The sequence below is a fragment of the Musca autumnalis genome, unplaced genomic scaffold (genome assembly GCF_047663935.1).
Source record: "Musca autumnalis isolate F117 unplaced genomic scaffold, ASM4766393v1 scaffold_1, whole genome shotgun sequence".
Classification (NCBI taxonomy): domain Eukaryota; kingdom Metazoa; phylum Arthropoda; class Insecta; order Diptera; family Muscidae; genus Musca; species Musca autumnalis.
In genome coordinates this window covers 162,807,794-162,951,972 of record NW_027411644.1, presented here as the reverse complement: position 1 = coordinate 162,951,972, position 144,179 = coordinate 162,807,794, and the positions used below count along the sequence as shown (strand labels likewise).

The window sequence follows — 144,179 nt, the reverse complement described above, 5'->3', positions numbered from 1 at the left end:
TTTATGGTTTTCATGGCTGATAGACCGTTATACCTCACCATTTAAGGAAATTTGTAAATATATTGTTTTTCTTGATCGGAAGCGCAACCACCGTTGTCTGGATAATTAATTTGCAAGCCAATACACTCATAAGTATAGAAAATATAGCGATTATAAAACAATAGGCCCCGAAATTCGTCTACAAATATGTATATGCTACCCATTTGCAGCAGGGACCATCCCTGTACATTCCCTGCAAATTCCAGGGAAATCGTTTCAGTAGTTTTGTAGATGTCTTTGGGCCCAAAAAAGAGTAGGTAAGGTCGGAGATACAACCAAACTTGTCTCGCAAATTAATTTCCAAACCGATTAATTCGTGATTATTGTAAATATAGCATTTTTAGAAAATAGGATATTGGGGAAATACCTCGCCCCCTCCGAAACTAAATTTGTGGCCTATTTTCACCGGGGCCATCCCTGTACATTCCCTGACCATTTGAGGAAAATCGGTTCAGTAGTTTTTGTAGAAAAGATTAAAATAGAAAATTGAAAAAGTGGATGTAAAAGTGGGCGTGGTCATATTTTCTTTGCATAACAAACTTAAGTTGGGTTATGACGAACATTTGATTTTTATTTATAAAGATATAGCATTTTTAAAGAAATAGGGTATAGAAGAAGTACCCCGCCCTTTCCGAAATTCAACAAAATATTTAGCCCATTTTCACCGGTGGATATCTCTGTACATTCCCTGACAATTTCAGGAAAATCAGTTCAGTAGTTTTTGTAGAAAATATTAATTGTTTGTTTTGTTGATTGTTGAAGTTCAATCTCATTTTCGATTGCTTGAGTGGAGTATTCCCCCATTGGCTCAACTTCATTTATTACCCTCTATTACAGAGAGTAATGTTTTTCAAAACGAACTGACAGTGTTGCAAAATTTTACTGATCGCTACCAATTTTGCAACACTGTCAGTTCGTTTTAAGAAACATTACTCTCTGTAATAGAGGGTAATAAATGAAGTTGAGCCAATGGGGGAATACTCCACTCAAGCAATCGAAAATATTAATTTTTAAAATTGAAAAAAAAATTGGTCGTAAAAGTGGGTGTGGTCAAATTTTCTTTGAATAAAAACCTAACTTGGGTTATGGCGAATATTTCAAAAAAAGAATTATCCAAATCGGTCCAGCCGTTCTCAACTCAACGACATTTGATTTTTATTTATATATGTAGATTATATTATACACATGGCACAATTACCAAGGTAGTGGTATCACACCAGCTGTTCGAATATGAAATGTCAAATACCTATATAAAAAAAAATTATTTTTGTTGAAATTTCCCCAACAACATAAAGAAATTTTGAAATAAAATATTCAAAATTTTACGATACCACTACCTGGGTAATTGTGTCATGATTATACATTAGTGTCATTTAAATGAATTCTGTAACCGACTTTTTGGTGGCCAACATTACGCCGAGGGCTATTTTTGACACAGTTGAAAATGTGATGTTGTCTATCCCGGAACTTTTTTTTTCATTTTTCATTTGTTTATTGAATCTATGGAATTATAATCCCTACAGACTAGTTTATTTACTATCAAAATATAAATCTAGGATTTTTTTTAAATTTGTCTGGGGAGTAGGTAAAATCTAAATCAATTTCCAAATTAGTTTTATTAATGCATTTAATAGTCCCAGAATAGGTTCGTTTTGACCATAATTACTTCTGTGGGTTGTAACGTTAAAATATTAAACAGGGATCTAGTTGGCGCTTTGAATCCAATAAAGCATAACAAATCAACCAATGATATCAATAGCTTTGTTCCTTCACTTTTTTAATAGTAAAAGTGACAAGAGAGAAAACAAGAGGAAAAAAGTAAAGGAATGGAAAAATAGTAGATCTTGCAGCAATGTCAAAAAAAAAACATGGTTGCTTAAAATATAACAACAAATAAAATAAATGTCACGTTTTTTTATATTTTATTTCATTGGTTTAAAATTTTTATTATTTATACTTATTTTATTTTATTTCTTTTTATTTTGCTTTGACAATGCACGTTGTTTTCTTTTACCTTAATTGTCAAATAAATGTCAAATTAGCAGTTTGACAGATTTTCCACTTTTTACACACCGAAATTTGTCGAGCAGAAAGTAGTAAAAGAGAATGCCATTTTAGGATGGTCTCTCTTAGGTCTTGCTTCAAGTTTTACTACTTTTTGGGGTTAAGGAACGCTTTTCGAGTTAAAAATGGTAAAAGTGGTAAAACTTTAAGTAAAGGAACAAAGCTATTATTGGTCTGTTCCTTTAATTTTGAAAATTGTAAAACCGGCAAAAGTAGTAAAAGTTGTAAATTGCCCCCATATGAATTGTATTGTGTCTGAAGTAAAGGAACGCTTTTCGAGTAAAAAGTGTTAAATCTTGAAGGTTCTTGCACGTAAAGGAACAGAGCTTATGTGTGGAATAATATGCATTCCATTTCAAGTTTAGATCTGACGAATGGGGATGGTATACAATATGATATACAATATATATACAACTACAGTTGAGTTGCTATCCATAATCGACCCCTAAGTCTGTCTGTAGTGCGATTCTTTAACACATTTTTGAAGTTACCGACAAAAATCGGTAAAATTAAAATGCTCATAATTTTGGTAGTTAAAAATATTATTCGGTAAGTAAGCGACAAATAGAAAGTAGTCGCAAAGTTTTACCGATAGCAACAGTGTTGTCAACATTTATGTGAACATTTCATTCATAATTTTGCGTTTTAATGTTACCGATTTTTGTCGGTAACTTAAAAAATGAGTTAGAGAATCGCACTACTGGTTACCCTAAAATATGTAACAATTTGTACCAATTGTTGCTGGAAGTCGTCTGTTAACACAAAAGTCCAGCAAAAGAGAGCGATTCGAGAGAGACATTTTGACAGTTCTTTTACTGAGAGTTTGTAAATTCTTGCTGGACAAATTTCTTCTAGCAACCACTTGCAACTCTTCTTCCTCCTAAAAACAATCAATCATCTGTTTTTAATTATTCGGTGAAAATTAAAAACAATTTTTTTGTGGAAATAGCAAGCCTAATTGTTTTTGTGGAGAATAAAGTTACAAGGTGGAAAATTTCCTTTTTTGGGTCATTTTCTATTTTATTTTAATAAAATACAAAATGTTTGCTTCCTTTGGTTCCTTTATTGACGGACAAATTGTGCTGTTTTGGCAAATCAGCTGATTTCTTGCTGGGAAGGTGTCTGTTTGCTTTTTACAATTTTCTTGCAAAAGAGAATAAAAACTTCTTACTCTCTGAGAAAGTTCTTGCTGGACAATTCTCGCTGTGAAAGTAACCAGACAGACCTATTATTACACCATGAATTGAAGATATTTTTGGAAATAATTTAATACCCTAGACAGACGGCAGCGTTAATTTCCATTAACTGCCTTAATTCAAATTAATTCGTGCATTATCCACATTCGTAATGCACAAAATCAAAGAAAAGCCCATATTCATGTAGGAGAGAGAGCATATTCATCACAATTTGCATTGAAAATCAATTGTCTTTTGTCAAATTTCCATGTTTAAGAAAATAAAAAAGGAAAACAAATCAGAAATTTTCGCGTTTCTTTTAAATAAGTAGTGGTCTTTCTCGAATAGAATAGCAGCTAATCGTTTTTCGGGCCTTCTGTCAAATCTATTTTTTAAATTTTTATTTTCACAACCATTTCATTACCCACCATATCATTCTTTAAATGTTCCTTTAGAGTTTTGCGACATTTTTTTAATATTAAAAAGACTCAAAAATATCACGAATAAATTAAATTTATTTTTGCATTATCGTGGTGAAAAAGTCTATGGTAGAAAGTATATTTGTTTCGCATATTTTGGCGAACTTTTGTAAAACTTTATGAAATGGTCTGCTGGGTACAAACAAACAACACAAACAGCTGTTTCATAAATGCAGAAACTATCGTCTGTCAGGGTAAAAAGTTAATTCAAATTAAGGAATTTTTAATGCAAATTAACTCTGCCGTCTGTCTAGGGTATAATATCATCAAGAGTTTACTATTTTTGAAATTTTAAAAATTTTTTCCGTTATGAATTTCTCAAAAAAAAAAGCACAAAATATGCTATATATTCTTGCAGGTTCTGGAACAGAGGTAAGGTTTGTGTTATGCCACGCGGTGAAACTTGCACTAAAAACTTTCCCATTTTATAGACGTTTTTAGGGTAAAAACACAATGGATTTTTCTTGCTTGCGTTGCTTCATTTTTGGTAAAAGAATAAAGAACGGCTAAGATGAATTTGAACTAGTTTGCTTTTTTCAATTATTCTTTTACTAAAACTAAGCGAAGAAAGCAAGAAACGAGCTGATTGAGTTTCGGTCCTTAAGGACTGGGTACATAAGCCGCCTAGTCGCCTTGCTTTCTTGCCTTGCATCGTTTCTGACATAATAAACATAAAAGAATAAAAAAGGGCGATCCAATTTCGAACTAGGTTGCCTTTTCTTATTTATTCATTTATTTTTATTATGTCAGAATTGAAGTAAGTAAGCAAGGCAAGCAGGCGAGGTTGCTTATGTACCCAGGCCTTTAAATCGCAATTTCATAAAATTATTCTAGCATTGAACTCGATCTAAGGACGCATAATATCATGAAATTTATTTCATCGTGTAGCACGGGGGGTTTCGAAGACTAAAGATTTGGGTTTTCTCATTCGTTTCTATTCCCTGTCGCTATCGAAATACATACAGACCCTGTATCTGTATACTGCCAAAAATATATTTTTAATATTTGCAGGAGATGTTTTTATACCATGCCAAATATTTGGACTTTAGGGCCCCAACAACTATGTTACATATATTTTTTATTGTTTTACTGCAAATTTTGATTGTTAAATTATATTACATAACAACAAAACATTTATTTTTATTTGAAGCTCAAATTCTTAGAGAGTTTACCATTTAAATGGTTATAAAGGTTTTTAGTTAATGGGTTTTTAAATCTTTGTTTATTTTATACATATTCACCAAATAAAGTATTATTAATATATGCACCTTGTTTAATCCAAATGAGGACAAGAATACTGATAACAGCACTAAAGTGTGTTTTATATGAAAGCATTTTAGAGATGGCAAAATTTCACTTTATTTATTTACACATTTCTTTTTGCGATTTCAAATATTTATTTTTTTTTTCAACTCATTGAAATATTCACTTTTTACTATTTTTAATCAATTCGTTTATTTATTTTCTTATTTTGTTTTCCGTTTTCGACGCGTTTCGAACCAGTTCACAGTTCAGCTTTTACGAAAGCACCGCAACGTTTAACGTTTTATGTGATAATGAAAAGATTTTTTAATAACAACAGAGTTTTTTTTCGCTGGGTATCTCTCTCAGAGTATCTGTGGGCTAGCGTAACAAAATGCGCTATAAGAAGCTGAGCGCTGATATTCAGCAATGCGATCGACGACCGAGATGGTGCGTTGGTACCATGCCAATTGTCCATGAATAATTTGTTTCTTTTAATTATTTATTGTTCTGCAGCATTTAACATTTTCTTTAGTGATATCGGAAACGTTCGTAAATACATACTACTTATGTACAGAGAGGTACTTACTGCTGTCTGGACAAAACACAAACAATAGACACAGGGCATGACCGTAGAAACATGATTGCTAATTTTTCTGTACAGATAACTTAACAATATTGTAAATGAAACAGGTTTATAACAGCAAAACAAAACAAACAAAAAATAACAATAAATATAAAATGAGTGACCATCGATTAATATCAATCCGGCCAATTGTGAATTAACTGTGGAGAGCATCAAAACGTGCATAAAATTGTGTCGTCGTCTTATCACAATGATGATTACACTAATATACAAATGTATTTCCCGTTTGTATGAAATGAATCCAAGAATTTTAATCTTCTATCTAGTCCTGGTCCACATTAGCGTGAATTTCATTAACAATTTTCATGAAATTATGCGTTTCTAGATCGTGTTCCATAGTAGAGTAAAATCATAAAATTGCTGTATATGCACCTTGATTAATCCAACGCATAATTTCATGAAATTTTTTAATGAAATTCACGCTAGTGTGGACCGGATCAAGGCGGTTTCAATGTGGAAATCGAAATCATCATTTTAGACCCAACTAAGTCGATATACAAAGGCTCGTGTCGATTCTAATCCGAAGCAATCTCAAAGACTACAATCAAGCTACTTTAAATGTGATCCAGGATCTCCTGGTTAAGTTAATCTTGGGCTGCTATTAGGTTCGGGAGCCAGGGGATTTGCGAGTTTGACATATGGGTATATTAAGATTCTAAACATTGACGGTGATTAGATGCCCACGTCTCGAAAATATGTAATTATATCAAGCAGTGATAACTGGGTTGCAGGTAAACCTCCTCTAGATCTGTCTGAGAATATATACGAACGGATCTAAGATAAAACAAGTTAAAAGTCGTTGGGCCGAACTTTTTATACCCTCCACCATATAATATTCTTAGTTAAAATGGAATAATTAGTTTCCTGTCATATATGGCTAAATTATTTTATCTAATCTAATCTACCGTTATACGGGGGCTATACCTAAACATGGACCTATGTTGACATTTTTTGGTGGAGTAGTGTTGTGTCCCCTAAGAACCTTAAATGTCAAATTACGGCTAGTTTTGGTTAAAAATTGACTAAAATCCTCAAAATACCGAAAATCCGGATGTACGGTTATATGGGGCTACACCTAAACATGGACCTATGTTGACAGTTTTTGGTGGAGTAGTGCTGTGACCCCTAAGAGCCTTAAATATCAAACTACAGCTAGATAAAAATAGTACCTAAAAACCTCAACATACCGAAAATCGGGAGGTACAGTTATATGGGGGCTACACCAAAACATGACCGTATGTGGACAGTTTTTGGTGAGGAAGTGCTGTGATTTCTGAGAGCCGCAAATGTCAAATTACAGCTAGTTCAGACAAAAATAGTAGCTAAAAACCTCAAAATACCGAAAGCGGAAGGTACCGTTATTGGGGGGCTATACCAAAACTTGAAACTATGTTGACGATTTTCAGTGAAGAAGATAAGAGTAGTAGCTAAAACCTTCAAAATACCGAAAATCGGGAGTTACAGTTATATGGGGGCTATACCTAAACATGGATCTATGTTGACAGTTTTTGGAGGAGTTGTGTTGTGTCCCCTAAGAACTTTAAATGTCAAATTACGGCTAGTTTGGTTAAAAATTGTAACTAAATTCCTCAAAATACCGAAAATCCGGATGTACCGTTATATGGTGGCTATACCTAATCATGGACCTATGTTGACAATTTTTGGTGAGAAAGTGCTGTGACAAATGTTAAATTACAAATGTTAAATTACAGCTAGTTCAGATAAGAATAGTAACTAAACCCCTAAAAATGCCGAAAATCCGGAGGTACCATTATTTGGGGGCTATAACAAAACGTGGACCTATGTTGACGATTTTTAGTGAAGAAGTATCGTGACATTGTAACTAAAATAGTGCTGTGACCCCCGAGAGCCTCAAATGTTAAATTGCAGCTAGTCCCTTAACGTCAAATTACAGCTAGTTCGTTTAAAAACACTGTGCTACAGTGAAAATTTGCAGGGGTTCTGATGCATAAATTCGGTATTGTGGGAGTCCATGAAAGACGAAAATACCTTCGGTTTCTTTGGGTCACTTCATTTTTTGATTTGATAACGGTAAATGTAGTGAAAAACGGGGTTTCTTGGATTTTCACCTTTAAACCGACATAACTTCTTTTCTCCACAACGGAAATTTACAGCTTATTTTTTATTTAAAAGGTGAAAATCATGGCTTTCGAAAACTTGGTTAATGCTAAGTTTACATTTACGAAATCCACTCGATTTCAACTGTCAATTCCATAGCTCAAACGTCAAATGAAATCTCATCTGGATTTCATTTGACGTTTAACCTATGGATTTGACAGTTGAAATCGAGTGGATTTCGTAAATGTAAACCAAGCATAAGTTGCAGTGATTTAAGTGTGACAAAAACGCATTAAAAAAACAAGAAAATGCTTTTCCTGGTGCTCTAGGCTGCGTAGAAGACACCAAACGTACAGACGGACATGCCTAAATCGACTCAGAATTTCTATCCAGTAGTGGGATTCTGTAACTCATTTTTGCTGTTACCGACAAAAATCGGTAACAGCAAAAATCGCAATATTATGACTAAAAACATAAAGAAAAGTTGGCATCACTGTTTGTGTCGTTAGAGGCTAGCGACTACTATTTATTCATCGTTAACTTACCGAAAAACTTCGTTAATTATCGAAATTATAAGCATTTTAATTTTACCGACAATTATCGATAACAGCAAAAATGAGTTACAGAATCCCACTACTGATCAAGAATATATATATATATTTTAGAGGGTCGCAAATGATTATTTCAATGTGTTACAAACGAAAAAACAAACTTAATATACCCTCCATACTATGGTGGAGGGTATAACAAAGACCTGGAGATAGTGTTTTCTGTCGAAAAATCCACCACTAAAAACACATACAAGCTTGAAGATGCCCGCAAAGTTTTTTTTTACTTTTAAATGTTAAATTTTAGACTTAAGCCTACAACAAATAGTTGATCATTTAATTAATTCTCTTTCGAGTTGAGCTGTTTAGACCTAAGAGATACATTGAAAAATTAGGAGTCTACCGAAGTCCCACGCATCCAACCATTTTGCTACGTTTCACGGGTGCTTTCTCTTCGTATTTCAAAATATTTGTAAGCCACTGTTGGGTACTGATAATACTTATTTAAATGTACACGTTTGTATGTGTTTGTTTCATTCCGGAACATTTGTAAATGATGGATTTTCTTAGCTAAAAGGCTTTTCCACTCTGATGCAGTTTAATTACTAGATTCTAAAGAAATTACAGTTTTCAAAATACGTCCGTACGATTTATTGTTACGTTATATTTGGAAGGTGGGAAAATAATCATGTTTAAAATTCAAATCATAGACCCTTTTTGAATATTTGTTAAGCAGTCATAATTTCTTAGGAAAACAGAAAAGAGGATTGGGATATGATTACCCGACTCTGTTCTCGAATGCGTTATAGTCCACAATGTCCACAATCAGTGGCATTTTCATCTCCGCAGTCGTATGGTGAACACTGTGGTCGTAGGCTTAGTCGTGAATATGGCATGGAAAAGGCAGAGGTATGTAAGGAAGTTTTTCTTTTATGTACATATTTACCCCCTGTTTTTGTAAAAAAAAATTATTGTTCTCACACGAATTGTCAAATTTTGTAGATCGATTTACACGCCTTAGGGCAAATGTGGAACGCTGATTTTTGAATGAGGAATTCTTTACTATATATAGAACAAGCCTACGAAGAATTAGGTCTGAATGTCATCTAGGGACTGAGCTATGGATGCTCAAATTATTACGAATATAGACGAACGAACAAAAAAAAGTTACAAAAACAGGGGGTTAATCGTATATCGATAGTCGAAAAAAAACTAAAAAACATACGTTCTATTTTTAGATTTCAGTTTTGTTTATTATTGTATTTTAAATGTTAAACGCAACTACTTAAAAAAACACCCTCCCGAGGGTGTTTATCAGTTCTCCTACAGGGCGCGTCTCCAGTGGGGATACGTATTACCAAGCAAAAATCGATCTTTTGATTCTTACTTAGAATTCAAGAATCGATCTTTTGATTCTTACTTAGAACTCAAAAATCGATTTTTCGATTCTTACGTAGGAATCAAAAATCGATCTTTCGATCCTTGGATTCTTACTTAGAACTCACTTGGATAAAAGAATCGTTCGATCGAGATGACTCCTTAGTTGAAAATGTGAACGTTTTAGTGTACAATGCTTCGCGTTTAACACTGCCATACCGTTAGATTAACTTTGTTCATCAGTACAACAAATAATAGCTCTGTTCCAGAACTAAAATGTTTTTACAATTTTTACCACTTTTACACATTTTGCGTTCCCGTACACAAAATTTATATGAAAATTGTTTACGACTTTTACCACTTTATAAAGTACGGGAACAGGCCAAATATAATATTGTTGTCTTGCTCTTACCAATGTAATCTGTATCATTTACGTGGTACATCAAAAAGTCAAAACAGAATTGATCTTTCGATTCCTTCTGCAAGAATCGAAGAATCATAATAGAAAATCGATCGTTCGATTCTCTATGAAGTCAAAACTCGATTCCGATTTTTAGATTCTTCAAATTAAAGAATCGAGGAATCGATTACTCGAAAATCGACTTGCGTATCCCTAGTCCCCACCAGCGGATAGGGGAAAGTGCATGGTCGTGCTACTTTACCATAAACGAGGGAAATCACTTGTGACATGACCTGTCTAGGGTGAAGTGGTACGGCCACCTACCTCTGGAAACCTTTGAGTTTCCCGCGGACAAAAAAACTGAATACGGGGTGTTCCCCTAAAACAAAAAATAAATATGGAGGACGGAAAAGAAATAAAAGCTACGGTGCAGTCATCAAGCGATCGTGTGGAAATAACTCCCACAGATGTGGGGACTCCGAATACGATAGCACCAGCAAAATTAACATCACCGTTGTGGAAAACCGCATTAAAGGGGATTTCCACAAGAAGAAGTAAGCGAAATTATAGCAAAACCTACGACGAATAAAGTGCGGTGGACTGGAGCTCAGCGACGGAAATTTAAGAAGATCCAGGCGCGGCTATACAAAGTACAATGGGATGCATCAAAAGAGATCAACAATCCCTCCACTTCCTCGGAAGCGGCGAAGAGGATTAGATCTTCAGAGGAACAAAACGCCCAAGACCTTCCAAAAGCAAAAGATGGCCGCAGAAACTGGAACGCAGCCACCATCTACTTACGCCAAGGTAGCCAGAAAAACCTGCAGGGACAAGCGGTGCTATGCGGTGATCGATATCAGTAGGGGGTTAGGCAGAATACCCAAAGAACATCAGCAGGCTATTGAAAAAAGGGTCAGCGAAAAAATATTAGTACACATTTTGAGAAGTGGACCAATAAAAATTGTCAGCAGCGAGCTAAAGGGAGTGGATGCAATACCTCACCTGACTAAAGCAACGGTATACGTCAATTGGTGTGGCTACAAGTTCTAGACGGAGCGCATCCTCGAGGTCTTTGGTAAGCAAAACGAGACATTGGAAGTGAAGGATGGGAAGTCTTCCACAGGGAGGAGAAAACGGATAGTGCTCTCCTTGTGGTAGGAATTGACGACCTCTCACTAGCCAGTTTATCAACGACAAATGGCAAGGCGTACTACATCTGCAATGCAGTCACCTTTAAAAGTTGAGGGACAAGGGTCGGATAGGAGGATGATGATGTCCAACAAACTAGCTAGGAGGATCATGCACCGATCAACACACAAGAGGGGGTCGAAGCCATCGGCGACTCCCAAGAAGCCCGCTATGATTGAGGTCATCCAGATAAACCTCCATCGGAGCGAACCGGCAATTCAAGCCCTGATTGATAAAATAAACAAAGGTGGGGTAGTACTAACACTAATAAAAGGGGTCAAGTCCTTTTAGAATATTTGAATACTAACGACCTGATAACCCTTTACATAGGAAAACACCAACATTTGTTAACAGAATTAGGGAGGAAGTACCAGATAAAACAATATGTTCAATATATCTAATAAACGAAGTACATGAGTGGAGGGTCTCAAAGTAACACTCCTACTCCGACCACAGGTATATTAGGTTTAAAATATTGAGGCCCCCGCCGAACTCGATAACATTCCGAAAGAAATCCAAAACCAATTGGACTAAGTTCGGAAAACAAATAAAATATAGACTAGGGCAAGAAGATGAGGTTTGCCTAAGCAAGGAGGATACAGACAGAAATGTCAACAAACTAAATGAGGCACTAGTAAGGTCATTCGAAGAAAGTTGTCCACTTCGACTAAGGAAGTCTGCCTAGGAAAAAACCCTGGATGACAGGGGAAATTTGTAACAAGAGGAGAGAGGTCCGAAGACTTTACAATAGGACAAATAGGACATCTCCCAAACAAAATTAAAGGAATACAACAAAATAAGTAGAAACGCCAAACGGAACTCCTGGAAACTTTTTTGTGAACATGTAGATAGCGTAAATGACGTCTCAAAAATCGAAATGTTTCTATCCAAAACTCATTCACAACCTGAACTTATGGTTGATGGAATGGAAAAAAGATGGACACGCCGTTCGGATGGACCTCAGGCCAAAAGATGTTGGCTAACCTTTAGGAGGGCTTTCGCTCAAAATGGGGTTTAAATCCTAGGATGATACACTGGATATACAAAAGCGTAATTAGACCGATTCTAACATATGGTTAGAATTCTGTATATCATATACCATACCCATTCTGTGGTATGGTGGACAGCGTGGATAAAAAATGTCACGTGAAAATACTGTAAAAAGTCCAAAGAATGTGATGTTCAAGTATAAGTGGGGCAATGAGGACTACACCGACTATGAAAAGATTGTTGGTCCACCCAATAGAAATTCAGGTATGGTTTGTGTGAAATCTTGATACCGGACAGAGACATGTGGATCGATGGAACAACACAGAGACCAGGAAGCGAGAATCGCCCTTCGACTATCGGATCATAACACGATCATCCAGGCTGAAATTCGAGCGCTAACAGAGTGTCTGAACTGGTTTAAGGCTAACACAAAGCGAATCACTGTAATAGTAGGTATAAACCATGGCACAATTACCCAGGTAGTGGTATCGTAAAATTTTGAATATGTTATGTCAAAATTTTCTTCATGTTGTTGGGGAAATTACAACAAAAATAATTTTTTTATAAAGGGATTTGACATTTCACATTCGAACAGCTGGTGTGATACCACTACGAGGGCGGTTCGGAAACTTCTTAGCCTATCAATGAAAGAGAATAGTTAGTTTTTCAAAAATATTTTTATTTTTCAATATAATCTCTTGAAACTTCAATACACTTAGTCCAACACTTTTCTAGCAATTCTATTCCTTGATTAAAATAGTTTTCCTCAAGGTCTTCAAAATAGTGGTTTACAACTGTAATTGCATCTTCATTTGAGGTAAAACGCTTGCCAGCAACGAATTTTTTTAGATTTGGGAACAAGTAAAAGTCACTGGGAACTAAATCAGAAGAATCTGGTGGGTGGTCAAGCAACTCGTACTTTAATTCGTTGATTTTAGCCATTGTTAAAACACTCTTGTGCGCTGGTGCGATGAAAAATTATTTTTTTGTGTTGTAAGCCAGGACGTTTTTCTCGAATTTGTACATTTAATTGATCCAAAAGGTTGCAATAGTACTCTGAATTTATTGTTTTACCCTTTTGCAGATAGTCAATCAATATAATACCTTTGAAGTCCCAAAAAACCGTTGCCATAACCTTACCAGCCGATTGAATTATTTTTGCCTTCTTTGGGGCACTTCCTCCAGCTTCAGTCCATTGTTTGGATTGTTCTTTTGTCTCTGGAGTATAGTGGTGGATCCATGTCTCATCAACAGTTATGAAACGACGCTTAAAATCCATTTTATTTCGCTTAAAACGATCCAAACAAGCTTGAGAAATGTTCATTCTTATGCGTTTTTGATCGACTGTTAACAAATGCGGCACCCATCTTGCAGAAAGCTTTTTCATCTGTAGTTCTTCATGCAAAATTAAATGGATTCGATCATTTGAGATGCCCATTATATTAGCAATTTCACGCACTTTTATTCGTCGATCATTTAATACCATATCATGCACTTTGGCTACAATTTCTGTTGTTGTTGCTGTTTTTGGACGTCCACTACGTGGTTCATCTTCATTGCTTGTACGACCACGTTTAAATTCAGCAACCCAATTTTTTACTGTTGCATATGAAGGAGCACTTTCACCTAACACATTCACCATATCATTATGAATTTCATGTCCCGATAAACCTTTTTTATGTAAATATTTAATGACAGCACGCATTTCTAATTTTTCCATTGTAAAAAAATGCGGATGCGTCTTTTTTGAACACCTGTTTCTATATGAAGGAGTTGCCAGATCGAAACAAAATCTAACATGTGTTCATAACAGAGATGGAAGCTTCCAAAACACTTAACTTTTTTCTGTTTATACCGCGCTTTTTGTGCTAGGCTAAGAAGTTTCCGAACTGCCCTCGTACCTTGGTCATTGTGCCATGGTTTAGACTTACGAAATCCACACGATTTCAAGTGTCAATTCCATAGCGTATATGTCAAATTAAAGTGAGTGGATTTAAAACTATGATTTATTTGCGTATACCCTATGAAATTGGCATTTGAAATTGAAATCTAAACGTCCTAACGGCCAGCAAAGCAGCAATTAAAGCTATAACAAGCAAGACGGGGAAATCAAAAACAGTCTTGCAGTGTAAATAGTCAATTAAGGACCATTTCCATCATGGTTCGGTTAAAATTATATGGGTACCAGAATATGCAGGGATTAGGGGTAACGAGATAGCTAACTCCTTGGCAAAGCATGCCAGGGAGCAAACTACAATAAGCCTAGATAATGCTAAGCTTTTAAAAGCGGCGCGTCTAGCGTTAAACGCATTCGCAGAAATGCGCCTTTATCCCTCTGGAACATTAAAGAGAAAAGGAAAAATACTAAAATCCTATGGGGAAACCCAGACGAGGACTAAACAAAGGAACTACTTTTAATGAGTAAAAAAGTCATTAGTATACTGACAGGCATTCTTACGGGACACCTAGGGCTATAAGCGCACCTGCAAAAAATAGGTTGTGCAGAAAGCAATGAATGCAGAGCGTGCGGTGAAGGTGACGAAAGGTTGGAACATTATCTTTGTCATTGGCCAGCATTCGCTACGCTGATACACCAGCTCCTGGGAAACGACACTATACAAGAACTCGACCAAATTAGGGCAAGCGAGTTCAAAAACTAAAGAGATTATGTCACTGACACGGAATTTCAAAACTAACGAAAACTTAATTAAGTAACTTAAATAATAATCTACTTTCAGTCTTCCGAAAATAGAGCGCAACAACAGGCCTACTCTCCCTTAATGATGGTGCATAAAATTTTAATGGGTAATATTCCCTCGGATTTCTTAATATCATCTATTAGAATAAATGTTCCTTGTAGAACAATTAGAAACTATCAACCCTTATTTAGAGATTTCCACCGCACGAATTACTCTATGGGAGATCCTATTAACAAAATGTGTGTAGATTTTAATTCCATGTATTGTAATGTAGACTTTGGCATGAGCCTTGACCTTATAAAATCTAACATAATTTTATTTTTAAATGAATAGTATATAAAAATGTATTAGTAAGTAACAATCTAGCTGATGAAGTAAATTCTGTAGCTGGTTTTCAATTTCCCTCTCATACCTCATCATGATGCGGATCATGGTGTGTACGCGATCCCTACGTAAAAGGGAGGTCGCCCCCTCGGTCGGCAGGGGTGGGAAAGTGAGGCGTGGGAGTTAACGATCACCATGATCACCCCACTTTATTTTTCACAATCATAACATAATCAGAGCATGTAACATAAAACGGGCCGACGCCCAATTAATTCAAATTCGACACTCTGAACTTCTCACCATTTTGGCGATAAGAAGAAATTCCAAGAATTAAAATTTGATCGCGGCATAGAACAATGAAATATTGAATTACTTCCCTGTTCTATTTGCGATGATGAGTAATCTCTTTGTTGAAGCATAATCAATAAAACATATTAAATACTAGAACAATTGAAATCATGCTTCAGTTATCATACGGTAGCGGATTGACCAACAACATCTCTTTTCGGTCCTTAATCAGAAATCGCGGTCCGAACCTCGATATATATAAAACAGAATTGTAATATTAGGGAAAGTGAAATATTATTTAAATAAAATAATTAAAATAAAAAACACAAGAAAAAAATATAAAAAATAAAAATATTTTTTTTAATCAAATCCCGGTTTACAACATTAATTGGCGCCCAACTAGCAAGGCCGCATATATTTTTTCTGAAATAAAAAATGACGAAATAACTTAAAAAAGGACATCCGTGAACGTTGATACTCGAAAGGAAAAAGTGAACTAAATTTTTTTTTTTAACAAGTGAAACAAACAGTGCGGAAAGTGGAAAAAAACTAAGCCTAAAAAAGGGATACCGCGCCATTATAAGGTCTCCAAAAATATAGTGATAAATTGAAAGGATACCGTGCCATTATAAGGTCTCCAAAAATATAGTGATAAATTGAAAGGATACCGTGCCATTATAAGGTCTCCTAAAATATATTAATAAATTAAAAGGATACCGAGCCATCACAAACATACCAGGTCTCCTTGAAAAGATAAGGATACCACGCCAAAAAAATATAAATAAAATATACCAGGTCTCCTTGAAAAGATAAGGATACCACGCCAAAAAATTATAAATAAAATATACCAGGTCTCCTTGAAAAGATAAGGATACCACGCCAAGAAAATTATAAATAAAATATACCAGGTCTCCTTGAAAAGATAAGGATACCACGCCAAAAAAATTATAAATAAAATATACTAGGTCTCCTTGCAAAATAAGGATACCACGCCAAGCAACATTAAAAGTGTATGTGAACAGTTTATGAATGGAAGCCAGATTTATAGTACGTTTATATATAACCGGATTTAACAAACCCACTGGGTTTCCAATGCCAATTTCTTTGCGTATAAGTCAAATAAATCCTCATTAAGAAGGTTAACCCTGCAAAAGGCTATAATATAAACATGGCCTTAGGAGAAATAGTCTAAATACATCTGACTTATCGATAACTTCCATAGAACTATTAACTTGTGAAACATATGATAAAGTTTACCTATCCGAAGACGGATACGAAAGTGACAATAGCTTTATAAAAACGAATAAATTGAAAAGAAAATACGAAAAAACTAATAATCCACTGAACCGTTCCGCGCAACCAAAAATAAGAAAAACCACCGCTTAACCGACAAATATCCGTTCATAACAAAAAAAGAAACTTAAAAAAAAAAAATTTACTCTAAACATCCTAGAAGGATTAAGATAAATACTGCGACCAATTTTATAAATAGAGTTTTCAATATCAGTTAAATAAATTTTCACTCTGAAAATAAGAAGAAAATTCGTAAAATACTGAGGATGAATGATTTTCTTAATAAAACGATCACGGAGCTAATAAAATATGTTCAAACACAAAAACCTGAAGTAAAAGAAAGAGAAGCCAAAATATATAAAAGATCGACGTATATTCCAGGATTCTCGGAGCGATTTTCCAGTTCTAGTTTATATAATAAGGACCAATTTCGACTGGCATTCAGGAGCAACAACACCAATAACAATTTTTTCGGCAAAACCAAATCCAAAATCGCAAAGGAAGACAAATCAAATGTAGTTTATAAGATAGGATGTAACGGTGACAAGTCCAACGTATGCCCGAAGGTATACGTTGGCACTACAAAGACGAAACTCAAAACCAGACTTAGTGGTCATAAGTCTGATTTAAAGCTCAAAAACAAACCATTGGAACAAAAGACAGCTCTTGCTGCGCATTGCTATCAGACAGGCCATACTCCAAACCTAAAGGACGTAAAAATTATGGCACAAGAAACTAATTATAAGCGCAGATATATGTTGGAAATGCTTCATATTATTAACGTACCAAATGAAAGTCGCATGAATTACAAAACTGACACAGAACACTGTGCACAAATATATAGGAACATTGTCCAAAAGACCAAACAATTAAGAGAGTAAGAACATAAGTTTCAGTAGCAAATCACCTGTGCAATAGAAAGAAAGTGAAGTTGTTATAAAATGTAATTATTATTTAACGTATTTTTGTTGACATTGATGTAATTTATGTTTTTATGTTATATTTAAAATCAGAATTCCCTGATGATGATCGTCAAAGACGATCGAAATATCGGAAGTTAAATAAAATAATAAAGCAAAATTATCATTGTTTTATTACTGACCTCGAGCCAAACAAACTATTGAAGGAGAAACTTAATCAAACAAAATCAATCAACAAAAAAGAAAAATACAATACAAGCCCTAAAGCCACAGAACTCTCAGAAAACCCTAAGAAGACTACCTGTAAAGAAGAGAACAAAGAAGGAGCTCAAGCCAAAAGAAGGAAGCCAGCATCCAAGAGCCAGTATTTCCCGAAGCAGTTAAGGTAAAATAAGATATATAGATTTATATATAAACTATTATTATATTAGTATTGACAAATTAGTATTGACAAAATGCCAGGACCATCCGAAGTACCAATTTTATTGAATGTATCGGACATTCAAAAACTTATAGGGGATCAGACTAAACAATTAGTGGACCAAATTAAACTATTAAATAAAAGATTTGAGACATTCACTGGAGAAACTAAATATCAAGATTATAAAGACGAGGAAGTAGATGACACAATTGAAGACCGATCGGACTCGTCACTAGCAAATGCGTTACCCGAGTTACGTAGTCAGGAAGGATACGTTTCATGGAGGCAAGCTGCCCATAACGTAATGAAATTACATAAGAAAGGTAGTAGGCCGTACATTTACTCGTTGAATAAAATCAGAATGAAATGTGTGGGGGAAGCCGACACAGTTCTTAATAGTCACAATACACCACTAAACTTCGACGCTATAATAGCCAGATTAGACTGTGCATTCGCGGACAAACGTCCTAGACACATCCTTGAGACAGAATTAAACATGTTAAGACAGGGAGATTTGACTACAATGGAGTACTATAATAAGGTTAATGAAAAATTAACACTTTTGATTAACAAGACAATTATGACTTATGGTAATGACCATGCGATGACCACGGAATCAAATGAATTCCACAGACAGACAGCGCTTAAGGTATTCATATCAGGACTTAACGCACCCTATAACAATATTGTAGCATCAATGCAACCCATGGATTTACCAAATGCTCTTGCTAAAGCACAAGAGATTGAATCCAATTACCAAAGAGCTCAAATAGCATACAATTACGAAAAACATGTTAAAAATAATATAAATCCTAATAAACAGAAGCAGAGAAACGATAATAGAATGCGCTACCCAGTAGCTCAACAACCAAAAGCACAACCCAAACCTGAACCTAAGGATGTGGATACAAGCATTCAGTATCGTTATAATACTAATTATAATAACAATTATAATAACGATCGACAATTTAGGCAACCTATATACCGACATAATAATTATCAACCTCCAAACAATTATATGCGAAATAATCAAACCAATTTCAATAACAATAACCATCAAGCGAATAAAAGACCACATAATGGGTCAAATCAAGCGATTATGCAACCGCAAGCTAAAGCTCATAGAGCAAACCACTTAATCGAAAGTGATATCGAAACAGGAGTCGAAAGGATCAATAACATTCAAGAAAGCCATTTTTTAGGGTAAACGATGGTCTGCCCTATATTATAAAGACAGACCAGGCTACAGGAAAAAAATATACTATATTAATTGACACAGGAGCAACAAGTTGCTACATAAGAACGGGAATTTATGAAAACAAAAATACGTTACCTATATTCAAAAAAGTAAAAACAATCAGCGGTACTAAACTAATAAAATACTAGCTGTGTCTGGTTACCCTAAAATTTGTAACAATTTGTACCAATTGTTGCTGGAAGTCGTCTGTTAACACAAAAAACCAGCAAAAGAGAGCGATTCGAGAGAGACATTTTGACAGTTCTTTCACTGAGAGCTTGCAAATTCTTGCTGGACAAATTTATTCTAGCAAGCACTTGCAAGCTCTTCTTCTTCCTGAAAACAATTAGCTGTTTTTAGTTTTTGGTTGATTTATGTTTGTGAACATTAAAAACAATTTTATTGTGGAAATAGCATAGTCTAATTGTATTGTTTTATGGAGAACAAATTTGTAAAGTGTATAAATACTTTTTTGTTTCATTTTCTTTTTTATTTTTAATAAAATACAACGTGTTTGCTTCCTTTGTTGGCGGACAAATTGTTCTGTTTTGGCAAGTCAGCTGATTGCTTGCTGGTTTTTGCTGGGAAGGTGTCTGTTTACTTTTTGCAATTTTCTAGCAAAAGAGAATAAAAACCCCTTACTCTCTGAGAAAGTTCTTGCTGGACAATTCTTGCTGGGAAAGTAACCAGACAGACTTACTATCACGACATTACTCTACTAGGGGTAAAAACTAGATTCTACGAAATAGATTCGCTGGAAGCTGATCTTTTAGTAGGATATAATTTCTTAAAGAATATTAAAGCAGAAATTGATATAGAAGAAAAAGAACTGCGATATGATAAAGGTATTGAAAAATTTGTAACGTCCAAAAAAGAAATAAAAGAAAATATCGAAGATACTAAAAAGCATAAAATTGAGTTAAACAACAAAAACGAAATAAATAAGGAAAAAAAAAATAAACTAAATGAAACGGAACTATGGCTCCATAACTGTACCATAACACATAATATAGAGGAAAGACTAATCGAAGAAATTAGAAATTAAATTAAAACGTTACATTCAAAGATAGACATGAGAATACCATTCCGGACAGACGTCAAAGCCGAAATAAGGACTAGAACTGATAACCCAATATGGAGTAGACAGTATCCATACCCATTCTCAGCAGCGAGCTTCGTGAATAAAGAAATAAATAGAATGCTAGACGAGGGAATAATAAGGCCAAGCAAATGTCCTTACAACTCACCAATATGGATAGTACCAAAGAAAGGGCTAAACGAAGACGGAACACCAAAGCAAAGAATGGTAATTGACTATAAGAAATTAAATGAAGTAACAATTTCAGACAGATATCCAATTCCCGAGACGGAAATAATTTTATCAAATTTGGGACAATCGAAATATTTTAGCACGATAGATTTGGAATCGGGATTTCATCAGATCCTCATGAAACCTAAAGACATAGAAAAAACCGTCTTTTCAGTAAATAACGGCAAATATGAATACGTAAGAATGCCATTCGGTTTAAAGAACGCACCAAGCATTTTCCAAAGAGCAATGGATAATATATTGCGAGAATATATAGGAAAATTTTGCCACGTTTACATAGATGATATAATTGTATTCTCTAAAAATCTTAGTGAGCATACAAAACATCTAAGAACAATTATTCGAACATTAAAAGAAGCAAACATGAAGATTTCTTTAGAGAAATCCACATTTTTCCAAAAAGAAGTAGAATTTTTAGGTTACATTGTAGCCGAAGGAATTATAAAAACTGACCCGAAAAAGGTAGATACAATCATTCAATATCCAAAACCAAAGACAGTAAGACAACTAAGGGGATTTTTAGGAATCACAGGGTACTACAGAAAATTTATTAAAGATTACGCAAAGATTGCAAAACCGTTAACAAAACTACTAATAGGAAAAGGGAAATTTTCGCATAAAATGTCAACAAAAGTTATTATTGAACTAGATAAAGAAAGCGAACAAGCGTTTGAACAACTAAAGAAGTCACTACAAAATACGGTTGAATTGACTCAACCAGACTACACAAAGAAATTTATTCTAACAACGGACGCATCGAACGAAGCCGTCGGAGCCGTCCTTTCACAAGAGGGAAGACCATTAATATTCATATCGAAAACCCTGGATAAATGCCAATTGGCATATGCCACAAACGAGAAAGAACTTTACGCAATTGTATGGGCATTAAAAACGCTAAGAAACTACTTATACGGAGCTAAGGAATTAGAAATCCACACGGATCATCAGCCACTTACATTCTCAATTTCACCGAGGAATCCCAACGCAAGAATCAAGAGATGGCTACTTCTGTTAGAAGAATACTCGCCAAATATAATTTACAAACCTGGAAAAACGAATGTAGTAGCAGACGCACTCTCACGTCAATATCTTAATCAAATAACCGATTCAACAAGTGAATCATCTGAAAACGCATCAGTAAGCTCACTGGAAACACAACATTCAAGTGAAAGCGTAGATCTAACCCAGATCCCAGAAACAAAAAAACCGTTAAACCAATCCAAACAACAACTGGTTATCCATCCAGGAAACTTTACAGTACATGAACAATTGACAGTTTTTGAAAGGAAAAGACATTTAATAACCTATGATACAAGTGAAAATTTAAAAACAATATTAACAGAATTTTTAAATCCGGATCTAGTGACAGCTATATTCTGTACACCAGAAACGATTTATGATATTAAAGACATGTTGAAGGAAACATTCCCTTCAATGAAATTCATCCATACGAAACTAATGCCGATAGACGTTTCGGACAATGAAGATAAAAAGAACGTTATAGAAAAAGAGCACACTCGAGCTCATAGAAACTTTTATGAAAATTACAACCAAATAAGAGAAAAATACTATTGGCCAACATTGATGAAAGAGCTAAAAGAATACATAAGGAATTGTGAAGTTTGCAATAAGAACAAATACACAAGAAATCCGGTAAGGATACCAATTGGAGAAGCACCATTACCACAAAGCGAAGGAGAAAACCTCCATCTGGATATATTTCACGCCGAAAGTAAAATATTTTTGACTTGTATAGACGCGTACTCAAAATTTTTGACCATAAAACAAATAGAAGACAAAACCAGATTAGAAGAGAAAGTACTAGAAATTTTGCAGGTATTTCCCAATGCTAAAATACTTATGTTAGACAACGAACCAGGATTTACATCCTTACAATTTAAATCCTTAATGCAACGAATGCAAATTGAATTCAAATATTGTTCACCAGGACATAGCAAAACTAACGGACAGGTAGAAAGAGTACATTCGACAATCATTGAAATGTCTAGATGTATCAAAGAAGAGTACCACATTATAGATCCGATAGAAGCAATTTATAAAGCTGCTCAACAATACAATAAAACAATTCACTCAGTAATTAATCTACAACCAGTAGATGTACTTTTCAACAAGGTAAACCATAGTTGTATTCCAGACAAATTAAAGAAGGTACAAAGCAAAGTGCTAGAACGCGAAAATAGAAAACGACAATTAAGAATATATACTGACGGGGATATTATTTATGAGAAAATACTAAATGAACGAAACAAACTTCGACCACGTTACAAGAAACAGAAAGTAAAACAGGATTTAGGAAACAAGGTTTTAATATATAGCAATAATAGATAATATAAAATAAATTCTTACAGATGTGGGAAATAATACTTTTAAATTTAATCATACACCTTATAAAAGCTGATATAGTGGATTACACAAGGGAACGATACGTCTTAATTGAGAACGCCGACTGCGCAATCTATGATAAATTTGGAAATATATTTCACGTAACTAATTTAACTTATTATAATGAATTAATCTTAGAACATAGGACTTTATTATCCACACTAAGTAAAAAACCAGACTCTGAAACCCAAGTCGCAAACCTCGAAGGGGAAGTAGAAATGATAGAAACACTGTTAGAGGAACTGAAACTCAACGACAGGACTAAGAGAGGAATAAACGAAATAGGAACTTTATGGAAATGGATAGCAGGTACACCAGATCATGACGACATTGTCGAAATTGACCAGAAAATAAACGACTTAACCCTTTCGGTGCTTCTTTTTTGTTTTTGATCTGAAAAATATATTTTTCCAATTTTATATATACTTAAGCCCACTATATGAATAATCAAAACTAATTTTATAACATTTTGTTTGGAAAAGTGGTTTTTGGACACTATGCCATATGGCATAGAATGTATTTAAAGGAAACAAAAAAAAAAAAAAACAAAACTAAAATATTAATTTTTTAATTAAATTTCATCTTATATAAGACCAGGAGGCCTTATGGAAGAGGAAGAGGTCTTCTTATAGAAGAGCAGGACGTCTTCTCATAAAAGAGTAGAAGGTCCTCTCATAGAAGGGCAGGATGTCTTCTCCTGGAAGAGCAAAAGGTCGTCTCATAGAAGGACAGGATGTTTTCACATAGAAGAGCAGAAGAGCTTCTTTTAGAAGAGCAGGAGGTCCTCTCCTTGAAGAGCAGGAGGTCCTCTTCTTGAAGAGCAGGACGTCTTTTCATAGAAGAGCAGGACGTTTGCATATAGAAGGGAAGGACGTCTTCTGATAGAAAAGCAGGAGTCTTTTCATATAAGAGCAGGACGTTTGCATATAGAAGGGCAGGAGGTCTTCTTATAGAAGAGAAAGGGGTCTTCTTATACAAGAGCAGGAGGTCTGCTCATAGAAGAGCAGGACGTCTTCTCGTAGAAGAGAAGGACGTTTACATATAGAAGGGCAGGAGGTATTCTTATAGAAGAGAAGGAGCTCTTCTTATATAAGAGCAGGAGGTCTGCTCATAGAAGAGCAGGACGTCTTCTCACAGAAGGGCAGGAGACCTTCTTATAAAAAACCAGATGGTCTTCTCATAGAAGAGCAGGGGCCCTTCTTATAGAAAAGCATAAGATCTTCCATTGAAGACCAGGAGGTCTACTTATAGAAGACATGAAGGTTTGTCATAGAATATCTGGAGGTCTACTATTAGAAGATTTGGGGGGTCTTCACATAGAAGGTCTTCTTATAGAATAATAGAATAATAGAAGGTCTTCTTATAGAAAACCTAGGGTCTTCTTATAGAAAAGCTAGGGTCTTCTTTTGGAAGATTTGAGGCCTTCTTATAGAAAAACTGGAGGACTTCTTATAGAAGACCTGAATGTCTTAATATAGCAGATCTGAAGGACTTCTTATAGAACACCTGAATGTTATCCTATAGAAGGGCTGGAGGTCAGCTTGTAGAAGACGTGGGGGCCATCTTATATACTATCTGGAGGAGTTATTTTAGAAAATCTGCAAGAGTTGTTATACATCATCTGGAGGTTTTCCTATGGTGGATCTGGAGGTTTCCTTATAGAAGACCTGGAAGTCTTCGTATAGAAGACCTGGAGGTCTACTTATACAAGATCTGGAGTTCTTCTTATAGAAGACCTGGAGGTCTATTTATACAAGATCTGGAGGTCTTCTTGTAGAAGATCTAGGGGTTTCACAATAGAAGATCTGGGAGTCAAACAAGGTGAAACATTTCCGTTGGGAAAAATCTATGCCATATGGCATAGTATGAAATATAAAAAATCTGGCAGCTCCATTGAACTATATTTCGGATCTTTTTTTCGTTTTAATTATTAAGGCAATGATTATCTACTAAATTATATAAAAAAAGGTTACAAAAAAAATATTTTTGTTAATAAAATATATAAAATTATAAGATGGTATTTTCATGCAAATTTTAACTCGAACGAGGGGCGCTTGCTCTTTGAGACATAACAATGTATAGGGTCCACCAATCAAAAATTTTTGTCGAATTATTTTTAGATAACACTTCAGGGAAAAATACAAAATTATTAAAAAAAGAGTGCCCATAAGTATTTTGCCTTAAAACGGCCTTCAAAAACTGGTTATGCCATATGGCATAGAATCCCCGAAAGGGTTAATTGTGAATAGTAATAAACAGTTTATGATCAATTCAAAGCTTTTTAATATAATAAACAGATTAACAAACCAATTTGAATCAAACAAGCAGGCAAAGTCTAACATGAAGATAATAAAGAAAAGAAATAGACTTATATTAACTGACTTAACAAACTTAATTAATGCAATTAGCTTAGCAAAGGTAAAAATCCTTTTCACTGGGATACTTAATTTAAAAGAAGTTAGGCAAATCATGAAAGTTGAAGAAAAGAAAATAGCTTTTACAGACATTCTAGACGCTTCAACATTTAAAGTTATTCAGACACAAGACTGTATAATTATTTATATTAAATTTCCAATTGTAAACAAATTATGTAAACTTTATGATGTTAGACCAATAAGTATAAATAATACCGAACTAAAAATTGACAAAGAAATTGTAAAATGCCAAAGCTTTTATACAAATGTACAAAACTGTAAACAAGAAATGCATAACACCTATTGTAAAATTGATGAAAGGGAATCTTGTCTAAGTAATATTTTGAATTCTAAAGATGCCAAATGTAAAAATATAGTACGAAAACCACACTATAAAAGATGGTGTAATATTAACAACAGGAATAAATATTGTAAACGAAACTTCACTAGAAGGGACGTATTTAATAACTTTCGAAAATAACGTAATAACAGAACATATGAGAATCCCACAGCAATAATTAATAATTACTTGAAAAATAACAAAATACCAATATTTGATGTAATAGAAACTTATAATGAAACTAATGATTTTGAAAATATTGATTACTTAACTATAAGAGACGAGCTTAACAGCAGTCATAACAAATTTATAACACTTATGATTATATTCGTATTAGTTTTATTAACATATATATCAATCAAATTAAGAAAATATATAAAAATATGTTTAACTAAGAAAAAAGAAAAAGTAAAAAGGACTGAAAAAGAAATTAAAGAACACGCATTAACGGAATTAAGAAAAACTTTTACCGAATTCACTGAATCTCACGATAGAGATCCGGGACGAATCTCTTAAGGCAGGGGGGAGTTAACGATCACCATGATCACCCCACTTTATTTTTCACAATCATAACATAATCAGAGCATGTAACATAAAACGGGCCGACGCCCAATTAATTCAAATTCGACACTCTGAACTTCTCACCATTTTGGCGATAAGAAGAAATTCCAAGAATTAAAATTTGATCGCGGCATAGAACAATGAAATATTGAATTACTTCCCTGTTCTATTTGCGATGATGAGTAATCTCTTTGTTGAAGCATAATCAGTAGAAACATATTAAATACTAGAACAATTGAAATCATGCTTCAGTTATCATACGGTAGCGGATTGACCAACAACATCTCTTTTCGGTCCTTAATCAGAAATCGCGGTCCGAACCTCGATATATATAAAACAGAATTGTAATATTAGGGAAAGTGAAATATTATTTAAATAAAAAAATTAAAATAAAAACACAAGAAAAAAATATAAAAAATAAAAATATTTTTTTTAATCAAATACCGGTTTACAACATTAATTTGGGAACGTTCGAAAAAAAAAAAAAAAAAAAAAAACAACAGGCCTACTCTCCCTTAAGCGACTTTTATATCGAACCACTTTTCAACCTAACCTACAAAACACCATACAAATCCATTATTTTAACAAGGACATGTCGCGCTGAATTATCCGATGTAATTCGAAACATTCCATTTGTAATTCGTAACATTTCATTTGTAATTCGAAACAATTTAATTGTTATTTGAGAATGCCATTTGTAATTCGAGTTATTCCATTTGAAATTCGAATTGTTCTATTTGTAATTTGAATTATTTCATTTAAAATTCGAAACAAAAAAATAAAAATTCTGTGGTTGCATTGGTTTTATATTTAGTTTTTTTGAATTAAAAATGAAATGTTTCGAATTACAAAAATAACAATTCGAATTACAAATAGAATAATTCGAATTACAAATAGAATAATTCGAATTACAAATAAATAAATTCGAATTTTCAAATTACAACTAAAATGATTCGAATTACATCTGATAAAGGTGTAGAATTTTGCTCCGATCGATTATTTTGCGGCATAGCTCTATGCTACCTGTACCTCAAAACAAGTCAATAATAATACCCTACACCACCTTGTGGTAATGGGTATTATGTCTTTGTGCATTAGTTTGTAACATTCAAAAGGAAACGAGATAGACCATAGTTCCTTTTAGGGATATACATAGAATCACTTTCTGAGTCGATTTACTCATGTCCGTCTGCTGTCCATGCATTTTTGTAAACAAAGTACAGGTCGCATTTATTGTCCGATTCGCATGAAAATTGGGGAAGATAATTTTTTTTTTTTGCCAAAGGACGAACGCTATTTATTTTAGTAAAAATCGGTTCAGATTTGGATATAGCCCCCATATATATCTTCGTTCGATTTCAATGAAAGTTGGAATGTGCGACGGAATTTAGTCTAGATATAAGTGTGCCAAATTATATAGAAATCGGTTTAGATTTGGATATAGCTCTCATATATATTTTAGGCAGATTTGAGGTATTTGATGCACGAAACACGATATATATGTCCAATTTTGATGAAATTTGGACTATGTGAAGGAATCTATATATATAAAAATGGTGTAAAAAATGTATAGTAATTCATAAAATGAGAACGGCTAGGCCGATTTCTGTAAAATTGTTTGCAAGTTATTCGTATTTTCGAGGAGAAGGTCTTTACGGAAGAAAATTTTGGAAAATCTCTCTGGAAAAGTCGGAAAATTGGAAAAATCGAAAATTGAGTTTTTGTATGAAATTTTATTCCTTAATAGCGAGACGAAGTTCGCCGGGTCCGCTAGTTCAATATAATTTTTCACATTTATTTGTAGAATATAAATGTGAAAAATTATATCGAAATCTGTTCTGATTTGGATTTAGCTCCCATATATATTTTACATATTCACAGTGGTGTAGGGTATTATATAGTCGGCACCGCCCCACTTTGATCCTTTCCTTACTGTTTTTTCGAGTTTTTTTTTAAGTGATAAGTGGGGTTAACCCATTAATGGTTGTTTAAACGCTTACATTTGCACCATCAACTGTTCTTTATTTTTTAACAAAAAACTCGCCTGCAGGCTTTGAGCGTTGAACACCCATGCCTCGGATTTTTTAATCAGACACACACGATCTGTGCCACCGTACTCATTACTTAGTAAGGAGTACAGTAAGTACTTATATTTCAGCTTACTGATAATGCAGAAAGTAGTTTGTTTATATTACTTTGTAATGGGTTACATGACTAACACATCCAAATTTTTACTGGATAATTTGAATTTTAAGAGGTCCCTGACAGGTGTTCTGATAAATTATTATCGATGCATAATAAACAAAAATCTCTGTTTTCCCTCCCCATATAATGAAGGTTTCCGGTTACACGATAAACCGATAGTGAAGGACCATCTGAATTTAAATTTAGGGTTCATTACATTAGACAACAACAAATGTCACAAATACTATACATTACAAATATTCATATAAATCCTTAATAATTAATTAATATAAAAAATAAACAACAATTGATTTACATATATATTTTATATCTATATTTGTGTGTTTTTTGCTTTATTTACTGTTCTGCAGTTCATAGTTAATTGGATACTCTTCAGTATTTAAACATTACATAAATTAATGTTTTAAATCTAGTTAATTGGAATGTATGCAAGTTTTGTATGAATGATTGCTGCTTTTTTATTCCTTTCAATCCATATGCGGTTATTCCTTCCTATTTTTTTCTGCTTCTAACATCATGTTGAGTTACAGATATTTTGTTACGCTACTACGGATTACTGGCATATTTATGTATATGTACGTATGTATGTTCATTATGATAATGATGTTGCTGATGTTGGTAATCATTTTAAAGTAGATGGTGATGCTGTTTCTGGTTGTGACGTTTAAATGTTTGTGCTTCTTTTGCCGGTTATGTTCTTTCCAATTGTACGATTTCTAGTTTATCTGTCTGTCTGCATGTTTGTCTGCATCTTCAAGCAACCAAAGGAACTTCTGCATTTGTGGTCATTGATTGTGCGGCTACAACAACTACTGGGTTAACTGTAACTGTGACCGGTACTGTTGCGACGACGGTTGTATGTGGCGATTGTTGTTGTTGCACAGATGCTGTAACATCTTCATGGCCATCTTCATTTATTTGTAAATTTCGCATTTGTACAACCTGTTCAACAGGTTCTCTAGCATGCGAGTTGTTACTATCTTCATTAAGATTTTTGTCATGTGCAACATTGTCGTTATCCCCTACACCGTCAACAGCAGCTCTATTAATATTCACTTGCTGTTGTGGTTGTGTTTGCTGGTCGTTCGGTTCGATGTCATCAACAGATGTTTCATTACTTAAAACCTCTCGCATGGGGTCATTTAATGTCACAGAGTTTGTTACAACGATTACATCTTGTTGTTGTTGCAGCTGTTGATCTTCTTTAAAATGACTTTCATTTTGATTCGATTGTGATACTGCATGTACTGCATGTGAATGATAATGGTCTTTTGTCAACATCATCTCATTATGGATTTCATAATTATGTACATCGTCAGCGTCGTCATTTGATCCGGCATAACCATTTGTAAGACTTCCACATCCATTATGTCTTTTAGTGATTTCTTCCTTTATTCTTTCACCAACGCTATTATCGATTTCTGAGATTTTTTGTTGTAGTTTCTCTTTAAATTCTATGGGCCATCTACGATTCCATTGGGAGAATAGTTTTACCTGTAATAAAGAAGAAGAAAAAAAGAGTTGCAATAAATTGTTCTTTAAAAAAAGTTGTGTAGGTTAATGTTTATTGAGTCTATAAGAGGCTTGGTCCGTTATAACATTTATATGGTAATAACTGTTATTTCATATTTGAGGTTTAGTGTTATAGCATGTGTTATTATAAATTATAGGATTTTTGGGAACTCCATTTATATTGCAATGATGCGCCTGATTAGAACATTTCGAGTTTCTAACACAAATCCTTCCTGAAAAAAAATTCTTCACAAATTTTGGTCAGAAAATTATAGATATAATCGGATAAAATCTACATTTATTTGACAATCATATGTTCATACATATGTATGTGTATATATTACGTTGGTGTTGTGGACTATGAGTGTCTTTAATCAATTAGGATCACGTGAATCGTTTGTCCATAAACATTCAAGAAAGTAGTTTATTTTTTTTTTCATTTCATACTTACCCTACATTGAAATAGAGACATTGGCTTGTCATTTAGATTTAATGATCGTTCCATATGTGTTTCTAAACCATTCATATTTATTGTTGCTGTTGCATTTGGAACCGTTGATGATGCATTGTCTGTGTCCGTTAAGTAATCGACCATTATGGGTATGAAGTCATCACGTTGCAATTCACTCCATTCATTAAACCATTGTATAATATAACGGAATTCACCATCAATGGTCAAGTTATTCATTGACATCTTGATTGGTTTGTGCGACAGATTCTTAATGATGGCAACTAAGCTGTTAAAAGAACAAAAAAAGAGTTTATTAAAATATTTGAGCCAGTTTTTATATGTATATCAATTGGACAAAAACGGGACTACACTTATGTACGCAAGTCATTAAAGTACCTTGCGATGTATGTATATATGTATGTAAAAAATATGTTGCTGAATTTGACGATTTTTTGGCTCAAAATTCAAATGACGATTTGTCGGTTTTATGGTCTGAAATGACGATTTTTCTCGTAGCCCAAAATTGAATGAAATAAAACAACATATTTTGACCAAAATTTCAGGAAAGACTTTAAGAAAAAAATGTACAAACTCCATTTATGGACCTTTTAATGTCTTAGTAATCTTCAGCCAGATTGGCTATATTTAGGTATATAGATTTTTTGTGAACAGCGGTACCACCGAACACAGGAATTTTAATGGTTTTGCATCATCTTCGAATTTTGTCAGATGAAAAACTTCCTTTGTCAAGATAAAATTGGGTCCAGCTTTTTTAACTTCCTACTACGAGCCCTAACCACTATTAATTCGTACACCAGGTATTTTTTCACTCTTTAACATCAAACGCCAGAATAAAGGTTTAATTATTATAATAACACCGACACATTTATACTTTTCTGAAAGGTCATTTTATTTCCTATTAACTGACATAGAAATAATATTAGACTCTGTGTTAAAATGCTTATACTATTAAGTAAACAAAAAGGCCTATAATTATTGCTGCAAATTATTTGACCACTATTTATTCGTTCAGTTTATAAATTGAGCTCAAGCTAAACGAAAAAGCAAAATTTAATAAAAAAAAATGTAAATTTATTGTTACAATGAGAAAATAGGAATGTAAAGGAATCAAAAAAGACAAAATTTGAACGTTATTTAATTTTAATTTTCATCATTTCTAAAAATGGCATGCCGCAAACCTATTTGGGGGGAAATTTGAATTTTAATCTATATAACATAAATCTATATAATATAATTTAATTCAATTTTTTTTTTTGGCCAGATGGCTTTGAATTAATGTAAAGTTGTTTCTAAAATAAAATAAATTAATCGTCGATAAATTCAAATCTGGAACGAAATATGGACAGAAATTCCAAGATCTACAATACAAAGTAAATATGAGAAAAGAAAATATAAAAAACAGAAAAAGTGAACATATTAAGAAATTTCAACAATAATGTTTCAAACGGAGGTCGTACTTCCAAAATAAGTCCTCGCGATAAAAGAGCTTCGGCAAATATCATTAAACTAAATCGTAGACGCACTATTCGAGATATAGCCATAAAGTGGTCTGAAGCAATTGGAAAGCCCTTAGAACGTGAGTGGACCCGACTGCATATGAATAGGTTATAATTTCTATAAGGTAAGTTAAAGATTAAGCCGGTATTTCGAAATCAACCAGATAATTTATATAACTTTATGCCAAAAAAAGGCATTGCTTACAGAGCTTAAAATGAAATAAACGCCTATTATGGACTAAAAAGAGACGATTTTGAATACAACGGCAATGGGACAGCATTATCTTTAGTGACGAATCCAAGTTCGATATATGTCTATTTTGGTGATGTAAGAAAAAGGGTAGTATGTAAAAGCGCCGAGGCATACAATCAAAACTGATTAAAACGTACAGTAAAGTTTTCAGTTAGCATTATGGTATAGGTATGTATGCCTTCAAAAGGTGTTGGTCGGCTCCATTACATAGATGGAATCGTAAATGCAGAAAAATATATAAAAATCCAGGAAGAAAATCTGATACCATCTGTATCGAAATAGCAGACTATGGGGAATACATATTCTAACAGGATGGTGTTTTTTCGATACTGCTAAAAATACGAAAAAGTAGCTTGAAGAAAATAGAATCGAGGTCCTGGATTGGCTATCCTCTTCTTCAGACCTTAATCCAATAGAAAATTTGTGGGCTATTATAAAAAGAAAGCTTCGAATTGAACCCCAACGGACTGTTAACGGGTTAAAGTCCAAAATTCAGAAAATTTGGCACTCGATAACCCGAGATGATTGTCAAAAGCTAGTCACTACCATGCCAAAATGGGTCGAGACCGTTGTAAAAAACAATGATGGCGTAAAATAATTCTAACAATGATAATTGGTGACTGTACGAATTAATAGTGGTCACAATATTTTTGTTTAAAATAATGAACGTCCGTTTTTTTTTGTTTTTTAAAAGGACCTTTTTTTGATATGTATTTTTATTAATATATGTCTAAAGAGAATAAAATTATCTTTAAGAATAATAAAAATTTGTTTGTGTAGTCATTATAGTTCTGAAGATATGCATATTTTAATATCACATTGTTGAAAAATGCTATGTGTACGAATTAATAGTGGTTAGGGCTCGTAATGTCCCCTTTAAGCTGTGTGTTTGATCAATGATGTAATTCAAAACTGGAAATGTGTACCCAACTTTACTTTGCTGCATTTCTGGAAACTCGATAAAAATTGGGAAAACGTTCACCTTGTGAAAGCCGTTTTTAAAGCGGAATTTAATTCAGATTTGATTCGATTTTTTTCTGTGGTTTGTATATGTTATTTTGTAAGTCTCTTGACATAGCTATCAGCGAAAAATTGAATCAAACGGTAACCAAACTTAGTTTTGGAACATGTTAACGATTTTTGACGATTTTCCAAATTTTTTTGACGATTTTCGATCAAAAGCTGTCGGCAACGCTGAATTTGTATTTGAACTCAAATAACTAAAAATTACTGAAATAAAATTTGAAAATAATCTCAAAAAAGCTTCAAACATAGTGTCAGCTAACTTTGTGTATTACGCTATTACTATTGGTGAGGATCGGTTCAGATTTGGATATAGCTGAAATATGTGACAGAATTCGGTTTAGAAATAAATTTGCCACATAATATTGAAATTGGTCAAGATTTGGATATAGCTCCCATATATATTTTCGTCCGATTTGAAGTATTTGAGGCACCCAAGGACGCTATATGTTCAAATTTGTCGAATTATATTAAAATCGGATCAAATTTTTATATAGCTCCCATATATTTTTGCCCGATTAGAAGTATCTTTCTAATTTTAATGAAATTTATAGCGTTACGAAATCTAGTCTTTTTAAAATATTGATTTTTAAATTATTTTCCGTGCGGAAAAATTCCGAGGCAAATATTCAAGTTGGTCCAGACTTGGATATAGCTAACATATATTTTTTGCCTGATTTCATATATTTGAGACACCAGCGCAAAAATCATGGTGGTGTAGGACATCATATTGTTGGCCCCTCCCGACTTTGATCTTGTCCTTACTGGTTTCTAATATAGTTGCCTCACAAATGATAGAACATAACAGTCAAAACTCACTTTCAAGTTATAGGTCCTCAATAGCAAATAGAGGAAGCAATGCACATGAGCGATTTCAGGTATTTTGGCTGTAATTTGATATTTAGAGTTCCCAGTAGTCAGAAACCTTACGTACCAAAAATTGTGGAAATAGGTCCAGGTTTGGAATAGCCCCCATATAATGGTACCTCCCGATTTCAGGAATTTTTAAGTTTTTATCTACAACTTTTTATCCGAATTTAGAGAAAAACTTATAATTTAAATGAGAATTTTGTTCCCGTTCCCGAGATTTGCACCTGTCCATAAGAGAAAGTTTTAAATCCCCGGCCGAAGGCCGGATTTTTAAATAAAAACTTATAATTTATAAGAAAATTTTGTTCAATTTAGAACTTAAAAATTTTCCGTAGGCACCTTTAATGTAAAGAAATGAGCCCAAAAGAAACGGGTTGTCAAGATTTTAATGGCCATATCTCTGCATCCAGAGAAGGTATTACTACATATAGCACCATTTTGGAAAGATTAAAGCGATAGCAAGCACCCATAAGGGGCTATTTACGTCTTTTTGAAGGTTTTATGGAAAACACCGGTTTTTGAGTTATATTACCTGTTGGATAGGCATTTTCATAAGCTTCCCAATGATACCCATTTTGTAGGAATCGGTTCAGTAGAGCCGAGTCTAACCCAGGTTTTGTACCCGGACTTTCGGGTCAAATAACCAGATCCGTCCCCCAAGAAAATTATACATTCTCGTGATCAGCGCAACAATATCTAACTCTGGAAAAAAATTTTCAAAAAAATCGGAGAGTTTTTATTAACCTAGAGTTAAGCCGAAAAGAAAATCTCTTATTAATCTCTTTGTACTTAAAGAGTGGTAAAAACTCCAGTTGTTGTAGATTGGTAATTGAATCTGCCTTCAGTATGTCCGTCTGATCAATACAAAACAATTGAGTTAGTTTAAATTAGATTTCGCTGTAATCATGCATGTTAATCGAATGCAAATATTATTCGGAGGCGAAATCCAACTTCATTTGTAGCTTCAAATTAAATTTATAGCATGCGATTGCTTATGTTTGGAGCATTCCCATGCGATATACATATTTGTATGTTGTTCAATTACCGTCTATGTTTGCCAACAAAACTAACGGTGGATGTCGTATCTAATAAAAACTTTATTCATATTTCTATGTCCATTAACTTGTTTAATTCTCATGTGGGTTTATAATTGTAAAGAACTTAGACCTTGGATTGATAAATCACTTTTTTAATTGCACGTTACTTCTACACAAACAATAGCAATGTTATTGCTTTATTTGGCCAGAGAAATTGGTCACTTAAATTGCCATTATGTCTGCAAAATTCTTGAAAACTGTTTTTTGTTCTTTACCAAATCTACTGGTATAGAAAAATCCACTGTAATCTATTGCCACAATTGCTTGTTTGCTTTATTCTTTGTAATCCAATACCGTTTCACTGCATGATCTTATTGCGACTTAACACAAACCACGAAATCAAATGAACAAATAATGGTTGACAACATACAATCTTGTTTTTCACCTTTTTCGTTTACGGAGTCTGGGAGATTTGACTGCTTCTTGTTGCACCTTTTGTTGTGTCTGGCGTAGCTTTCAACGCTTACCGCCGCGACGTTTGTTATTGTCTGGTCCGGTCCACGACTAATGTTCAACTAAGATGTAAGTTGTGTGCCTAACAAGAGTTAGCTGCAAGAGTTAAGAAAGAGTCCATAAATACCAGACCAACTCGAAAACAATCCAAACAAGTTGAAAGACCATCAAATCAAATAAATGCACTCACCGCCTCTTAAAACTAGACTTTTAGAAGAATATGAGTTTGAATGTTGTGAGATTCCATTTGTTTTTTTTTTCTGTAGTTGCCGATTATGGTCTGTTCCGTGTATTTTGATTGCAACTTATTCTCTTCTTAACTTAAACTGGATTTTTTATTTTTTCTCTATATTTACATTCGTTTTGTTTTTGTTCTTCCTTTGTTTTGTTGCACATTCCAAGTCAAATTGGTAGTAGTTGCCAGTACTCAAATGGTCTGGCAACACTGTATATTACTGTTGTATGCTTCCGTTAAATATTTAAGAAGAATCTATAATTTGAAATAAATCTGACAAAGAGCATACAACTAATTCTGACACATAGCTAAATAGTTAAAATATTTCTCTGCAAGCTGAAATGGAGACCTATTCTGGAAGTGGAATCCGGGGGATATGTTATGCTGCATAACAGCTGCGGCAAAATTGAACTAGATTAGGATGAAGTAGTGCTTCCAGTGCTTCTTTTTGAAACCATCCACAAAGAGTAATGGTAGAGAAACTCTCAATCCGACGGCAGCGGGTTTTTTGTATCGGATTGCCTCGAAACCAAAAGTGTTTCGGGCAGCGCACACTGGTCGAAACTACTGATCTAGCGGTTCGAGAGTAAAAAAAATCAAACTATAAAATTGCGAAATATTGTCCATTGTATCGATTACATTAAAAGAAAGGACGTTGTAATGTCCTCTTCCCTCTTCTTGTTTTTATTCTTCTAATTTATAATTAATTTTTTGTTGCCTATAAATTCATACCGACAGACTCCAAATTGTCTGAAACCATTATTTCGTGTGCGAAAATGATACTTCATTAGTTCCTTATTATAATCATGTTTCTTCAATGCTAATTGCTAATTATTTGGACTTGTTATTGATTGTATACATTTTGAAAAACCAATTCAGAGATACATACATCATTATATAATTTTTATGTATTAAATGCTTGAAAGAGAAAGAGAAATTTCCTTTTCTCAGCAACAAATTGATTGCCACGTTGGCTATAAATTCACGTGTGTCGTGTGTATCAACCAACTGATGATGTTTCTTTGTTTTTCAAATGACCCATATCGGTCCTCTCCCTTGGGTACCTCTCTCACAAAAGTTCAACGTTTGTATATAATATAATGAAGATTCTTTGGAAATGTATACCGACCATTTTTGTCGGCAAGTTGAAATGTTCAAAAGATTCTGAAAAGACCCTAAATACATTCGACCTGTCCGTAGTTGAAAGTTTCAATGACATCATTTCAAATTGGCTGTCGGCAAAGCTCCTTTTTTAATTGTTTTTGATTTATTGATGAATTGTCACATTTTATGACTGTACAGGGTCATAAAAGGCATTTCATTTCTATAGATTCGAATCTATAGACAAAAAGAAAGGCTGACTTCATAAATGAATTGAATACCAAGTCAAATGACATCGTCGCGACTTCATAAATGCAGTACTTACATTGCAAAAAATGGCAATATCATAAAAATATGAAGTAACAACAACTGACATTGTCAAAAAAGATACGTGTCATTTGACGGATCATACTGCATTTATGAAGTCAGCCATCATCTTCAATTAGACACTTTATAAAATATGAATTAATTTCTATTTTTCAAAATTTTTAAAATTCTTCATCATACCATCAAGGCTATGGTGCATATGCAGGCGTCCTCAAGGCGATAAATTCATGATAGCCTGTTCGATTTGCAATTACTGGTTCCATGCAACTTGTGTCAAAATAAATAAAGCCATGGGATTAAGGATGGAGAGGGAGAATATTGATTGGGCATGTCCCAAGTGTGTGGAAGGGCACGAGTGTATGAAATGTCCCATTGTCACCCGGCAGTCGGAATCGTTGCCACCGTTGGCATTGGATTACACTATGAAAAGGACTTCCACATCCATTAAGTCCAATGAGTTGCCACTGGATTATTCAATAAAGGCTGTGGATTATGTTGTCATAAAGCGAACTCCCACAGGGAAGCGAACTCCCATGAAGCAGCGAACTGCTGCCACCATTCAGTTGCCACTGGATTATACGATGAAGAAGCTAACTTCCACTACGTCTGAACAAGAGGAGTTCTTGGATTTTTCGAGGTAAGTACCTCCAACGTAATTTAGGTAAAATTTTTTCGGTTTAAATTTAAATGCGAAGAAAACTGCTATTATGTATTCTCATTCTATTATGTATGCTGGTATTATTTGACAATGTTTCAGACAAGAGAGAAGTCTTCTTGTCCCGGGTTTTTGGAAATTCGACCTAGAAGAATTTTGTACCAATTGTATATTTTGAACGGATTTAGATAGAAACTTGCAATTTGGTATGGAAATGAAGGTTGGGAAGTAGTGTTTATAAAAAGAAATGGTTTGTGAAGAAATAGTACTAAATTTAATACCATTTGGATTTTTGTGAAAGGATATAGCTGGAATCTTGAGATTTAGAATAATTATATTGGTATACTATAAATACAAATAATAAATTTAAGCATTTCTAGAAAAATATCCTTGGAATACATTACATGCCTCAGAGCTAGAACTCTGAAATTTGGAACGTGGGTCCCTATTTATGTGTACGATATATTTAACAAAGTATTTTACTTAGATATCCAATTTGTTCTGGGACTTATCTGCAGTCACAAAATATATTTTATTGAATATTTTTGATAAAAAATTCGTTCAGAAGATTATGTACATTATGTGTGCTCGATCCAAACTATTTTTGAAATATCTATGGTGAATATATATAGGGAAAATATTGATAACCCAGATCGGACTTTGAAAAATTAAGTATTTTAGTACTATAAACTAAAATAACGTCATCAGGATAAGTCATACGTTCCTGATATTGTATGTGAAAATGCGGGGATAGTCTACGGCCTATCTATAATATCTACCTATAATATCTAATTTTGTAACGAAATTTTCTTAACAAACTATTTTACTCAGATATCTAGTTTGTTCTGGGACTTAAAATGAAATTTTGTGTAGAATATTTCTTCTTTTAACGCCTTTCGTCTAGAATTAAATTTCATGTTACTTCCATGCATTAACTCGAAAAAAGAGCAAAACAAATTTATTCAAAAAATATTTGGGTGTTTTGTTGGCAATATTCTTTTGATATATATTGTAAATACATATTTCATTTAATCGGCGACTTATATTGAAATTTGATGGAGAATATTTTTGTCTTTGACGTGATTTTACTTTTGGCAGATTCCTGGCGTTTAGGTACGATTTAGTGCTTTGGTGTCTTTGGGGACCTATACAACTCAATCATGAATATTCTTGCGGAATACAACTCTCGCGGAAAAGATTTTTCTCGAGAGAACATTCCTCCTATCATGAATAATGTGAGAAAAATAATCATTGAATTTGGCAGCACTGAAGGGTCTTTTTCATGTTGCGAAAACAAATAGAAAATTTTAACAAATAGAAAAATTTAATGAATCTGCCTCAATGGTCTAACTTCCCTAGGTACGCGATGGCATGGTTCCGACTCACTACCTTTGATGGGAAGCCATATATGGGGTTAAGATCGTGCTACATGGTCTTTGGCCGTAGCAATGTTAGTCATTCATAATCACGTAACTGTTCAAAGGTCTGCCATAATAGGATACTATTCACTGTTTTTTTACATCTTAATATATTTCCCTTGCTTCCCTTGTATATCATCGATTTCATAACTTTTCTGCATTTCATTCCCAAAATCGCTAAAACTATTTCCAATTTAAATTCATTTATTTAATACCATTTATTTATATAACATTAAAACAATACATTTTAATGTGGATATGCGCGTTCTATCCAATATAAGCTAGTATCCATGTCGCCGAATTCAATGACGGCGTCAGACCTTCGTTATGCGTAATTAATAGTGTAAACTGTTGGTCTCAGTTCGCTTCTTATTCTAATTTTGTGTATGAATCGTTCCAGATTGATATGGGTGGTCAGATTCACAACTTTAATGTCATGCTGACCCAATAATTGTTTATACCCATTGATACTTTTCATATAACATTCCTTTTGTGGCCATTGACAGTTGTTTAAGCCCGCGTACAGCCTGTCCCAGAGCTCCCTCTTCTGCTGCAAAGGCAAAAAGTCATCTTCATCAATGACTTGGCAAGAATAATATCATTATTTCAACGAACTGCCTGGTAGAACGAAGCATTCCGACCAGCAGTTCTCGGCGTCGTTGGCTTTGTGGGTTTTGTCGTCCTTGTTGTATTTGTACTTCCTCTTCATGTTGTAGGTTTTGCTCAACAGAGCGCAGTTGTGCAATAATATCTGCATTAAACATTACAGTATAATTCTCCATTTTAAACACGTCATAATAATAAGACTTATTTATGTAAGCTGAGATTGTTGCGTTCCTTGTATATGAGATTATTCGTTTTATGGGTTTAAAACTTGCCGTCCTCCCAAAACAAGTTACATTTGTTTTTATAAAATGGCGAACTATATTACAAAATATGTGCACCACGTCGATGCCCCAAATGATATTTCGCACTTCGTCCAGGTACCCCCCTGGAAGCTCAATTTCTCTGAAAAGCGGCACATGTTGATAGGCAGCATCGCACACAATAAAAACAATCCGTACACCTATCCTTTGCGCCTCAGAATAAGTACGTGCCAAACATGGCCTTAAATCGGCTGTCGTATATCTCTCCTGCGCTAATGTACCGACCTGAATGCTCCAGTTCCCATGCAGTCCGGATAAAAGAAACAAGTATTGCTTTTTTATTACATCATCACGAACTTGCATTGCATCAAACGATAGGACGCACTTCTTGTCATCTTCGGACATGTTATTAAAGATTGCAGCAAGTTTTGTTGCAGTGCTTTGAAGAAAACCCATTTGGCAGTCTGGGTATATGCGAGACTCGACAACACCAATGGCGGGTGTTGCAAAATTAAGAAGCCGCTGCTCCATTTGGTATGTTTCCCTCGACATCTATGCTTTTATCGCCAATACTTTAATTTCATCCTCGTTAAAGGCTCTTTGGGTGATTCCCATTGATAAATTGAAACATATGCGCCGCAAATCCATTTTTATTTATACAATTTTTCAACTTACTAATTTGTGTATTATTTGTCTGAAGTATTTCTGCAAAATGATTCCCGCGAATTTTAATTGTCAATTTAATGACAATGACAAATTACCGATTATATTCTATAGCTATCGATACTTTGACATGAAATCGATCATTTCACATCTAACTACAATCTAATTTAGCAGCTGTAACAACGATTCTGACAATGCAGATGGCAGCAACAATGATGGTGGAAACAATGACGGCAGCAACATGGAGAATCCAGATGACAGCAACATGGATGTTGGAAACAATGACGGCAGCAACATGGAGAATCCAGATGACAGCAACATGGATGTTGGAAACAATGACGGCAGCAACATGGAGAATCCAGATGACAGCAACATGGATGTCGAAAATCCTGAAATTCAAATGAATGTACATGAGAGCAACGTTGTTTCAGAAAACCCTAGTGGCTGCAACGTTATTCCAACAACTAATGGTGACGAAATGCAGCGGGCAGTCAACGCCTGTGCCTTCGGCAGATCGCCTACAGAGGCTGCAGAAAGGTTTAAAGTACCATTAGCTGACCTAGTGAGGAAAGTGCAAGTCCCAGCACATCCACTAGAGAGAAGGTACTCCATTTGCAGCACCTCTACCACCTCTACGATAAAGGCCAAAAGAAAGGCTGATTTAAAAGAGGAGGTAGAAGAGTATATTGCAATGAAATTTAAAAAGGAGCCAGAAACTTACTCTCTGGATAACCTTAGGAAGGCATTAATTCACAGCGTAGAGTATTTTGGAATTCCCGTAGTAAACATTGCACGCGACTTTAGTATAAAAAGAGAAACCTTAAATTCTCACTTACGAAATATACATTCCTATATGGAAAAAAAAACTTAAGCAGGAATTAATATCCCAAAAAAAGACAAACAAAAACGTGGTAGGTATTTTCTACATATTTGTTTTAACATTTTTCTATTTCTATTTTTAACTATTTTTTCTATTTCAGTATGATAAAATGTGTTTATAATCAGTGCCCTCAGTTTTTTGCCGTTCTACGATTTTCATATACAACAGCCAATGGTACAGTTATTTTGGCCTCACATACACCAGTAGTCCATAGCCGACCAAGAAGAGCGAGCGCTTAAATTGTTTATGTGTGGGTAAAATTACACTGACAGAACAGAACAGGGTGATGATTTTCATATTGAGTATGAAATGAAAAACACAGGAAAAAAGTTGTCATGGCGTGTAGCGTTCAGAGCCAAACATAGTGGTGGGTGTGTGGGTTCGAATCGTCGGCTTTCCTTTTTCATTTGCATTATAGATCATAAAAAAGCTCGATTAATAAATTAAAAAAAAATCAATACTAAAAATGATCTTCGCCTAAAAAGGCAAAATTTTCAAATAGAAAAAATATATTGTTGGCGCGTTCGCTTTGTATGACTAAAATTAAAAATAATATACAGTGAATCACAGTCAAAAGTATCCACTTCAGTTTCTTTTATTAAAACTGCGATTGCTAAGAGTTAATTAATGATAGTGATTTCGTTCTTTTTTATATTTTTACATTAGGGTCTTAACTTAAATATAATAAAATAAAATTAACGAAATTCTGGTAAATTTAGATAAAAAAATAAAAATTGTTAAACAACATCGATTTCTACCTCACAGTGAAAATTATCCACTCATATTATTTTTTTTCGCACATTTCCCGTCATTAAATGATATTTTGTATGCGTATTATAATGACGCCTAAGGTAAGATGGATATACATTTTTTATTGTTGCATTGCAGACGAAGCATTCTGCGTCATTAAAAATATTAATACAAAACAAAAAATCATTTTCAAATTCTTCCCTCCACATATTTGCTGTACAACTGCAAAATCTTTTCAGTGTACCAAAAAAAAAACAAATAAAGCGGCATCAACCTGCTTGCATGACATTCAGTACAAAACTGAAGTAAAAAAATCAAAACATTTGCTCTCTTACTTTGCGTTCGGGTCCCGTGTGTGTGATTTGCCGAAAAACTTCGTAACCATATCAATACCAACGAACGGGTTTGGTTTGAATGTTGTGAGATTCCATTTGTTTTTTTTTTTCTGTAGTTACCGATTATGGTCTGTTCCGTGTATTTTGATTGCAACTTATTCTCTTCTTAACTTAAACTGGATTTTTTTATTTATTCTCTATATTTACATTCGTTTTGTTTTTGTTCTTCCTTTGTTTTGTTACACATTCCAAGTCAAATTGGTAGTTGCTGCCAGTACTCAAATGGAATGCAGCAAGTTTTGTTGCAGTGCTTTGAAGAAAACCCATTTGGCAGTCTGGGTATATGCGAGACTCGACAACACCAATGGCGGGTGTTGCAAAATTAAGAAGCCGCTGCTCCATTTGGTATGTTTCCCTCGACATCTATGCTTTTATCGCCAATACTTTAATTTCATCCTCGTTAAAGGCTCTTTGGGTGATTCCCATTGATAAATTGAAACATATGCGCCGCAAATCCATTTTTATTTATACAATTTTTCAACTTACTAATTTGTGTATTATTTGTCTGAAGTATTTCTGCAAAATGATTCCCGCGAATTTTAATTGTCAATTTAATGACAATGACAAATTACCGATTATATTCTATAGCTATCGATACTTTGACATGAAATCGATCATTTCACATCTAACTACAATCTAATTTAGCAGCTGTAACAACGATTCTGACAATGCAGATGGCAGCAACAATGATGGTGGAAACAATGACGGCAGCAACATGGAGAATCCAGATGACAGCAACATGGATGTTGGAAACAATGACGGCAGCAACATGGAGAATCCAGATGACAGCAACATGGATGTTGGAAACAATGACGGCAGCAACATGGAGAATCCAGATGACAGCAACATGGATGTCGAAAATCCTGAAATTCAAATGAATGTACATGAGAGCAACGTTGTTTCAGAAAACCCTAGTGGCTGCAACGTTATTCCAACAACTAATGGTGACGAAATGCAGCGGGCAGTCAACGCCTGTGCCTTCGGCAGATCGCCTACAGAGGCTGCAGAAAGGTTTAAAGTACCATTAGCTGACCTAGTGAGGAAAGTGCAAGTCCCAGCACATCCACTAGAGAGAAGGTACTCCATTTGCAGCACCTCTACCACCTCTACGATAAAGGCCAAAAGAAAGGCTGATTTAAAAGAGGAGGTAGAAGAGTATATTGCAATGAAATTTAAAAAGGAGCCAGAAACTTACTCTCTGGATAACCTTAGGAAGGCATTAATTCACAGCGTAGAGTATTTTGGAATTCCCATAGTAAACATTGCACGCGACTTTAGTATAAAAAGAGAAACCTTAAATTCTCACTTACGAAATATACATTCCTATATGGAAAAAAAAACTTAAGCAGGAATTAATATCCCAAAAAAAGACAAACAAAAACGTGGTAGGTATTTTCTACATATTTGTTTTAACATTTTTCTATTTCTATTTTTAACTATTTTTTCTATTTCAGTATGATAAAATGTGTTTATAATCAGTGCCCTCAGTTTTTTGCCGTTCTACGATTTTCATATACAACAGCCAATGGTACAGTTATTTTGGCCTCACATACACCAGTAGTCCATAGCCGACCAAGAAGAGCGAGCGCTTAAATTGTTTATGTGTGGGTAAAATTACACTGACAGAACAGAACAGGGTGATGATTTTCATATTGAGTATGAAATGAAAAACACAGGAAAAAAGTTGTCATGGCGTGTAGCGTTCAGAGCCAAACATAGTGGTGGGTGTGTGGGTTCGAATCGTCGGCTTTCCTTTTTCATTTGCATTATAGATCATAAAAAAGCTCGATTAATAAATTAAAAAAAAATCAATACTAAAAATGATCTTCGCCTAAAAAGGCAAAATTTTCAAATAGAAAAAATATATTGTTGGCGCGTTCGCTTTGTATGACTAAAATTAAAAATAATATACAGTGAATCACAGTCAAAAGTATCCACTTCAGTTTCTTTTATTAAAACTGCGATTGCTAAGAGTTAATTAATGATAGTGATTTCGTTCTTTTTTATATTTTTACATTAGGGTCTTAACTTAAATATAATAAAATAAAATTAACGAAATTCTGGTAAATTTAGATAAAAAAATAAAAATTGTTAAACAACATCGATTTCTACCTCACAGTGAAAATTATCCACTCATATTATTTTTTTTCGCACATTTCCCGTCATTAAATGATATTTTGTATGCGTATTATAATGACGCCTAAGGTAAGATGGATATACATTTTTTATTGTTGCATTGCAGACGAAGCATTCTGCGTCATTAAAAATATTAATACAAAACAAAAAATCATTTTCAAATTCTTCCCTCCACATATTTGCTGTACAACTGCAAAATCTTTTCAGTGTACCAAAAAAAAAAAAAACAAATAAAGCGGCATCAACCTGCTTGCATGACATTCAGTACAAAACTGAAGTAAAAAAATCAAAACATTTGCTCTCTTACTTTGCGTTCGGGTCGCGTGTGTGTGATTTGCCGAAAAACTTCGTAACCATATCAATACCAACGAACGGGTTTGGTTTGAATGTTGTGAGATTCCATTTGTTTTTTTTCTGTAGTTACCGATTATGGTCTGTTCCGTGTATTTTGATTGCAACTTATTCTCTTCTTAACTTAAACTGGATTTTTTTATTTATTCTCTATATTTACATTCGTTTTGTTTTTGTTCTTCCTTTGTTTTGTTACACATTCCAAGTCAAATTGGTAGTTGCTGCCAGTACTCAAATGGTCTGGCAACACTGTATATTACTGTTGTATGCTTCCGTTAAATATTTAAGAAGAATCTATAATTTGAAATAAATCTGACAAAGAGCATGCAACTAATTCTGACACATAGCTAAATAGTTAAAATATTTCTCTGCAAGCTGAAATGGAGACCTATTCTGGAAGTGGAATCCGGGGGATATGGAGATGCATAACAGAGATGTTGCATAACAGCTGCGGCAAAATTGAACTAGATTAGGATGAAGTAGTGCTTCCAGTGCTTCTTTTTGAAACCATCCACAAAGAGTAATGGTAGAGAAACTCTCAATCCGACGGCAGCGGGGTTTTTGTATCGGATTGCCTCGAAACCAAAAGTGTTTCGGGCAGCGCACACTGGTCGAAACCACTGATCTAGCGGTTCGAGAGTAAAAAAAATCAAACTATAAAATCGCGAAATATTTCCCATTGTACCGATTACAGACACTCTGTTGACTAAAATTTAGTTTTTACTTTTTTTGTTGTTGTAAATATTCACTCACTCTCAAGTACAAGAAATTTTCTGCATAAGATTATAAAAAATATTGTTAAAACAAGTGGGCAAAGGCTATAGTCGGGACGGGGCCGAAAATGTGATACCCTACACCACTACCACTGTACATAAGCTTTTCACTCGTAGACATTTCTTTTAGGAAGATACTAAAGTTTTCAGCTATCATGCTTTTCTTAAGGCGAACAGAACGAAAATAATTAATACAGTCGAACTTCGATTTTCCGGGAATCGATTATCCGTAAACCTCCATTATCCGGGAACGAAAACACAGAATTTTTTGTTCATTTTGCACCAATTAATCGTGAAACTCTTATTGATCCGGGGTTATAATTTATTCGATGAAATTTCAATAGACAAAAACAATGTATAAATGAATTATATTAGAACAGTTTCAATATTTTAAAGTTCACATTAAATTCACAATTTCTTTTATTTATAATTTTTTAAAATATTAAAATTGTGATGGCTTAGCGCCTTTTGCAATAACTCTGATATTTTACCATAAATCCCACATTTTTATTAATTTAAACCTCAGATTACTTTCATAACCAAACTCTCTCCTTGGAATATTTCTTTCCAAACAAAGCAGAAATATCTGACATGGAAATAAATTTCCATTAATTTGGAAATAGGGATATCCCAGCGTCTTTTTAACATCACAAGCATTTCACCAATTTTGGTAACGCAATTGGGAACATTTTAAAGCTCAGAATGTCTTCATTGTTGAAACGCAGCTAACCAAAGCCGAGATACTCGTCAGTACAATTCAAATAAAAAAATGGGAAAATGGGATGTGCGCAAACCTATTTTGCATCATAATAAAGGTGATATTTTCCTCATCCATTGACGGACCTTCCTTTTGAAATACGACTAATAAAAGCAGAGATATTCGCATAAGAATAAAACGTTGATTTTTTTTCCATTCCGACCCCTGAATATTATCCGACCATCACCAAAATCAGTAGTCTTCTTCCCCTCTGGGACCCCCATTAACCACCAACATTTAGTGACGATCCGATCAAAATTGCGACCTCACATTTTTCTATTTCAAAAAATAGAAAAATGTGATGTATTACCGACTATTGCGACGTCTCCGTTATTTGGCCACCTACTTCGCATCATTGTAAAGATGGCATTTTCTACTTTCATGATATTCGTCATTAAAATTAAAATCGCAAAAAATGAAAAGTAAGGTTTCATTAGCGACTATTGCGATATATTCGTTGTTTGACCACCTTCAACAACCTACTTTACATCGTTAGGAAAGTGATATTTTCTTCTTTCATTGTCAGATTTCGCTTTTGGTATACCCTTCATAGAAGCTGAGATATTCGCTTTGAAAAAAAACGTCGACTTTTTCACCAAATATTTTTTTTCCTCATTCCGACCCCTAGATATTATCCGACCATCACCAAAATCAATAGGCATAAACACCCAAAATTTGTACAGTATGCAAAGTTCATATTCGTACACACCTAAAAAATTAATAAAATCTTAATTAATTCCATATTTTATCTGCAAATATGAAATAATTGATAGGAATTACCATAATGAAGAAAGATTTAAGAATAACAAAACACATTTTTAATTTATTCCGACATTTAGGTATAGATGGCGCCTGTGCTGGTGGCAAAGTTCGTAAGCACTATATATTTGGAGTTTTTAAGGATTTTCAAAGCAATTTCCGCAAATTTTTGTTCTTTTCTTTTTTTGGAATGCCTCTGCTATAGAAATATGTAAAAATAACGGTAATTTTATTAAAAATTTGGCATGAACAAAAAGTGGGACGAATATTTGAAATACTTAAGAAAAATGATCTAGATATTATTAACTATTGCGATTTATTCCAGAATTTTGGTCGAAAATAGTTAATAGCAGTCCTTCTGTAACAATATTCATATTTGCACATAAAATGTGGAATTAATAACGATTTTATTAATTTTTTAGGTGTGTACGAATATGAACTTTGCATACTGTACATACGACCATTATTTCGATGCGTTACAAACTTTTTGTCCAAAACCAAGTTATAATACCCTCCCCACATAGTGGTGTAGTCATGGTCCCTGCAAGCAAAAACTATCTCGGAAGTGACTTAGGCGTGTCGCCCAGGGCGATGAAAACAGTCGCGGCGATAGTCGCGGAAGTCACCCTGAAGTGACCTCCGTTGTGAAGAAATGAACCACGCCGGCGTGTCGTCTTGGAAGTCACTCCAGCGACACTTCTGGAAGATCATTTCCGCGATAGTTCTTGGAATTAAAAAAAAATATTTTTTTTTCTATTTATTTTTATTTTATTTTTTATTTATTTATTTATTTTTTTTGAAGTGCGCTCTCTTAGAGAAATTATTATTTTGAATTTCCGCCTACATTAATTTTGTTATTTTAAAAATGTGATGTTTTGTTGCCAGACTTGGGAAGCGAACCCGGACCTTCAGAGTGCAAAGCGAGTATGCTTACCACTGCACCACCGTTTCATATAATCATCAGATAGAAAAATGTCCCATATTAGTTCAAATGTGTTGAATCATTAAATAAATGTAAACAATCGCCATGGAAGTCACTCAGAAGTCACTCCAAAGTGTCGGCATACGCGATAAAAGGTCTCCGGAGTGACTTCCTAGGCGAGGGAGTGAGAAACGCACTTCCAAATGCTGGCAGGGGTAGAACAAATATAAGGTAAAGTAAATACTACAACAAATACAACTCGAACAACAACCACAAAGGAATTTGTTTTTGTTTGTAACGTTACTGCCAGTTGTATTTGTAAACAAAACAAAGAAATGTCTATAAATTATTGGAATTTAAAAAAAAAATAATAATTTTTCACATTTGGTTGAAAATTTTGGAAAACATGAATGAAAATTCGTTACATTTTCAATTTTATGTTTCCACATCATTCCACTAAATGCATAAATTCTCGCAGAAAGTAGAATTCTTGCAGAAAAGTTTGGGGTCGCTGGAAATTCATAGAAAAAGGAGAAGCTGTTTCAATGTTTTGTTTTAGAAATCAAAGAAGCACAAGTTTATTAGAGCTTTATTTTTTTTAATTTTAACAAAATACATCACATATTAACAAACGTTGTATCGCCTCTACAATCGGGGATTTACTACGCGGCTTATCGTTCGAACTTGGAGGAGGTTACATATCATTGATATGAAGAAGTTTTTCTGGGAAATGGTTTTTTCCGAATGATATATTTTTTTCTCAAAAAATATATGTATGTCCCTAATATACATCGAAATAGAAATAAATGTATAAAATGTTATATGAAATTTGACACTAACGTTACAACCCAGTTCAGTCAGCTGTGTATTTCTGCTACCTTTTCTTATTCTACCATGATGTTTATTAGGGCTTTATTTTCTCAAACTTCACAAAATACCATGGTACAATAATACAGGTAGCATTATCATGCCAGCTGATGGTAACATAATGTGTCAACTGCATTGAATTGATGTCAAATTTTGACATCTTATGTTGCCAACAATTGCCGATGCGGCTACCTGTGTATTTGTACCATGCAAAATACCACACATATTAGGTGTGTACGATAACTTCGCATGTGAAAAGTACTTGCAAGCACTCAGCAAGTTCTCAGTAACCTCTCTCCACCAATTTTACTCTCCCGAAGCAAAAAATTTGCAGATTGTTATCGAACAGCAATTTGCAAGAACTTGCAAGAAGTCAGCTGATTTGATAAACAAGAAGAAGAAAGATTAAATAAAATAAACAATAAAATAAAACAAATAGTTACCCCAAACTACCATGGTAGAACAAATATAAGGTAAAGTTAATACTACAACAAATACAACTCGAACAACAACCACCACAAGGAAATGTCTATAAATTATTGGAATTTAAAAAACTAATAATTTTTCACATTTGGTTGAATATTTTGGAAAACATGAATGAAAATTCGTTACATTTTCAATTTTTATGTTTCCACATCATTCCACTAAATGCATAAATTCTCGCAGAAAGTAGAATTCTTTCAGAAAAGTTTGGGGTCGCTGGAAATTCATAGCAAAAGGAGAAGCTGTTTCAATGTTTTGTTTTAGAAATCAAAGAAGAACATGTTTATTAGGGCTTCATTTTTTTTTAAATTTTAACAAAATACCTCACATATTAACAAACGTTGTATCGCCTCTACAAGCGGGGATTTACTGCGCGGCTTATCGTTCGAACTTGGAGGAGGTTACATATCATTGATATCAAGAAGTCTTTCTGGGAAATGGTTTTTTCCGAATGATATATTTTTTTTTCTCAAAAAATATATGTCCCTAATGTACATCGAAATATAAATAAAGGTATAAAATGTCATATGAAATTTGACACTAACGTTACAACCCAGTTCAGTCAGCTGTGTATTGCTGCTACCTTTTCTTATTCTACCATGTGGTGTAGGGTATAAAAAATTAACTTCATATTTGTTTAAATGTTAAATACAGTTAGTCAACTAAATTATTGCAAAACCAAAATTATTACAAAATTTTAAATAGAACATCATTTTATTGGTATAAATAATTATCATTATTAATATTTTTGTTTACAATACAATTCTTACACATGTTTATTAATATAATAAAATAAAAAGTAGCTAAATTTCACTAAACATTTTCTTAAAATTAACAAAAATGAGTACAACTCATTATTTGCACTGTCAACTAAAGAATTGCAAAATTCACAACTTTTCAGTTTTTCACGGTATTTTTCGAAAAGTTGGTTTTAATATTTCCTATGCCCACATTTGGCATCAAAAATAGCTTGTAAACGTATCTGAATTTAATAAATAAATTTCGGTATGTCATATTCCAATGGTATTTTTTAGCAATTTTTCTTTATTGCATTTTATTTAGTACCCTAGGTTAGTGGGCGACCTATTCCCGACTTTTTTCTTTAGGTGTACCCATGAATTGTCGATGTTGGGTTAATATTTAGGCTTTGGACTCGGGTGTCAATGACTTTTGTGCACTTGTATAACAACCAAGTCCTCCATAAATACGATTTATGAGGAAGGGTCGTTGTTTTGGTAGTATTCATATTGCAATTTTTTGCATTTTCAGGGTCAACAGGTCCAAATTTCTTGACGTTTTTGGTTAAATAATTTTTAAAACACGAAAATAAACGTACTCTGTCATTGTTTCCTTCAAAATCTGGATGTCACCAACGTCACTGCATGGTATACAACCCAATACCATAATTGACAGTTTTCCGAACTTTGCGGTATGTATTAAATTCTTGTTTTCCATGGCTATAAAGGGGTTCCGCAGTACTTTTTGAGGCCCATCGCGATAGTACAACATAATTTAAGTCTTATCAGAAAATATAACGTCATCCCAATACTTAAGATGGCATGAAAAGTTGTCTGTAACAAGTCTGAATAGTTTCTATATGTTGTGCTGGGAGGGCAATAGTTTTTACGTAGTCACTCATGATGAATGCTTGTTATTATGTAGCACTTTTCTGACCTTTCCATGTGAAATACTTACTCCGAATTCTATTTTGATTAGAAAAAGCAATTATCTGGTGCTGCTTTGGGGTCTTTCGTCAATTTCTTTAATCAGTCTCCTGCCAATTCGTGGATTTACTACTTTGGGCCTACAATGTGACGTCTTTAGTTTGAACCTGCCTTCTCTCTCGGTGCGGTATATGATGTTGCATATAGTTATCAGCTTATGAGAGGTGATTTTAGCGATTTCTCTTGCGGATTTACCATTATTATAATTGGAATAGACCAAATGTAGCATATTTTTCGAAATCCGTTTACCTGAGTTTCACTTTTTCTGAATATACCGCCTATGTTACACACATAACAATTAATTTATGATCAAAAATTATGGGTTTACATGTTCACATACCATAAAATCATAAAAATCCTTAATTGAAAAAAATCGCTGGGAAAATCCCACGATTTTATTGCACATTCATTCATTTTGCAATTATTTAGTTGACATCACAAAAACAGGTACCTGTACTTTTTGCCCGTTGTTTTTGTAATTTACGACCGATTTCTGCATTTTTTGGCTGGATGTTGTCATTAACAGGTAAATCAACAGATATGTACAAAAAACCCAACATTATTGAAAGAATTTCTTGTAGTAATTCCTAATTAAAAATCAAAATGTTTAACAATTCATCGTTTGCAATAATATAGTTGACTAACTGTAAATTCTTAATAAAACTGAACAACATTTATTTTTAATTGATAGCAGAGGGAGTGATTTAAATTATAAAAAATAGTTTGGGTAGGTCCATAGTTATATAGCTATAAATAAAATTTTAATAGTCACCCTTATTACGGTTGGCGTTGTCGTAGGCGTTCAAGTGTCGTAGACGTAGTCGTAGGCGTTGTCGTAGTCAATAATTTTTGGTATTATGTAAAATTTTCGACTACGTCTGTTTTGTAATAGATTGCAAAAATACAGGGTGTTGAAGATTATTAACATTTTCGACTATTACACGCCACCCTGTTATAAAAAGAAAACAAAAAATAGAGTCAGTTAAAATAAAAAAACAATTATTTATTAATAAACCATAAAAATGTTAAGTATGTGTTATTTTATATCCGACGATGAGGATGAATATACTCCGAACGATTTAAAAGTAAGACGAAAACACTTACGACAAGAATCAAACATATTTTCCATGACTGATACTCAGTTGCTGTTGCTGAAATCCATTTCTGTGAGTGGTATTTGTGACTAGTGTGCAGGGATCCTGGTTCACTTGGACCTGTTGCTCATTTCCATGAGTGATACCTATGCTTACAAGGGTTATTGTGCGGGGATCCTGATTCACTACGACCTGCGGCTCTTTTGCATGAGACCTGCTTACGCTTTGGGGAGTAACTGTGCAGGGATCGTGGTTTTCTAAATCTTCATGGATTATACATGCTTCAAACAGTTCTTCCTCAGTGGTTGTTTCTCGAAGCGTTGAAGGCTGCTGGATTCCAACTGACTGATTGCCCGCGTTTACAATTGTATCCAATTGTAACAAGCTTGATGCTGCTTCTTCCGTGTCTGTTAGTATGTACTGCTTGAAGGATCCTCCACCTGTAGCACGACATTCCGCCTTATTGTGAACTAACTTCTTCCTTAACTTGAATTTGTAGTCAGCCCAGACTTTCATCCAACCCTTACCTGTTCGTACTGGCGGTCCTAAAATGTTGAGTTTCGTACTAATTTTATTCCACTCTTCTTTCACGCTAATTTTTTTTATTCCATTGCTGTAACCTCTGGCCAAATTTGGATTGTTCTGCAAAATCTGGACCATTGTGTCAAACTGCTTTTTTGTGGTGACTTTTGTTCTAAAACATGTGCAATATTATACAATTTATACGAATATATAATATTTTTGTTATATAGACACATACCTTTTGTTTAAATCCATTTTATTTGTTCGTTTTTATTAACGTTTTAAGAAATTTGTCTGTTGTCGTCAACAAAATCTCTAACGACTAATTTCACAGCGTTTCTCGTAATAAAACGCCTCTCGTGGTAGCAAAATTGTAAAGGAATGGCATACAGAGTTGTAATATCTCGTATACGACATACATAATACCAATTAGTCGTTGCGAAAATGTCGTGTACGACATACATAATACCAATTAGACGTTACGACACGTCAATTTGCAATTTTGGATACGACTACGCCAACCGTAATAAGGCAGAGTATTTTTATGGGTTGTACGCGCTTGTTCCATAGAGTGCATCTTCTAAACTTGGCCGAACTTGGGTTCGATTATTTTTAGTGAATTAAATTGGACTCTCTAGATACGGAATAACCACATTATGGCTGCAAGTATTTGCAAATCTTCTGATAACTGCATTTTAAAAGATGGGATTTAGCTTGAAACCCAACAAAAAAGTCCTCTCAAAATCATGGGTCTCGTAAGGAATTTTTGGTAGCCGTAACTACTCTCAAATCCCCCTTCTTCCCCATTATTTTTACAAGGGCATGTCGCACTCAGTTTCTAGTTAGTTTATGACCACTAGAATAACTATAGTTATTCTGTGGCCAATAGAAGTTGAAAAGTAAGGTGAAAAAAAAACTATTTTTAGAACAGTTGATGTGGAGATTTTTTTTTTAATTTCAACACACTTCTTTCTTTTATTTTTACTTTATTTTATTTCGCTCGCTGTGCGAGGTGAACACACGAACCCTCTGATTTCTAGCCAAAGACACTACATACTATGCCACGCACACGAACATTAGGGTTGTTTAAGAACTTAAATGTGCAGTGCACAAGTACACCACGAACTGCTATTTTTTAATAGTCAAAAAAACGCGTGCCGAAGGTGAGCATTGAACACACAACCCTAGGATTTATAGTCGGACACACAGTAAGTATAGTCGGAGTAAAGTAAGTAGGTTCACCTTGTAAATTTTTTAAAAAGTAACCTATTACTTTTCAGATTACTTGTAATGCGAAAAGAAGCTTGTTTACATTACTTTGTAAAGGGTTACGTAATGACTATCGGATCCAAATTTTTGCTGGGAATTAGTTTAAATTTAGCTATGCATTTGTATGGGAGCTATACCAAAACATAGAGTTATCTTGACAATTTATAGCTAAATCTTTTAATAAATATGGGATAACAAGTAAAAATTTAACAATTTGGGGGGTACCATAAAAGAGGGCTACAACGAAAGTTAGTCCCGGTCCACATTAAGAGTAATTTCACTGAAATTTTGACATGAAAGTAAAAGAAATGTAAAACAAAATGGTCTGTTTGTTTCATACGAATATGACCAGACCGAGACATACATGGATCCGTATTGAAACATTTTTGTAATAAGATTTTACAAGCAGTGAGAACAATTCGTAACGACTAATTGATATTATGTATGTATTTGTACAAATAAAAAAAAAAACAAAAATATACACTTTTAAAGATTTTTTTGGAAATAAAAATGTATAGAATTGTTAATAGATCATTTTTAAACTTTTAATCCAGAAGAAAAACTAACCCTACAGTTTTTACAATCAAAATAAACATTTGGCGTAGACGTTTTTGTAGTCATGGCGTAGTCGTTGTCGTAGTGTTATTTTTTGGTACCACGTAACATTTACGACAACGACAATTTTTTCTTATACAAAATTAAAAATATGTATATATTTTTTAAATTGTAGAACAAATTGTTTGAAATCATATTTTATACAAGAATTAAGCAATTTACTTTGGATGAATAGTAAAATGAGGATTCTAACAGATTTTCTATAGAAAGTTTGTCATCTGAAACATGAGTTTTTCTTTATGAAAATAAATAAAGATAGTAAAATGATGTATTTATTTTAGTTGTTTTCCAATATATTTTAGTAATTATTGCCTAAAAATGATTTGAAATTGATTTGATTTGTATATGCTGTCTTTAACAAAATTGGTCACGTCTCTTTTGTCGTTCCTCAACGCCATAGGTAATACCGATTTGTCGTATCAAAAAAATAAATGTTATTTTTAACCCAAAAAATTAATCCTAAAGCTGGGTACACATTGTCAGTTTTGAATGACAGCTTTGTTGTTGCTTGCTAGTGTGGCCGTTCATTTTTGTCATTCAGTTATCAATAATTGCGAAATATCGACATTCAAAACTGACAATGTGTACCCAGCTTAAGAATGATGAAAGGGTTTTTGTCGATATTTTATTGATTTAAGATGCTGTAAAATACAAAAATGTCCGTAGTATATAATTTTTCATCATATAAAAAAAATTGTAAACTACGACTACGCCTACGACAACGTCAACGACACTTGCATACCTACGACTACGCCAACCATAATAATGGTGATTAAAATGCAAAATTATGAATGAAAGCTATCAATATAAGTTGACAGCACTGTTGCTATCGTTACGATTTAGCAACAGCTTTATTTTGGTTGTTAACTTACCGAAAATGTTCGTTAATTGTCGAAATTATAAGCATTTTAATTTTTCCAAAATTTGTCGGTAATTCGAAAAATGAGTTAAAGAATTCCACTACAGGTCCACATTTTGATATAGCCCCCATAGAACGGTACCCCGCTAGATTTAGCCACAATATTTACTCAATTGACCCCCTACGGGACATTTGTTCTATAAGCCAAACAAAGAAACAATTTTCATTCCTCCTATTTGTTGCTTTACTTCTCCAATTTGGAATTTCGTGTTTTCGATCTCGTCTTCCACTTGTACTTCATCGAAGACTTAGCCTTCCAGCTCTGCGTGTACCGCCATGCGGCCCGTAGTTACTCGCCTTTTTAGCGGGTTCATCGTTGCTCATTCTTATGACATGGCGTAGACAACGCAATCGTTGTATCTCGATACCTTTAACTATACTAGTGTCGTTGTATAGCCTATGCATCTCGTGGTTCATACGACTTCGATATTCACCGTCAACACATATTGGCCCGTAGATTATTCGAAGAATTTTTTATTTATTTATACATCTTAGACACACCAATAACTTTGGAACTATACATTAGCACGGGTAGTATCAGTGTTTTGTAAAGTATTATTTTTGTTTGACGTGCAGATCCTCCTTCGAACTTCTTAAAGGTATTATTTACTTCTTTTACTCATCGACCCATAAGTAAATATCGTCAGCATAAGCCAGTAGCATGTGGCTATTGGTGCATATTGTGTCACCTCTTTTGTCGTTTTCATATCCTATAAACGTTTTCAGCAGGGTGTTGAAGAGATCACACAAAAAGCTGTCTCCTTGAGGCTCTTATTTCGGTTGGCGTAGTCGTATGCGTTCAAATGTTGTAGGCGTAGTCGTAGTTTACATTTTCTATATGATGAACAATATACTACGAACATTTTTTTATTTCATAGCATCATAGGACCATAAAATATCGAAAGAAACACATTCATAATTCCTTGGGTTATAAATACTTACTTACTTAGTTGGCCCATTACAGAACATTTGTTCCATAGACCGAACTAAGAAAAGATCTCCATTCCTCTCTGTTTTTCGCTTGACTCTTTGGAATACCGCGCCTTTTCATTTCTTCATCCACTTGTATGCTCCATCGAAGCTTAGGCCTGCCGATTCTGCGTGCACCGCCATGTGGCATGTATTCATACGCCTTTTTAGCGGGTTCATCATCGCTCATTTTTATGATATGGCCTAGCCAACGCAATCGTTGCATCTCGATAAGTTTAACTATATGCATGTCTTTGTATAGCTGATATAGCTCGTGGTTCATACGACGTCGATATTCACCGTCAACGCAAATCGGCCCGTAGATCTTTCGAAGAATTTTCTTCTCAAACACACCAAGCACTGCCTTATCTGCTTGCGCAAGTATCCATGCTTCGGAGCCATACATCAGCACGGGTAGTATCAGCGTTTTGTATAGTGTTATTTTTGTTTGACGAGATGTGGCTTTGTTTTTAAATTGCTTACTTAAACCATAGTAGCATCTGTTGGCCAATACAATTCTTCTTCTTATTTCACAACTGATGTTGTTTGTTGTGTTTATGGCAGTGCCGAGGTAGACGAAGTCTTTAACTACCTCAAAATTGTAGGTACCAACTTCCACAGTCGGTCCGAGCTCTATGGACGCTTTGCGCGTCGACACCATCAATTTGGTCTTTTCGCCGTTTACCGCCAGACCCACTTTCGCAGATTCTGCTTCGACCTTCCTAAAGGTATCAGTTACTTTCTTTACTGATCGTCCCATGATGTCTATGTCATCAGCATAGGCAAGTAACATGTGGCTATTGGTGTAAATTGTGCCATTTCTTTTGACATTTGCATCTCGTATTACCTTTTCAACTTCTTCTTTCTTCTTTTGGTACAAAATTCTTCGGAGAGGTTCTTTCCAATTTTAACTGAGGACCTAGTATCAGTTAATGTCATCTTACAAAGCCGGATGAGCTTTGCGGGGATACCAAATTCAGACATTGCGTGGAATACCTTTGATCGGAGGGGACTGTCGAATGCTGCTTTATAATCGACAAAAAGGTGAAATGCGTCGATCTGCATCTCTTGGGTCTTCTCTAAGATTTGCCGCAGTGTAAATATCTGGTCAATGGTGGACTTGCCAGGTCTAAAGCCACATTGGTATGGTCCAATTATTTCGTTGACCATTGGCTTTAGTCGTTCGCACAATATCCGTGACACTATCTTATAGGCAATAGGGAGAAGACTTATGCCCCTATAGTTTGAGCATACAGTCTTATCTCCTTTCTTGTGGATGGGACATAGGATGCTCAGGTTCCAATCGTCGGGTACGCGTTCTTCCTGCCAGATGCATACACCTTATTAGCGCGTCGCCTCCGGTTTTAAACAGCTCGGCTGGTAAGCCATCGGCTCCTGCTGCTTTATTATTCTTCAGCCGGTTGATTGCTGTTTTTACCTCATCTTGGCCGGGCGGTATACATTCTATACCATCTTCTGGGATTGGATCTGTGGTATCATCGTCTTCGCTACTATTGGATACCAGCAGATTGGAGAAATGTTCATTCCATATCCTCAGCACGCTATCTGTATCTGTTACCAGATTACCTTGCTGGTCTCTACAGGGGGATGTGCCTGTACCAAAGCCATCTGTTTGATGCTTCACTCTTTGGTAGAATTTTCGGACTTCATTCTGGCTCCTGTACATCTCGATTTTTTCACACTCCCGCTTTTCCATTTCTCTTTTTCTTGCGGAAACGACGTTTCTCTTCTTTCCTTTTCTCCCGATATCTCTCTCGTGCGCTACGCGTTGCTACTGATTGTAAAGTAGCTCTATATGCCGCATTTTTCTCTTCGGTAGCAGCACGACACTCCTGGTCATACCATGAATTCCTTTGGAATCCAAGTATGGATTTTGCGGCTGTTTGCATGGAGTGGGCAATATGTTGCCATTGTGTTATGTTATCGGGACAAGGAGTGCTCGCGTTAAGCAATTGGGCTAGTTGAGTGGAATATGCTGTGGCTATCTGTTATGTTTGCAGCCTATCGATGTCCAACTTTCGCGTTGTGTCTGTTCGTGCTTTATTTGCAACGTTTAGACGGGTACGTACCTTTGCTGCAACAAGGTAGTGGTGCGAATCAATGTTTGCGCCTCGGAACGATCGTACATCCAACACGCTGGATGAATGTCTTCCATCTATTAGAACATGATCAATATGATTACTTGTTCTTTGATCTGGAGACAGCCAGGTGCCCTTATGAATATCGAGATGATTAAATCTGGTACTGCTAACTACCATGTTTTTTGCAGCTGCAAAGTCTATCAGCCTCATACCATTGTCAGATGTTTCACTGTGGAGACTGAATTTCCCGACTGTTGGGCCAAAGATATTCTCCTTTCCAATTTTGGCATTAAAATCGCCTAGAATGATTTTAATGTCATGGGCCAGGCAACGGTCATATGTTTCTTCTAAGCGCTAGTAAAATATATCTTTGGTCTGTTCGTCCTTTTCTTCAGTGGGAGCATGAGCGCAAATAAAGCTGATGTTGAAGAATTTAGCTTTTATTCGAATTGCAGCAAGTCTTTCATTCACTGGGGTGAAGATGGATACCAGATGTTTTAGTCTCCGACTAACTACGAATCCGCAACCAAACTCATGCTTTACGTCATGGCAGCTATAATACAGTGCGTCACCTTTAGGTGTTGTTGTGACGCCTTTCCCAATCCATCGTATTTCCTGTATGGCAGTAATATCGGCCTTGTACTTTTCAAGTACGTCTGCCAATGCGAAGACTGCACCTTCTCTATAAAGAGTGCGAACATTCCAGGTGCAGATTCGCAGATCATGGTCCTTAAAACGTTTGCGGGGTTCGTCAACTTTAGAGGGGTTTGTTTTTCTTTTCTTTCGTTTTTTCATAGTAGGATGTTTTTTCTAGGTGAGGGTTACTAACCCGACGCCCAAACCCAAGTTTTTAACGTTCTTATGGGTGACACATGTTAGCTCACTACCTTTAACGGGTGTTATAGGCAGTTCCCCAGGTGACACCACGGGGAGGTCAGTGTCCACTTGAGATGAAAGAGGGACCAAGATAAATACTGGGCTTTGTCATGTTAAAGCCGGTCAAGACCGTTGCTTGGTATCATTCATCCCCTACGTTATAAATAACATTCATTTTTTTGATATGGCGTTGGAAAAGAGTCGTGACCGATTTTTTTAACGACTGGATATAAAAATAAAAACAAATCAATTTCAAACATTGTTTTGGCAATGATTAATGAAATGTATTGGAAAATAACTCAAATATTTAAACATTTTACTTATTTTATTCATTTTCGTGTTTTTATCAGATGACAAACTTTCTATTGAAAATCTGTTAGAGTCCTCGTATAAAGATTCAAGCAATGCAAATTTCTTAGTTCTTGTCCAAAATATGATTTCGAACGAATTATTTTACAATTAAAAAAATATATATGTACATATGTACCTACATATGTATATATGTATGTATACATACATACATATTTTTAATTTTGAATGAGAAAAAAAATTTGTCGTTGTCGTAAATTTTTCGTGATATCATAAAATAACCCTACGACAACGACTACGCCAATGACTACAAAAACGTCTGCGCCAAAAAAAGTTAAAAGTTTAAATATGACAATTCTATAATTTTTTTACCAAAAGAATTCTTTAAAATGTGACGAATATATTCATAATACCAATCAGTCGTTTCGATACGTCAACTTGCAATTTTAGGTACGACTACGCCAACCGTAATAAGGCTGATCTCTTCGGAGATGTTCGTATACAAAATTCGTACACCTATTATTAATACCAACCTTTCCATTGGAAATTTACGTTAAGTTATGATAATAATAATGTATTAAATCTTCAAAATACACTTAAAAATTTATTTACAGTTCTAAATATTTTATTTGTTTCTACTCGGGAATATCTCCACCGGGCACAAGCTAAAATGAAATTAGAAGAAAAAACAATGAAGTATTAAAACATTGTTAACAAATACAGTATAGTCTCGATAATCCGGACACTCGTTAATCGGGATAACGCGGTAATCCGGACACTCGTTAATCGGGATAACGCGGTAATCCGGACACTAGAATTTTTTACATTGTAGACTCTGTAATCCGGACATCACATATTTCTGTTACCTCGATAATTCGGACACCATTTTTCTCCTATCTTATTTATATCATCCCAGTCAGCATTTTTTGAAAATTTTAATCAAATTCGAGTCTTTTTTGATCCGACTGCACGATTAAAAAGCTAGAATATGAGCTCATTTTCTGATCATAAATGACTCCTTTGTCGGTAGGAAAACATAACCTCAGGCGACTCTTCTAAACAAATCACAAATGAGTCTTTTTCGAGTCGTATTTCAATCATTTATTGATGTTTTGTTGATTAATTTCGGACCCTTTTTCGAGTCTTTTTAGAGTCATGTTTATAATCATTTATGAGTCTTTAGGGAGTCATTTATGAGTCTTTTTGTTAGACGAAATAAACTAAAAAAATTTTCTTTTTATTCTTCTTTGTTTCTTTCCTTTGTTTTATAGTCTTTTCTGCTTTGTTATGTGTTTTAATTATCCTTTATGTTGCTTGGTGGTTAGTATACTGCTTCTTCATTTCACTTGGCAAAACCTGTTGTGTTGTGTTTGTCTGTACCTTTAATATTATACGTTACATTTATATCAAAATTTTGTAGAAAGTGTATATGAGAATTTTATTTTTTTATTTACAACCAAATAAAAATAAAACAAAACAATCAGTTTTTAATCACCTAACTGTTCAAAATATGATCAGAGTATACATAATTATAATCACTTTTCAAACACCTGTATGACCATTTTTTGATTAAGCATTTTTCAATCTTCCAGATGATCAAAATGTGACAATAAATAACAAAAAATTGTCACATTTTAAACACCTCAATGATTTATTTGTGATTGCTACACATTTGTTGTTGTATTTTAAATTGAACTCTTTTTAATCATTACAGGGAGTCACTTTCGAGTCCCTTTCTGATCACACAAGCGACCTTATCAATTTTTGATCACCAAAAGGACTCTAAAAAGACTCCTTAATGTGATTTTTGAAAAAACAGTCTTCTAAATGCTATCTGGGATTGAGGTTTTCGATCTTAGCAATAGCAATTAATTTATACATAGATAAACAAGGAAACGAGTAGATACCTAATATAGGAATATCAATCAATTAAAAAATTGTATTGCCCCTTTTTTCTTTCTTTGGCATTGAAAATCACCGGTAACTAAGTATTTTTATATTGCATTTTCGTAATTATGCAACCAATATATTTAAATTCCATATTATCTTATTCGTAAACTATAACACTTTGTAAATCAATATTTCTTTTTGGTTTCTTCGAAGAGATGAAGTCATTTGTCGATGTTAATAGAAATGGCTGAATATTCACCATAATGAGAGGAGTGCAATTGAATTCTGAAGTTCTGTCGCGAGTCATAAGAGGCTCATGCCCCATGGACAAGGGAAATCAAAATATATACAAGTGCTACGAAGTTTATGTCCTTAAAAACTATGAATAAATACACCAGTTGTGGAGAAGTTTTAGGTTACAAAAATACTCAGCAAATATCACCTAAATTACGCCGGAGGAATATAAGAAGTAAATTTGGTAGCTAGGGAAGCTGCACCCGGTCATTAAATGGTGGTTTGTCTTATATGTCAGGTTATTACCTACTAAATGTCCATTATAAATGATTTAAAAGTACAAAAATTACGTTTTTGTTGCTACTCGGTAATCCGGAGAATTCGATAATCCAGACACCGCCGACATGTGGTGTCCGGATTACGGAGATTATACTGTACATGATTTGCTGCATATCCTACCATTGTAATGTTGTTTCCATTTAAAAGAATCTGATCGAGTTTTGTAATACGTCTCCCCTCAGGTGTATTTTCATATTCGGTAACATCATCCAGCAGCATATTAACAAAATCATCGAAACCCAGAAGTGTGCCAACCATTTCCTTGTCGTTCTTCATAATAATGTGTATGCGTGATCCAATACATTTGTCGACCAGTTCTGAAATTGAGAGGAAAATTGAATTAAACCTTTTATGTTCACATGAACATCTTCAAAAAGTAAAATCAATAGTTCTGATGTATGCTGTAATTTCAAAGTAAAATTTATTAATACATAGTATGCCCTCTCGACCTAGTTATAAGTGACTGTATAACCAACAGTAATAGATGAAATTTACATAGGAGCAAGTCTGGTTGGCGGCCTCGGATGTGTTTGACAGAAGTAGTTAATAGTCGTAGTTATACTTTCCCGACATACATATATGTATATAAAGTCAGAGTCAAAAGAAAGTTTACACATCACAAAAAGTTTTTAATAACATAATTACATCGGTATAATTATATAATAAATATAAAACACGAATACAATTTTAAGGGTTTAGTGGTGAATTAAAATCCAGAAAATATTAGGCCTTGCATGAGCTTAATTATAAAATAAATGAAGATTGATAAAATAACCCAAAATTTTAAGAGTCAAAAGAAAGTTTACACTGTTGCCAAAAGTTAGAAATTTTTTAATTCTTTAGCTCGACATGCACTTAGGATTTTTAACTTATTTTGATCCTATTCGAGTGTCTAAATAGTAAATCCAACAGTATTTTGGGGAAATCCGGTGATAATACCCCATTGGACCCGTAGTATTGCTTTCGGGCTATTTTGGCAAAAATAGGGCTTTATTTAACTTTCTTTCGAATTTTTTCGGTAAGCACTCAATGGATTTGAGATCCAAAGACTACAATGAGTGAACCTTGATGCACGGGAGTAAAATATAGCAATATGTTATTCATAAATATGGGCGAAGCCTTCATAGCCCTGCCCAAATATCAGATCCACCTTTGATATAAGCCCCATTTCAGTTCACTAGGATCAGTAATCTCGTGTCGATACGAGTATCTGATATTCGGGCATGTTCTGGAATTCACCGTGTATCCATTTCACATCACACATGCACTTCACCTGTGAAAGCAATTGATGTTCTGTATTTAACGTGAAAATAGCTTTCATATTTCAAGAAAGAACTTTGGTCAGCTTTCAAACTTTATCATTAACAATGAAAAAATACCAGTCTGTGTTGGCGCATCAACGAATACATATGCGTGTGTGGGTATGTACGCTTTGTTCTTTTGATTGTTTACGAAACAGACGTAAGCAAAGAAACGAACTTCTACAAGAGCGCGTACATGTTGAATTTGGTACTTTAAGAAAAATACATTTTAAAATCATATTTTGTTAAGAAAATTAAATATTTCTTTAAATGCTAATAGAATTTTAGTCCTATGCAGTTTTTTGTAGAAAATATCAATTAGTTTCTTTAAATAAGGATTCACTTAGCTCTCGCCATCAAAATTATAGTGTGAGGAATACACCCCAACTAGGTTAGGTTAGGTTAGGTTTGGGGATGTGTAGTCAATATATATGTATATTGACTACGCCACTCGGAGACCTTTCGGTCCATTGTGATCATCCATAAAGAAAAAGGAGGTTCAGAATTACCTGAAAAGAGAAGAGAAAAGAGAGAAGAATAAAGAAAAAAGGGGGGTGTGGTTTGGAGAATAATAATAAATGAATTAATTATAGGAAATAATGAAGATGTAATAAAGACAGAGAGGGTGGTTTTTTGGCGATGGTGGAAAAAACTGTCAGAGAAGTAGTCACGCTTATGGGTCGCGCCGTCCCAGCCACTTCAGATTTTTAATGATGTTGTTTATGATTGTTGGTTCCATGTTTGAGTAGAAGGTTAAGCTTGGAGGAAAGCGTACTCCTGTTAGTCTATACCGCTTTCGAGTTAACATCGGGCAACGACATAGAATATGCTCGATCGTCTCCGTTTCCTCCTCATCTTCACAGAGCCTGCAATAGTCCACTCCATCATCCTGCCATTTGCCGATAAAAGCTCGGATGTAGCAATGGCCGGTAATGACTCCCGTCAATACCCTGATTTCTGATTTACTCAGACTTAAAAGCGAAGTTGTTCTCTTTGTTGAAAGATTCGGCCAAATGGCCCTTGACACGTTGCACCTTGGTTCATTATGCCATAGTTCCTTGGCCTGTTCTTCAAAGAACGTCTCCACCTTCCGAAAAACGTGACATATGGGTGGTTTAATAGAAACAGTGATAGCTTGACTTGTTGATTGAGATCCGTGTCTTGGCACCTTCTGTTCGTCCGCTTTACCCTCATTAGTTGGGGTAGGAGCCGGATTTGGGACAGTCACCTTCTCCAGTTGACTACTCTTACGAGAATCATTTGGAGTCGGATTATGCCCCTTATCCTTTTCCAGTCCCTTCTGGCTCGGGTTCGGCTTCGGAACAGCTTTAGGTTCCACCTTGCTGTCAGAAGCAGCAGGCTTCACCTCCACCTTTTTGCTTGTCGCCGCAGTCTCTACTGAGTCTTTGGCTGAAGCTGAAGCAGGGTTCGGGAGAAAGATTTTGTCCACCAGGAGCTCGCATCTGGGTGCATTTGGATAAATTCTTTCGAATTTCCGCATGTACTTCAGCTTGCTCTTGATGAACATGATCTCTCTCCTAGTATGCGAGCTCGCGTCCCTTCCCACGAACTTGCGCAGATACGAAGCTGCACGCTTGTAGTGCCTCGTATCTGAAGCCTCTTTGGCGGAAATTGCGTCTGCGTCGGTGTCCGTCGATGAGGTTTCCTTGGATTCCCCAACGCAGGCCGGAGACTCAGAGTCAGTGGCAATTGTTGGAGCTTCCGTTGATTCCCCCTCGATGGTCATCGACTTAGAGTCAGTGGCTGTTGATGGATCATCTCTAGGTTCTCCATCAACATCCATTGACTCCGTGGCAATCTGCCTTCGAAGCTTAGTATCGGCTGGTGCCGATACAGGACCAGACTGGTTGCGACTTGTCTGTGGTTGCGAACCAAGGTTCACAACCTCTTCGACCACATCACCGTCAGTGGACATGTCGTCATCAGACCTTCTTGTTGACTCAGCTGGGATCACCGTAATGTCCAGTTCGTCGTCAGTGAGGGTGAGATTGTTGAGCATGTCCTCTGGTGGTACGGTCGGAACAAGTCTCTCCAGTTGGTCAAGGAGTTCCCTACTCTGTCTCTCCAGACTGTCCCCAATCACTTTGAGATGTAGGTCGTCCCCGCCCAAAACTTCGGTCCTGTCAGCCGTGGACTGATTAACACCAGTTTTGGCTAAAGCATTATCCTTTTGAAAAACCGGTCCGTCAACAATAATTCGGGTTGTATATACTGCACTTGTAGCAGTTACGGCTGTAGGTGCCAAGGCATCCACACCTGAGACAGCCGGATCACAATCGCTTGATCTCGACGGTACGTGGCTTGTGATCTCACCAACGCTTACCGCCGGTACTGGGTTATTAACTCCCTGCACCGTAACTTTACTCCTTTTACGTCTTTTACCCATCTTAGTTGATTTATTTAAGGGAACTACCCCGATCCAATTTTGGTCCACGGGGGGTTTGAAAGAGAAACAAACCCCCAGGGTTTCTGAGATATGTGGAGACAGTAAGCACCTTCAGTTTCCCTCGGGCGCTGCCGACCCCGCATATCTCAGAAACCCCCTTCCCATCCGCCACCCGGGAAGACGCGCCCAGTAGAAGATTGGCAACTCCCGTGGGATACACCCCAACTAGGTGTAAAGTGTGTTGCAGAACAGCTTTAGGTGTGTTCGATACACGTGAGGTGCAGAGGTGAATGCCAGAACATGCCCGATTGTTCTTGTATCCTTGAACCCATACATACTATTTCTTTGAACCCCGCTTCTGTCAGGCACCCGATGGACATATATAAGACACTCCATCAACTTTGATTCTGTATACAACATTTTCACAGTTAAAAGCTTCGTTCATGTTTTTCAAGAGTTGTGGCATATTTTGCGACCAAATATGAGAAAATGGTTATGACAATAGAAAAATACATTTTCCCAAACTATATTTGGTGAAAAAATGTCAAACTTGTAGAAAATTATGAACAAAGCTTTTAACGGTGAAAATGTTGTATACAGAATCAAACTTGATGGAGTGTCATATATATGTTCATCGGGTACCTGATAGTAGCGGGGTTCAAAGAAATAGTTTGTATGCGTTCAAAGATACGAGGCCTATACCAAAGGGAGATCTGACATTTGGGCGGGGATATGAAGGGTTCGCCCACATTTACGAAGAAGATGTTGCTATATTTCACTCCCGTGCATCAAGGATCACTCATTGTAGTCTCTAGACCTCAAATCCATTGAGTGTTCACAGAAAAAATTCGAAAGAAAGTTAAACAAAACCCTATTTTTGCCAAAATAACCGGAAAGCAATACTACGGGTCCAATGGGGGGATTATTACCGGATTTCGCCAAAATACAGGTTAATTTATTATTTAGACACTCGAATAGGATCAAAATAAGGTAAAAAGCCAAAATAAAGGCATGTCAACCTAAAGAATTAAAAAAACTGGCCTGCTTTTGGCAAGAGTGTAACCTTTCTTTTGACACTTAAAATTTTGGGTTATTTTATCAATCTTCATTTATTTCATAATTAAGCTCATGCAAGGCCTATTATTTTCTGGATTTTAGTCCCGATTTACATTAGGCGAGTTTACTTGCGGCAAGTTTTCTCGTTCTCTTATAAACTTGCCTCTTGCGTTTAGTCCCAATTTACATTAGGCGAGTTTACTTGCGGCAATTGTCATTTTGTAGGAGAGAGAGGTGAAGCATATGGTAACCCTTTGCCTCTCAGCACCCTCTCTCACCTACAAACTGACAATTGCCGCAAGTAAACTCGCCTAATGTAAATTGGGAATTAGTCCCAATTTACATTAGGCGAGTTTACTTGCGGCAATTGTCATTTTGTAGGAGAGAGAGGTGAAGCATATGGTAACCCTTTGCCTCTCAGCACCCTCTCTCACCTACAAACTGACAATTGCCGCAAGTAAACTCGCCTAATGTAAATTGGGACATACAAACAATTCTGTTTCGGCAAGTTTTGTTTCAAAACATTGGAAATAATGTCAAAAACGAAAATTATAAAAGGAATTCCCTGAAAATTGCCGGTACGAGCAATTTTTTTCCACTTCCATACACCTTTCGTGTCTCTCCTACAAACTGAGACTTGCCGCAAATAAACTCGCCTAATGTAAATCGGGACTAAAATCCGAAGATACCACAGTCCCAATCCCAGAAGATGGTATTGAATGTATACCGCCCAGCCAAGATGAGGTAAAGACAGCAATAAATCGGCTGAAGAATAATAAGGCAGCAGGGGCCGATGGCTTACCAGCCGAGCTGTTCAAAACCGGAGGCGACACGCTGATAAGGTGTATTCATCAGCTAGTTAGCACCATCTGGCAGGAAGAACGAGTACCCGACGATTGAAACCTGAGTATCCTGTGCCCCGTCCACAAGAAGGGAGATAAGACTGTATGCTCTAACTATAGGGGCATAAGTCTACTCCCTATTGCCTACAAGATCGTGTCAGGGATATTGTGCGAACGACTAAAGCCTATGGTCAACGAGATAATTGGACCATACCAATGCGGCTTTAGACCTGGCAAGTCCACCATTGACCAAATATTTACCCCGCGGCAAATCCTGGAGAAGACCCAAGAGATGCAGATCGACACCTACCACCTTTTTGTCGATTATAAAGCAGCCTTCGACAGCCCGCTGCGTTCAAAGGTATTCCAAGCCATGTCTGAATTTGGTATTCCCGCAAAGCTCATCCGGCTTTGTAAAATGACTTTAACTGACACGAGGTCCTCAGTTAAAATAGGAAAGAACCTCTCCGAAGAGTTTGGTACCAAAAGAGGTTTCAGAGGTTTCGTGTGATCTCTTTAACATCCTGCTGGAAAAGGTTATACGAGAGGCAAACGTCAAAAGAAGTGGCACAATCTACACCAATAGTCACATGTTACTTGCTTATGCTGATGATATAGACATCATAGGCCGATCAGTAAAAGAAGTAACTGATACCTTTATGAAGGTCGAAGGAGAATCTGCTAAAGTGGGTCTGGCGGTAAACGGTGAGAAGACCAAGTTGATGGTGTCGACGCGCAATGCGTCCATTGAGCTCGGACCGACTGGGGAAGTTGGTTCCTATAATATTGAGGTAGTAAAAGACTTCGTCTACCTCGGCACCTCCGTAAACACAACAAACGACATCAGTTGTGAAATAAAAAGAAGAATTGTATTGGCCAACAGATGCTACTTTGGTTTAAGTAAGCAGTTTAAAAACAAAGCCACATCTCGTCAAACAAAAATAACGCTCTACAAAACACTGATACTACCCGTGCTGATGTATGGCTCCGAAGCCTGGGTACTTGCGCAAGCAGACATGGCAGTGCTTGGTGTGTTTGAGAGAAAAATTCTTCGAAAGATCTACGGACCAATCTGCGTTGACGGTGAATATCGACGTCGCATGAACCACGAGCTGTATCTGCTATACAACGACATCAATATAGTTAAACGTATCGAGATGCAGCGATTGCGTTGGCTAGGCCATATCATAAGAATGAGCGATGATGAACCCGCTAAAAAGGCGTATGAATACATGCCACATGGCGGTGCACGCAGAATTGGCAGGCCAAGGAATAGATGGCGCAAACAAGTGGATGATGAGATGAAAAGGCGCGGTATTCCAGAGTGCAAAGCAACAAATAGAGAGGAATGGAGATATATTCTTAGTTCGGCCTATAGAACAAATGTTCTGTAATGGGCCAGCTAAGGTCGCCATCAGACCATCTGCTTTTTCACATGTATGAATCAGCTGTTCTGTATATTAGTATACCCAAAGTGACAACATACATGTGAAAAAGCAGATGGTCTGATGGCAGCCTAAGTAAGTAAGTAAGTAATGTAAATTGGGACTTAATTCACCACTAAACCCTTAAAAAAACTGCATTTATATTTTATATTTACTATATCCCTATACCAGTGTAATTATGCTATCAACAACTTTTTGTGAGGTGTAAACTTTCTTTTGATTCTGACTGTAGATTAACCGGGCACATCAACTATCCGGATCCGCTAATCAAACACAACAAGATACCGCACAGGGAGGCACAGCGAACAACACATTTGTACATTTCAGAATTTCTTCCCGACTTATCAAAGTTATTAAATACAAATCAGTCCTATGAATTAAGTAGTCATATGTACTCACCCAGAGGAAGCAATGTGGAAACATTGGTTGGAGGAGGTACAGCAGTCATTTTGCAAACGTGAAGCAAAAAATAAAATAAAAATTGTTTGTGTGTAATCCAGCATAAAATGATAACACACCATATGATCCTTTATTGCCAACTACATTTCAAAAGCGTAGCCAAACGTCAGCGCTGCCATATTTAATCCTTAAAGGCAAAACCAAAATTATTGCGTGTGCGTTATCCAAAACAACAACAAAATACATGTATTTAAATTTGAAATATAATTATTTAATAATTTACACTGCAGTTACACATGCCAGTAAATTGGTGCCAGTTGAGTACATGTATTATACTCGAAAATGCCGAAAAAGTGTTCGACTGGCATGCAATTTTCTTGTGTGTTTACACATGCCAGCCCAGCAAAAAGTTTGCATCCGCGGATGCAGTTGAATCACTACAAGTGTACAGTACATTTGCCGTTGGAGTACATCTTTTCCTATGAATTTTACAAGAGAGCGCGCAGCTAGGATGCACTCTATTTTGCTTCCACAGCACACAGCTAGGATGCACTCCGTTTTCGATCCAAATCACAGCTTTTGATGTAGTCGTAGGGATAGGTAAGTCGACTTTCGGTTAATCGATTAATCGAGTTTTTGCAGTCAAAAATCTAAAAATCGTAGTCGACTTTTGTCTGGAGTGCAAATCGCATAATCGATTATCTTGTGATCGATTTTCGAGTTTGCCCATAGATTGTTGACTTGGCGGTTTTACACTTTTGGCGGTTTTACCATTTCAAAACGAAACTCGAAAATCGACGAATAGTCGATTATAATCGATTTTCTGCTGTTATGAAAAAGTCGAAAGTCGAGTTTTAAGATAACTGAAATAATCGCAAAACCGAATAATCGCATTTTTATGCCCTGTTCCCGTACTTTATAAAGTGGTAAAACTCGTAAAAGTTGTAAAAGTCGTAAACGATTTTCATACAAATTTTGTGTACGGGAACGCAAAATGTGTAAAAGTGGTAAAAATTGTAAAAACTTTTTTGTTCTGGAACAGAGCTTTAGTTTTAGATCAAAATCGAAAAGTCGAAAAATCGATTATTGCTTTTCATTACCTATCCCTATGTAGTCGTTTGGATTGAATTTAAAGGCACTCTTCGGACTGTGTTTTTAATCAATCTAAAGGTGCAGTAAAAATGAAAATAGATAGAAGCTTCGTTCCCGTACTTTTTAATGGTAAAACTCGTAAAAGAGAGAACTGCAAAAAATTTGTTCTTACACACAAGTTTTTTGAAATAGTTCGGGAACGGAAAAATGGAAAATACGTCAAAAAAACTGGAACAAATGTCAAAGTCGGCGTATCAGCCAATCAGACGCCGGCAACCATTTACTATTTTTTTACTCGCCCAAATTTGTCGTGTAAAAAGTTTTTAAAGAGAGCGTCATTCAGCGCCATTTTTGTTTAAAGAGAAGTGGACATTTTACAACTTTTTTGTGTACGGGAACGCTTTTTCGAGTAATATGTGTAAAAGTCGTAAAAATTGTAAAAACTTTTTAGTTCTGGAACACAGCTAGAGTTCGTCTTTTGGCCAAAAAAACTATCTTCCCCAATTTTCATGCGAATCGGACAATGAATGCGACCTGTACTTTGTTTACAAAAATACATGGACAGACGGACTTGTATAAATCGACTCAGAAAGTGATTCTATGTATATCCCTAAAAGGAACTATGGGTCTATCTCGTTTCCTTTTGCATGTTACAAACTAATGCACAAAGATATAATACCCCTTACCACAAGGTGGTGTAGGGTATAAAAACAACACAAAATAATTAACATTAATAATTAAATTAATAGTTAAATTTTCACAGATCTGTTCCTTTACGTGCAAGAATCTTCAAGTTATACCACTTTTTACTCGTAAAGCGTTACTTTACTTCTGACACCATAAAATTCATATGGGAACAGTTTACAACTTTTACTACTTTTGCCAGTTTTACCATTTTCAAAAGTAAAGGAACAGACCAACTACATATTTCATTAAATAACTGTTTTTATTAAATCATTTTATGCTTGTTTTGTTAACGTTTGCTAGAGAAAATAAAAATGAAATAAAATGGCAACCATGGTTTAATAAGAAAGGTTAGCCAAAGCTTTATGTCAATTTAATTTTTTTCATTCGAGTATGCCTAAAACTTCAAAACAATATAAACAAACTGTGTATGTGTGTGTGGTGTTTGAATAATATGCCAAACAATTTTAAAAGCAATCGAAATCAATGATTTTTAAAATTGTTTTTAGACCATTTGTACGGAAGAAATTGGTGAGATTTGCATGGAAACAATCAGTTTATCATATTCACACCTCGATTATGTGGAGAAAACTTAACTCTTCATTCATTTTTCGCGTTTTTTATAAAATGCTCAAAAAATGCATTGTAAACAAACCAACTTGTTGCTTTTATTTTGAAGTTTTAGGTTTTCAAGAAAAACAAGGGTTTTATAGATTTTTTTCATTTAAATCTACCTCTTTACTTATACCATGATGGCAACGAATAACAAGAAGGGGCAACACAATAAACACAGAAAACCATGTACATGGGTTTCACTACTTCATACCCCTCGCCTATAAACTTGACGTCGCCATGTTGAAATCGTGCTAGTCTGACCGTCGACATGTGGTTGTTGAAACGCAACGCTCAACGCGCCGTATGTGCAGAGGCCTTATGTGTTTTCGGGTTAAAACCGGCAAAAAGCATGTAAAACGCCTTTTAATCCGAAAATACTTTTAAAAGCGAAGAAAGCAAGCAACGAACTGATTGAGTTTAGGCCTGGGTACATAAGCAACCTCGTAGCCTGGCTTTCTTGCCTTGCTTCATTTTTGACACAATAGCTTCGTTCCCGTACTTTTTAATGGTAAAACTCGTAAAAGAGAGAACTGCAAAAAAATTGTTCTTACACACAAGTTTTTTGAAATAGTTCGGGAACGGAAAAATGGAAAATACGTCAAAAAAACTGGAACAAATGTCAAAGTCGGCGTATCAGCCAATCAGACGTCGGCAACCATGTTACTATTTTTTTACTCGCCCAAATTTGTCGTGTAAAAAGTTTTTAAAGAGAGCGTCATTAGGCGCCATTTTTGTTTAAAGAGAAGTGAACATTTTACAACTTTGTTGTGTACGGGAACGCTTTTTCGAGTAAAATGTGTAAAAGTCGTAAAAATTGTAAAAACTTTTTAGTTCTGGAACACAGCTAATAAAAGTAAAATAATAAGAAAGGCTGAGCCAATTTCCATGGTACAATTAGAAAGGTAGATGCATCGGCGAATTGCTACAACAAAGCAACTTTTTTTGTAATGTAAACTGTCAAAATTTTCGCCGAATGGTCTCTTGTTGTCTCTTTTTATCGCTTGTGTTTGTCTATAAAGTGTAGACATGCTATCTCTTACCGAATCATATGGTTTTTGTTTTGATTTTTCATGGCGTATTCCTAGTTTTTTTCGATCAGCTGGGCTGAGGCATCTACCTTTCTAATTGTACCATGGCCAATTTCGAACCAGGTTGCCCTTTTCTTCTTTAAGGGCGAAACCTATAGCTCTGCGTGTTGCGTGTGCGTTCAAAAATACAAAAACAAAATACATGTATTTCAAATTGCAAACAACAACAAATACATGTATTTTGTTTTTGTATTTTTGAACGCACACGCAACACGCAGAGCTATATGTTTCGGCCTAAAGAATATTTATATTTGGTCTGTTCCTTTACTTTTGAAAATGGTAAAACCGGCAAAAGTAGTAAAAGTTGTAAACTGCACCCATATGAATTGTATGGTCTCTGAAGTAAAGGAACACTTTTCGAGTAAAAAGTGGTAAAACTTGAAGATTCTTGCACATAAAGGAACAGGGCTATTTATGTCGGAAATGAATCAGGCAAGCAGTCGAGGCTATTAAGGCCTGGGTACATAAGCTGCCTCGCCTGGTTGCCTTGCTTTTCTGCTTCATTTCTGACATAATAAAAATAAAAGAATAAAGAAGGCCGAGCAAATTTCTAACTGGGTTGCCCTTTTCTTTTTTATTCTGTTATCAGAAGCAAGCAAGGCAAAAGAATAAATGAAAAAATTAAAAAGAATAAATGAAAAAGCAACCATAAAAAAGGACGCAAGAAAAGCGGGGAAAGCTATATTTGAACTAATCGATGATCTTCATCCATAATTTTACAACTTGACGCCTACGTCACACAGGCAAGTTTTGGGTTATTGACAATCAATACATGAACTCAAGCTGAAAACACATCCAACGTTTGAGTAAAGTTTTGTGTTGGGCGTTGAGAAAAAAACAACAACAATAGGGCGACGCCGACACCAAAGTCCAGCATTGATATGTTTGCCGACATATATGTGTTTTCAGCTTCAACTGTCCTATCATGTGTAAACGCAGGGTAAAACATTCATGCCCAAAATTAAAGCTTGGTGCACATTGTCAGTTTTGAATGTCGATATTTAGCAATTATCGATAACTGTCAAACCGTCCAGCAACCACAAAACATTTTGCGGTTGCATGATGAATGACAAAAATGAACGGCCACACTAACAATCAACAACAAAGCTGTCATTAAAAGCTTTGGTAAAGAGAAAAGTGTCAAAATTGCTCTCTCATGAACATTTTTACCAGAAAAGTAAAGGAACGGATAAATGATAGGTCTGGCAGCAATGTCAAAAAGAAACATAAACAAATCAATTTTCGTCTTTTATTTCACAGTTTTTAATTTAGTTTTATCAGCGTTCGACTCATGGCATAATAATATAGGTAAAGTCATTAGAATAATGACAATAGGACTCTGTAAATCTGTAACTCATCAATCAAAAAAATACAAATACAGCCATGCGTATATGCGTCGTCGTTTTCAGATATGACAAGAAATGACAAAAACAACATCCAATTGTAAATAAAAAAAAGTACTGGCAGAAATAATTTGTAATGTAATCATGTATGAAATTGGCTCCAATTACTTCAATGGTGTGTAATAATAAAAATTGTTGGAGCTCAAGTCATATAACGTTGAAAGTAAATTTTTTTTGCAACAAACAATAATACAAACATTAGTATGACATGTGATATATGCATGTAAAAAAAGTGATGGTGTGCAATTAATCGCCTTTAAAGCATCTAAAATATGTATTTGGTGGTTTCAGCAATTAAAAACCCAGTACATATGTGGTATTCTGGTATTCTACCTATTTAGGGGGTAAGATGTTTGTAATTGAAGTCAATCTAGTGCATTTAAGTCTGAATTTTTAATAATTTCGTTTGTAGCTCTATTGGGTTGATAACTGCGACAATGAAACAATAAAAAACTCCATCCATAGTCCCGAGATATGTGCCTCTGAAGTTCCGAAAATTCCGTTGTTTACTTGGAATAGAAAAGTTTGTTCTCATGTCCCAGATTTGCACCTGTCCATAGGAGAAAGTCTTACATCCCGGACCGAAGCCCGACAATATAGATATACATTATACTGTGTATGATATTCCTTAAAGTTTACGATGGTAATCATATTATCATGATCCATTGAAAAATTGCGAAGTTATAAACAAGAGAATTTTCTGAATTTGAAAGGCCCATATCCCGGGAAGCATGGGATTATTTCATTCGACGAACTTTATATTTTTGTAATTAGGATGAAAAGTTCCAGCTGGAGAGTATTGAATTTGCTCAATTACCGTAATTATAAGCGTTTAATTTTACCAGTTTATGTCGGTAACGTGAAAACGAGCTAGAAAGAGTATTTTGTTATAGTTTTAATGTACACAACAACTTCGCTTTTACAAACTCAGGCCATCAATGGCATACAACTAAATAGACATGAGTGCTAAATATATAGAAGATTAAGCATTGTTTGACGATTCTTTATGATGATTTTCGAGAACCTTCAAATAAGAAACTCACTGAGTGAATGAGCGATACGTTGAAAATTTAAATCACATTTGACACAAGGTATTGTCATGTATATGCTGTTATATGAGACTTCAATAAAAATATCTTCGTAGAACTAGTTTAATTCAATGGTGGGGGTATAGAACGTCTGTAGGCCATATGTCCGAACATGTATGGTGTAAATGGAAGTCTGAATATTTCGTGGTAGATGAAAATTCGACAAAATTTTAGTAGTTAAAAATTCATCGTGTGCTTGCACAAAATGCCCTTTCTTCATAATCTTTGTTTTCTTGCTAAATTTAAATTTTCAAAAATTATAGTTTTTTTTACCAATTAGTTATGTTTATAATATATCATTGTATATTTTTATTAAACGAGTAGTTGAACATCCCATCCATTTCCTGGAGTACTTTAAATCTCTATTAGTCGAAATGTTATAAGTTTATATCGTTTTTTTTTATAATTACTACCCCTACTTTTACAGATAGTAATTATTTTTGTTTGAGTTGTTTAAATATTCCTTACTTATTACTTTATTTTATATTAATTTTGTTATATAAACATTATAATGTAGTATACAGCTTAAGGTCGAAAGACTAGGCAAATATGAATTGAAATAAATAAATAAAATAAAATAAAAAATACATGTATTTAAAATTAATACCGCGTGACACCATTATCAAACGCACGTACCTCTTCTTAGATTATTTTAAAATGAATACCAACAGAAAAATTTTTGTTTTTTATATACATATAACATTTTAGAACAATATATTTTTATTTAATTTTCAACAGTATTTCATATCGGATATTTGTATAGTTTATGCGTTAGATGACCACTTAAAATCCTAAACCGTACATTTGAAAAGTTTTATTAGTTTGAAGATAAATTTAATAACGATTATAGTTTCATTTTTGCCAATTTTGAATATCCTTTCAATTTGCTTTTTGCTTTCACTATTCCTAAATTGTTATTTAAATGTCTAATTCCAAAATGCATTCGGCATTTAAAAAAGAATTTTTTACCTTCTCTGGTAAATTTACTTGATTGCTAAGTTGCAAAAGTCTACGCTGTGAATTGTTATTATGATCTATTTTTGAGCCATTAATAGATGCAAAGACGTATTCAAGACTTGTAATATATTTTAAGAACTCTTGATTAGGTTTTTTAAGGAAGCCTAAAGAAATTTGATCCACCCATGAGCCGGTTTTCTCGTGATCTTCGTATTCATTCAAATTCAGTTTCCAAATAACGTACCCAGCCATTTTTTCGAGAGCGTCTCCCTGGAGTTGCCCGACATCTTCAACTGGTTCTCTTTGTACATCTTCAAAGCCCAACATTTCGTTTTCAATACCTTCGAAAATAAATGGATCAACTGCACTGGGATTGATCTGAACATTGGATTCTAAAGCCACCAGCTCGTTTTCAGAACTTTCACAAAGCAAGGGATCAATTTCACTAGTATTCATCTGATCATTTAAACATAAAGCAACATCTTCATTTTCAGCCTCTTCGAAATTCAAGGGATCAATTGCAATCGGATTGACCTGATTATTTGAAGATAAAACCACGCCTTCGTTTTCAGGCTCTTTGAAATTAGAGGAATTCATTATATTCTGGTTGATCTGATCATTGGATCCTAAAACCATAAATTCAGTGGGGTCATTTTTAACATTTTTAGTTTCTTGAAGAATTTCTGTATTTCGAGCTGGAATAATAAATGACGAATGATGTATTATAATAAACAAGTGTAATGGTACACAATCAGGCGGGCCGATTATTTGATAACCTACACCACTATGGACCATTATTTCATGTCTTCTTTTACATAAAACGATTATTTATGAAGTCGTGAAATCATAGAGCCAAGTCTAACACTATTAGATGTATGTAGTTCAGTAACTACGAGTTGCTTATCAATATGGGTCCTAAAACATACTCTCCACGTAGTGGTGCGGGGTATAACTAACAGCGGAGTTAAATGTAAGCATCAGAACTTGCCTAGGATATATTTCCGTAGCCTGTACTTAAATTCCTTAGGAGAAGGATGGTCATTAAAACCACCTTTGCTACGTATAGCGCTAAAGAAATTCTCTATTACATCTTGATTTATTCTGTAAGTACATATATTTGTAGAGTGTTTGCATAGCATTAATAACTAAACTTAACAACAGCATCACTTTACATACCGGGACCGGACAGGGTTATGTGTTCGATGGTAATTTTGTGGGCAATCGACATATAACTTTTAGATATGTGTTGTAATAAATCAGGTATAGTTCTGGTTGTTATGTGGCTATCATTGATTATAAACCCAGAGTCTAAATAATGATTCCTTACTAACTTTAAAAGATGGGGAGCATCAGCAAATACAAACACCTTGTCATCTGAATGTATAGGGTTTTGAAACCAAGGCCGTTCTGAAGAATAAATAAGCTCTATTTAAAAACATATAACAACATATAAAAGTAAAAAGTAACGAATGGTTAAAGTGCATTATATCCTCCTCCTTAAAGCTAACCTGGGTATATAAAATGTACCTTATCGAAATAATAGCCCACATATGACGAAATCTGCTTCAAGTAATTTGGAATTGAATTTGAAGTGCGTTTTTCGTCTGGAATGCACGGTAACTCTCGAACGAACCGGTTTGGTCCAAACTTTACATTGAAGGAAGCGAGTTAGAGGGTCGAAGTGCCCTACAAAAATAATCCTCATTCGATTTGACTGAAGACATGTCATATCAGAAATAAGATAAAACAACAGCGAAAAAAGATATAACGCTAACATATAAGGTTTTCAGCAAAACATTCATCACGCCATATCTTAAAAGTTCGACTCACGGCGGATCTGCCCTTCTGGATTCTATACATACTCACCAAGGGCTTTCATCCCCAAAATGAATTTTCCACCCCCCAAAATTTCGGATCACAGTGTTATATAATAAAATAATAAACTTTCACTAAAAACTTATCTTTATGTAAAAATATTGATCACCAGCGTAATTACGAGCTATACATTAGTTATATACAGATCAAACCTGGAGTGACGCGTAATTGCTTCCATAGCGCCCGATTTGTTCCACCCATGTCGCTAACTATGCCAACTACAATGTAGCCAGCGTTGTCTAGTTCTTCTATTAAAGAATGTAATATGGTAGGGGTCATGGGGCTGTCAAAGCCGTAATAGATTGGTTCCTTCCAAGATTTCCATAGCCCTCTAGCCATTACAAGTTGGACATGTTTCGCTGGTTCCCTTACAAAATCTCCGCAATTATCGTATTCGTGCATTTGACACACACTCATCTCATCGAATGCCAAAATGCACATTTTGTCTTCTTTGGACATATTTGTAGCATGCTTCAAGAAATTAATCGCAACATGTATCACACCATCATTGATTTCTATTTTACCACACCAGCGTTGAAAAGTGGATATTGAAGGTAAAGGGAACCCCTTAGCATACATGTGATTGTAGGCGCGTGGTCCGGCGGCATGCAAACAAATGTCATGTGATATATCATTCCGTGTCCAGTGAACGCCTTCTGGCGAAGTTATTTTTTTTTATTTGACCTTCGGTAAATACTGATCTCATGCATTGCACTACTTTATTCGCTTGTTCCAATTGAATTTTTACTTCTGTTAGTTCTTGCTGTAACTTCTTGCTAAGTTCTTTATATTTCTTCAGTTCTTTTTGCATTTCACAATAAAGTTGTATAGATCTAAAAAAATAATTTTAATGTCATATCTATAATTAACGTTACTTATCTTACTCTGTTTGAACTTCTTTGTTCTCTACTTTTATTTCATATTGAAATAATCTGAAAATAATCAATCGCAAACATAAATATATGAATGTTATTCAAGAGCAGAAACAGAGACTATTTGATCAAGTCGTCGATACCGACAAATTAAAACACTACAGCTATACTTCTAATATACATCCTTAAATATCACAGATTTGTACAGAGTAAAGGCTTTGTGGTCCCGATTTAAATTGCATATTGTAATGTTTTGAATGACCCACGGGCATTTCAAAGGGATCACATTTTAACGTACATACATGGTGATTTTGAGAGTCTAACATTACCATCAATGTTCAGTGTGTTTATTTCCAGTCACTTTTCACAACAGCTGCATATACAATATGCATCTCAATTGATTGTAATGTCAGTTTCTGTAACATTCGCCAAATTGAAAAAAAAAACAAGTAAAAAGTCGTTAAGTTCGGCTGGGCCAAACTTTTTATACCCTCCACCATAAAATAGTCTTAATTAAAATGGAATAATTTGGATTCTTTCACAATTTTAGGTGGAACAACTTTTCGACAATGGATAGGTTCCTACTGCCTCTCACTAATGCTTAAATTACACTCTGAACACAAATTTGGGGCAAAGATAATTCCTTTTCGAGAGATAATTCAATTTTGTTATACAATGCTAACTAATCTAATCTAAAGGTACCACCTAAGGGGCTATATCAAAGAGTCAACATATCTTTAAAATTTTTGGCGGAAAAGTTTTATAGTTGCAGGAAACCTCAAGAGCAAAATTGAGGGTAGCTTCATCAAAACAATGTAAACCTTGGAAAATGGGCCCGTGTTGACGAATTTTAATGAAGAAATTTTGTGACCACTGAAAATTCCCGAAAACCGGGAGGTACAGTACATATGGGGGATATACCAAAACATGGACTAAAACATAAACGGAAGTTCGCCACAAGGCGGATCTGTCCTTCGGGGTTCGTAATATACTCACCACGGTTTTTTTCCCCAATAATTTTCCGTGCCCCCCACGTTTACCTCCATTTTGTTGGACAGTGTTAACTAATCTAATCTAAAAAATGTGTTCAGCTAGGCGAAAGTTGACACCTAAGGGGCTACATAAAAGAGTAAACCTATCTTTAATATTTTTGGCGGAAAAGTTTTATAGTTGCAGGGAACATCAAGAGTCAAATTGAGGGTAGCTTCATCAAAATAATGTAGACCCTCGAAAAGGGACCCATGTTAACGAAGGTACAGTTATATGGGGGATATACCAAAACATGTACCTATATTGACGATTATTTTTGAATAGACAAAATTGTGGCTGAAATTCTCAAAATACTGAAAATTACAGAACGTTAAAAATTGTAGTTAAATCCTCAAAATACCGAAAATCGTGAGATACCGTTATATGGGGGCTATACCAAAACGTGGACCGATATAGCCCATCATCGAACTTGACCTGCCTGCAAACAAAAGAGACATCTTCCCAATTTCAGCGTCCTATCTCCATTTTTGAGGATGCTAGAGTGATTACCACAGACGGACGTACATAAATCGACTCAGAATTTTATAGGGTCGCAAATGAATATTTCAATGCGTTACAAACGGAAAAACAAACTTAATATACCCTCCATACTATGGTGGAGGGTATGAAAACAAATAATAAAGACTAGTCGCAGAAATATAATTTTAGTATACGCCATAGTGACTTAGTTTGTTTCGATGAAGACAATGTCATCGACTTAAATAATCATGTTTTAAATAAATATTTACCCATTTTCAATTGAGTCAACGGTATCATTATTTTCCAAGAATTCACTTTCCCCATTCATACCCATAAAACATTCCGTATTTTCCAAGAATTCAAGTTCATCATCTGAGCCCATAAAATTTTCAGTACTTTCCAAGATTTCACGTTCTTCATCTACGGCCATAAGACATTCACTAATACCAAAAAATTCTCGTTTAATTATTTCTTTTCTTGAAATATTTGTAATCTTACTCAAGTTCGTCATATCCGGATGTAACAACAAATGGTACGGCAGTTGGTAATAAATAACATCCTCTGGAAATCTTTAAAATATCAGATGGCAAAAAGTGGTCTCCGCATATAAATTCTTTACCACTGAAATTAATCCCACATGCTTCTGACCACTTCAAGCGCATTACCTCATCTGTTGGGATGTGGAAGAAGGAACTATTTCTTCCACAGTCCTTTTTTCACACAGAAAGCAGGATCTCATTTTGAAAAATTGAAAATATTTCGTTTGAAATCACAATTTGTAAATTCAAATTAATTTTAAAGGTAACTGTCATAAAAGTGTGTATACATAAATACTATTTGCCACAATTGACAATTGCATGTTTTCATTTCATTTAAAAGTTGAATGTTGTCAAAGACAAATTGTTAAAAAAAATTGTAATCATATGTTTGCCTGACTTTACCTCTCTTATTATGCCATGGTTCGACTTTTTCTTCTGTTTTTGCGTCAATTTTCTTTTTCATTGTGAAATAATCGTCAAACAAAAGTCGAAAAATCAGTTCTGCCATTTTTTACCTGCAGAAATTTTGCTGGTAGCCTGTAGTAGAAGAGAAAGCCATATTCGCTCTCTCTCCTCTCTCACTCTCTTAAAAATTGCTTCCAGTTTTGCCACTTTTCGGGGTTAAGGAACGCTTTGCAGGTTAAAAATGGTAACAAATGGTAAAAATAGTAACCTCAGTAGTGGGATTCTGTAACTCATTTTTGCTGTTATCGATAATTGTCGGTAAAATTAAAATTTTTGGTCTGTTCCAGTACTGCCAGAATCTACTAATTTTTACTATTTTTTCCGATAACATAAGGGAAAAAATGTTATCGTAGTAAAAAATAATAGCTTCTTGCAGGTTCTGGAACAGAGCAGTTTATAATTTCGATAATTAATGAAATTTTTCGGTAAGTTAACGATGAATAAAAAGTAGTCGCAAGCCTCTACCGACACAAACAATGATGCCAACGTTTCTTCATCTTTTTAGTCATAATTTTGCGATTTAATTTTACCGATTTTTTTCGGTAACAGCAAAAATGAGTTACAGAATCCCACTACAGGTAAGTAAAGGAACACAGCTAAAAATTGACAATGTGTACCCAGCTTAACGGCTTTATTCGAAGTGTAATAAATCGATTTTCTACAATTGAAAAAACCGATTAATCGATTACCTTGATAAATCGCTCAATCTACGTATCCCTTATCACTTCACCCATCTCCGTCATCCCTTTAATTTAAATGTCGAAAAAATTCTCCGTCTCCGTTAGTTTTTAGGAAAAAAAATTAAACAAAATTGAAGTTACATTAAAGAAAACAAAGAAAATAATTACAAATCATTTAACAACTATTCTGCAATTAGAAAAACATTAATGTGAAACCATAATTCGAATAATAACAAAGTAATCAAATATTGAAGTGGTGATACTATATAAGCAAAAAAATCAGCAGCAAGGATACAAATTGCAAATTACATATTGTAGAATATAGAATGGAATCGGAAGTGACCTCCACAGATGATGTGAAAAAAGATAGTGGAGTAGCACCAAACAATGGCGATGTTAATCAGCATCACACAGAACAATTGGAAAATCCAAATCCGATTCAAAATGATTCATCATCCTTTGAACAAACGGAATCCATCAATAAATCTGGGGCCTCACCCAAATTGCAAACCGAAGAAAATAAAAATGTTAAAAATTTATTAAACGGAAACGAAGCACCTGGTGAATGCATGTATTTCTTTGAGGATGAAGTATTTCGGATCGACAAGAAAGGGCGTGTTAAATTTGGTGTCATCACTGAAACGCAAGTTGATCAAGATGAAGATTTTGAAGATTTATTAGCAAAAGGCGAGGTTCGAGTGGCATGGTATCCCAGAGGTAGCTATGAAGTTAATTCTGAAAGCTCGGTAAGTTAATTATTTGTAAAACACTTTTTCTGTTAACAGTTATGCAATTTTATATTTTTTAAGCGTATCAAAGAATAACTGTAAATTTTTTTCCACATTCCTGTAATTGTTATTGTTGTAGTTTACAATATTGAAATGGGAAGGGGTGAGAGAAGCATGTTTAAGGGAATGTAACAAAACAACAACCACGACGTCTGTATAGAATATAGGAATAGTGGAAACATAACTGTCAAATTATATTTTGATATTTCTCATCGCAATATTTCAAAGCCATTCATGAGAAACATTAGGCAATGGTTTCGTGGCTAGTGTCTTTTTTTATATATCAATATAAAAATGTATAGGTATTTCAAATTTTCACAGGTTGTTAAAAAATTATTATTGGAGACAAACTTCCGTTATTACAAGTCGGATTTTGTTATTTGAAACATGTCTTAAATATTAGAAAATCCATGTATCTATGTCTAGAGGTTCGACACCAAATAATAAAACCAATTTCAAAATTCACAACTGTTTTAATTACCAAGAATATCGATACTTTAAATTGCCCTGCACATACCTGGCTACGCCCATGCCTTCAAACCTACTAATTAAAATATGCTAAATAATAGATAATTTAAATAAGTAATAAGGAGGTATGTCGAAGCGACTTTCTACGTGCCCGTACTATAAGTTTCACATGAAATTAGTCCTGTATCAGGAAACCAAACAGTTTAAAATGAAGTTACTTTTCTGTCCTTAGCCTTGGGTAGCTGTTGGAAGAACTGTAGGGTTTGACATTCTGGCTCAGAGAGTGCTTCTTTGCCTTGGAATATGTTTTCTAATGATGAGTCTCCATACCACGTTTTGTTTCATGCCTTTTGACTATCCCATAGCTGAGTTAAGAATCAACGCGCGTTAGGTTGTCAGAGGAAGTTGAATAATATGCACATCTCTCACGTTGTGGTCTTAAGACGCACCGACATCTCATCGGCGTAAATCAAAAGTAGTGTGATGAACTCTTGAGTTCCGTATTTTTAGGGAAGATGGATGTAAATCGCGTCGAACTTTCTCTATATACTTTAGTTTAAGAATGTGCTTCCTTTTGTTTTAAGGTCTCCTATAATTTGTTTCCCGATTGATGTTGTGGAAACTCTGTTAAAAATGTTGAGATTATTAAATTACGAAAATTGCAATTATTTTTGCATTCATACAAATCCTCAAAAATTGATTTAATTAAAAATGTTGTATGGAACCAAGTTTAGTGGCTATCATTCTCTGTTGAACGTTATAGCGAATGTGGACATTTCTTCGATAGTTGAAAGGAAGCGTACATTTTATTAAGCTAAGACGTACCTCTCAAACAATATAAATCATAACCTTATAATTTTATTATAAAATACTAAAGAATAGATTAAGTTGCAAGCAGCCCGCCAAAAAGACCTTCGTTTTACCGGGCAAGGAAATTAATTTTTTCCTAAGATTCTAAAGTTGTCAGCTCAGTCACAACTTTGTCAAGTAATTGTGCATATGGTCAATTCAATGCCTCGTACAACTCAAATCTAAAGATAAGCATTTTGAATGGGTGTGGTCAACGGAGAATTTTGCAATCTTTTGTATTAAAATAAGGCATCATCATGATAGCTCTGCTAATTAACTTAATTAGTATCACAAACAATGACTTTAACCATAATAAGGCAAAAATAAATACCGTGTAAGTTTTAAAGAAGAAAAGTTTTACGCTATAAAATTTCCTTAAAATGTATTTTCAGATTGGTTTAGTTGATCGGACATTGATGCCCGGCGATGTTGTTCGACGTCTGGTACGTGGTAAAGAAACACAACGAGGTTATTGCCGTGACATAAATATGAAAGCTGATGTCAGAGTCCTGGGCACAAAATATGTTATAACGAATGTTAATGCCGAACGTGTAAAACCTCTGTGTCCTTGGCCAATTGATAGTGCTGTGTACCTTAATTCCTGGGTTGGCAGTATAAAGGATGTGGACAGGAAAGCAATTCTAAGGTAAAATGGAAATTTGAACAAATTACCATTTTTAAAACTTAATTTTTGACCATTTTCATAGAACCATGAACGGATGCCGCATAGAAATATCTTCCAAACATTTGTACTTGTTCGAGGATATGGGTCGAAGTGGAGAATCTTTTTATCCTGGTTGTACTATTACGGGATATATACCCCCTTTGGAAGAAATTAAAATATTAACACCCGAAATACCCTTGACCAAATATAAAAAACGAAAATTGCATTCAAAAAAGGTAAATATGTCTGAATAAATGAATGCACTTTTATTTAAAAAATTCCAATTTTTAGTTTATTGTCGAAAGAGTTTACACAGAATCAGTTTGGGTTCATTGGCAATGTAAAGCTCTGTCCGACGAAACAAGTCTACAAGCCATAACGCTACAGCCTCATCCATGTGTTACTGGCGAAGATCTCTTAAAATTGAAACTTCTAAACCTTTTCGAGGCATGTACGCTACAAATTGGCGATGAAAGTTATTTAACATATTCGTCTTGTGATACCATTATGAAAAAATCCGACTGGGAAAACGAAATGTCTACAAAATTTAAAATAATATTTGAAAAACAAAAGCAAGAAAACCTATCAGTGTTACTAAATCCACCCACAAATAATGGTTCGGGTCCGGGTGTAGAAGGGACTGGTGGTGGCGGCGGTACGATGCATCAGCATAGCGATAAATTAAAGAAGAAACAAAGTCTCAGTCTGGATGAAAAGTCTATGCATAAATTCAAAAGAGGATTGTTTAAAGGCAACGACAAATTAGGCAACAATTATAACAAAGATTCAGGTGGTAACAAAAAACAGTCGACTCCACCATCTCCTACGGAGAAAAAAGACGATAGCGAATGGCTGTCTATTGATGAGGGAGATGAAGACGATGAAGATGATTTCGATGTTGAGGAAAGTCTTAAACTCCACAATGCCAATGATGATGCTATAAGTACAACTACAACTATATCAACTGGTTCAAGTCCATCGCGTACCAGTCCCATAAATTTGACAAAACGTCAATTGAAGAAAGCCAAGAACAAAAAGACTTTAAAAAAGCCATTATTAAGTGAGCTGAAAAAAGAATTTACACCCAAAGAAGGCTGCGAACTTGCAACAGAAGCTTTGCTGGTATATAGCACAGCAACGGTTGTGTGGCAAGATGGCACCGTCGAATGTGATATACCTTCAACAGAATTGTATCCCATTCATCATGTAGATAATCATGTAAGTTGTAGAAATAACTTACCTCCAATAAGAATTTCATATTAATTTTTTGTTTCATTTTTCTACTCCGTTATAAGGAATTTTTCCCCGGCGATTTTGTTATATCAGGAATTGAAGATGCTGAAGTTAATTATCGAGACTATGGTGTAATCCAGACTGTGGATCATGAAGGTAGAATTGCTCATGTTAAGTGGTTTACTACATATACTTCAGCCGATGAACCAAAGTAAATATAATCAATCATTATATCTACGATATGAAATATAAAAAACATCGTTTTTTTCTCATGCACATTTAGACCCGCTTTTAAAGGTGAATCGGAGGTTAGTGTTTACGATTTAAAAGATCATCCTGATTTCCAATACCGCCCTGGTACTATGGTAATACGCGTTGCTAATTTTGTGGGCGATGATGCGAAATGTACTGCCGGACAAATTATTGATAATTTCATTGATGGTCGGGTTAAGGTATGGTGGGTTGATGGCCACATTAGCATGTGTTGGCCCCAAGATCTTTTTGAAGTTGGTCAATATGATAACGGTGATTGGGGTCAAGGTTCAGAAGATTCATGGGAAACGGAATCGGAAAATAGTGAATTTGGTGCAGCCGGAAATAGCAGCAGTTTGAAATTGTCAATGTCGCAATCTCACGTTTTGTCTAATATTGAAAAGGCCCAGCAGGCGGTGTCACGTTTAGAGGAAATTTTCAATATAAGTCCAAATTTGCAAAATCCAGAGGTAAAGTAAAATGATCGGTTAAATATAAAGATATCCCTAACTTTATTTTTTATAATTTTAGGTTATGCGCAAGTTATTGGCAGTTTATAAAGGTTGCCGTTATCTCGATCGTTTGTTGAACACAGACTTTTTCCATGAAGATAATTTTCTGGTAAATGAGTAGCGGTGTATTTGAAAATTTTATGTGAAATAAAAAAGTTGCTTCTTTCAGGGTCTAATTGAACGTGTTCGTCGCGGTGGCAATCACGTCGATCGTGTCCAAGAACAAAATCGCTTATTTAACGATGGTGGAGGAAATACCGCTGCAAGTTTGAGTCCCAGTCCCAATCAACATCATCCGCAACAACATTTTCAATACTATAGTGCCATTGTGGCTGTGAATAATGGGCAAAAGCCTTCAGTACAATCAACGGAACACGTACAATCTTTTCCCGGTTTACCTTCCAAGGAATATGCCCCAAAGGTTCTATTCAATATTTCTTCCACGCCTTTTAAGTGTTGTACTAGCAGTCAAATGGCCAATTCTCCCAGCCAATTAAGTAACCCATCCAATAATATAAGGCGACGTTACACCCCAGCCACTGGGTCTCTCCAGCCTACTCCTCAGAAAAGACGTGAAAACGTGCCAACAACAGACAAGCGCGACTGTGATCATCAGAATGTAGTAGCTCAAAGTGAAACAGTAAATGTTACCATAGCTAGTGAAATATCACCCCACAAAAACAAACAAATCAATGCCGAGAAGCATCAACTCCTTAACTCGGCCATGCTTAACATTGAAAAGGCGTATGAAAAGACAAGTCAATTAAAGAGTGTTAGTGGTGCCAGTGGTGGCGGCAGCAGTAATATGAATAATGCTTCAATGTCGCAAGATGACTCTGGTAATTATTCTCGCAACGAAAACTGTGATGGCAGCTCTACAAGCTGTACGAGTTCCTCCGATCTAACAAATATCGATACCAATAATTCAATAACCAAAGTAAACGATAATCAAAAGTCTGTATCATGTAGCAGTATAGAATTGCCGGAAGATGTTGCCCCCGAATTAGTATGTGTTCGCCTCTGTTCATTACTCAAAGAACAATTGGTAAAATGTTTAGATGAAATACGCGAAAAATACTATAAGGATGATCAATTGAATTTGAGTGAAATATTCGATGTGGATGATGAAACATTGGAAACAGTCATTGACTTTGAAAGTACTCAGGAAGATGGAAATAGTGAGATTAAGAATAAAAAAGATGTTGAACAAAACAAGAATGATGATGAGAAGGATGACGACGTAGACATGAAGTTACAGTTACCTGTCAGCGACAACGGTGCTAAATCCAACGAGCCATCATCATTGGTGACATCTTCACCTACTGCAACAGATGATAACAATAAAGCAATGGAAGCTGGTCTTCAAGTGCTTAACTCAAGTAGTGAATGTTTCCAGCTTTTACCCTCGGCTCCAAAGACACATAAATACCATTCAACCCTATTTCATCCGAATAATACGCAACAATATTATAAGGCTGTGCAAAAGGAACATCGTATGTTAAAGAGTTCATTGCCATCTGGGGTATGGGTAAGGTATGTAGGGATGTATTTTTTTCTTTTAGAATATACTAACTTTGGCGATTCGCTACACCGAATAAGGTAAAATATATTTTGATACATTTATTTGTAGGCCAATTTTCGTCACACATTCCAGCTTTCATTAAAATCGGTTATATGTATATAGCGTGTTTGGTGCATCAAATACATGAAATCGAATGAAAATATTCCCATATCTATATATATTTGTATAAAAAACCTAATTTTTTTGGAGGTACCTGCGATTCTGATGCTATATCTTCGGATCAACGCGGAATTTCAGAAATTGTTATAACCTATGCTACTTTCAGCCCATGTAGTGATATACTCGAAAATTTTCAGGAAGATCGGTTCAGCGGTTTTTAGTCCATAAACTTCAAACAAACGTACAAACATTTTTCTACTTTATATATAAATTTTTTCCAAAGATGGCTATCTAGTATTGAGAGTAAATTATATGTTTGTAGATGACTAAAAAGGTTTGAAAGGACTACAAGCCCTACTCATTATAAAAACTTCCCAAGAGCAGGATATAACCTGCTTTTAAGCGCAAATTTAAATACGTTTGTGGAGGTGGTATAAGAAATAGTGGTCCTAGTTATTCCTCTGGCAATAAAGAAGGCAAAGCATTAACTTCAACAAGATGACTGTTTTGATTGAACCACCTCAAGGCTTGACCGGTTTTTGGAACTTTCTACAGTAAAAGCGTGGATTTCTTTGTACATTAATTTTGTTATACCCTTCACCATAATATGGAGGGTATAAATAAATTTGTCATTCTTGATCAGCATAACTTTTTAAGTCGATATAACTGTGCATCCACTGATGCAAAAGTTTCTACTATTCCCGATTTTCAGTATTTTGAAGCCTCGTTATCCCACCGAAATGGGAAATGTGGTATTAAAACTTCGTTGGGCGTATAAAAATGCCTGCAAAGAATTGTCGGTTAGGTCCACGTTTCGGGAAGTTTGTACGATTAAGCACATTTTCCAACAAAAATTTCTGAAATGTTGTATTGACGGTACAGATCCAAAGGAAAGGCTCCTTCTTAAGACACTTTCCAAAAGAAAGGGTGCTTCTTAAGACGTTTTCCAAAAGAAAGGGTACTTCTTAAGACCCTTTCCAAAGGAAAGTGTGCTTCTTATGATGCTTTCCAAAAGAAAGGGATCTTCTTAAGATCCTTTCCAAAAGAAAGGGTGCTTCTTAAGATGATTTCCAAAGGAAAGGTTGCTTTAATTAGGCGTTTGGTATCAGATTCACCACCTGAAGAAGATTTTTAGGTTGTCAGAGAGGAAGAGATTGAATCGTATGAACACCTATAGTTGTAACCTTCAGAGTCAATCGGATGTCATGGTACTTTTGAGTCCGACTTTCGCCCGGGGGAATGAAGGTGTGGGAAATTCTTGAGTTACGATTTTTCTAGGCAAGGAGAGGGGAAATATTGGCCAAAAATTTGGAATGGAAATATGGCTTTTATCTTATTCATAAGATTGAATGCAAGCTCCATTTCACATAGAAGCACATCCATTTAGACTTGCTAGGCTATCTTACACCAAAGGAATAACTCAATCTATTTCTTCAAAAGTCATATAAACGAAGTTTTTATATAGCCCCCATAACACGGTACCTCCCGATATTTGGTAGTTAGTCTCACTTGGAGGTCCAGGTTTTGACCAACCGAAATGGCTAAAATCTGGTTTCAATATAATTTATGGTGGAGGTTATGAAACGTTTGGACCGGCTGAACTTAAAACCCGTTTTTACTTGTTGACTTTTTGTACAGAAAGTATCCAAAGGAGTGGTCTGATATAGTCCTCCGATATCACTGTTTTGATAGTGTCATAGTATATATGCCTTCTTTAGGCCTAAGGCTGAGGATATAAATTCCAAAATCACTTTGAGATCAAGCCCTGTTCGTGTCACGAAATCAACTAAGACTACAGTTCTTTCGCCGTCCAATATAATTCAGTCTGTATTTTGATTGTTAAAATATTTTTTTATTGTTTCTTTTTTTTTACAGAATTTTTGAGGATCGTATGGATTTGTTAAGTGTAATGATTGAAGGTCCCAAAAAGACACCATACGAAGATGGCATGTTCTTTTTCGATATGCAATTGGGCCGTGATTATCCCAAAAGTCCACCTCTTTGTCATTACATTAGCTATTGTTCAGATCGTTTGAATCCAAATCTTTATGAAGATGGCAAAGTTTGTGTCTCACTTTTGGGAACATGGACTGGAAATGATAGTGAAATGTGGGGTCCTAAGAGTACTTTGCTACAGGTAATTGTGTCCATTCAAGGTCTAATACTTGTACCCGAGCCATATTACAATGAGGCTGGTTACGATAAACAAAAGGGTAAGTAACGTTTTATCAATTAACGAATTAATGTTTGCAGAATTATCCTAATATCTCTTTTCTGTATAGATACCCAACAAGGTCGGGAAAATTCCAGAATGTATAATGAAATGGTTATGATTAAAATGGTTCAAGCTACAACTAAACTTATTCAAAATCCTCCGGAAATATTTCGTAATGAAGTGCTCACACATTACAAGCGTAATGGTATGAAAATGTATGAACGCATCAGGGGTTGGATGGAATTATCCAAAGACAGTAATAAAAAGTCGTTGGAAAATAATGAAACGGATGAAGGTTTGTTGCAAAATATTAAAAAAACAAATATTTGTAATATTTTGTAATTTTTTTTTCTAGTGAACTTGTCATCTTCTCTAAACATGCCTGATTTTCCTTTGGTACCAGCCAGTCGTGGATTCTGTTTAACATTGGCCGGTCTGCTTGAAACGTTTAAAAAGAAATTGTCGTCATGCATTGATGATGCAATTATTATAGAATCTCCCAAAGTAAACGAATAGTAATAATTAACAATTTTTTAATTTAGTTCAAAAACAAAAATAGTCGAATTAACCAATTATAGGCCTTCTTTAAATTAAATTTTTGGTGCTAATGCCTTTCTTAAATTTAGGCACCAAACAAATATTATATTTCAAGTTTAAAAATATCGAATCTTTAAAATATAAATTAACACGAAATATGTTATATTTAATTATCTGCATCACTAATTTTTCCAAAAAAATGTATTTTGCTGGACTCGATGATTTGACAATTATGTCTCAAAGTATTTCCCCCCAGCAATTAGTGGTGTAGGGAGGTATAGCATAGTCGACTTCGAGCGTTATTAAATCTTTTTCACTTGTATTTTAAATAAATTTATTCCAGAAGTTTAGGTTATGGTATTAAACTAATAATACTCAATATAAATTGAATCGAATTGTCTTCAAAAGTGAATAGGTTGCTGCGCAATATAATAATAAATTAAAAATATAAATATTTTATTTAAATACCTATTTACATATATGATATATTTATTTTTTATTTAAATTTACTCACTCAACAATTTTTCAAGTTGCAAAAATATTAAACTTATTTGCTTTTTTGTAACACATACGCAAAAGAAGGGATGTCACCAGAGTTTGCAATAATAAAATTAGTTTTCGTAATTGTTGCGTCCATTTAAATTAAAAAGAATACAATTTCATGTATCTTATATCAAACTAAATTAAAAAAAAAAAAAACAGTATTAACATGCAATCTTTGCACTGCATTCTCCATTTACAATATTGGCAAAATTTCGTATTATTTTAAGATTTTTTAATTTCATTTTCTTCACATTTTCCTTAAATATTACTCGCAGTATTATCATATTTAAAATAATTGCAAAGTAATATTACATTCCCTGTAATTAAAAGGATTTTTAAACTTTCCCCAAAAAATCAAACATTTGCAAAGCAAAATGTATTTGTCATTATCTATATTTATTTTAATGTGTATTATTTATTGTATTCGAATAAGTTTCGAGCCACTGTTTGAATTTTCGAAATTGGCATTGCTTTTGTTAATTTTTTGTTTGTGAAATATCTTATTTTTTTGTTATACTTATTATTATTTTTTGTGTTTTAATTAAATATTATTTTTTTTGAAAAATTTGTTAAAATACAATGTTAATATTATCTCACATAAAATATTTTGTTTATTTATAAACTAATTTTAATTATTGCTCATTATATTTTTATTGCTATTTTAAAAATATTTTGGAATATTTAAGGTAAGTAGAAGGTATATACATATACTCATCGGGTTTTCTCCCCATAATTATATCTATCAGCAGACCGCGCGATTCCATCACCTCCTAACGCCGAACTTTCATCCATCATGGGAAAGCTAACTGCCCTAGTTTCAAAGAATTCACTAATCACCGCTTCAGAGGTCTGCTGAACCATTGTGTTGCTCGGGTAGCTGAGAAAATTTTTCGGCACATCATCACAGCAGCAGTTTTCTGCTATATATCTGCTGGTCGAATACCCGAAATCAGACCAAATTTCCCTACAGGAGACGGGACTTGCAAATCAATGCCATGGTACTGGAGGCTATGCCATGGTCGACCTCCTTATTCCCGTTAAATGGATGGCACATGAATTTTACAAATTTAAACAAAAACAAACACACCTACACCTAATGGTGACAACTCTGCAACGCCCATGGAAAATGAATTGGAAAACATCAGGACTGGGGAAACCAACCTGCAGTTGACGGGACCTTAGTTTCGGGAGTGGATACCCAGTCTAGAAGTTGTCAAGGACAGTGTGGCTGAGCAAAGCCGTCAACTTCTAGCCCTACTGGAACAGTCAGCCAGGTTACTGCTTCACAATAGTCATTCCAGCGACTGCACCCGACGATAATCTGGCCTCGGCTTCAACGGAAACACACAACTCCTCAAAGCCAGGACCATCAGTTGTGCCAGCTATCCGATAAAATTAGCCTCGCGAGGCAGGACACTATTGAACATGAAACTCTGACCAAAACCTTGATCAAAAAGCTCCCACCGTCTCAACCAGGACTGAGACTTGGTTGCTAGGAGAAGAGGGGCTATCGCAGATCGATGAACTACCTCAAGAAGTTCATCGGCAGGGAGACCTCGTCCATCGCGTTGAGGAAAATCAAGTTAATCAGCATTAATCTAAGGGTGGTGAACAAGTTTTAAAGAAAATATTCTCACTTACCTAAAAGAAATCCTGAGATTAACAAGCTTTTACTCATCCCGATGACCGAAGAGGCCAAGATGGGTTCAACGCCAACATCGATCGCCCGCAAAGGTCAAATTGGGAGCGATGGTGGCTTGACTCAGCGTCCTGAGTAGGATTCACATCTCTTGACTTCAACTCCCTCTTCAAGGAAGGTCCTGTTCAAACAGAGTCCTCCTCAAAGTTGAGGAAACTTAAGGCAAAAGAGATGAATCAACCCCAATGAAAGATCTTTGCAACAAAGCCAATAAAAGAAAGTGGTCCAAAGATTAGGAGATCTACAAAGTGTCAGTAAAATGAAGAAGGATCTGCTTTGGCGAGATAGAGGGAGTAAAGGACGTAGTCAGATTCCGTAGGCTGCTCTCGAAGGACCCCAAATCCATAGGCAGTATCAAACGGTAAGATGGCACATGGACTAACTCAGGTCTACAAACTCTGGATCTCCTAGCCAATACCCACTTCCCCAACTGAATGGATGCAACAGAGCGCTCCAACGCTCACTTCGTATAACGCGATAGGTCGGTCTGTGGTAAGCTATGCGGCTCCAGTCTGGTCCCCGAGATTGTGTGATTCGAACTGGAAAAAGATTCAAACTTGCCAGAATGCCGCCCTGAGACAGCGACAGGGTGCCTCCTCAAATCTTCAGTGGACCATCTACATGAGGAGGCAAAAATTCTTCCTGTAAAGCAACACAATGAGATGCTTTCGTTGCAGTACCTGCTTGGATGTTATCGTGTGAGGCATCCCAATCACCATCTTGTGGGTAGGCCCGGCCCATTCAGGGAGATCAGGAAGGATATCCATGCTCTAGGGGGAGAGGTCCAACGATTCAGGAGAGAACCCCTAGATCAACAAGCATATCAAGCAGGATTGAATAGCATTCACACGGACGCAGTTGCCAAGGCCTTAAGCAATTATAGTGTGAATAAAGTACTCGGAGTACATCCTCCATCTATCGCAGCTGAGGAGCGTCAGCTGCCACGACAAACCAGAATAGTTTTGGCTCAACTACCAGTATGCGGCATGGGCCCGCACGACACACAACACCTTTTTAACTGCCCCGCCAAACCTACCCATCTAACTCCAGTGGATCTGTGGCTACAACCCATCGAAGCAGCCACTTTTCTGGAACTGGAGATAGACCCAGAGCCAGATTGAACAGAGGAACGAACAAATAAACATAACAAAAACACTGTTACAACAACAACAACGCTCACTTCCACAACTGGAAAATGAATTGGAAAACATCAGGACTGGGGAAACCAACCTGCAGTTGACGGGACCTTAGTTTCGGGAGTGGATACCCAGTCTAGAAGTTGTCAAGGACAGTGTGGCTGAGCAAAGCCGTCAACTTCTAGCCCTACTGGAACAGTCAGCCAGGTTACTGCTTCACAATAGTCATTCCAGCGACTGCACCCGACGATAATCTGGCCTCGGCTTCAACGGAAACACATGAAAATCCGACCAAAACCTTGATCAAAAAGCTCCCACCGTCTCAACCAGGACTGAGACTTGGTTGCTAGGAGAAGAGGGGCTATCGCAGATCGATGAACTACCTCAAGAAGTTCATCGGCAGGGAGACCTCGTCCATCGCGTTGAGGAAAATCAAGTTAATCAGCATTAATCTAAGGGTGGTGAACAAGTTTTAAAGAAAACATTCTCACTTACCTAAAAGAAATCCTGAGATTAACAAGCTTTTACTCATCCCGATGACCGAAGAGGCCAAGATGGGTTCAACGACAACATCGATCGCCCGCAAAGGTCAAAATGGGAGCGATGGTGGCTTGACTCAGCGTCCTGAGTAGGATTCACATCTCTTGACTTCAACTCCCTCTTCAAGGAAGGTCCTGTTCAAACAGAGTCCTCCTTAATCAATAAAATCAAGGACGCAGAGGATTGCAAATTCCCGACAAAAAGCTAAGAGATTACTTAAGGATTCTTGAGGGAAAACTGAATTTTGGGCTAGGATGGATAGGATTCCGTCTAGCAAAATCAGTAAAAGAACGCAAGCAACAACTCCAACAGGCAACGAGGTTGATATCGTAGTGAATCATGCGACAAAAGTACGTACGTCCCTTTGCCTGGATGTGTAATTGGACAGGTCAACCGGTCTGGTGGTCGAAAGATCTTTGCAACAAAGCCAATAAAAGGAAGTTGTCCAAAGATTAGGAGATCTATAAAGTGTCAGTAAAATAAAGAAGGACGTAGCCAGATTCCGTAGGCTGCTCTCGAAGGACCCCAAATCCATAGGCAGTATCAAACGGTAAGATGGCACATGGACTAACTCAGGTCTATAAACTCTGGATCTCCTAGCCAATACCCACTTCCCCAACTGAATGGATGCAACAGAGCGCTCCAACGCTCACTTCCACAACTGCATGGATGAACCAGGGCGCTCCAATCGTATGTAATCAGGCCACTGAAGAGGTGAAAGTTATCGAGGGGATTATGGGTCGTCGAAAGATAGTTTGGGCAATAAATACCTTCAAGCCCTTTAATTCACCAGGTCCAGCAGGTATCTTTCCTGGAATGCTACAAAATTCACTGGAGGTATTGATCCGTCATCTGGTTCACATTTTTAGAGCTTTACTGTTTCTGTCGCTAACTTCGGGGAAAGCAAGCCATATACTTCCCAAAGATTATACACCGATCAGTCTATCTTCCTATCAATTGAAAACTGTAGAAAGGCTGCTGGACCTTGGAATTTCAAGTACTGCTAAAAGTCCGTATTTCCCCTATTGCATATTTTGAAATTATTACATAGAGAAAAATTGAATTATGACTCGGCCCCTCACCCAGTGAATGATGAGCGCGGGTATCACAAACCATAATCAGATTGCAAGCCTCTGAGAGTTCCTCTAGCTGGATTCGCACACCTCGGCCTCGTGGTTTGTGGCCCTCAAATGGTAGGTGGACTGCGACAAGAAGAAATTCTCCACCCGAGATTAACTTCAACTTGGCTATATATCTTTGGTTACATCTTTATCATTGGACAGGATGCAAGTTCCAACCTGCTCTTCATTGAAGGAGGCAAACATTTCATAATTTCCACCGATTAGTCCAGTAAATTCATACTGGTACAGATAAGGTGACTGGCGCTGGCTGAGCAAATAGATAGCTTCACATTTTGCACCGTCAACGAAGATGCACTTACCAGGATTAGACGAAACTGCCATAGTTCGTGTGACTTGGCAACCCGTCATATCCTTAGGGTCGGATAACCTCCCTATCCTCATCACCGTCAATAGACCATCTGACTTCATAACCTCTGAACGGCGTACTTTCCGTAACCATGGGGAAACAAATTGGCAAGGATACAGAGAACTCACCAAAAAACGCTTCAGAGAACTTCAGAGAACCTTAGATGTTCGGGTAGCAGAAAGGAATTCCCGAGACATGATTAGTGCTGCAGACGCTGAAATAACGCTTAATTTCCCAGCAGAGGTGACGGGATTAGCGAATGAGCGTGATGAGCGTCTCCGTACGAACCTTAGTGAACCCAGAGTCAGAGAATTGACAATGGAAATCAATAAGTTAGTCGATAAACACAAGCGATAGAAGTGGCCAGAGAGCATCTGAAGGGCTGCACCACCACCGGTGGACAACCCTGGTAAAAAGAATGATCGGATCCCTGTCATGTTTAAAGACGTGGTTATTTCAGATTCGAAGAGGTGCTCGGTCTGCTTTTGCTGAAAATTAATGGACTTAGATGAGGTTCCAATATGGACTCAATCGGTCCACTGTTTCAGGTACCTCCCACACAAAATTTCGGATAAGTTCAGTTTAGGACCTGTTCTCGAATCGGTTTGATTTTTGTTGTTACAACTTGTATTCACGGCCCCCCATATGGGGGAAAATAGCCTAAAAGCTGCAATAAAACCCTGTGACACCGTGTGTAGTTGTTGGACCGCAAGATAACTCTCGAAGGGATCTGCCGATTCGATCCAAAATTTGATCTTCGTAATATTTTGTCCAAACATAGTTAAAGTTCGAAGATAAGCCATATCGGTTCACTCCTTCAGGTACCTCCCCCACAAAAGTTAAAAAATGTTCGGAAAAATTGTCCATACTTTACATATCCTAATATATCTACCATATGTATGTCCGGTTTGAATATGGACTATTTTTGTCCACTGCTTCGGGTACCTATCACACAAAATTTCGGATAAGTTCGCTTTAAGACCTGCTTCCGAATCACTTGCATTCGCTGCCTCAATTGCGATGGTAAAAGTTTTTTTAGTGGCAAGTCCATACTTCTTGAGAAAACAGCCCGAAAGGTGTAAAAACCCCGATGGCACCATATGTAGTGGCTTGAGAGCACGATAACTCTCGAACTGATCAACAGATTTGGTCCAAAATTTGGCCATCGTCATATTTTGTCCAAACTTCAGTTTCAGTCCGAACAAGGGCATTACCGGTCACAGCTTCCGGTGCTTCCCTCAATATTAAAAAAATGTCACTAAAATGGTATGCACTACGTCTCTTGAACGGATCAACCAATTTGATCCAAACTTTGGATCTCCTAACAGTTTGTCCAAATTTAGTTAAACTTCTAAAATCGCCCATTTCGGTCCTCTCCTTAGGATACCACAAAAGTTCGACATTTGTGTCTAAGTGCAGTTTAGGATCTGTTCGAAAATCCGTTTGAAATGTATACCGATGGCGTTCGATGTGATCCTGTTTACAGCGATATTAAGTTTTCCGTGGACAAGTCCATGCTTCCTGGCATACTGGTCCAAAAGTTATACGATGACCTACTGAAAGAACTTGTTGGCGCGATATCTATCGAAAAGATATGACTCCTCGATAACAGACTATGTCGGTCCATTCTTTTAAGTTCCTCCTCCGCAACACTTTTGAACTTTAATCCTAATCCACATTTTTGTCGGCAAGTCCAAATGTCCAAAAAGGGTATCAATTCAAATGCTACATTTTTTGACCGAACTAAATGTAATTTGTCATTTGAGGTTCCCAGTGATTTACACCAACATTTTACACCAAAAATTGTCGACATAGGTCCATGTTTTGGTATAGCCCCCATAAAACTGAACCCCCCGATTTTCGGTATATTTACTACAATTTTTAACCAAACTAGCAGTAATTTGCACTTTGAGGTTCCCTGCAGTCACGAAACGTCTCCCCTAAAAATTGTCAACATAGGTCCATGTTTTGGTGTAGCCCCCATAAAACTGAACCTCCCGATTTTCGGTATTTTAGCTACAATGTTTAACCGAACTAGCAGTAATTTGCCATTTGAGGTACCCTGCAGTCACGAAACTTCTCCTCTAAAAATTGTCAACAAAGGTCCATGGTTTGGTATAGCTCCCATATAACGGTACTTCCCGATTTTCGGAAATTATACCCTCCACCATATGGAGGGTATAATTAAATTTGTCATTCCGTTTGTAACACATCGAAATATTCGTCGGAGACCCTATAAAGTATTTATATTATTGATCAGCATAAAATTCTATGTCGATTTGACCATGTCCGTCCGTCTGTCTGTCTGTTGAAATCAAGATACAGCTCGCAATTTTAAAGATAGAGAGTCAAAATTTGGTACAGAAGTTTTTATTACTTGCAGGATGGTTGGTATTGAAAATGGGATATATCGGTCCACGTTTTGATATAGCCCCCATAGAACGGTACCTCCCGATTTTCGGTATTTTTAAGGTTTTAGCTTCATTATCCTACCAAAATGGCTGAAATTTGGTACGTAGTCTTCTTTAGTGGTATAAAATTTTCCCCCAGAATTTTGTCGGTATCGGTCCACACCTTCATATAGCCCCCATAGAACGGTACCTCCCGATTTTCGGTATTTTTAAGGTTTTAGCTTCATTATCCTACCAAAATGGCTGAAATTTGGTACGTAGTCTTCTTCAGGGGTATAAAACTTTCCTCCAGAATTTTGTAGGTATCGGTCCACACCTTCATATAGCCGCCATAGAACGGTACCTCCCGATTTTCGGTATTTTTAAGGTTTTAGCTTCATTATCCTACCAAAATGGCTGAAATTTGGTACGTAGTCTTCTTTAGGGGTATAAAACTTTCCCCCAGAATTTTGTCGATATCGGTCCACACCTTCATATAGCCCCATAGAACGGTACCTCCCGATTTTCGGTGTTTTGAAGGTTTTAGCTTCATTATCACACCGAAATGGCTGAAATTTGGTACTTAGTCTACGTTGGTGGTATAAAACTTTCCCCCAGAACTTTATCGGTATCGGTCCATGCCTTCATATAGCCACCATAGAACGGTACCTCCCGATTTTCGGTATTTTGAACGTTGTGGCCTCAATATTCCACCGAAATGACTGAAATTTGGTATTTAAACATCGTTGGGGGTACTCAAACTTCCCCTTTAAATTTGTCGGTATAGGTCCACGCCTTCATATAGCCCCCATGGAAAGGTACTTCCCGATTTTTCGTATTTTGAAGGTTGTGTCTTCAATATTCCACCAAAATGGCTGAATTTTGATATTTAGTCTTCAATGTGATATAAAACTGTTCGCCAGAAATATGTCTGTACAGGTCCACGCTTTCATATTGCCCCATTTCTGACTAAAATTCGTCGGTATAGGTCCACGTTTCGATATAGCCCCCATAGAACGGTACCTCCGGATTTTCGTAATACTGAAGATTGTGACGTCAATATCCAACCGAAATGGCTGAAATTCGTTATTTCGTCTTCCAAGAGTTATAAAATATTCCAGAAGAGTATTATCAGTATAGGTACACGTCTTCCTATATCCCCATAGAAGCTTACTTTTTGATTTTCGGTATTTTTTTAGTTTTAGCCACATTTATTTATTTATTTATTTATTTATTTATTTATTTATTTATTTCAGTGAATGCAATTTTAAGCCCTAGGGCCGATCATTCTCTTACCGAAATATAGGAAATTTGGTATTTAATCTTCTTTGAGCCTAAAAACTTTTCGTCAGAAATTTGTCGGTATAGATCGACGTTTTGAATGGTGCCTCACATTGTTTTACCGAAATTGCTGAAATTTCCCAACATACCAAATAAAAATAAAAAGTAATAGGACTTGAGAATAATATTATAAAAATAGAAAATTCACAATCAATTTTTAACAATGCTTGAAAAACTATTACATGCACAAACTTTTCTTAAGTCTGCCTGAAAATTATTTTGTTAATTGACATTTCTTGATAAATTAGTTTTTGTAGAAACTTTTTTTGTGATTTTTTAGTTTTTATGTAATTAAATGTATATCCGCGTTGTGTTAACAAATAAATATCCGTGTTGTGCTAAAATATAATTGCAATGCCAAAAAATATAAAAAGTGTTGAAAGACAAAAAAGTCAATGTAGAAGTTCGGTTGAATTCTTAAAAACCAAAAAATTACGAATGCGAAGATGTTTTCAGGATTGGTGACATAAATAGCGGTTGTGATGAAAGTAGAAGTGAATGCGAACAAAGTGAAAGTGGTGAAAATTTGAATAATTATATAATTGATATTCATACATATGTTCCCATACACATCCCCTAATAGACACGGTAGATTTATCTGATATCAATCAGTGCACGCCGCTTCATATTGACTTAATTATAGGGGACCAACTTGTTATCGCTGAATCCGAACGGAGTGTTTTACGACACCACTTGTATAAAAGTTTTTCATGGTTGATCAGGAAATGTCGCCTACATTACGCTGAGGGATATTTTGCCACCGTTGGAGAGTATGATGTTTTTGCCCGACCTGAGAATCGAAACCGTGCATACAGAGTGCAAGGCGCACAACTATTGCACAAGAACGGCTATATAAAGTAAGTTCAATTTACAAAATTAACTGAAAAAATTATAACTAAATTTCTATTTTTCATAGATGCCGCAACTCCAACGACACATTCATTCAAGACGGTTCGCGAAAAATCGTATAAAGATGCGAAACAATTATAAAACCAAAAAACGTAACTGTAAATATAATTATTTTAATTATATCATAGATTGAAAACTTAAATCACTAATCAACTTAATTTAAATTAAAAAATAACAATGATAAATTTATAACTAAATCTCAAAATATGAACTGAATTTATAAAATTTTAATAAAAAATTAAAAAATATATGTAAGCTTGTTTTACTATTACAAGGGTAAGCTTAAGATAATATTAATCGCATAAGCTTGTTCTACAATTACAAGGGTAAGCTTATAAACAAGGGTTCCGTTTCGATTTTTCTACAATTATGACATAAGCTTTTAACAACTGATTTCTCAAGTCTTTTATAAGCTTAAGGCTTATGTTGGTAAGCTTATTATAATATAATTCTCAAGCTTTTTTGGTATGTTGGGTTAGTATTCTTCATACACGAAAGGAAACTAATTATTCCATTTTACTTCAATACAACTTGTGGTGGAGGGTATAACAAGTTCGGCCCTGCCGAACTTAACGCCGTTCTTACTTGTTTTAGCTAAATTTGTTTGACCGAACTGCATGTAATTTGACATTTGAGGTTCCCAGTGATTGAAATTCTTCTACACAAAAAACTTTCAACATAGGTCCAAGGTTTGTTTGGTAAAGCTCCCATATAACCAAACGGACCTTCCGATTTTCAGTATTTTCAGGATTTAGGTATATTTTTGACCGAACTGCAGGTAATTTGACATTTGACATTCCCAGTGGTCACAAAACCTCTCCAACTAAATTTGTCAGCATGGGTCCATGTTTTGGTATTGTCCGCAGGATTTTAGCAACATTTTTCACCAAACTACCTGTCAGTTGACATATGAAGTTTCAAGTGGTCACAAAACTTTTCCACCAAAATTTATCAAAATAGATCCATGTTTTGGTATAGCCCCCATATAACTGAACTTCCCGATTTTCGGTATTTTGAGGATTTTAGCTAAAATTTTTAACCGAATTAGCTGTAATTTGGCATTTGGAGTTCCCTGCAGTCACACAACTTCTCCTTTGAAAATTGTCAACATAGGTCCATTTAACCGACTTTCGGAATTTTTAGGATTTTAGCTATAATTTTTCATGGAACTAGCTGTAATTTGACATTTGAGGTTTCGAATGATCGCAAAACTTCTACACCAAAAATTCTTAACGTAGCTCCATGTTTTGGTATAGCCCCCATATAACTTTACCTCCCGATTTTCTGTATTTTGATGATTTTAGCTACATGTTTTGATCGAGCTCCCTATAATTTGACCGTTGATATTCCTAATGGTCACAAAATTTCTCCACCCACAATTTTCAACAAAGGTCCACACTTTGATATAGGCCGCATATAAGGGTGCCACCCAATTAAAGACATTTTCAGCTACACAAAATTGTGTACAGGTATATTTCATGGTGGAGTGTATAAAAAGTTCGGCCTGGCCGAATTAACGATTTTTTACTTGTTTCTTTTGTAAATTTGAAAAAATATAAGTGTTTGGAAGGAAAAATGTTGTGCATACAAATGAGAATTTATTAAACTAATTTCGTACTTATTTCAGAATTGACAAATTATTCCAAATTACACAACAATACTTCATATATGTATGTCCCGGGCCACACTAGAGTAATTTCACTGAAATTTTGACATGAAATTTTGCGACTTTTTTTTGGGAAAAACACATAATTTCAAGAAACTAGTGTACACGGTTTCATGTGTTCGTCGATTTTGCTTTGTTGAAATATTCGTATGAAATAAACACACCGTTTTATTTTACATTTTCTTTTAATTCCATGTCAAAATTTCATTGAAATTACTCTAGTGTGGACCGGGACCATGTATTTATGTACGATGTATAAAAAATAATAAGCTACAATTAAATTATAACTCTATAAATAAAGCTATTATGGCAATAAATTTTCAATTATCCAATCAATGTAATTCCCAATGCGCGTATAAACACCCGGCAGAGATTTTGAAGCACATGGTACAGGTCCGAACGATACCATGCCTACAGCAAAGTACACATTACGGTTATCTATATGTTCTTGTACCATTAGAGCACCTCCAGAATCACCAGTACATGAGTCAACGCCCTTGACACCGCTAGCGCACATTTGATAATGTGAATTCAGCGATATTGAAACTTTTCGATATCTTTTTTGACATTCTGGAATATTCCCCACTCTTAGCTTTGCCTTTAATTTTACTGCACTGCTTGTACTATTTTCAGTTGCACCCCAACCGGCAACACTCACAACTCGTTTTGTAAATTTTTTATAGCGTATACTAGGGTCGACAGGTAAACAAATGGGTATCAAGTGAGGATAACCGGCTACACTTTCCTTTAAACGTATAATGGCAATGTCATGAAAGTGTTCTCTCGATGCTGGAATATACGCTGGATGAACAATGGCATAATCGATACGGATATCGATAACGCGTGGCATGCATTCTTTGCGTCCACGATAATCTACCAGACAATCAGGATCAACTGTTAAGTTCCATTCTCCCAAACGTACAGCATATAGCTCCCAGTTTATTTGTTCAAATTTAACACAATGTCCGGCAGTTAAAACATAACGTGAATTTATAAGACTACCGCCACAGTTGAAGTGAAATCTACTGGGACCTGAAAAATAATTGGATTCAATATGAGTCATACATATCTACAAATATGGCAAAAGATATTTAAAATTAACAAAAAATATCAAAATGTTAATGTGTATGCAAAATCGGTTGTCTCTTGATCACCGAATTCCAATTGTTATGGAAGAACAACAGTTGCATTATCTTCTGATTCTGCTTTCTGCTGTGTATGTTCGTTCAACTTACCCGTTTTTATTTGGATTAATGCCATCCATGGAAATTCATCGATATCTGTAATATTTCCGCGAAGTATTCTATTCGACATACTTACTCCACATTCTCCTGGACGGGGTAATTTATTACCAGGTAATGTTTCTTTCCGAGTACGTCGAATTTTATTGTGACCATGATGCAACACATTATTAATTGCATCATGAGTGTGACGGTGTCGTTCCAGACAGCATACCTGCAAAACAGTAAGTGAACTACAAAAGTGAACATTTTAAATTCTTATCTTTAATTTTACCAATATTCTTTTTTCAAGTGATGCTGGTGACCCATCATTACCACATTGACTTTTAGCTAAAAACTTTCTATTTTCCGCAGTGGCATTGGAGTGCATCATATCCAGTAGGTAGTTGCATTGAATAATTGGCATACAAATGCCTTTTTCGTTATGGGGATTTGTACAGGCGCTATATGATACAATGGTGGCTAGAAAAAAAATACAAACAAAAAAGGAAATACAGTGCTGCTCAAAACATTTGCAACTGGAACGACTACCTATTTTACAAACATATACAAAACAAAGCTCGAACTCACTTTTGGTCCTACTCGAAACATTTGCAACTGAGAAAATGTAATTCAAAATCTGAAGATATAATTTTTGTTTTGATAATAGTTAAGTGAGTTAAACCTTTAATTTATTATCTGGTCACATCATAAAGGTATCCAGTTAAGGGGTGGTTTACACTATATGTAAATGTCATATGACATGAAATTTATCATCATTATATAGTCGGGAATTTTTCTTACGCCATTTACTTTGTTCGCCCACACCAGCAAAAATGTAATAAAATTAGGTCTCCACATTGCCTGCGTGGGTAGATATGGAATGTTTTTATTTCGTGTCATATGGCATTGATAGATAGTGTAAACTACCTCTAAGTAAATCTTTATAAATAAAAATCAAATGTCGTTCGTTGGTAATGGCATCAGTTGAGAACGGCTGGACCGATTTGGATAATTCTTTTTGTGAAATGTTCGCCATAACCCAACTTGACCACGCCCACTTTTACGCCCCCTTTTTCAATTTTAATATTTTCTACAGAAACTATTGAACTGATTTTCCTGAAATTGTCAGGGAATGTACAGGGATGGCCCTCTGTGAAAGTAGGTAGAGATGGACAGTGGGTAAATACCCAATGGGTAAATACTGGGGTCTCTGGGTCCATGTTTTGATATAACCCGATTTAAGGTATTTTTTACCTATTAACCACATTTTACCATCATATTGGCTGAAATTTGGCACAGCGAGTTCTCAATATGTAGAAAATATCCTTGCAAAAATGTGTCAACATAGGTCCACGTTTTCTAATAGCCCACATATAAGGGTACCCCGATTTCGAGTATTTTTCCAAATCGTGGTTAAAACTCTTTAACTGCGGAACAACTTGACGTAGGCTGACTGGGTCCATGTTTTGATATAGCCCCCATATAACCGTACCTTCCGATTTAAGGTATTTTTTACCTATTAGCCATATTTTACAATCATATTGGCTGAAACTTAGCACAGTGAGTTCTCAATATGTAGCAAATATCCTTGCAAAAATTTGTCAACATAGGTCCACGTTTTCTAATAGCCCCCATTTAAGGGTACCCGATTTCGAGTATTTACCCAAATATTGGGTAAAAAACTCTTTAACTGTCGAACCACTTACGTAGGCTAACAACATTTGGCTCAAATCTTTCTCATATCAATAGAACGCTAGGTATTGAAATTGGAGTCCTTGGGTCCATGTTTTGATATAGCCCCCATATATCCGTACCTCCCGATTTAAGGTATTTTTTACCTACTATCCACATTTTACAATCATATTGGCTGAAATTTGCCACAGTGAGTTCTCAATATGTAGAAACTGTCCTTGCAAAAAATTGTCAACATAGGTCCACGTTTTCTAATAGCCCCCATATAAGGGTACCCCGATTTCGGGTAAAATCTATTTATCTGCCGAACCAATTGACGTAGGTTGCAAAAATTGGACTGAAATCTTTGTTTTATCAAATAACTTCTGGTACAGAAAATGGGATCTTTGGGTCCTATCGACTCCATTTTCACTCCACTGACTGCGCCAAATTACAGCCAATTTGGTTGTAAAATGTGGCTAATAGATGAAATATACCTTAAATCGGGAGGTACGGCTATATGGGGGCTATACCAAAAAATGGACCCAGGGACTCCATTTTCAATACCTTTAATACTATTGATGTAAGAAAGATTTGAGCCAAATTTTGTTAGCCTACGTCAAGTGGTTCGACAGTTAAAGAGTTTTTACCCAACATTTGGGTAAATACTGGGGTACTTACCCAAGTATTTACCCACTTGTTTAAAGTATTGTAAAACTGTCCATTTTAAAACGATTTCACAACCTATACCCAAGAATTGGGTGTAAGATGTTGTATTGGCAATTCAATATTGTAAATACCCAAATAAATACCCACAAATGGGTTTTTACCCGGTATTTACCCACCGTGTGGGTATTTACCGGGTAAATACCCGGTAAAAATTAAAAATTATTCAAACAGACTGTTACACTTTTGAACATTTGTATACCCTCCACCATAATATGGAGGGTAAAGTTAAATTTGTCCGTAAAATTCTAAGTCGATATAACCATGTCCGTCCTTCTGTTGAAATCAAGATACAGCTCTCAATTTTTAAGAGCTTTGTAATTTGGTATAGAAGTTTCTATTACTCCTAGGATGTTTGGTATTGTAAATGGGCTATATCGGTCCACAATTTTCATATAGCCTCCATAAAACGGTAACACCCAATGTTCGGTATTTTGAAGGTATTAGCTTCATTATCACACGGAAATCGCAGAAATTTGGTACTTTCTGAATATTGGGAGGTGGGTTATAGTGGCCACAACCTTCAAAATACCGAAAATCGGGAGGTACCGTTCTACTGGGGCTATATTAAGGCGTGGACCTATAGGACTAATTTTTGGGGAAAAGTTTTATACCCACAACAGAGACTAAATACCAAATTTCAGCCATTTCGATGGGTTATTGTAGCCACAATCTTCAAAATTCCGAAAATTCGGAGGAACTGTTCTATGGGCGCTATATTAAGGCGTGAACCGCTACCGACAAATTTCTGGGGAAAAGTTTTATACCCACAACAAAGACTAAGAGGTACAGGTCCACGTACCGATAAACTTCTGGGGAAAGTTTTATACCCACAACGAGGACTTAATACCAAATTTGAGCCATTTCGGTGGAATATTGAGGCCAAAACCTTCAAAATACCAAAAAATCAGGATGTACCGTTCTATGGGGGCTATATGAAGGCGTGGACCTGTACCAACAAATTTCTGGGGAAAAGTTTTATACCCACAACAAAGACTAAATAGCAAATTTCAGTCATTTCGATGGGTTATAGTGGCCACAACCTTCAAAATACCGACAAATTTCTGGGGAAAAGTTTTATACCCACAACAAAGTCTCAGAGCCAAATTTCACCCATTTCTGTGTGATAATGAGGCTAAAACCTTCAAAATACCAAAATCGGTTGGTACCGTTCTATGTGGGCTATATAAAGATGTGGAACTATAATGACAAATTTCAGGTGGAAAGTTTAATACCCCCAACGAAGACAATGTTCCAAATTTCAGTCATTTCGGTGGCATATTGGCATATTCAAAATACCGAAAATCGGGAGGTACCGTTCTATGGATGCTATGTATATGAAAACGTAGTCCTATACCGACAAATTTCATGTAGAAAGTTTTATACCCCCAACGAAGACTAAATATCAAATTTCAGCCAATTCGGTGTGTTATTGAGGCTAAAACCTTCAAAATACCGAAAATCGGGAGGTACCATTCTATGGGGGCTATATTAAAAAGTTTTCGTTACCAGTCATTCTAGGAGCAATGGAAACTTCTATGCCAAATTATAAAGCTATATCTTAAAAATTGCGATCTGTATTTTGATTTCAAAGGACGGACATACGGACAGGGCTATTTTGACTTAAATTTATGCTGATCAAGAATATATATACTTGATAGGGTCTCCAACGAGTATTTCGATGTGTTACAAACGGAATGACAAATTTAATTATACCCTCCATATTATCATGGAGGGTATAAAAAATATGTTAGGGTGTTTTATTTATAAATGCACTAAAAAGTAGAAAATTATTTTTCTCTTAGCCTCAATAAGCCTCTTCATAATGGGATCTGTCAAATAAAACGCTTGCATTTAAAATAAAAATGGTGATAAAATTAAATGGAAATAAACAGCAAGCGTTTTTTTTTTTTGAGAGATCCCATCAGGAACAATAATATACTTATTGAGGCTAAGAGAAAAATTATTTTCTAGTTTTTAGTGCATTTATACATTTATACACTATAACTTATTTTTTTTTAATATTTCTTATTTTTTATTCAATAATCGTGTTTTTTACAAAAATTAGCTATTTATTAAATAAAAAAAAATATGTTTAAATTATATTATGATAACACGATTTATTTTTTTATTTTTTCAATGTCAAATGTTTTAACTCTGGTTCTCTTGTTTTGTTTTCACTGGTCATTCATGATAGCGTGAGAAGGTGAATGTGAGATACAGCTCCCTCGTGAGCATCTCACAAAGGGAACCATTATAATCGGGTTGATTATTTACTTTAGGTCTTTAATATTACCCCCGAGATAGAGCGATACTGGGTGGCGCCCAATTTTTTTTATTTTATTGTTTATTTATTTTTATTGTTATTTTTAATTGGCTTATGTAGAAGTAACAAAAAGTTTTATTATTTCTAATATTTCAACTTTAAATTTTCAGTTAAGTTGGTAGTAAATTGATACTTTGTGTTCCAAGATTGTGGAAAATATACTCGCATACAATTCTTAGTTCTTAGCTAAGTTGCTCGTTACCACCTGAATTAAGGTCAATAAGCCAGTCCTTAGTAATTCACAATGTTTTTCAAACTATATAATTGCTAAAACTTGAGCATTTTCTTTTAATAACCACAGGTATATCAGTGACCCGTATAATATTTTATGTAGTAGTTTTGAAGTCTTGTTGACATGAACCCCATAGTTTTATTCTGTTTTATTTTAATGCTTAAATTTCTTTTTTAATAAAGTTTACTACCTTTAACTGTCGCACAAAAAATGATCAATAAGCACACATTTCTCGCGAGACTCGCAAACATTTTCACTAAATAGAACAACTTGTTTCACGCACGTTTTAACTAAACGCCAGATTATCGTTGACTGACTTACCATCGTCTTGCCGGACTGTCAAAATCATTGTACAATGATTTCATTCATAATGCTCTCATGCATGTCGCCTAATGCTCAAAAATTTGGCTCCATCTGATAATGGAATATATTACACAGCACGGTGCTCTTGAACCAAATTTAAATGGAATGTGCTTACACCTGGGAAGTTTTTGCGATTCAAGTTGACATTTTTAAGGGTTTTTAGGTTTTCATTTTGCTTGGAAACCGCAAGTCCTTTCGAAATGGGACTAAGGAAAATGTTGTGGCTATAAAAATTCTCTACAAGATTGGCTTTTATGATATCTTCGTAGTTTTTGTCGTTATTGATATATAGAAGTTCAAATTAGGACAATGGATTGACTGTATCGCCTTCTTATATTACAATGTTATGCACAGTGCACCTTAACTAACGGATTCTGAAACAGCAATGTTTCAGGGAATGGAACTAAAGAATATGTTTTAGCTGTGAAAATTCTGTACAAGATTGGCTTTCGTAATTTTTTCCTAGGTTGTACCATTTTAGAGATATACAAGTTTAAGTTGGGAAATTGCAGTCAACCCATTGCCCTAATTTGAACTTCTATGTCTCAATAATGGTAAAAACTACGAAAAAATCCTAAAAGTCAATCGTGTAGAGAATTTTTATAGCTACAACATATGTATTCTTTAGTTCCATTTCGATAGCACTTACGGTTTCCAAGCAAAATCGTGAAAACCTAAAAAACCCTTAAAATGTCAACATGAATCGCGTTTTATTTAAAAAGTGCTCAGGTGAATTTTTGTGTTTTCTTATTTTTTTCATCTATGAACATTGTAGTTTCAGAATCCGCACAAACTTTCCAGGTGTAGGCACCTTCCATTTAAATTTGGTTCAAGAGCACCGTGACAGCGGTTTAGAATTTTATTATTAAAACAAACTCAAATAAAAATACATTTAATCGTATAAATAGTTTAGTTTGCGGTTGCTTTATACGAAGAAAACATCAATGGAAAATGAAATCACAAGAATAGAACAATCACAGAGAACAGCAAAACAACATTGCTCCAGCCAGCCACAAACTAAAGAAAGATAAAACACCGTATCGAATTGTAGTTTTCAAACGGGATTAGTTCAGTCATTAGCAAAAAGTGGGGCGCAACTCCTTGAAAACAACATTAATATGTGTCATAAATTGGGAACATTCCTAAAAATTGAAAAAAAGAAATTAGTCGTACCAATCTACAAGTACAAAATGACATCAATATTAAGGACTCCATATTATTAAGCACATTTCCATGCGACCTTTGGAATAACCCTAATAGAAGCGGAAATACTCGTACAACAAACGTTAAATTTTTCTGCACATAAGTATTTTGCCTAAGTAAGCGTCTTCCTCTATTGGACTCCCATCAACAGGCAAAAATACTCCCCATTATGTGGGGAGTATATTATAAGTTGGTTGGTTCGAAAAAATGGACCTTCACATAGCAAATTGAATGTCTCGACGAACTGAGTCGATCTGGCTACGTGTGTCCGTCTGCCCATCTGGGACACACATAGCCAGATCGACTCAGCTTGTCGAGACATTCAATTTGCTATGTGAACGTCCATTATTTCGATGTATTACAAACTTTTGAACCAACCGACTTATAATATACTCCCCACATAATGGCGTAGGCTATAAAAGGTTCACTCCTGCTGAACGTAACTTTATTAACCTTGTTTGAAGACAAAAATTTAGACTTTGTTTTTGGAAAGTTTTCACACAAAAAGTGAATGATTAAACGTTTTGAACCAAGATTAAAATTATATAGGTTCATTGTTCCTTTATGATTATTGTGTTTATTGCATATTTGACAAAACAAAAAAGTAAACATTAGCAGATAAATAACCCACCTAGCGCCGAGAATATTTTTTTGCGAGAAAACTTAAAATTGTTTGTGAAAATTATATTTTTGAGACTTTTTAACCATTTCTTAATATATACATTTTTTCTCTAAAACGTATAGTTTTCCTTCTTCTAAAAGTGCCAAAGACTTTGGAGGGTAATATACATACATATGTATGTATGTAGGCATATCCTTATATGCCAATCCCTTGGTTTTTGATTGAGAAAATACTCTTACTATATTTCTAACAAATCCCTGACTCTATGTGTATTCGTTTACTCAAAATTTGTACGAATTTTTACTGGATGTTGTTCGTTTACTCTACAGTACAATGGAAAAGACCTTAGTCGTTTACAAGAAGTTACTGGACTTGTACAAATTTGTACAAATTATTGAGTAAACAAACACATCTTTTATAAGATTCTAACATTTATGATTAAACTTTTATCGCATATATAAATTGTTCATCAAAAGTCGAAAATTACAAAAAGCGCCATTTTTTAATAGCTTGGGTTTTAGGCCAATTGTGTGGAAATATGTACATATGTAGGTAAAATAAAGCTTTATAAGCGTGAAATGACAGATAACAGACAATACTATAACAAAATGCAAAAAAACCCACAAAAATATTCGAAAAAATAGAGTTTTACGTCAATTTTTGAACAATTTTTGTGCCGTTTAAACGACCAGTGGCTTTATCTGGATACATATGCCTGTTCAAGAACCATGTACACATGTACTACGATAACAACTTTCCTTTATGTTATCGAAAAGTAGATTCTTGTAGTTCATGGGGACCAAACTTAAACCTGGGTATATAGTTTTTTGCGATAGGCAATATCAAACGTTTTCAAACGGCACCAAAATACCCCTCAGTAATGTTGGCGACATTTCCTTAGTATTTCAGCCATGTAAAACTTCTCTACAAGTGGTGTCGTAGGACACGCCGTTCCGGCTCGGCGATAAACAGTAGGTCCCATATCATTGAGCTAATATGAATCGGGGTGCACTCATTGATATGAAAGAAGACTCCCTTGTCCCATCAGACATGTTTGTGGAACAATTACACTGTGCAACATTTTTAAGGTGATCTTGTGCAAACAATTCGAACTGAGGATTTTTTGAAAGTGCAGACCCAAACGACAAGAAACCCTAGTTGGGTTTTGTTGTGTCAGATCCAGCTCGGATTTTATGGCCCCATCTAAACATGGTTAAATATTGAGTTTTTAAAGAAATTCGGGGCTATATCTCTGAAACCAATGACCTCTGAAGCAAATTTGTAGGTTCGGACAAGAATAAAATATTTAGAGAAGTAATGAACTCGAAAAACTACATTTATTGCCTCAAATTTCACAATATATGCAAAAATTAAACAATTTTTATACATTTCGCACCGTATCTCCAAAACCTTTAATTTTTTCTGAATATTTTCTTTTGGAAAAATATTCCCTGGAATGTAATACACAACTCTTCAGAACATGTCATTGTTGTAAAATGCCTCTATCCCGTTGTTTTCATTAAATTTTTAAATGACGATTTAATAAAAATGTCAATAAAGTAGTGAAATCCGAAATGCGAGAATAAACTGTTGGTGTGAACTGTGTTTGAAATGCGTACTGTAAAAGATATGATGCAAAATACCACTGAAACAACATGAAGTAAGCATTTTAGAGTTTCAGAATGTTCTAAAGAATTGAGAACTTTATTTGGAAGATTTTTGCTAAAGACTACTTGGTTCAACTCCCAATAGTTTTGCCGATACGGACCAGAATTTCAGCAAATATGTAAAATTTTCTATATTTTATAGATTTTGATGTCCTAGATGAATTTTTTCTTATGTGGTTTTTTCAAAAGATAAGTTCTACTAGTTTAGGGCTACAATATTGCTAAAGACAGCAAGGCCAAATTCATATTCGTTTCTGAGATAAAGGCCTAATAAATGCAAAAAAGTGTTGATTTAGCCCGGTTTAGATGAGGCCATAAAATCCGAACTGGATCTGACAGGACAAAACCCTACTAGGGTTTTTATAGTCTAAATATGTACTTTCAAAAAATGCATACTAGAAGTTGTTTGCATTTTCAGTGTTGCATAGTGTTATTAACGAAAACTAAATACCAAACATCAGCCATTTCGGTGGGATCCGAAAATCGGAAGGGATCGTTCTATGGTGACCCAAACAAATGTTTGTTTGGGACTGGTTGCAAACAAATATATGTTTGGATCCAAACATAATTTGTTTGTATCCAAACAAATATTTGTTTGCAACATTTTGTAATATATCTCAATTTTATTTGTAATATATCTCAGTTATATTTGAACATATATTTTATGGTTGGATAGAGGATGTTTGTCAAAGAGAGTAACAACAGTGCTCTAGCGGCTGCGGAATGTTGTTTTATAATAAAAAGCTGTGTGTATGTTATAATAGAAGACGTAGAAGCGAAGAAGGGGCTTTGGTGCTTTGGTGGCGTGTATGCGTCAAACACGTGTGTTTCTTGCTTTGTCGTTGTTAACCAACGTAGCAAGCGAAGAGGAAAAGAAAAAATGGTATGAATTATCTTGTTCTTTTTCTTCAGTTTTTTTTTTAAATACCATCGTAGAGTAAAGACGGTAAAGTGTGTGAATAAATCAGTGTTTTGTGTTTTATTAAAGAAATGGTGCTTTTTAGTAAATTAAATGACCCTTACATTTTATAATTGAATCGAAAAGGTGAATGAAATTATTTTATTGGTAATTACATACATACATATATAAGGAGAAGCGTTCAACGATGTTTCTATATATTTTTTTTTTAAAGTGTGACTATTTTCAAATTATTTCATTCAGTTTTTCTTTTATTAAAGTGTGTTATGTATTTGTTAGGAATTATGTGAAAAATGTGTGTATATAATGGAAAAGCGTCAGTGAGCGCTTCCTGAGAGCAAGTGAGCATGTATTTCAATATGTTTTACATTGAAATTTACGCTCCCTTGCTCTCAGTAACCGCCCACTGGTGCATGTGTTTGTTTGTTTTTTTTTTTGTGGCTTTTGGGTTTGTATTTGTTTGCACCCAAACACATAATTTTGCACCCAAAACATGTATTTTTTTCCAGGACCCAAACATATGTTATGTTTGGGACTGCTTGAAAACAAATATATGTTTGCTGCAAAATATGTTTGGGGCATATGTTAGAGAGGCCTTTTTTTCTGTGTGTGGCGATAAATTTCAACTGGAAAGTTGTATACCCTCAACGAAGACTAAATACCAAATTTTAGCCATTTCGGTTGGATATTGAGACAACAACCTTAAAAATATCGAAAATCGGGTGGCAGCTTTCTATTGGCCTATACCGAAGACGTGGACCTATACCGACAAATTTATGGTGGAAAGTTTTACACCCCCAACGAAGACTAAAAACCAAATTTCAGCAATTTCGGTTGGATATTGAGGCAACAACCTTCAAAATACCGAAAAACGGTAGGTACCGTTCTAAGGTGGCTATATGAAAACGTGGACCTATACCGACAAATTTTAGGTGGAAAGTTTTGTTCCCCCATCGAAGACTAAATACCAAATTTCAGCCATTTCGGAGTAATAATAAGCATAGAACCTTAAAAATGTCGGTCAATAGAGGCTATAACAAAACATGGACCGATATAACCTATTTTAAATACCAGACATCCTAGAAGTAATATAAACTTCTGTACCAAATTATACAGCTATATATATATATATATATATATATATATAAAATAGAAAAATGTTTGTACGTTTGTTTGTTTGTAATTTATGGACTCGAAAACAGATGAACCGATCTTCGTGAAAATTTGAGGATATATTGCAACACGGCCTGAAAGTAAATTAGGCTATATGAATTTTTGAAATTTCGCGTCGATCTGTGAATTACAGATACAGTCTCCAAATTTGGAATAAGTAACGGAATTTGGTCTAGAAATATATTTGCCAAACTATATTGAAATCGGTTCAGATTTGGATATAGCTCCCATATATATTTTCGGGCGATTTCATGTATTTTATGTACCAAATAAGCTACGTATGCCCAATTTCAATGAAATGTGGAATGTGTGACGGAATTGGGTCTAGAAATAAGTATGCCAATTATATTGAAATCGGTTCAGATTTGGATATAGCTCCCTTATATATTTACACAGCACTGAACGGGTAGAGAACGCATTCTTATCTCCTTTATTTGTTCGTTAAAGTATTAATAATTGTAGCATTTAAAGCTAATATAATTATAGTTATTACTTTGTATTTTATCTTAGTCGGGGTAGCGAAGCGCAACGGGTTCAGCTAGTACCTTATAAATTGAGAGTTGTGTCTTTTTTCAACAGACATACGGACAGACATCTTTGTATCTACTTAGAATTTTATGAATATACAGTGGTGGCCAATACATTTGCAACAAAATTGCACGTTTTAGAAAAATGTCTCTAAAATATTTTTTTGAATGTGAAATTAGGTATTTTTTTGCAATTCTCTTTATTAGTGGTTTTGTTTGGCTATAGGTCAATTGAAAAAGAAAACGACGTATTTTTGATTTTTATTCTTCTTTTATTTTTCCAATATTTCATATTTAGGGATCTATTTCACAAAAATATAAACACATATTACAAAATGATGAACAACCAAATATAACACAAAAATATTACATTTTCTTGGAGATTACCTGTGCTGGTTCAATGTCACATTTTTTTGCAATTATTTATAGTTTAATGCTTCAAAAATAAGAAAATAAAAAGTTTTGACTCGAATGCAACAACAATTATGAAAAAATTTGAATATACATAGCACGGCTTAGGCCGCCATCAGACCATCTGCTTTTTCAAATGTATGTACGTTGTCACTTTGGGTATACTAATACTCCAGAACAGCTAATGTCATACATTTAAAAGCAGATGGTCTGATGGCGGCCTTAATTTTAATGGTCAAAACAGTTGCAACTGAATGAAATCACATGCAAAAATCTTCAGTATTTTGTAAAATATAATTTTTTATATGACTAAAATAATTTCCTTTTGTTTTGGAAAGTCTAAAAGCGGGTCATATGTGAGGAGCATGATGATGGCTATAAGAGTCAGAAACTGCGGAAATAATGGAAATTTGTTCACATTTCAGTTTTCAATTTAATAAAATTCAGAGTCTTAATTGTCGAAGTACAGGCTTCCAAATTAAAGGAAATGTTTCAAACTTTTAGTGCACGCCAAAGCCCATTAAGTTAATACCGTGTTTTATAGTCTTCTGAGTGAATTTTTGATAGTATTCTTGTTTCTTCCAACTAAAGATAATGTTTTTGGCACCCAAATCCATTATAAACACATTTTTTCATAAAATTATGGGATATCCATAACAGAGTTATTATAGAAGACCCAAAGTTATCCCAATTTTAATATTTAGAAGTTTTTATTTTATTGACAAATAATTCTGCATCTATTTGGCGTATTAAAATCATGTAATATGATAATTAGGAAGACCAGCAAAGCATTCAATCAGTACCAAGTAGATTGTCGACAGCAGTCAAATAAAAAAAATAATTATTAATTAATTTGGTTCAGTTAGTTCTAAATCAGTTAGTTCTAAGTTTAGTACCTGCGTAAAATAAATGTTTACCAGTGAAAAGTTATGCACTGTGGTAGTGGTGAAGGGTATTACATAGTCGGTTCCGTCCCGACAATAGCACTTGCTCACTTGTTATATTTATATATTTAAGAAGTATATTTATATTTAAAGTACGGGACCAGACCACTCCATCTTGTGTTGAAGGGTATAAAAACTTGCCTGATTTTTACTGTGTACAGTAAATAGTACATTCACCACTATTTATGTTAACTTTTGTTCTTTTTTTTATATTTCATAGCATACAATTAGGTGCTGGCTATAGAATCAGTATTTCTTTATAACAACAAACTATATCGCAGATATGATGTTATAGGCTCCACCATATAATGGAGGGTATATTAAGTTTGTGATTCCGGTTGTAACCCCACAAACTATATATATTTATGATCAGCGTGCAATTCTATATCGATATAGTCATTTCCGATAGGTGGTTAAAATTGTATTGAAATCTATTGTAAGTCCGTAGGTATTGAACAATTAAAAAGTATACCCTCAATTTTTTTCCAAAATACTTATGTATTTAGGGGGTTTAAAAATGTTGGGCGTTTGAACCGAAAAAAATTTTGATTGGGATTAAAGATCAAAAGTTTTGCGGAAGAGATACTAAAAGGAATGGATCGACATTGACCGTTATGGAAGTGGATCTCCAGCCACAACATATGGTGCCATAGGGGGTTTTTACATTCTTCGGACTGGTTGCTCAAGAAGTATGGACTTGCCCCTAAAAAAACTTTTACCATCGTAATTGAGGCAGCGAATGGAAGTTGCTTCAACAAAAATCAAAGTGATTCGATATCAGGTCTTAAAGTGAACTTATCCGAAATTTTGTGTGGGAGGTACCGGATGGAGTGGACAAATATAGTCCATACTTGAACCTGATGAATACAAAATACTAAAACAAAAACGAAGCGATTCAAGAACAGGTCCTAAATTGAACTTCTCCGAAATTTTGTGTGGGAGGTATTCGAAGGAGTGAACCAACCGATTGAGTCCAAATTGGAACCTCATCTTAGTCTAGCAGAAATTTCACGATGTGCAAAGTATGGACCAAATCGGTTACTCCCTTCAAGAGTAATCGCGCGCACAAATTTTCCGAACATTTTCAAACTTTTGTGGGGGAGGTACCGGAAGGAGTGGATCGATATAACCCATCTTCGAACTTAAACTAAGTTTGGACGAAATATTGGGAACGCCAAATTTTGGACCGAACCGGTTGATCCGTTCGAGAGTTATCGTGCGCACCAGCCAGCCAGACAGACGGACAGACAGACAGACAGACAGACGGACGGACATTGCTAAATCGACTCCAAATTGTCTAAAACACATTTCGTCCAAACATACTTGGGGTCTAAAACCATTATTTCGATGAGGCACATTTTGCCCGTATGAAAGTGTATATACCCTCGTTAGCATAAATGCTGAGGGTATAAACATGGACCTATGTTGACAGTTTTTGATGGAGATGTTTTGTGATCACTGGGAATCTCAAATGTCAAATTACTGGTAGTTTGCTTGAAAAATGTAGGACAAATTCTAGCTAATTCGGTTAAAAATTGTAGCTAAAGTCCTCAAAATATCGAAACTCTAGAGGTACCGTTATATGGGGGCTATACCAAAGCAGGGACCTACATACATATGTTGAACATTTTTAGTGGAGAAGTTTTGCGAACACTGGGAACTTTAAATGTCAAATAACTCCTAGTTCGGGAAAAAATCGTAGCTAAAATCCTCAAAATACCGAAAATCTGTACGTACGTAACGTTATATGGAGGCTATACCAAAACTTAGACCTATGATGAATATTTCTCGTGGATTGTGATCAATGCGAACTTCAAATGTCAAATAACAGCTAGTTCGGTTAAAAATTGCGGCTAGAATCCTCACAATACCGAAAATCGGGAGGTACCGTTATATGTGGGCTATACGAAAATATGAACCTAAATTAACAATTCTTGTTGAAGAATTTTTGCTAGCTCTCAAATTTGAAACGACAGACAGTTCGGCCAACAAATGAAGCTAAAATCATCAAAATACTGAAAATCGGGTGGTTTGTATGGGGGCTATACCAAAACATGGACCTACGTTGACAATTTTTGGTGTAGAAGTTTTGCGAAACTCAAATATCGAATTACCGCTATTTAGGTAAAAAATGTAGATACAATTCTCAAAATACCGAAAATAGGGAGTTATCGTTTTATGGAGCTATACCGATACATGGACCTATGTCGACAATTTTTGGTTAAGAACTTTCGTGACAGCAGGGAACCTTAACGGGTAGTTCAGTCAAAAAAGTATGTAAAACCATTAAAATATCGAAAATCGGGAGGTACCGTTATATGGGGGCTATATCAAACCATGGAACTATGTTGAAAATTTTTTGTAAAGAAATTTCTACATATACCGACAAAATTAGGGGAGGAAGTTTTATACCTCCATCGAAGACTGAGTACCAAAATTTGCAATACCAAACATACTAGGAGTAATAACTTCTATATCAAATTACAAAGCTCTATCTTAAAAATTGAGAGCTGTATCTTGATTTCAAAAGACAGACGGACAGAAGGACATGTTTAAATCGACTTAGAATATGCATACATATCGCTCATTTACTCAAAGAGTGGCATATCTCAAAAAAGCGTTTTCAGAGTAAGCAATTTCTATTTTTTCTACGACTTTTATTTTATCTTGTATCAAATTTTCATGTTAATATCTCTAAAACTCAACGAGTTACAGCTCATTTACTATGAGTTTGGCATAATTCAACAATAATGTTTTTTAGAGCTTTTGAAGCACTAAAACACTTCAAATCAATCTTGATCTTACGCCGAAATTTAGCAGTGATATCTGTCTAGCTGTTTACAAAATATGGTCCACGTAGTTATTTTAGTTTTTGTATAATAAACTTTTTAATTTGGGAAAAGTGATGGCTTTTCGAACCAAAAATGTATCTCAAGTGTTAATAAAATATTTAGGAAAAAGCTGTTGTCGAACGGGGCCGCCATACATATCGCTCATTTACTCAAAGAGTTGCATAACTCAAAAAATGCGTTTCTGAGTTAGCAATTTCTATTTTTTCTACGACTTCCATTTTATCTTGTGTCAAATTTTCATGTTGATATCTCTAAAACTCAATGAGTTGTAGTTCATGTACTAAGAGTTTGGCATAATTCAACAAAAATGTTTTTTGAGTTTATGAAGCACTAAACACTTCAAATCATGCTTGATCTTGCACAGAAATTTAGCAGTGATACCTGGCTAGCTGTTTGCAAAGTATTTCTTTTAGTTGTTGTGTAATAATCTTTTTAATTTGGGAAGTCAAATTTCAATCGCCAACTTGAAACGGGGTTTTCTCGAAACTTGACTTTTTGAGATGTGTCACTCTTTGAGTAAATGAGCGATATATACTTTTTAGGGTCTCCGATGAATATGTCGATGTGGTACAAACGGAATGACAAATTTAATTATACCCTCCATCATGGCGCAATTACCCAGGTATTAGCATCGTAAAATTTTGAATATGTTATGTCAAAAGTTTCTTTATGTTGTTGGGGAAATTACAACAAAAATAATTTTTTTATAAAGGGATTTGACTTTTCATATTGATCAGCTGGTGTGATACCACTACCTGGTAGTTCTGCCATGCCCTCCATATTATGGTGAAGGGTATAAAAAACATCGATTTTTAGGTTACAAAATTCGATAGTTTAATCTGTCAAAATCCTTGTTTTTTGGCTAGGTTTACGACTTTTCTGACGTATGTAATATGCGTCAGAAATGTATGTCAGATACGTCATAATTTCCAACAGACCATCTATGATCATGGAGGGTATATTAAGTAGGTCATTCTGTTTGTAGCTTATCGAAGAAATCACTCCACCTTCCGAATAGATGAAATTTTAGTAGAATTTGTATACCCTCCACTTAAATGGAGGGTATAATTTAATTTGTCATTCTGCTTGTAACACATCGAAATATTCGTCGAGGACCCTATCTATATCTATAAAACAGAAAAATGTTTGTATGTTTTTGTGCCTTAATAATTCAAAAACCGTTGAACAGATCTTCCAGACTTTTATTAATTTTCTCGTTTAGAGTTAAGCTTGATGATCGGAAATTTTTTGCAAGTGAAAAAGAATTTGTGAGGTCTTAGCCACATTGTCTAATCAAAATAACCAAAATAAAACTTATTTCTAGTCAGAATTCGGTGACATTTTCCAAATTGTATTAAAATTGCACAGAATTTGCGTGTTTGGTGCACCAAATACCTCAAATATATATGGGAGCTATATCCAAATCTGAAGCTATTTTAATATAATATGGCAAATTTTTTTTTTTCCTTTCGAATTCGGTGACATTTTCCACTATGCATGAAAATTGGACAAAATATGCGAGTTTGGTGAATTAAATACACAAAGACCTTACCATAATGTAGTGTAGGCTATAAAAATGTGTACTTTTATTTATACAAATGAACATACATATGTAAATACATACTAATACAATAATCTACAACTAAAGTATGATTCTATAAATAAAACTATTATGGTAATAAATTTTGAATTATCCAATCAATGTAATTTCCAATTCGCGTATATATACCCGGCCATGACTTTAAAGCACATGGTACAGGTCCGTTCGATACCAAGCCTACAGCAAAGTACACATTACGGTTATCTACATGTTCTAGTACCATTAAAGGACCTCCTGAATCACCGCTGCATGTGTCAACACCTTCATCACCACTAGCACACATTTGATAATGTGAATGAATCGTTATTGGAGTAGGGAGATATTTTCTTTGACATTGTAGAATATTCCATACTCTTAGGATTGCCTTTAATTTTACCGAACTGCTTGTACTAGTTTCAGTTGCACCCCAACCGGCCACACTTACAACTTGATTTGTAAAAAGTTTATAGCGTATGCTAGGGTCGAGAGGTAAACAAATGGGTATCAAGTGATGATAATCGGCTACACTTTCTATTAAACGTATAATGGCAATATCATGAAATTGTTCCCTCGATGTTGGAACATACGCTGGATGGACTATGGCATAATCGACACGGATATCGATAACGGGTTGCATGCATTCTTTCCGCCCCCGGTTGTCTACCAGACAATCTGGATCATCTGCTAAGTTCCATTCACCTAAACGTACAGCATACAGCTCCAAGTTAGGGTTTATATTTTTATGTTTAACACAATGTCCGGCAGTTATGACATAACGTGAATTTATGAGACTACCGCCACACTTAAAGTGAAATCTATTGGGACCTGAAAAAATAATTTTAGTCAGTGTGAATAACTTTTAATGATAATCAAGGGGTGCCTTTTGAGTCAGCAAAAGCAATTGACTGAAACAATATCTTTAAAATAAACAGAACAATTGTTTTATCTTAGGCTTCTTAATTTTCTTCTGACGACTTCATATACTAACACATGTAATAAATGTGTTCAACTTACCCGCTTTAAATTGGATTAAAGCCATCCATGGATATTCATCGATATCAGTAACATTTCCGCGAAGTATTCTATTCGACATACTTTTTCCACATTCTCCTGGACTGGGTAATACATTGCCAGGTGAGGTTTCGGTTTCTTTTCGGCTCTCTCCTTGAGTGTTATTATGCCGATGTCGTTCAAGGCAGCAAATCTGTAACGGCAGTTATGTACGTGAACTGTGGTGGTACAAAATTCTTAGTTCATATTTGTAATTTTACCAATATTCTTTTTTCAACTGATTTTTGTGTACCATCGTTACCACATTGGCTTTCAGCTAAAAACTTTATATTTTCCGCAGTGAGATTGGTTTGCAGCATATTCAGTAGGTAATTGCATTGGATAATTTGTATACAAATACCTTTCTCATTATGGGGATTTGTACAGGTGCCATATGCTACAAGGGAAGCTAGGAACAGATATGAAAAGGAGTGTGTGTTATAAATATGAATTTTAAAGAGATCAAGGCGGAATAAGACCAAATTCCGTTACACATTCCAGATTTCATCATGATTGGACAGACCTAGCGTATTTGGTGCATCAATTACATGAAATCCGGCGAAAATATATGTGGAAGCTACATATGTATATCCACATAAAAAAAATTGTAACCATTTGATAAAAAAAATCAAAAATCTGATTAATTTTTAATTGATTTTTGTCGATAAAAATATGTTCATATTGACCATCGTCAATAAAAAAATTTAGTTTTCATTTGAAATTATTTTGATAAAGCAATTCTTATATTAACTAAGATTTTGGTTGAATTTTGCTTTTTTCAATCAATAAAATATTTTTCATACCAACAAACTGGTTTATCGATTTTTTAATTTTTTATGTGATAAAAAATTGCCACATACACAATAAGGTTTGTTAAATATCAAAGTAAATATCGATAAAAATATGTTCATATTTACAATTACTTTGTTGATAGATACATACACACATTTATAAATGGTGGTGGTTGCTTCTTTTATTGAAATGTATAGAAATGCCAAACACAAAAGCAACAACAGACGCTAGGTTACAATTACGTACAAGAAATAACAAATGAAAAAAACGGAATGGAACAATTTATAACAAAAGTAATTATTTATATAGAAGAAAACAAAAAAACAAGTAAAAACGCGTTAAGTTCGGCCGGGCCGAACTTTTCATACCCTCCACCATAAAATATTCTTAATTAAAATGGAATAATTAGCTTTCATCCCTGTCCTCAACTTTAGATGGGTACGTTAAAATGTCAGATTATATACATACATATATGGTGTCTATATCAAACTATGTATGTTGTCAATTTTTGGTGGGCTAGAAAGTGGGAGGTACCATTATATGAGGCGTTCAGAGCACACTTCGACTAACTCCATAAAACAAAAAGTTGAGATAAGCAATGGTGAAATGTATATTGTTTTTTAAAATTCCCCTGATAATATGGATTCAAATATATAATGTAGAATGCATAATAGCAGGTATAGCTTTCATCTAACGGTATATAAAATAAAATAAAAACAATAGTCAACAAACAATCGTTAGTAATGTTGTGGTAATGGTGGAGTTAATCGAAGTGTGCACTGAAAAAAGTAATAAAGTTAGGTCTTGCATTTTTTTATTAACGAAAAACTTAGTTTTGTACACATATATTACTGGTTTTACATAAAAATTAATGTTGGCAGTTCGGTTATAAAATAATATTTGTAATTAATTCATGTTAGCTTTATGTTAGCGTCATTCTTCATGGCTAGGTTTACGACGTTCCCGAAGTATGTAATATACGTCAAAAATGTATGTTATATACGTCATAATTTTCTAAAGGCCATCATCTATGGTTTCAACAAAAGCCGAAAGAGCATTGCATGTAAAAATGTACACGTTGCGAGCAGAGCTACATTTGAATGTGGAGTTAATCGAAGTGTGCACTGAAAAAAATGCATATTATTCAGTGGTCAATAAAAACTTGTTATTTAAAGGTGCTCATCTTTATTATTCAGGAAAGATATTATAATTATAAATAGATATGGCGATATCAAAGGCTTTGACACTAAAATCTCAAATTTTTCAAAAAGTGGAGTTAGTCGAAGTGTGCACTGAGCGGCTCATATAGGGGTTATAATAAAACATGGAAGTATGTTGATGGAGCCTCTAATGTCAAATAACTCCTAATTCGGTTAAAAATTATAGCTAAAATCCTCAAAATACCGAAACTCGGTACATAACGTTCTATGGAGGCTATACCAAAACATCGACCTATGTTGAATATTTCTAGTGGATTGTGATCAGTGGGAACTTCAAATGTCATTAACAGCTAGTTAGGAGGTACAACTATATGTGAGCTATACGAAAATATGAACTTAAATGAACAATTTTTGTTGCAGAATTTTTGTTGGCTCGTAAATTTCAAATTACAGAAATCGGTTAAAAATTTTAGGTAAAATTCTCAAAATACCGAAAATCGGGAGATACCGTTATATGGGGGCTATACCAAAACATGGACCCAAGTTCATAATTTTTTTTCGAATATAAAAATTTTGGTCACTAAGAACTCCAAAACGTGGACCAATGTCCACAAGTTTTGTTACATAAGTTTATTGACACTTAAAACCCCTAAATGTCAAATTATAGCTAAATCGGTCTGAACATGTAGCTAAAAACGTCAAAATACCGTAAATCGGGGGTTACCGTTATATGGGGGCTATACCAAAACGTGGAGCTATGTCCACAAGTTTTGTTATATAAGTTTATTGATACTTAAGAACCCTAAATTTCAAATTATAGCTAAATCGGTCTGAAAATGTAGTTTTTTTCCTTTATTATTCCACTTGGGAACATAGGGCTTCTATAATACATTTCCATCTTAATCTATCTTGACATATTAATTTTATTTCATCGTAAGATTTATTTATCTGGTTTAATTCAGTCTTTATGGTTCTCCTCCAAGTATTTTTTGGACGTCCGGGTCGACGGTTTCCCTGAGGGTTCCACTCCAAGGCTGTTCTGGTGATGCTGTTAGTTGGTTTGCGCAATGTATGGCCAATCCATTTCCACTTTCGTCTTGTAATCTGTTGCAGTATTGGATCTTCCTTTGTCTAGCTAAAAACGTCAAAATACAGTAATCGGGGGTACCGTTATATGGGGGCTATACCAAAACGTGGACCTATGTCCACAACTTTTGTTATATAAGTTTATTGACACTTAAGAACCCTAAATGTCAAATTATAGCTAAATCGGTCAGAAAATGTAGCTAAAAACGTCAAAATACCGTAAATCGGGGGGTACCGTTATATGGGGGCTATACCAAAACGTGGGCCTATGTCCACAGCTTTTGTTATATAAGTTTATTGACACTTAAGAACCCTAAATGTAAAACTATAATTAAATCGGTCAGAAAATGTAGCAAAAAACGTCAAAATACCGTAAATTGGGGGGTAACGTTATATGGGGGCTATACCAAAACGTGGACCTATGTCCACAACTTTTGTTATATAAATTTACTGACACTTAAGAACCCTAAATGTCAAATTATAGCTAAATCGGTCTGAAAATGTAGCTAAAAAGGACAAAATACCGTAAATCGGGGGGTACCGTTATATGGGGGCTATACCAAAACGTGGACCTATGTCCACAACTTTTGTTATATAAATTTATTGACACTTAAGAACCCTAAATGTCAAATTATAGCTAAATCGGTCTGAAAATGTAGCTAAAAACGGCAAAATACCGTAAATCGGGGGGTACCGTTATATGGGGGCTATACCAAAACGTGGACCGATATAGCCCATCATCGAACTTGACCTGCCTGCAAACAAAAGACGCATTTTCCCAAAATTTCAGCGTTCTATCTCCATTTTTGTGGATGCTAGAGTGATTACCACAGACGGACGGACGGACGGACGTACACAGATCGACTCAGAATTTTACCCTGATCAAGAATATATATACTTTATAGGGTCGCAAATGAGTATTTCAATGCGTTACAAACGGAAAAACAAACTTAATATACCCTCCATACTATGGTGGAGGGTATAAAAAGAAAATAAAATAGGAGAGGTTTTGCCGTTGGGAAACCTACGACAACGCCGATTTTTTGGAAAGCAATGTATCTCCTCTTAGGTTGACAGAATGTTAGAGACTTTAAAATGTTTTCTAAACGATATAATTCCTAAACATGAACATTTTCCTTCTCTATACGCTAGAAGATCTTCCAGTAAAAATCACAATTTTATTTATTCTCAGAAATATAACAAATGGCCCGTATTATTTTTTAAAACTGTTTAGCTTATTGACATGTACACTGTATTTGTTGTTTTATTTTGATGCTTTTTTTAGAAATTCTTACTAGCTTTAATGTTCGCACAAAAAATAATCAATAAGCACACATTTCTCAGGAAACTCGGAAACATTTTCACTAAATACAAAGACTTGTTTGTGTAACACCCGTCTTAACCAAACACTAGATGAACGTTGACTGACTTACTTGCCGAAGTGTCAATTTAATTCTATGCAAAATTCATTGATAATGATCTCATGCATTTCTTCCTGATAATGGAATGCATGGCACAGGGGCTTACGAGAGTAATTATTTGCTTAGTGTGATTTACATTATAAGACTTCACTATGACAGAATAACTTTCTTCCTCTGGAAATGTAAAACACTATTTACTATTATCGAATAAATTCTAGCCACAAACTATAGAAATATAAAGCACTGTGACCAAATGTAGTTCTCAAATAGGATTACGTCAATCATTAGAAAAAGGGGGCGCAACTTTTTGAAAACAGCCTCAGTATGTGCCTTAATTTGGCAATATTTCCAAAATGTTGAAAGAATTAGCCTTACACTATTGCATGATACGATTATTCCAGCAGTTCGAAATGACATCCGGATTTTCTAAAAGCTCAATATAAAGTCCATTTATATGGAACATATTGCACGAAGACCATCCAAACAACATACAATACCAAATAAATATGCACTCATTCCCTGGAAATAAAAGCTATCGCAGAAGTGACTTAAGCGTGTCGCCTAGGCGATAAAAACAGTTGCCGCGATTGTCGCGGAAGTCTCCCTCAAGTGACCTCTGTTATGAAGAAATTTTTTATACCCTCCACCATAGTATGGAGAGTATATTAAGTTTGTTTTTCCGTTTGTAACGCATTGAAATAATCATTTCCCTGTAGACTATATATATTCTTGATCAGGGTAAAATTCTGAGTCGATCTGTGCATTTCCGTCCGTCTGTGGTAATCACTCTAGCATCCACAAAAATGGAGATAGGACGCTGACATTTTGGGAAGATGCGTCTTTTGTTTGCAGGCAGGTCAAATTCGATGATGGGCTATATCGGTCCACGTTTTGGTATAGCCCCCATATAACGTTACCACCCGATTTCAGGTACTTATACGTTTTTAGTCACATTTTCAAACAGAATTAGCTTTAGTTTGACATTTAGTGTTCCTAGTGATCAACAAACTTATATTCCATAAATTATAGCCATGGTTCCATGTTTTGATATAGCCCCCATATAACGGTACCTCCCGATTTTCGGTATTTTGAGAATTTTAGCTACAATTTTTAACCTACGTAGCTATAAAGTAACATCTGAGGTTCTCAGTGGTCATGAAACTTCTCCACCAAAAATCGTCCACATAGGTCCATGTTTTCGTATAGCCCCAATATATCGTTACCTCCAGATTTTAGGTATTTTGAGAATTTTAGCTACAATTTTAACCCAAAAAGCTATAATCTGACATTTGAGGTTCTCAGTTGTCATGAACCTTCTCCACAAAAAATCGTCCACATAGGTCCATGTTTTGCTATAGCCCCCATATAACGGTACCTCCTGATTTTCGGTATTTTGAGGTTTTGGCTACAATTTATAACTGAACTATCTGTAATTTGACATTTAAGGTTCTCAGTGGTCATGAAACTTCTCCACCAAAAATCGTCCACATAGGTCCATGTTTTGGTATAGCCCCCATATAACGGTACATCCCGATTTTCGGCATTTTAAGAATTTTGGCTACAATTTTTGACCTATCTGTAATTTGACATTTAGGGTTTTCAGTTGCCACGAAACTTCTCCACCAAAAATAGTCAATATATGTCCGTGTTTTGTTATAGACCCCATATAACGGTACCTCCCGATTTTCGGTATTTTAAGGATTTTACCTACAATTTTAAGCGAACTATATGTAATTTGACATTTGAGGTTCTCAGTGGTCATGAAACTTCTCCACCAAAAATGGTCTACATAGGTCCATGTTTTTTAATAGTCCCCATATAACAGTACCTCCAGATGTTTGGTATTTCGAGGATTTTGAGGATTGTTCAAATGTGTTGAATTCTTAAATAAATGTAAACAATCGACTTTTAAGTGACTCAGGCGTCACTTAGAAGTGTCTGAACATGCGATAAAAGATAATCATAATAATGCTATAGGCATTGTTTGCGTAATTTACCAACGATCTGAGAAGTAAAAAAAGGCAAGGTTTCATTCTTATACGAAAATCTCCACGTCTGTTAAGATTATTCCAAAAGCAATGTTGAAGTAGGTTGGTGGTCAGTCAAACAACGAATATATCGCAATCGTCGCTAATCTAACCCAAGTTTTTGTTATTGTAATTACGAATATCAGAATTTATGTTGGCGACCTTCCAAAAGCAATGCCTGATTATGGAAGTATAAAATCCCGTCTTTACAATAATACAAAGTAGGTTGGTGTAGTTTGTCAAAAACGGAGATATCGCAATAGTCAGTAATGCATCCCATTTTTCGACTTTTTTGTAATCACGATACAGTTCGCGAAATTTTGGGAGTTGGTGCGGGATCCCACTAGGGGTTGGGATTACGAAAAAACCTATGTGAAAAAACCCAAAGTTTTATGCTTTTGCGAATATCTCGGCTTCTAGTAGGGGTATTCCAAGGGCAAAACCTCTCAATCGAAGAAGAAAATATTACATTTGAATTTATGCAAAGGTTGGCGAAAGTGGTCAATAGTCGGTAATGAATCCAATTTTTTCCTTAATTTGTAATGAGGCTACAGGTCGCAATTATGATCGGATAGTCACGAAGTTTTGGTTGCTAATGGGGGTCCCGGAGAGGAAGAAGCATATAGAGTTTGGTGGTATTCGGATAATATTCCCAAAAAAATGTTTACCAGTAAAAACGTATGGCCCTGTCCCGACTATAGCTCTTGTTCACTTGTTTTTTTATTTTTTACAGATAATGCTGAAAAAGTAAGGAGTGATTTACATGATAAAACTAATTACAAACCCGCATATTATTTTGGTCTGAAAGAAGAAAGAAGTGGAGACCATCAACTAGAACTATTCCACCCAGATGACACAAGACAAAAACATTAGAAAACTTCAGCAGGGTAGAGGGCCGCTTTAAAGGCATTAGAGTCTAATAAATTTAAGACTGTTCAAAATTGTAGGCCTATCTTAAAAATCTGGGTTACTGCAATGTTGAGGACTGTGTCAAACCAACGCTTTGCTTCTTTCTCGACAAACTGTACGCAGAAAAACACAGATAAGATCTGACAGGACGAACCTGGATGCCAGGTATCAAAGTCGATCTGGCCGGCAATCTCTCGATATAGCCATGCCCGCCCGTCTGTGGAAATCATTCTAGCGACCGAACGGATTGAAGTAGGTGGATGAAGTTTTATAAAAAATCTATTGTATGTACGTAGGACTTTTGGTATTGAATACGAGCTATGTAGGTCCACATACAAAGGTCCCCCATACAAAGTGCCGCGTGACGCGTCGTCGTTTTAAGGAATTTTTAAGATATTTGTCCCATTTGACATCGAATTGGTTGCAATTTGGTATTTTGTGTCTCCAAAAATTTTTTATATACATAGGTCAACGTTTTGGTTTAGCCCCAATATCACGCCTCATATATTATAGTTTATATAGGTCCACGTTTTGGTACAGCCCTAATATAACGCCCCATATATTATATGTAGTACGCGTCACTTTAAGGTATTTTGCATGCATTAGTCCCATTTGACAACATAATTGGTTGTAATTTAGTATTTTGTGTTTCCAGAGGCTAGGAAACATTTCTACCAAAAAAAATTTTATATAGGTCCACGTTTTGATATAGGGCGGTATCTCCCGATTTTCGGTATTTTGCATTTTTTACCTATATTATCCTACAAGAATGGCTGAAATTTGGTAATTAATCCTCCTTTGGGCTACAAAACTTTCTCCCAGAAATTTGTCAGTTTAGGTCCACGTTTTGATATAGCCCCATAGAACGGTACTCCCGATTTTCGGTACTTTGAAGGTTGTGGCCTCAATTTTCCACCGAAATGGCTGATATTTGGTATTAAGTCTTTGATAGGGGTATGAAACATTCCATTTGAATTAAAATTGGTAGAAGATTAAAGCTGGGGGTTTAAAGTTGTGGTCTCACATAGCCACCATAGAATCGTACCTATCGGGTTTCGGTATTTTGAAAGTTGTGGCCTCAATATACTACCGATATGACTAAAAGTTGGCATTAAGACTTCCATGGGTGTATAAAATATTGCAGAAGAGAATTATCAGTATAAGTCTATGCCTTCATAGAAGCGTATTTTGAAGGTTGTGCCATCAATATCCCATCGAAACGGCTGAAATTTAATATTTATTCTCCTTTGGTGGTATTAAACTTTCCACCTGAAGTTTTCCGGTAGTGTTCCATGTCTTTATATAGCCCCCATAGAACGGGCCCTTCGAATTTTCGGTATTTTGAAAGTTTTAGCCTGGAGTTACAAAAATTTCCTCCAGAAATTTATCGGTACAGGTCAACGTTTTATACAGCCTCCGTTGAACGGTGCTCCCGATGTTCGTTAACTATCCAAATCCAGAATAACCCCCATAGAGTAGTACCTCCCGATTTTCGGTATTTTGAAGGTTGTGGTAAACAGTGTGAGCTGGGGGTGCAAAACTTTCCACTTGAAATTTGTCAGTATAGGTCCACGTTTTCATATAGCCGCCATAGAAAAGTACCTCCTGTACCTCTTCGTTATGGGTATAAAACTTTGCACCTGAAATTTGTCAGTATTCGTCCTCATCTTCATATAGACCCCATAGAACGGTACCTCCCGATTTTCGGTATATTGAAGGTTGTTTCCTCAATACTCCACCATATTGGATGAAATGCCCGTCCCACCTGAATTTTATCTGTATAGATCCACGTCTTAATTTAGCCCCATAGAACGGTACCTCCCGAATTTCGGTATGTTGAAGGTTGTGTCCTCAATATCCAACCGATATGTCTGAAATTTGGTAGTTAGTCTTCGTTGGTGTTATAACTTTCCACCTGAAATTTGTGGGTATAGGTCCACGCCTTCATATAGTCTCCATAGATCAGTACCTCCCAATTTTCTGTATATTGAAAGTGGTGATTCAATATCCCACTTAATTAACACACCGAAATAGGTAAATTTTGTATTTAGTCTTCGTTGGTGTTGTAAAACTTTCCACCGGAAAATTTTAGGTATATCTCCACGTTTTCATATAGCCCCCATAGAGTAGTATCTTCCGATTTTAGATATTTTGAAGGTGGTGGCGTCAATATCCTACTGAAATTTGGTATTTAAAATTTGTCGGTATACGTCCTCATCTTCATATAGACCCCGATAGAACAGTACCTCCTGATTTTCGGTACGTATTTTGACGATTGTGACCTCAATATCCCATTGAAACGGCTGAAATTTAGTAGTTAGTCTTCGTTGGTGTTGTAAAACTTTCCACCTGAAAATTTTCGGTATATGTCCACGTTTTCATATAGCCCCCATAGAACGGTACCTCCCAATATTAAAGGTGGTGCCTCAATATCCCACCTAATTTATACACCGAAATAGGTACATTTTGTATTTAGTCTTCGTTGGTGTTTTAAAACTTTCCACCTGAAAATTTTCGGTATATGTCCACGTTTTCATATAGCCCCCATAGAACGGTACCTCTCAATCTTCGGTATTTTGAAGGTTGTGCTATCAATATCCCACCGAAACGGCTGAAATTTTGTATTTATTCTTCGTTTTTGATATACAAGTTTCCAAATGAAAATTTTCGGTATTGCTCTACGTCTTCATATAGCCTCCGTAGAACTGCCCCTCCAAATGTTCGATATTCTGAAGATTTTGGCTCCAATACCCCACCGAAATGGTTTATATTTGGTATTTAATTGTTGGTGGGCATAAAACTTTCAATCAGAAATTTGTCGGTATAGGCCCACGTCGTCATATAGCCCCATTGAACGGTACCCTCCGATTTATGGTGTTTTGAGAAGTTTTAGCCAAATTATTCAACCGGAATAACTAAAATTTGGTATTTAGTCTTCGCTAAACGTACAAGACATTTATACAGGTCCGACAGCATCGGTTCACGTGTTGGTATAGCCCCCATATAAGTGTAGCCACCATTTAAGGTTTTTTGAAGATTCTAGTCACATTTTTCTACTGAATTGGTCGTTAATTGGATTTTTGTGTTCCTAGAATATGGAAAACTTACTTACGGCGTTAAGTGCTGCGTGGGCACTTGCTTTTAAGGGAATTGCGGGAGATTCTCGTATTCTGATGACTATAACTCACAAGCAGCAATATTATCTCTGCTGTAGTCCCTCATAAGGACGAGTTCAAAGCAACCAATGAGATGCACCCACTCCCGACATCCATTGCATTTCACCGAAGTTTGAGTGTGGTGGATGCGGATGTGACAAACCGAGCACATCCCAATTGGTCCTGTGTTTTCCGGACCAAAATCCAGAGCTGCTCCCAACACAAAATCAATCTGATTCGATCGAGAGTTTCAAAGTAACACAATTCAGCGTTGATAGCGCGAAATTGTAATTTTTTTCTTTCCTCTTTAGTGAAGAGAGATTGTCTTTGATGGGTTCACACCAAGCCCATTTTGGTGAAATTAAAACTTGTGGGAATTCCCTACACTATCACTAACAAACTCCCTTAATGTTTCCTTAATAATCCATTACGCGGAATACAATGGTAGGTACATATAGAAATTTTACCTCGGCTCTAGCTCCGAGCATGATGAAATAAGTTAGATATTCCTGTAGTTTCATTTTGATTGCCCAGTACCCAAAGTAAGACAAATACAATTCCTCAGTACTTTATTAAAATGTTATAATCTCCAAATATGTTTTTAATAGTCATGAAATGTTTATGGCAACAGGTTACTAACTATCCAATCCACATAACTGCCAACTCTTGTGTAGACACCAGGCCAACCTTCCAAGCCACACGGTCGTGGCCCATAGGATACCACACCGGCAGCAAAGAAAACATTACGTTTATTTACTTTTTCCGTTACCATTAGAGGTCCACCGGAATCACCACGGCATGTGTCAATGCCATCCTGACCACCAGCACACATTTGATAATCGGAATTAATGGCCATCTTAAAGGTGTTATACGTTGCTTGGCATTGTGTTATATTCCATACATTTACCATAATTTTTAATTTTACCGAACTGGCTGTACCCTTTTCGGTTACGCCCCAACCAGCCACATCCATGGCATGTCCTGTATACATTTTATTGCGAACACTGCTGTCTATAGGTAAACATATGGGTATTATATATGAATAGGCCGATACACTTTCCATTAGACGTATTATGGCAATATCATTGAATTGGTCCTTCGATGTTGGAATATAGGATGGATGGGCAATGGCATAATCGACACGAATATCAACATAAGGTTCAATGCAATATCTATCACCAGGCCGTTCTTCAAAACAATCTGGATCAAGTGTTAAATCCCATTCACCTAAACGTACACCATACAATTCCCAGCTGGGTGGCATATCGGGATGTTTAAGACAATGTCCGGCTGTTAAAACATAACGTGAATTTATAAGACTGCCACCACAGTAAAAACCAAAACGATCCGGAGCTGAAATTGAAAAATCAAAAATACAAGAAGAGTAAAATTTTCTGATTTATTCTTGAAACTATCTACAGATTATAGTAAAAAATTCCTAAACTTACCCGTTTTGTATTGTATCAAAGCCATCCATGGAAATTCATCAATTTCCGTTACATTGCCCCCAAGAATCCTATTCGATAGGATTTTTCCACAATCACCAGGTTCGGGTAATTTATTACCGGGCACTGGATCTTGTATGCTATTGGCAGTTCTATTGTGTCGAAATCTTTCAGGACAGCATACCTGTGAATGATGCGAGGGTTCTAAAATTTAAATTTGCTTTGAGGTTTATATACCGTTCTATAGATTTTTACCAATATTTTTTTCGCAGCTGATTCTTGTGTACCATCTTGGCCACACTGGCTCTCTTTTAGAAACTTTCGATTTTCATCAGTCAGATTTGAATTCAAAATATTTAGCAGGTAATCGCATTCTATGATTTGTACGCAAATGCCTGTTTCTTGATTTGGGTTTCTGCAGGTGCCATATGCTAGAAGGGCAGCTGAGGAATATAAATAAAAGAAGTTTGAAATCAGTGTTTGTTTTATAGATACATATTTGAGTTAAAAATTTGCACATAATGTGTGCCGATCCGACTGTATGTGTCCACTTGACTTTGCAATGCTAAATCCGATTGGGAATATTCCTTGGTGTCTATCATTCCATACACGACTTCGATACACCGCAGTTTCTGCGAAACAACTTTTATTTATTACCACACTATATGGTAAGGGTATTTTAACGCACTGTATTATAGGTGCCACGACATAAAGCATAAGTTTGCTTGTGGATAGTAGTTGGTCGGAGGTTTAAACCAGTGCCGACCAAGAAGAGGGAAGTCAAAAATGTGAATGTATTCAAAACATTGGCAATTTATGACAGTGTGTTAGTAAGTTTGTATACAAAACAAAAACAAATCAAAACATTTACTCCCTCATGCACACTTATTCCTAGCGTTCGGGTCGTGTGTGTATGAATTGTCGAAAAACTTGGTAACCAGCGACAAATGTCTGTTCGGCAATGGTTTAAACACTTGGTCTCCAGTTTCACCCCCAAAAGCAACATTTTTCAACGTCATTTCTATGTGCGCTCATGCTCCCACTGAAGACAAGGCAGCCCCTTAAGTGGGTACACACGATCAGTTTGGACTGTCAGTTTTGCTCAAATAATCGGTGCATGCCAGTGTGGCCGTTCATTTTTGTCAGTCATCAGGCAACCACAAAATATTTTGTGGTTCCTGGACAGTTTGACACTTATCGATATTTCCGAAAAATCGACAGTCAAAACTGATCGTGTGTACCCCGCTTTACCTTCAAAAGCATTCAAGTCATGCATGAATTTGGTATCTCCGAAGCTCAAAGCTCATTCGGCTTTAAAAAATGAGTTTGTTACCCGGTCCTCAGTTAAAATAGGAAAGAACCTCTCCGAAAATTTCAGTATCAAAAGTGGTTTCAGGCAAGGAGACAGCCTTTCAACATTCTGCTGGAAAAGGTTATACGAGCTGCAAAGGTTAAAAGAAACGGCACAATATACAACAATAGACACAAGTTATCGACAAATGTTCTGTAGAAGGCAAACTAATTAAGTAAGTATGTATGTATATCTCTGTCGGCATAGCTGACTGATACATGTTTTAATTACTTGAGCTATCGTGGCTTAAGGAGTTGTATTGAAAACTGACATCAAGCTAATCCCATCTATCTAATATCCTACAAGCGTTTCACTGGTTTCAATTTTTCTAAAGGAGACCTAGTACTGTTTTAAAAAACTAAATTTTAGTCAAAAGAAAAAAAAACACATTCAAACATAAACTATTTAGTAGAAGTCTGATGTCTAAATTGTTTGAATAACTTTTTTCATAAAATAAACTTTTATCCGCGGAAAAATATTAACCAAAATATGTGGTGTAGGGTCAAAATGTATTACATATTGTCAATGGAATCACATACCAAAGGTTAACAATAATTTTTTTCTAAATTTGAACAACTGATGAAACAACTTCCAAACAAAACTCACCATAAATGGGGTTTCACAGCAATATCAAAACTTTCAACTGTCTGTTGATTGCTTTATAAATCATACATATTGATATAATTCAGAAGCGTAAAAAGTCAATGACTTGACTCTTGCATCGAAAATAATTTAACCATTTTCATTCACTTATCAATCAGGAAGTCTTTCTATATTAATGTTTTTAATTGGAACCAAAGAAGAAGAAAAAATTAAATAAAATAAAAAATAAGGAAATTATATATTTAAAAGTGATGGCTTTTCGAACCAAAAATGTATCTCAAGTGCTAATAAAATATTTAGGAAAAAGCTGTTGTCGAACGGGGCCGACATAAATATGATATAATTCATGGCTACTCCTGTACATAAACTTTCCGTGTGTTGATTTTTATACCCTACACCACACTGTGGTAAGGGGTATTATGTCTTTGTGCATTTGTATGTAACATACAAAAGGAAACGAAATAGTTCCTTTTGGGGATATACATATAATCACTTTCTGAGTCGATTTAAGCAAGTCCGTCCGTTCGTCTGTCCATGTATTTTTGTTCGCAACGTACAGGTCGCATTTTTTGTCCGATTTAGCTGAAAATTGGATAATATAATTTTTTAGCCATAGAAAGAATGCTATTTATTGCTTTTGGTCAGTTCAGATTTGGATATAGCTCCCATATATGTATATTTTCGGCCGATTTGACGTATTTGCTGCACCAAACACGCTATATACGTCCGATTTTGATGAAATTTGGAATGTGTGACTGACTTCGGTCTAAGACTAAATGTGCGAAATTACATCGAAATCGGTTCAGATTTGCATATAGTTCCCATATATATTTTCGGCCGATTTGATGTATTTGCTGCACCAAACACGCTAAATACGACGGATTTTGATGAAATTTGGAATGTGTGTCTGAATTCGGTCTAGAAATAAGTGTGCCAAAATACATCGAAATCGGTTCAGATTTGGATATAGCTCCCATATATATTTTCGCCTGATTTCACGTATTTGCTGCACCAAACACCCTATATCTGTCCAATTTTGATGAAATTTGAAATGTCTGACTGAATTTCGTCTAGTAATAATTTTACCATATTATAGTGAAATCAGTTAAAATTGATATATCAGGAAAAATGTCTAAAATTGTTTTTTCCATTTCAAAAAAATCAAAAAAAATTTTTGATACTACATCAATGATTTTTGGTACATAGATTAAGAAAAAAATCGGCATTCCAAATCTGTTTTCGTTAATAACATTGATCGTTGCGCGGAAAAGATATGACCGTTTTAATTATGATAATTAGAAAAAATTCTAAAAAAATCGCAGCTTAATATAGTTAGCTGTTATATCCTATTATCGTTAACTGAATTCGTAACCTTTGCGATGAAGCAAAAAATAATCGCAAAGTCTCAATAGATTCGCGAAAAATCAAATTTGTTAAATAATTTCACGTATTTACAAACATATTTTTGAAACATACTTACGAAAAATATATAAAAAAAATTATAACAGCATCCAGACATTTTGAGGAATAAAATGAAACCTAAGTTGTGAAGGTTGGAGCTATAGTATTCATGTTATTTGCAAAAATACGAAGAAAATATTACGAAAAAAATTAAAATCATATTATTCTAATTTTATTTTTTTGTGGTTTTATAGGAAAAGTTGGAGAAAAAATGTTTGAGTTCTTCGGCATTTTCGTCAAAATTTCACGCAATAATGATGATATTCCGTTGTAAAAAATTTGTCGCTTATAGTTTTCCTATTGGATAATATTATTAGAACCTTATATTAAATCAGAAGGAATTCCAACTGTGGCATAACGTTATTATTTTAACGTTATGCCACAGTTGGAATTCCTTCTGTTATATTGAATATTACAACATTTGAGACGCATATAAACCGCGTAATTATGAAAATGACATGATGCGCATCCGATTTTACAACACAGCGAATCAATCCCTTTTATTTGATGTACAGTTTGTCAAATTTCATTTGGCGGCCACGATGTAGCATCTGCTGCATATAAGGGTGCAAAATACAGTAAAATGGTCATAATTTCCGCGAAGTTCATTTACATTTTATGCGCATCCGATTTCAATAATCACCATTAAAAAATACATCATTCTATGCCGTTTCAATGCGATCCATCAAGAACCGTGGATGTAGCATCGCACTCAATTTTTAGAAAAAATCTATTATATCTCTGGATTTACGAGAGTTTTTAAATATCTGTTTCCGCGCAGTTTAAACACGCGTATAGATCTATTTATTTAAGTAGCACTGACATATCCAAAGCTCGTTTTAATATGCGATATTTTCAAAACAATTTTTTGCAAATTTTCGAAATTTGAGGGGTATGATATCCGCCGATCTATTGGGTGGATTTTTACGCGTCGTGGCTTGTTAGGTTCAGAACGTAAAAAAACTAAATTTACGCGGGTTTCCACGGAAATCGAATGACGTTTGTAAGTTTTAAACCAAAAAAATAGGTTTTTGAGAAAAATTTACGCACAAAAATTTCGTGTTTGGGCGCAGATTACTGTGATCCTGTGAGGGCTACACCCTCATGCTATACATTAAAAAATGCGAAATCGAGAGCACTACAATCAAATAATAAGCTTTTAGAGAAATCCAGCTGCGCGTCCCGATTAGAGCAAAAATTCAAAAAACCCCATTTTTTAGGTTTCAAAATGTCAGCATCCGTTTGAGGTAGATACAGTGGATATATTAAAAATCATACATTAGAAACTTCAACTCTGAAGTGTACTCTTTAACTTCTCCTTTGAGCATTAAGCTCTACATTGTGTTGTAAAACCGCTAATTGGAAAATAACATAATGAAACTCGTTTATTTCAACGATTTTTTCCGATTTTTTTACAATAGTAAGACCACAGCTTCCGCTCAAATTATTATTTTAAGAAACCCCTCGGTGAATCGGGCTAAAACAGTTTATTTTACCGAAATGCGGTCAAAAGTTATGGTTTAGTGAAACTGATCGCGAGTTACAATACCCCATACCTCAGTTTCAACATAAGTTAATTTTCTACAAAAAGCTTGATATATCTCCTATATTTTACATTTTCACATCGGTGTAGGGTATCATATAGTCGGCCCCGCCCGACTATGATCCTTTCCTTACTGGTTTTAATTGTTTTAAGGTACTAGGGATTGATAAGGTTAAGATACGAATGTCTGTGAAAATAAATTCGTAAACAACTCCAGGGTCTCTGCCCATTTTGATTTAGACGCTTACCAACACTGAAAATCTTTGTACGATAAAAAACACGAATTTACGTATAAAATCACATTAAATTATAATAAAAAGTAATATAAAAATTAATGCAAAAATGCTTTATTAATAATGTTACATAAAATATGCCAACAATTTATTAATATTTAAGCAGATATTTGAGTGTGAATTATTATACGGCCTCAAGTATCCCACGTGCCATATAGCAACATATACCATGCGATAGGTAATAAAAATACCTATCCGACAGTACCCGATATATCCCAAAACGTTTTGGTTCCCGCGATATCAGCCAATTATATATATATATATATCTATCTGTCGAAGGGCCCATATAGTTAATGGCCTGTTGCTCAGGAACGTCTCCGCTTGCCATATAGCGACATATACCATTCGATAGTTTTTTTAACTCGTTTTGGGTCCCGAGATATCGTCCATTTTGTATATATGCCGTAGGGCCCATATAGTTAATGACCTATTTCTCTGGAACGGTTCCGTGTGCCATATATTTCCCTAAACGTTTTGGGTCCCGAGATATCGCCAACCAAGTGCTATCTGATCATCTTCTACAATTATTAGCATCTTCCTTCGTGGGACATGTTGTCGATATTGAACTATAAATGCGTCCTCTAGCGTGATTATTGTTACACTACAAACAATTAAAACTGTGGATCCTGATGTACATATATTTGCCTGGAACTCTGTTATCTGACCATGTATGTGTATCAACATATTTGAGAGGTCACGAATTTCTCTTCTAAATATAGTTTATGGGCATGGAACACATCTTCCAGGAATAAAAACACTAAACATTTTACCAATTTTGACAAAAAATATTAGGTCAATTTAGCCAGCTTATTATTATCTGATCATCTTGTTAAATTGCAAGCTTCTTCTTCGTCGTAACCCCCAAACCTTACTTAAAATTTCGCGCCGATCAAACCATCATTGCGACCTCCAGAGCCACTGGACCATAAGATAAAAATGTTGTTTTTGGTCCATTTCACATTTGACGATCATCGCCTACAAATAATAGGGCCTCTTATGGTCGGAACTTGACCTTCCCACAAAATTTCGCGACGATCGGTCCATAATTGAGGTCTGGAGTTTTTATTACAATTTTTAATGGACGGACGGACTCACATAGTACGATCGCTTTATCTTGTCGAGATATGAAAAATGGCAAGGGGGGTCTGCGAAGAATATTAAGCGATGTTACATGAATATTGGGCAAAACAAACTTATAATACCCTTTCCACATTGTTGAGTAAAGTATAAATATTTTATTTAAAAAATTTAAGAAAAAGATCGTAAGTCCCAACAAATATTCAAAGCTATTCGAGGAAAAGGTCGTAAGTCCAATGATATCCAATTGTCTCCTAAACGCGATAGAATTTGATCAAACAAAATACAGGTATCGGAGCGGAAAACATAAAGAACAGTATTCTGTTTTTACCACCATAATACAATCTTTAATACAGAAAGCGGTAGAATGTTTTTTCTTCCTCCTGAAAAATTTCTAAAAATGGACTTACGACCTTTTCGTGCGTAGCAAACGGTATGTTGTATATTGATTTCCTTCATTTCATATTTTTGACTGATCACAAATTCAGTTTGGAAACTGATTAGATTTTATATGATTCTATTTATTAAATTCTCACATTGCCGAATTAAATAAAGGGTATTTGTTAGTTGGTTCAGATCGTGATTTAAGATAACCAAAATAGTTTTTCATTTTCAAACTCCGTATCTTGTAGATTGTATGTATGTAATTAAACATACATACATATGTATGTACTTATGAACATTAAAACAATAGTATAAATATTTGTATTTTGAGCATTTGACATCTGATCGATCCACTGCTAAGACAAAACAAATGATGTTTGCCTTATCATTTTTTTGTTGTTTTGTTTTAGATGATAACTTTGGGGTTCAATATGTTTGCTGTTTTGCGTTCAAATTCTCAGTTGATTTTTAGCAGCATTTTTGAGAGGCGATAAGTAGTTTTTTAACTTCTTCTCATTTTTTTTATATATTTATTTATAGTAATAATTTATAATTTTTTTCAGTTTAAAGGGGATGTAGTTTTCTATTTGTTGTCGTTGTTGTTGTCAAAAATTAATTTTGTTTATTTAGTCATATTTGATTTTAGACTTAAAGTTTATATTCTAATTACCGGCTTTAGATGCCACACACAATACAATAATCAATAGACAAAAACTTCTCACGAGACTTGTGAACATTTTTGTTATTCGAAACTCGAAAAAATCCACGAGCTAGAACGAACGGCTAGAATAAACCACGTCTTAACTAAAAGCCAGATAACCGTACACTGATTCTGACTGGCAGGCGGATTGAGTTGAATGCTGCTATTTTAAAATTTCTCAGCATTGATAAGATAGATACTCTGAGAATAACTGACTGCGAGTATGGGTTGTAATTTACAGTAGAACATGAATACTTGAATACATCTAGTAGTTGGTTGAAATGCCGATGCCCATCACAGAGGCAGGAGGTTGAACATGCAATGTGATCCTAGATAAACAAAACCGGCTTTAATACACAGCATCACTTGTCACTTGTCGTTTAAGTGTAGTTTTTGTTTAGTACAAACATGAATGGGTGAATGGATGAATCAGTTTTTAGAATACTGCCGCGAGAATGTAAGAAGTTGTGTGACGTACATACATAAATGATGAGCTCTTTTTTAATTCAATTATTCAAATAAAACGAATGGCGGTAGTTGTGGTGGATATTCCACATTTTTAGGTTTTTCATGTTGGAAATTACATCAATTTTTTATTTTCACACAAAGAGACCCCGATCTGCGTTGCTTGCCCGTCGTAATGAGTTTTAATGACAACTTTTAATGGACTTTATACTTGAAAACACAAAAATAGGTATTTTCTACCTCACATCTTTGGTCCGAGGAGGATTTTCAATTTATCAACAGATTTCGTCGGTAGCCCTTCTTTTCTCTTACGGACTTTGTCGGATGTTTTCGCCCATTGATGCTGCTAAGGATTCATTATCGTCCATGTGACCTCCCCTGTCTTTATCCAAAAGCGATCTAATTAAAAATGTTAAAACAAATGGTTAATTCCAATGGCCTATCAGCCATGAAAAACTTAAACATATACAGAAGTCTCAATAAGCGATAGAATTATTGAGACTTATGTATATGTTTTAGTTTTTCATGGCTGATGCACCGTTGAACCTCACCA

General features: G+C 35.2%; 9 protein-coding genes and 2 long non-coding RNA genes across 17 annotated transcripts in view; 3 read left to right on the top strand and 8 right to left on the bottom strand.

Annotated features, from left to right (window-relative positions):
• Positions 1-5,477, bottom strand: part of LOC141388673 (phenoloxidase-activating enzyme 1) — a 19,908-nt gene extending 14,431 nt beyond the window's left edge. Inside the window, exon 1 of the mRNA XM_073958824.1 lies at positions 5,026-5,477. Within this exon, the coding sequence (XP_073814925.1) occupies positions 5,026-5,092 (67 nt within the window). The 5' untranslated portion in view covers positions 5,093-5,477. The remainder of the gene's footprint in view (positions 1-5,025) is intronic.
• A 23,475-nt stretch (positions 5,478-28,952) lies between these two features.
• On the bottom strand, positions 28,953-36,237 carry LOC141388671 (uncharacterized). Of its 5 annotated transcripts, XM_073958818.1 has the most exons (4): positions 36,029-36,237; positions 35,771-35,934; positions 30,626-30,911; positions 28,953-30,156 (listed from the first exon to the last, which is right to left on the bottom strand). In XM_073958818.1, exons 3-4 carry the CDS (start codon positions 30,866-30,868, stop codon positions 29,416-29,418), a joined length of 984 nt encoding a protein of 327 aa, XP_073814919.1. In that variant the 5' UTR covers positions 30,869-30,911; positions 35,771-35,934; positions 36,029-36,237; the 3' UTR covers positions 28,953-29,415. The 5 variants fall into 5 exon arrangements, with proteins under 5 accessions (XP_073814919.1, XP_073814921.1, XP_073814920.1 ...); XM_073958820.1 differs by lacking the exon at positions 35,771-35,934 and having other exon boundaries at positions 36,029-36,223; XM_073958819.1 differs by lacking the exons at positions 35,771-35,934; positions 36,029-36,237 and adding an exon at positions 35,601-35,748.
• Positions 36,238-36,252: 15 nt separating this feature from the next.
• Positions 36,253-44,716, top strand: LOC141388672 (uncharacterized). Its single transcript, XR_012408914.1, has 3 exons — positions 36,253-42,014; positions 42,084-44,513; positions 44,583-44,716. It is a non-coding gene; the product is annotated as an uncharacterized lncRNA (long non-coding RNA).
• A 7,883-nt stretch (positions 44,717-52,599) lies between these two features.
• LOC141390934 (uncharacterized) lies at positions 52,600-53,908 on the bottom strand. Of its 2 annotated transcripts, none has more exons than XM_073963864.1 (3): positions 53,755-53,908; positions 53,522-53,688; positions 52,600-52,849 (listed from the first exon to the last, which is right to left on the bottom strand). In XM_073963864.1, exons 1-3 carry the CDS (start codon positions 53,769-53,771, stop codon positions 52,773-52,775), a joined length of 261 nt encoding a protein of 86 aa, XP_073819965.1. In that variant the 5' UTR covers positions 53,772-53,908; the 3' UTR covers positions 52,600-52,772. The 2 variants fall into 2 exon arrangements, with proteins under 2 accessions (XP_073819965.1, XP_073819964.1); XM_073963863.1 differs by having other exon boundaries at positions 52,601-52,849; positions 53,005-53,688.
• A 7,225-nt stretch (positions 53,909-61,133) lies between these two features.
• LOC141388670 (U6 snRNA-associated Sm-like protein LSm5) lies at positions 61,134-70,640 on the bottom strand. Its single transcript, XM_073958817.1, has 3 exons — positions 70,489-70,640; positions 63,159-63,355; positions 61,134-61,240 (listed from the first exon to the last, which is right to left on the bottom strand). Exons 1-3 carry the CDS (start codon positions 70,535-70,537, stop codon positions 61,211-61,213), a joined length of 276 nt encoding a protein of 91 aa, XP_073814918.1. The 5' UTR covers positions 70,538-70,640; the 3' UTR covers positions 61,134-61,210.
• A 6,736-nt stretch (positions 70,641-77,376) lies between these two features.
• Positions 77,377-81,959, bottom strand: LOC141389176 (uncharacterized). Its single transcript, XM_073960299.1, has 2 exons — positions 81,941-81,959; positions 77,377-78,110 (listed from the first exon to the last, which is right to left on the bottom strand). Exons 1-2 carry the CDS (start codon positions 81,942-81,944, stop codon positions 77,377-77,379), a joined length of 738 nt encoding a protein of 245 aa, XP_073816400.1. The 5' UTR covers positions 81,945-81,959.
• A 1,376-nt stretch (positions 81,960-83,335) lies between these two features.
• LOC141388669 ((E3-independent) E2 ubiquitin-conjugating enzyme UBE2O) lies at positions 83,336-92,724 on the top strand. Its single transcript, XM_073958816.1, has 11 exons — positions 83,336-84,101; positions 85,853-86,106; positions 86,168-86,360; positions 86,416-87,342; positions 87,420-87,568; positions 87,641-88,079; positions 88,141-88,230; positions 88,291-89,654; positions 91,678-92,015; positions 92,085-92,312; positions 92,373-92,724. The coding sequence occupies exons 1-11, from the start codon at positions 83,682-83,684 to the stop codon at positions 92,531-92,533; spliced, it is 4,563 nt and encodes a 1,520-aa protein (XP_073814917.1). The 5' UTR covers positions 83,336-83,681; the 3' UTR covers positions 92,534-92,724.
• Positions 92,725-102,147: 9,423 nt separating this feature from the next.
• Positions 102,148-102,711, top strand: LOC141390933 (uncharacterized). 2 transcript variants are annotated; one of them, XR_012409524.1, is made up of 3 exons: positions 102,148-102,279; positions 102,335-102,548; positions 102,608-102,711. It is a non-coding gene; the product is annotated as an uncharacterized lncRNA (long non-coding RNA). The 2 variants fall into 2 exon arrangements; XR_012409523.1 differs by lacking the exon at positions 102,148-102,279 and having other exon boundaries at positions 102,300-102,548.
• A 1,553-nt stretch (positions 102,712-104,264) lies between these two features.
• LOC141388666 (serine protease ea-like) lies at positions 104,265-110,752 on the bottom strand. The gene is made up of 4 exons (XM_073958812.1): positions 110,635-110,752; positions 105,782-105,969; positions 105,502-105,721; positions 104,265-105,298 (listed from the first exon to the last, which is right to left on the bottom strand). Exons 1-4 carry the CDS (start codon positions 110,693-110,695, stop codon positions 104,571-104,573), a joined length of 1,197 nt encoding a protein of 398 aa, XP_073814913.1. The 5' UTR covers positions 110,696-110,752; the 3' UTR covers positions 104,265-104,570.
• An 11,932-nt stretch (positions 110,753-122,684) lies between these two features.
• On the bottom strand, positions 122,685-128,218 carry LOC141388667 (serine protease ea-like). Its single transcript, XM_073958813.1, has 4 exons — positions 128,088-128,218; positions 123,976-124,163; positions 123,719-123,908; positions 122,685-123,529 (listed from the first exon to the last, which is right to left on the bottom strand). Exons 1-4 carry the CDS (start codon positions 128,149-128,151, stop codon positions 122,796-122,798), a joined length of 1,176 nt encoding a protein of 391 aa, XP_073814914.1. The 5' UTR covers positions 128,152-128,218; the 3' UTR covers positions 122,685-122,795.
• A 6,638-nt stretch (positions 128,219-134,856) lies between these two features.
• On the bottom strand, positions 134,857-143,294 carry LOC141388668 (serine protease ea-like). Its single transcript, XM_073958815.1, has 4 exons — positions 143,132-143,294; positions 136,005-136,192; positions 135,753-135,933; positions 134,857-135,657 (listed from the first exon to the last, which is right to left on the bottom strand). Exons 1-4 carry the CDS (start codon positions 143,196-143,198, stop codon positions 134,924-134,926), a joined length of 1,170 nt encoding a protein of 389 aa, XP_073814916.1. The 5' UTR covers positions 143,199-143,294; the 3' UTR covers positions 134,857-134,923.
• Between the last annotated feature and the right edge of the window lie 885 nt (positions 143,295-144,179).

Bases quoted from the DNA above. Each gene is read 5' to 3' on its own strand.
- LOC141388666 (XM_073958812.1), bottom strand. From the start codon at position 110,695: ATGTTTGCGAGTCTCGCGAGAAATGTGTGCTTATTGATCATTTTTTGT. The intron at 105,970-110,634 runs GTAGTAAACTTT...TTTTTTTTCTAG, and splicing joins TTTTTGTGCGACAGTTAAAG to CCACCATTGTATCATATAGC. The intron at 105,722-105,781 runs GTAAAATTAAAG...ACTGTTTTGCAG, and splicing joins CACTTGAAAAAAGAATATTG to GTATGCTGTCTGGAACGACA.
- LOC141388670 (XM_073958817.1), bottom strand. From the start codon at position 70,537: ATGACTGCTGTACCTCCTCCAACCAATGTTTCCACATTGCTTCCTCTG. The intron at 63,356-70,488 runs GTGAGTACATAT...TCTCAATTTCAG, and splicing joins TTCCACATTGCTTCCTCTGG to AACTGGTCGACAAATGTATT. The intron at 61,241-63,158 runs GTAGGATATGCA...ATTTCATTTTAG, and splicing joins ATGGAAACAACATTACAATG to CTTGTGCCCGGTGGAGATAT.
- LOC141388668 (XM_073958815.1), bottom strand. From the start codon at position 143,198: ATGTTCACAAGTCTCGTGAGAAGTTTTTGTCTATTGATTATTGTATTG. The intron at 136,193-143,131 runs GTAATTAGAATA...TATATTCCTCAG, and splicing joins GTGTGTGGCATCTAAAGCCG to CTGCCCTTCTAGCATATGGC. The intron at 135,658-135,752 runs GTAAGTTTAGGA...TTTCAATTTCAG, and splicing joins TTTGATACAATACAAAACGG to CTCCGGATCGTTTTGGTTTT.
- LOC141388669 (XM_073958816.1), top strand. From the start codon at position 83,682: ATGGAATCGGAAGTGACCTCCACAGATGATGTGAAAAAAGATAGTGGA. The intron at 88,231-88,290 runs GTAAATGAGTAG...TGCTTCTTTCAG, and splicing joins TCCATGAAGATAATTTTCTG to GGTCTAATTGAACGTGTTCG. The intron at 92,313-92,372 runs GTTTGTTGCAAA...TTTTTTTTCTAG, and splicing joins AAATAATGAAACGGATGAAG to TGAACTTGTCATCTTCTCTA.
- LOC141388671 (XM_073958818.1), bottom strand. From the start codon at position 30,868: ATGTCAATGAATAACTTGACCATTGATGGTGAATTCCGTTATATTATA. The intron at 30,157-30,625 runs GTAAGTATGAAA...TCTTTATTACAG, and splicing joins TGTCTCTATTTCAATGTAGG to GTAAAACTATTCTCCCAATG.
- LOC141388667 (XM_073958813.1), bottom strand. From the start codon at position 128,151: ATGTTTCCGAGTTTCCTGAGAAATGTGTGCTTATTGATTATTTTTTGT. The intron at 124,164-128,087 runs GTAAGAATTTCT...ATCTGTTCCTAG, and splicing joins TTGTGCGAACATTAAAGCTA to CTTCCCTTGTAGCATATGGC. The intron at 123,530-123,718 runs GTAAGTTGAACA...TTATTTTTTCAG, and splicing joins TTTAATCCAATTTAAAGCGG to GTCCCAATAGATTTCACTTT.